Here is a 143686-nt window from a genome sequence, read left to right as displayed (position 1 = left end):
TTTATTTATCTAACTGATTTATTTTAGAGAGAGAGAACAAGTGAGTACATGGGGGAAGGGCAGAGGGAGAGAATCTTCAAGCAGAGTCCTCACTGAGCACAGAGCTGGACCCCACCACCGTTGAAATCATAACTTAAGCCAAAACAGAGCCGGACTATCATCTGACTGAGCCACCCACGAACCCCTAATCCTTGCTCCTTTAAAGCACAATTAAAACCTTACCACCTCCAGGAAGACTACCTGGATTGAATGTCCCTTCTCTCAGACTCCAGCTTGCTACAAACATCATTCAGAAGAGGTACCTTTGCCCAACCTACTGAACTAGACACAAGGATGTATCTTTGCATCCTTGTTTTCCTGACGCTTCAGAGTCCAGTTCTCCCACGGATCTCATAGCCTGTGCTCAGAGCTCCCTGGGCCTTACCACAAGTCCCCACATCATGTTGTTGTACTTGCTCCCTCTTTCCACATCCTCTTTAAGGCAGCTGGTCTGAGCATCCAGGTAACTAGCTGTGACCTCCAAGAAAGCTCTGCTGCCTGGGCCTTGTTATCCAAGAGCCTACCTGGTGCCAATTCTTATGGGAGAATCTGGGCCTGGGCTGAGCGGTCAACCAGCAGTGGCTTCCTTGGGACTGTCCATTCTCCTGATACTCTTTCCTGTCCCAAGCAGGGACCCTGTGCTCCTGCCCAGGGTGGGGTGTGTGTGTTTGTGTTTGTGTGTGTGTGTGTGTGTGCACGCACGCTGTGAGACGCTTTCCCACCCCAAATCAGAACATAAACTACACTACTCCATCTTCAAGCTGGCTGTTCTCACATGGCATACCCCGTACCCTGCACCTGGCCTGCATAGGCAAAATGGCTCACCATATCTGCAGGTCCAGGACTACCCGTCTCCGGTTGCGCTGGTTAGTGTGTGCCTTGACGCCGTTGACCCGGGGGCACTGGAAGAGATGCCAGAGGGATGGGTGAGCAGGGATCTCACAGCAAGGGGTGGCTGCTGGCCCCTGCCCGGCACTGGGCTTTGGTCGCAACAACATGACCACCACAATTCTGGGATGGGGCACAAAAAGAGAAATTCACACTGTGGCCCGTCTGTCCTCAGACCTATGATATGTGTACCCTAGAATGTGTACCCTTCCTTCTCTCTCTCTCCTACCACAGATATTTACAGAGTACCCGCTCTGTGCCAGGCACTGGACCAAGGACAAGGTAAGGAGCAAGACAGGCTAAACCTTCCCCTCATGGGTTGGAAGTCCAGCAGAGGAGACAATGGTGGGGGAGGGCATGAGGAGACGCAGTCCCTGCTGCCACATAGGGGTCGGGGGACTTAAGGAGCACCTTCCTTGTGGCAGGCCAGGGTTAGAGAAAATTTTTGGAAGAGGTGGCACTTAAATAGTTCTGGCCTATGAGTAGGAGTTGGCCCCCCAAGGGCAAGAGAAGAAGGCAGGGTCCCTAGCTCAGGGGAGCTGACCCTAGAAATTAAAGTATCCCACACCAGGGCCGAGCGCTGAGCTCCTAGGTGATCTCCCCCACCTCACTTCTCTCTCCCATCAGGAGGCTAGTGGGCAAAAATAAAAGAGAAGTATCATTTGAATTTGAGTTACATGCATGCTGAAGTAATTGGGGTGGAGGCCACTAATGTTTGCAATCTGTTTAAAATACATTAAAAAAAAGATGAGGAGGAAAAATAGATGTGTGGATATGTGCTAAAGCAAATATAGCAAAAGGTTAGTGGCTATACAATCCAAACGGTCCACGGCATAATACTGGCACATCTTCTGCAGGTTTGAGATTTTTCACAATGAAATGTTGGAGAAAAAAAATTCAATCAATCATACTAGAGAAGATTCCATTATCTTTCTATTCTCTCCTTAGAAAGTGACATTGACAGGGCATCTGGGTGGCTCAGTCAGTTAAGTGTCTGCCTTTGGCCTCAGGTCATGATTCCAGGGTCCTGGGATCAAGCCTCACATTAGGCTCCCCGCTCAGCAGGGAGCCTGCTTCTCCCTCTCCCTTTCCCTTTCCTTCTGTGTGCACGAGCTCTCTCCCGCTCTCTCTCTCTCTCAAGTAAACAAAGTCTTAAAAAAAAAAAATGACATTTCCGAATGCATTGTCACATGAAAAGCTTATCAAAAAGTACAGAGACCACAGATTCAGGGGAAAATAGTAGTACAGGGACAACTTGAGCAGTTAATTAAAATCATCACGTGGTTTTTCCCGAACTTGTGATATGTGTGGTATGTCAGCTTTTTTAAGTGTTTAATTTTCTGTGGTTTATTTTCCCATTCTTTCTTTCTTTTCTTTTTTTTTTTTTTTTTAAGATTTATCCATTCATTTGACAGACAGAAATCACAAGGAGGCAGAGAGGCAGGCAGAGAGAAAGGAGGAAGCAGGCTCCCCGCTGAGCAGAGAGCCCGACACGGGGCTCGATTCCAGGACCCTGGGATCATGACCTGAGCCAAAGGCAGAGGCCCTAACCCACTGGAGCCACCCAGGCGCCCCGTATTTTCCCATTCTTTCTCATATTTATTTAATATTCACTTTTGTCCTGGTTTTACATTTTAAATTTTATGTTCTTTTTCTTTCAGAGGGTCCCCCAATCACAGGAGCTTCAGGCCGCATGGCACCTGGCTGTACCCTGGCCTCCAAGACCTACCAAGGCCTAGATGGTAAAGACCCAGAAAAGCCAGCGGCAGCCTGGGGACGAGGCTGGGGCGCTGTACGGGACCACCCGCAGCCTGGAGCCACTGTGGGGCCTGCTTCTGCTGTGGTGAGGGATGGCTTCCCAGCAGCACCACCTCCCACAGGCATCCGGCTCTGCTCTACAGCGGTCCACCCACTGCTTAGCTCCTAGCCTGCTGAGTCCAAATGCAGGATCCCTCCCAGCAGTCCTCCCAGATGACCACAACCCCTGCACCCCTCCACTCCCGAGTTCATGCATTCCTCCAGCATGGTGAGTACAATGCCATGGGGTGGCCCACCAGTTTGGGTGTCTGTCTCTATAACAGAACACTGACCTTCCCAAAGGCAGGGGCATAAGTCACACCCATTTCTGCCTACGGGTCCTTGCACATAGCCATGCTCCATATGCGGACATGAATGAAGCAGAGAATGAATAAAGGAACTCATAGATGCTGAGACAGACCAGTCCTGGCCAAGTCTGAGAGGCACAGACTAGAATCTCCAGGGGCCAGGCATGCCTGCTGTGCTCCCCACTCAGGTAGCCAGTGGGGCAGGCTGGCCTGCACCCTGACACCTGCCTGTCCCCCAGCAGGGCAGATGCCAGTGCACCTGGTTTACCAAGGGGTGGACATCAGGCAGTTCTCTGCCTGTGGGAGGCAGCTCTTCTTAGGTAAACCCAATGCCCAATGTGGAGCTCAAATTCACAACCCCGAGATCAAGAGGCACATGCTCTACTGACTGAGCCAAATGACAAAAATAAGACACACCAATGGGGCAGCAGAAGTGGGGCAAAAGGGTAGAGTAGGAAGCTGTCAACAATAGGGAGAGACATGATGTTGGGTATGTCAAAAGCAAACTTCTTTTATCCTGGGTTGCCCATTAGCTTCACAGAACTAGTGCCGGGCTTGTGATGCTAACAGAACCGATCACCTGGTAGAGAACTCTCCCCTACCTTGGGGCACTGTCTCCCCGTGTGGAAATCTGTTCTTCCTCGCTGATGCCCCAGCAAGCCGTACTTGGACATCTTCTTATCTGACTGGCTTCTACTGCACAGCATGTTTTCCAAATTTGGCTCAAGAAAAGTGGACTCGTTTCCCACCTTTTTGTTCTAACCCAGGCTTCCTTTGCACCTACAAGGATGGCGGTGCTGGGACTTGTGGGTGTGGGGTCTACACTTGGGCCAAGAGGCTGAAAAGTGCACATGGGGAGGTCCCCTGCAGTATTTTCAGGCAGGCAGGGTCTGGGACAGGGAAAAGACTACATGGCAGATCCAGGCTCCCCCTCCTGAGACATCACCCACCTTTTGTCCGAAGTAGAGCTTGGTGAAGGTGAAGGTTCTTAAGTGGATGCTCTTCTCCCGGATCTTGGGCTCGAGTTTCTCCCGGAACTTGTTTTCCATGATCATGCTCAGGTAGGGCCAGGTCTGAGAGATGATCTGTGCCAAGAGGAGGCTCTTGGGGGTCAGGTCTGTTTCCCCAACAAGACCCAGGCCTGCCCAGGACAACCTGACCCAGGCATGGGGGTCCTGTGGCCCTTACGCTGCAGCACCCACAGGCCTGCCTGCCCACCCACTGACCCACCTATCCATCTATCTGTCCATCAGACATCGCATAACTCCAGCAATGCTTCTCACACCTGCCCAGGCAGTGGGAACCCAAGATTTGGTACTCTTTTGCAGAGCACCGTGAAACAGTCACTAAACATAGTATTATGAAACTTCTCGTTAAGTGCTAAAACAGAAGCTATCAAAGGCAACACTGTGGTGTAATCAACAAGTAGCAGGTGCCATGGGGGGGTGGAGAAGAGACGTGGGGAGGGGGGGGTGCCAGTGAGGGGTACGAAGGGAGCAGCAGCAGCAGTTCTGTCTGGGGCAAAGTCTTCTCCCTTTCCTTCTCCTGGACCTGGGTCATAGTTCACAAGATGCACCTTGCATTCCCCAGACCCATCATGAGAGGAGCCTGAGGCAGTGATGTTTCAGGGCTTTACCACTTCCATCTCTATTAAGAGCCCCCTTAGGGCTGGTCCCATCTTCCTGACTCCCTGCTTTGTGGTCTGCCGAGTGCATCCTGAGCACAAAGTTCTTTGGGACACAAGCAGTACCCCCGTGTAGGGTCCGTCTACACAACTGTATCCCCATCCATGCCCTGAGCAGAGGGCAGGAGCCTGGTCCAACCAGTCACAAGTCCCCAGCACCTTGTGTGCGACTGTCAATGCAAGAAAGGACAGAGCATACAAGTGCACCCGTGAACTGGTGGACATGCAGGCAGGAAGAACAAGGTCTGTCCCAGGGGCCCTGGGCCCTGCATTAGTCCACAGAAACCAGGTGACTCATCTGAAAGGAGCCCGCACTTCCTCCAACTTCTGTCTGCCAGCTGGGAGCAGCTTCTGACCCACATGGCAATGACTTATCTGGTAACATAAGACTATCAGCCTTGGCTCAAAAACCATCAGAAAGTCCTTTTATACCTAAACTCAAGTCATTCCTGCTATGGACTTTTCCAACCGAACAGAGGCAAGGTCTCTATAGAAAAAGTCCTGAATCAGGATACCTGAGTGGGTGGGAAGGTACTAGAGTTTCCACATCTAGGAGACAGTTTTGGACTCATCAGGCAGGGGCAGACTCTGTTTCCTCATCTGTAAGAAAAGGCCAGACCAGGAGTCTCAGAGCCAGGCCCTCCCAGGGCTTCCTGCAGCAGGCCCCAAGGGTGTGACCAGCAGGATCCAACAACAGTGGTCATACTGATGATGACAGTGTTCCTGACCTCTGGGCCCTGTGGCGCTTTCATTACCTGAGGGATCCTCACAACCTCCCAAGGCAGGGACCATAATTATCCCCACGCACAGATGAGGGACCGGCTCTGAAAGGCTAGGCACCCTGTGGGAGGGTGCCGAGTCATTGGAGGCAGATCTCGGCTGGCCACAGGCAAAGGGCAGCTGGGGTGAGATACCACCCTCCTCTCCTGGGAGGCCCTGATCCTGGCCTCCTGGCCGGATCTCCTTATCCGGGCTGCATTTTTCTCTATACTTCCTGGTGTTTTCTAACATTTCTGCTCTGCCTGTGCATTAATTTCACGCTAAAGAAAGATGTTTGTTTTTTAAAGACAGTCACTGGCAAGGAGAAGGGTTACTGCCAGCAGGCCTTTGTGGCACAGCTCCCATCCAGGGTGGGGTCACTGAGCCCAGGGGCACCACGGGGACCAGGCCCAGGAGGCCGGCCCCGGCAGGCCCACCTCAGCCTTACCTTGTTGGCCCACTCGACCCGCTCCACATCCGGGAAGTGGATCTAGGGAACAGAAGGCGCTAGGGTAAGTCAGACTCAGCCCGTGCCTCCCCCTATCCCCCAGACCCTTCCGCTCCCACCCCACGTTTGCCTCTGCTCTGCCTCCCCACCCCGGCTCAGCACTCGCCAGGCACCGACCAGGAGACTTGGCCAGCCCTGCCCTGGGGCACACTGTCCGGTGGGGCAGGCGACAAGCGGCCAGACCGCACCAACGATGCCCCAAGGCTCGCAGGTAGGCAGTTCTGGGCAGACTGCGCCCAGCAGCCAGGAGGCTGGAAGGGCGAGGCCAGAATCCCCTGTTTGCTTATGCAAATAAGCCCCGCCTTCTGGGGGGGGAAATGTGGAATCCCCACCCGGCTCGGCTCCTCGCCAATTCCGTCCTGCTTAGTCTTTTAATGACACAATTAATTGCCACTTCCGTCCTCCATAGTCTTTTAATGACACAAGTAATAGTGGCCTCTGGAGAAAAATTAGAAAACTGTAGGTGAGCAGAAGGAAAGACTTTTTTCTTTTCTTTTTTTTTTTTTAAAGATTTCACATATTTATTTGACAGAGATCATAAGTAGGCAGAGAGCCAGGCAGAGTTGGTCCCGCCGAGCAGAGAGCCCGAAGCGGGGCTCGATCCAAGGACTCTGGGATCGCGACCCCAGCCAAAGGCAGAGGATTTAACCCACTGAGCCACCCAGGGACCCCAAAGACATATTTTTTTTCAAGATTTTATTTATTTATTTGACAGAGAGAGACCACAAGTAGGCAGAGAGGCAGGCAGAGAGAGAGAGAGGAGGAAGCAGGCTCCCTGCTGAGCAGAGAGCCCAATGCGGGGCTCGATCCCAGGACCCCGAGATCATGACCGGAGCAGAAGGCAGCGGCTTAACCCACTTGAGCCACCCAGGTGCCCCCCCCCCCCGCCCCGACATTTTTATCGGAAAGTGCTGAGTGACAACCACCATTAACAAGTGTCTCCTTCCAGCCTCTTATAGAAATAAGCATATGTAGTTTTCACAGAAATTGAGATCAGTGTTTGGCTGTCTGCTTTTTTCAGTTAGCAGCAGGTAGGATGGTGGTGATTCCTAAGGTAACAATTGCCAATCCGAAAGGCTTGGAAAGGGGATCATGTTGTTTGCCTAGGCAACAGGAGAATGGGGAGCACCCCTACCCAGCAGGCCAGATCCTGTTCTCACACAGGGAGCTTCCTTCAAGTCACAGCCCCCAGCCACATCCCTGGGTTGCCTGGCAGGGGGGCGGGCTGCGAGGGGCTGGGCAGAGGGTTGAGGGGGTGAGGGGGTGATGATCCTATCAGCTAAGCTTTGCACGATCTGATTCTGACAGTTCTGAATCCCTTCCCTGCCAGAGGCTCAATCTCCACCAGTATCTGCTGAGCTTCTCATAGACCCTCCAGCCCAGCCCCAAGGTTTTCAAGGACAAATGGGCAAGACCACTGGTGCCTGACACAAAACGTGGTCAGTAAAATGGCAGCAATGGCCATTTCTGTTGTCAAGTCCTCAGAGCACAAACCAACTCAGGATCACATTCATGGTGGGCAGAGGACCTCCCAAGGTCAGGAAAGGAAACATGTCCATACAGTTCACACACCTAGTGTACACCAGGCCTTGGGGTAGCTCTGGGGGTGCCCTGAAGGCCCAAACATAGACTCTGGCATAGAACACTATGCCCAGGAGTATAGAGTAATTTAATTCCTTTAGGAATCTGACTTTTTAAAAAAAGATTTGGAGTGGGGAGAAGGTGCTGAGGGAGAGAGGGAGGAAGAGAGAATCCTAAGCAGACTCCCTGCTGAGTGTGGAACCCAGTACAGAGCTAGATGTCACGACCCTGAGATCATGACCCGAGCCGATATCAAGGGTGGGTGACTTAACAGACTGAGCTACCCAGATGCCTCTTAGGAGCAGTTTTTTTTGTTTTTTGTTTTTAAGATTTTCTTTATTTATTTGACAGAGATCACAAGTAGGCAGATAGGCAGGCAGAGAGAGAGAGAGAGAAAGAGAGAGAGAGAGAGAGAGAGAGAGGAGGAAGCAGGCTCCCTGCTGAGCAAAGAGCCAGATGTGGGGCTCAATCCCAGGACCCTGGGATCATGATCCAAGCTGAAGGCAGAGGCTTTAACCCACTGAGCCACCCAGGCGCCCCTTAGGAGCAGTTTTTAACAGCCTTGAGAAGTCAGAGAAGCCCAGTGCTTCTGGGACTCCCAGAACATCCAGCCCTTCTTCCAGCCTCAGTTTCCCCAGTTCTGGACAATGATACATATTAACTTGAAGAAACATCTAATATTCCCAAGTGCTAAAGGAAAATCACTGCCTGGTTCCCAGAGGAGGAGCTGGCCCAGTCCATAGGAACAGAAGGGAAAGAGGGGAAAGGGATCTGGGGGAAGTGGGCAGGAACTACGGCTGGCCCATCCAGCTCACTGGGGAGCAGCAGCCTATTCACCAGACACTCCCTGCTGCTGCCACCCTGGGTTAGGTTCCAAGCCCCTAAGAGGCAAAGGGAGCTGAGGCCTTTCATTGCTCTGTATCACTCCTCCCAGCACTGACATAACAATTCCATGTGGGGCTGAAACTGACATCCCCATCTCTTTGATTGCTCCATTCATCACCATCTTCAACTTCACTTCTTCCAGGAAGCCTTTCCTGATCTCTCAAGTCAGAGACAGGTGTCCCTACTAGGTATCTGCCAGTTCTGCATTGTGGCTTTTAAAGGACCTCTTTAGAGCTGCTGGGTCTTACTGCCTGCCTCCTTACTAGCCTGTAAGCTCTAGTGGGCTGACCTATTAGTGCCTGACCCCAGCATGTGACTATCTTAATAAATATTTGTGGGATGAATGAACACATAAATGAATGCAAGCTTCTTGCCTTCCAACAGCTCCCAGGCTAGTAAAGGAAGCAGGCAATTAACAAACCATTCCAGTACAGGATCATACCAAGGTGCGGGGAGTGGGACCCTCACAGAGGAGAAAGGTGGGCTTTCCCTGGCACCCTTATGCCTCTTCTGCCAAGCCAGCTGGCTGGACCCCTCCCTCTCCTCTTTCCATCCTGACCACTGTACTCCCATCTTGCCCCTGGGCACACCTGATATGTATATCCCCTCCACCTCCTATCACACCTCTCCAGGGGAGGACCTAGGGCGAGGTTCTGCACCACTGGGAGCTAGTTCTGATCTCCTGCACCCTGGAAAAGTGATCCAGCCTGGCAGGTCCTATCCTGGCCACATTTGGGAGCCAGTCAGACTCCCAGACGCAGATTCCTGAGCTGCCTTTCACACCTACTGAATCAGAGTGTTTCCAGGTGGGGCCTTGCAATTTATTTTTAACCAGCTCCTGGCAGGATTCTGGAGATCCGGCAGAGTTGGTTGTGAAATATCAATGACTAGCCCAGCCCTTGCATTAGAGTGGCCCACACTCACACTGACTGTGTGGGCAGCAGCAGAGTGCCCAGGGCCCGCACTGTTTTCATGTTCTCTTGGCCAGCCACACTAGTGTTTGAGGCTCCTTGCTAAGACACTCCTCTAGAGAACAAGCCTGAATGCCCTGATGAGAGCAATTCAGGCCAAGAAAATAAGGGATCATCAAGTCAGCCTCTTCTGCCTCAGGCACCCGGCTGGCTCCTCTCAGCCTGAATCTCAGCACCCGTCAGGACTCCCCAGTGAGCCAAATCCTGAGCCAGGCCACCTTCTCTGTGACTGCTGCAGAGTAAGTCCTGGGCCAGGGAATGACATCAGAGAGGCAGACACTTACTGAACAACTACTCAGCACCAATTCTCCCTGGAGACCAAGGAGTCTTTTTTTCCATTATAATTGGCCTTTTAAAACACTCTTTCCCTACTTCAAATTCTCGAAATTATTTCATGTTTTTAATCTGTTGACTTTATATTTTAGCTCTGTACTTAGGTCTTCAGTCTGTCTGAAAGTTTTATAGCAGGTAGGATAGGTATAGAATTTCATTTCTATCCAAACTCTCACTAAGACAATTTTTAAATAACACATATCTAAAAAAAAAAAAAATTCCATCTTTCCTCCTGATTTGTGAAGCGACTTTTCTCATATGTCAGCTTCTCATGTGTACTCTGGTGTGTTTCTGGACTTGGCAAGGAACTCCATGGTCTGAGTGCCTGTTTCCTGCCAGCACCACACCATACTAATCACTGTAGCTTTGCAGCATGACCCAGGGTAGGGGGGTTCCTGTTTGCTTTTCTTATTCAAACCAACTGAGCTAATAGTATTTATGCTTCCAAAATGAATTTTAGAATCTTGTCCATCTTCCCTCCAATAATCCTCCTGGGATTTTATATATTTGTGGGAGAACAGATAGCTTTACGATATTAAGTTTTGCATCCACGAACAGAATATTTCCCCTTATTAATTTACATCTGATTGTATTCACATTTAAGATCATAAGTCTTTCTTTATAAAAATCCCGTTTTTTTGTTAGATTACTTAGGAGGTTTTTTTTTTTTTTTAAAGATTTTATTTATTTATTTGAGAGAGACAGTGAGAGAGAGCATGAGCGAGGAGAAGGTCAGAGAGAGGAGCAGACTCCCCGTGGAGCTGGGAGCCCGATGCGGGACTTGATCAGGAAACTCCAGGATCATGACCTGAGCCGAAGGCAGTCGTCCAACCAACTGAGCCACCCAGGCGTCCCTACTTAGGAGGTTTTATGGTTATTAAAAATGGTATTTCGTTTTCTGTGCAACTTTGTTGAAATTTGTTGTTGGTTCTAATTGTTCATTAATTCTCATACGTTATTTATATATAATCTCCAATAACCTTTTTTTTTTTTCTTATCTTTATCCTTCTTATTTTTCTTAAGTTTGTCTTCATTGGCCAAGCGCTCTGGTACCACACCAGACAGTGGTGGTGACAGCAAGCAGCTCTATCTTGTTCCTGACATCAAACAGAAGTTTTTCCATGAAGCGTGCTTTTCGCTGTAGATTTTTAGAGGAAAGCTATCAGATTGAGGATGTTCTTTTCGATAGCTAAATTTTCAAGAGCTTTCGTTAGAAATGGGTATTGAGGGTGCCTGGGTGGCTCAGTGGTTAAGCCGCTGCCTTCGGCTCAGGTCATAATCTCAGGGTCCTGGGATCGAGTCCCGCATCGGGCTCTCTGCTCAGCAGGGAGCCTGCTTCCTCCTCTCTCTCTGCCTACTTGTGATTTTTGTCAAATAAATAAATAAAATCTTTAAAAAAAAAAAAAGAAAAGAAAAGAAAAAGAAATGGGTATTGAGGGACACCTGGGTGGCTCAGTGGGTTAAACCTCTGCCTTCAGCTCAGGTCATGATCTCAAGGTCCTGGGATCGAGTCCGCATCGGGCTCCCTGCTGAGCAGGGAGCCTTCCCCCTCTCCCTCTGCTGCTCCCCCTGCTTGTGCTCTCTCTCCTCTCACTCTCTGTCAAATAAATAAATTCTTTAAAAAAAAAAAAAAAGAAAAGAAATGGGTATTGAACTACATTCAATGCTTTCTCAAATCTATTGGGATAATTGTGTTATTTTTCCCTTTCGCCCATTAAGGTGGCCAACTTAAGTGATTTCTTAATAAAACAAAACCATCTCTAGTTCTTGGGATAAGCCCCATTTGAAGCAGTACATTTAGTTAGCCTGATATCACATTTAGGTTTTATACACTCACGATTCAAAGTGATATCTATAATTTTTGTTTTTGTACAATCCATACCTAGTTTTGGTATAAAGATTTTACAATAAATTATAACACTAGTGATAAAGCTTTTCCATATCCTGTTTTCTGAAACAACCTGTAAATAATAGGAATTACCCAATCAGTGAACTTTAGTGTTTCTTACCTATAAAGCCATCATAGCCTGAGGCTCTTGGAGTGGGAAATTACATTTTCTGTCTTCAGTGGTTAATGGTGTATTCAAGGTCTCCTTATCTCTTATTGTGGTAATCTGGGCATTTCTAGAAATGTATCTAGTTCAACTAGGTTTTCAAATGTATTGATATTTTTTTTTATATTTTATTATTTTTAATCTGCTTTATCTGTAGTTACTTCTGTGTTTTCATTCCAGATTTTATTTTCATCTTTTTCTATTAATAGATCAAGCTCGACTAAGATTTTGCCCATTGCACTAATCTTTTCATAGAACTAACTTCAGTTGTCATTCTTTCTCCTTTACATTTATAATCAAAATTTTTGTTCATTTTCACAATTATATGTATTAATTCTCTCTCTATTCCTTTGATCTAAATCTGTTGCTCTTTTATGTTCTTAGAGTTGAAGAATTTATTTCAGTTTTTGGTTTATTCAAATTCAAACTTATAAATTCCCCTATGATTTTTGCCATTGTATTTTATCATTATTCAGCTTCCTGTCTTTTCATAATTTCTATTACAATTACTTTTCAAACAATAATTTTTAAATAATGATATTTTAAAATATGTAGACATATGAGATTTCTAAGGCTATTTATTGTTTTCTGATTCCTTTTCTTTATGGTCTGCACAGTCTGTAGGATAGCAATCCACTGGAATATATTGATAATTCCTTTGTGGCCTAGTAATGATTAATTCCTGTGGCTACTCCATATATGATCAAGTTATTAACCATGTCCTTTGTAAAAAAAAAAAAAAAATCATGCCCTCCCAATATTCTTTATCCTTGTTTCCTCTTTGTCTACTTGATGTATCATTTTCAGAGAGGAATGTGTTAGAATTGCCAAGCCCAGCTATGGATTTATCTACTTCTCTGTGCAGTTCTCTTGGGCTGTTGGTTTACATTTCAGGTTTATTTTATACAGCACATACATGTCCATGATTGCTGTGTTACCTTTTTCATGCTATATGCTATAACATCCTGGTCTTTAGGATGTACCCAAGTTACATTCTATTTTGTCTAATATGAAAATTGCCATTCTCCCTTACTTTTGTTTCAGATTTGCCCAGTTGTATCTTTTTCCACCCTATTTTCAGACTTTTTTGGTTCATGTTATCTCATGTCACTTAAAACTCACCTTAATTCCTTATCAGCCCCATTGTACTGATGAGGAAAGTAAGGCTCAGAAGGGTTGCTCATAGTCACCAGCTATGGAGTCCAGAGCTGAGACACAGACCCAGGTCCATCTTACCACCAATTCTGTACTTCGGCACCTGGCTGCTCTCACTCCTCTTAAGAAGACTTTATGGACGACTATGTTTTCCTCTTTTACAGAAAGTCTAATTTAGCAGAGGATTGCCCTCATGGTACCTGAGTCTTCACTGGTACACCATGCTTTATAGTTTACAAAGGACATTCTATAGATACTTTCATTTCACCTTCCTAATACTCCATAAGGTGCACAGCAAAGGCACAATCATCCCCATTTTACAGATGAGGAGAGGCTCAGAGACCAGTTGGTACCCGCCCAGATCACCCAGGTGACCGGAACTCACATTTCACCTGCATACAATTTGAGCCCAGCCTACAAACTTTTTCTCCCCGCCTGCTGCACCTGAAGTGTCAGCACGTGAGGTCCACATCTTAGTGTAGAAGTATTCCTTGTGCATTTAAAATTTCACCTCTGACAGCCTCAGTTTTCTCATCCACAAGATGGGTACAATGCTGCCAGTTTCACAGAGTCCCTGAGATGAGTAAATAAGACAATGCATGTGTGGTGCTCGGTCCCCTCCCTGGCTCAGTACAAATGCTCCAGAAGTGGTGACCGTTGTTGGCAGTTGTCAGTTGCCCGAGATGCAGACACTCAGCCACCTCTGTCCTCGGGTACATGACAAGAACAATGTCTCCTGGGCTATGTGTCCAGCTCTGTCTGATCCAAAGTCCGGTAAATTGTCTATGGGATCTCCAGATGCCTGTGGCTCAGCGCTTTGGGAAGCCACACAGAAGGGAGAAGAGAAAATGAGAGAACACAGTGAAGGTGCCTGAGGCCAGAGAAGGAAGGCAGTTGAGGATAGTTTTCTTAGCCTCTGCTGATTGGCTGAGGGGTACGCTGCAGACAGCCTGGGTCCAATGCCCAGGAGGCACCTGCATGAAACTGCCCAATGTGGGGAGGGCTCCACAGTGAGACGTGGCAGAGGGACCCGTTCAGAGCCTCTCTGCGTGTTTTTCCTCCCTAAACAAAGGAAGGGAAGGCAGAAAAAGACTGGAGGCCTGTGCTCAGGCTGAGTCCTGAAATCACTGAACTTTTGTTCCAATACCTCACAAGGCTGGGGATCCCTGAGACCAGCTGGCTGGGAGACACCCACAGCTCCTGGCATTGCAAAGGGTCAGACTCAGGCAGGGGGTTTCAACCTTTTGTGTGTACAAGACCTCCACCTGGAGAGTCCCTTAAAACGTGGATTCTTGGTGAGGGCGCTCAGAGATTCTGATCCAGGAACCTGAAGCCTCTGGGCAGGGGCCCGGAAACTTTATCTTTAACCAGCTCCCTGGTTGTTCTGATTGAGGTGGTAGAGAGTGTGGGACAGTGAGTGTTCAGGGCTTGCTGGAGGACCTGCTCAGGCCCTGGAAGAAAGTGGCTCCTCCACTCTCTGCGGCTCCTAACTAGGGCTCCAAAGTCACAGTCTGTGTCTCCAGCTGTCATTCTTGGGAGAATACTGCTTTGTCATAAAATTCTTACCAGCAGCTTATGGACCTTGATTCTTTTACAAAGGGAGTATCTTTTGTGCCACAATGAGCAAGGGGAGGCAAGAGCTAGCAGATAAAAAATACCATTAGTCTGCCTGGCTTTTTTGGGTGCTGCCCCTGCCCCTAAAGTGTGAGCCACTTCCACTCCCCAGCTGCTTTCTCTAGCCAGACCCCAGGAGTAAGAAGTACTGCCGGGGGGTCCCTGAGGAGCAGGGTCTGGTCCTGACCCCTTCTCTGCAGCCTCAGGTTTCTCCTGATTGAGGGAAGTGAGGCTGCCATGCCTCTGCTCCCCAGGTCTACAACCAGGAGATGATGAATGCGAATCCCCCACAATAGAGACACACTCAGAACTCTAGCACCGTTCATACCCCAGACCATGAACACTACCCTGACTGATGTACTACAGGTGTGAGCACTTCCCCAAAGCAGGCCTGGAAAATCTCAAAGTTGCTCTGGCCTGTGGTCAAGTCACCAGGACCCTGGCTGCCTGCCCTTCCCCCTCCAGTGCCTCTCAGAGAACCTTAGAAAGGTGGGGGGGGGGCTCCCCCAGCCCCTGAGGTCTCCCTAATGCTGACTCACATCTGCTGTTAGTGTGCATACGCCAAAGCCTCCCAGGCAGCATGGCTCATGTTTTGATGACAGCAGTTTTTAGGCAATGGAGGTAACGAGAGCTCAGAACAGAGAGATAGACTAAAGCAAAGTCAAGTCCAAAACAGAATTCCAGGCTCGCAGAGGCCAAGACCAGGGCCCTGCACATCAATGCTTCATCTCCAGGTGGTCGTGTGCTTTATCTCGTAAACCCTTTAGGACAAATGATCCCACTGCAGTGATGCAATGAGCCAGAGGGATGCCTGCAGCCATCAGAGCAGGAGCCCAGGCAGGACTCACAGCCAGGCTGGGAGGCCCGGGCGGCAGCTTTGGGTCACCAGACCCTCTCAGGAGGCAGGGGGTGTAGGACAGCTGCACTTAAAGGGCCTGTCTGTCACCAGGCCAATCTGGCTCCCTCCCTGTCACAGGGATGGTAACTCCTCCCATGCGAGCAACCTTGGACCGACCCGCAGATGTAGAGAGGTACAGTGAAGGCCTGTGAGTCTCCTTGTACCTCAAAAACCTGAGACATGCGCCCTCAGAATGATGCAGACACAGCCACAGAATCACACGTACACACAAGGACACAACCTCTTTGCTTGGACAAAAGCCTCACAGTTCTTCTCTGCACCAGTGGGCATATTGTTACGCTCACACGCCCGCAGACTCAAACTGCTGCAGCCAACTCCCTCCCACACTCAGAGAGGAGAGGAGCCCCCTCACTCCAAGTATCCCCCAGGGAAGTCCGACACAGGGAGGCCCTGTGGCTCTGGTCTTCCCAGACAGGCTCCCGCCCCGTTGTTCCTATTTGGTGGTTCCGCCTCTGCTGGAAAATGGTCCCTTATTTCACACACTTTTTTCCTGGTGAAGCCCAGCCTTTGACCCATTTTCCCTCTGTTCTTGAGGGATAAACATTTAACCATAAAAACGGCTTCTAGGGCGCCTGGGTGGCTCAGTGGATTAAAGCTTCTGCCTTTGGCTCAGGTCATGATCCCAGAGTCCTGGGATCGAGTCCCACATCAGGTTCTCTGCTCAGCAGGGAGCCTGCTTCTCCATCTCTCTCTGCCTGCTTCTCTGCCTGCTTGTGATCTCTGTCAAATAAATAAATAAATTCTTTAAAAAAACCAAAACAACAAATGGCTTCTAAATATGTCCACTGTTCTACTTTAAATCTCCTGGCTAAAAGTGCTTTAAAGGAAAAATTTTTGCCAACTTGAAATACTGCCTAATGCTGTTCTAAAATCCACAGGCTCTTTAACAACACACCTGGCCCGCAGACCGGCCTGAGTCACCTGGACCCAGGAGGAGGACAACACGTGGGTAAGACTGCAAAGGCAGCCACTGGGGACAAGAATCCTGGAGACAAGAGCCTGTCCCCTTTGCTGAGGAAGGAGGGCTTGCTGCACAGAGGGGCTGCCCTTAGCCGTCCACAGAGGCGTTTTCTTCAAGGAGACCTGAGAGTAATTGTGGGTGACCAGAGAGTTCCGTCAGACAGTTGGGTTTGGTAATGCCCAAAGGTTAAAAATAAAAAAGTATCTTTTTGCTTATCGACTAGTATAGGCATTCCTTAGAGATACTGCAGGTTTGGTTCTAGATCATTGGGATGAAGTGACTATTACAATAAAATAAGTCAAATGTATTTTTCAGTTTCCCATATAAAAGCTATGTTTACACTATACTGTATTCTATTAAGTGTACAATAGTATTACGTTAAAAAATGTACATACCTTAATTTAAAAAATACTTTATTGCTATAAATGCTATCCATCCCTGAGCTTTCAGGGAGTCATACTCACTAATCACAGATCACCAAATATAATGATGATGAAAAAGTCTGAAATACTGCAAGGATTACCAACATGTGACACAGGGACATAAAGTGAGCAAATGATGTTGGAAAAATGTGTTGATAGACTTGCTCGATGCGGGGTTGCCACAAACTTTCAATTTGTTAAAAAAAAAAAATGCAATTATCTGCAAAGTATAATAAAATGATGTATGCCTTAGAATACCAAAAAGTATAATCCCTGATGCTGATGAGGCCACAGTGAAGAGGGAATGAGAATCGTTAAGGTGTTCCTAAGCATTTTTTAAAAAAGATTTTATTTATTTATTTGGGAGAAAGAGAGAGCACAAGCATAAGCATAGAGAGGGGGAGAGGAAGAGGGAGAAGCAGGTTCCCTGGACCCCGAGATCATGACCTGAGCCAAAGGCAGATGCTTAACCGACTGAGCCACCCGGGATCCCAGGTGTTCCTAATCATTGACGTGAGTTTAACATGTAGGAATCCATGGTAAGGAACTTGGGAAACATGGACTAAGATTCCTACCTTCTAGGGCCCGAGGGACAGACTTCTCCTGAGCACCTACTGTGTACTGGGCACCAAGCAAGGAACTGAGAAAACAGACGTGAGCAGGAAACATACTTTTGTCCTAGAAGAGCATTCAGTCTGGAGGAAAAGTCAGACACAAAAATCAGGTGCAAGTGCAGAAAGGCTCCGGATGCTGTGAGGGCCCCGAGGAGTAGGATCTGAGAGTGGGGGGGCCTGAGCTTGGACTTGAAGGAAAAGTCAAGGGAGCCAGGCTGGCAGATCAGGGGGAGAAAATCCAGACAGATCTAGGAGAAGCTGCCTGCCTCGGCTACCCATAAGAGGAGGACATGCTGGGAAATGACAGATCATCAATGCTAGTGAAATGGTTCAGCAGCGCAGGGTACATTCATGTGAAGGATAGCATAATCCTTAAACAGGTTTTTTGGGAGAATGTTGGTAATATAATATTACAAACAAAAATATAGGAAAAAGAAAAAAGGCACAAGTTTTTTAAAGAACTGTTTTATACACCTTCCATACAAAAGAAGTACACGCAAATAGAATGGTGTGTTTCTGAGTGGAGGGACTGTAAACACTTGTCCTAATTCTCTTAGGCCATTTCCAAATGTTCTACAATGGGACTACTTTCACTTTTATAACCAGAAAAACCAGATTTTTTACCAACTTACAACCAATGTGAACTAAAAAACTAAACACAACCCAGGCAAAAGGATGGAGTAGGTGACTCTGGGGTTGAGACATCCTGTGTCCCTGAAAAGTCCCTGGCCCTCTACTCTGAGTGTCTGGGAGACTCCTGGTACACTGGGATGGGGCTTCTAGGGCAGGAGCGGCCACTCCAGCTCCGGCCCCGACTCCCCGTGTGGTCTGAGGGGGTGAACTCTCGTTCCCTTGGCTTGAAGAGCAGGGGAAAGAGAATGGGGCTTTCCCTTTTACTAGTTCCCACTGGGACAGAAAACATTTTCATTCTTCTTCTCTATTTGCGGTAAAGAAGGAGGAAGAGAGAAAGCACTTTCCTCAAGCACGTGTGAACGTGTCTGGGCTGTAAACTCCAGGTTCCCCTCAATTAAAAACCCCTGGAACTCTCCGGGGGGAGAAACTCTGAATGGAGGGATGGGAGGGTCACGAAGGGGGCAGGGAAGCCTAGGTCCCCGTCCCCTGCTCATTTGTGTAGCTGGGTTGTGGCCTCCAGGGGATAGCACACAGCTGCCAGAAGTGCCCTCAGAGTGACTGGGGCCATTCCCACTGAAGTACCAGCTCAACCTGCTGTCAAGACCAGGCTAGGAGGCCGAAGGAAGCTGGTGACCAGCTCTTCACACTTTCTGCCCACCAGACAGGGGGCCACAACAGAAGAGCAGGACAATGGCTGTCCCCTGCCTTGGCCCTGAGCCTTATCTACATCATGATCTCCCCCATTACCAAGGTCCTCAGATACTTGGTCGGAGAAAAGGTTGCTGTGGACACTTCTGTTGCAGAAAAACTCAGCCCCTTACACCTAAAGCAATAGGACGTCCCATGTGAGTTTGGGTATCACAAATTGCTGTCCCAGAATCTGCTCACCTCAGAAGGAGCTTATGAGCTCAAGTGACCAAACCTGCCCGGAGGCTTTCTCAGAGCCTTGCCCTGCCACCTCTGAGGACCGATCACACTAAATCAGGAAAGGCGGTTCTAGCAGGTCTGAATCCCCACCCAGACCAGGGATTCCTTGCAGGCGGGGGCCATGTGTCACGCATATCATCATGGGCCTGACACACTGTAAGTCCTCAAGAGATGCTTGCTGACTGCATATAGGAATGAATACGCGGATGCCTAACATCCCTGTGTTGGGCCTGGAGGGGTGGATGCCCACATTCTGCCCCTCTTCTTGCCCAACCCTGGCCCAAGATGTGAGAAGTCCATGAAGCATCACAGAGACGTGGGGCAGAGACCCACGGGTCATGACTAAAATGTGCCGTGCCTCTTCCTTCCCAAGGACAAGACTGACTCCCAGCCATACTCAGGACCTCGCAGGGCTACAGGGACCTCACAAGTAAGAAGTCCCCTGGCTTCAAGCGGATGTTTAAGACCAGGTCCCCAAGCATGGGCTCTGAGAATTGAGGTAATCTGAGTGGCCCGCCCAGCTCAGAGCTGCCACTGCATTTATTTCCTCTAATTAACCAGAGTGTCAGTACAAGGAGGGATCGTGAGAGATGGGGCCAGGGCAGAGGGCTGCCCCACCCTTGGAAGGAATGTCATGCTCAGCCCCAGGGAAGCAACACACTTAGCTCTAGTCCTCGGCCTGAATGCTGGCAGGAGCCTGGAGGAGACCATCCCAGGGACACTTGCTGGGAGGCCTTGAGTGTACCCTGCTTTGTGTGAACCAATTTAGATGATGGGTAGGCAAGAAACGCTGCCGAACAGTGTCCTGGGGGCCAGCAGCAGGACAGAAAAGCCAATTGGGCTTTTAGTCGTGAGGGCAGACTCCAACCACTGAAGACTCTGCAGAGCATCTCCTAAAGCCTTGCCATTTTCAGAGGGGAATCAGGGACCCCGAGAACACAGGGAGCCTTCTCAAGCTTCCCACCCACCCCCACCCGTGAATGAGCATCGGACTCCGAGCCTGTACCTGCCACCACATCACATCAGCCCCACCCCCATCTCAGCAGATACAGAGTTAATTGTCCCCAGCAAAACTGCCAACTAACTGATTGCTATCAGCTGGCAGGAGAGAGCAAGCCCGGCTGGAGCAGGGATCACAAATAGAAGTGTCTGCTGGTGAGACACACTCACTGATGAGTGTCAAGCCAGGGAAAGGTCCCGTAAGAGGCCTGGGAGACTGAGAATCCTCTTCCCCCACCCCCCACTGATCACACGCCGGTGCCTCCTCTCCACAGCCTCCCTCTCGGGCCAGGCCAGGGCCAGGCCACAGTCACCTGCAGAACCGACTTCCCAGGGCCTGTGGTAAGATGGGATGGCCGAGCTGGGCCTTCTCCAGCTCTGCAGCAGCAAGGGCTTCACTTTCCACTCTGTGCTGTCCCTAGTCCCCAGCCCTAGCAGGGTGGGCTCACTCAAGAGGCTCTTCATTCCCCAAAAAACAGACCTAAACACTGTGCCAGATCTCTACAAAAAAATCTATCCCAGACCATTCACACACAGAGACACATAGAACACTCACACATGAACAGTGAGCGGCAGCTGCTCCTCCGCTCAGAGCGCCAGCAGTGGAGGGCAGCTCCCTCCAAGGGACCAGCCACGTGCACTCCACAAAAGAATCCACAGCTTCTTTACCTGTGGCCCCTTTGAAGGCGAAGGAATCCTTCCTTCCAGCTAGCTCTTCCATGGAATGGAACCAGAGGAGGGGCAGGGCAGTGTGATGTTTGACCCGAGAAACAACCCCTTTCACAGGTGGGGACACTGAGGCTCACGGAGGGAAAGGACTCACTAAGATCACCTGGGGACAACAGCTTGGAGCAACGTGTTGAGAAGGAGCCTTGACTTCATTGAGAACTAGTCATGGCCACCAGGGCCTGGCAGGAGAGTCTTGTTCCAGCTCAGCCTGGCCCGGGCCTCCACCCCCTCACGGGGTCTTGGTGCAAAGTAGAACTAGATGCCCTTTCCAAGCAGCAGGTGCGCTGGATTCCCCACATCCCTTCACTGGGAAATGCCATGCAGGGGACGACTCGCAGGGCTGTGCCTGAGTGCTATAGCCAAGACTCCTCATCAACCCCTGCCCTTCCCTGCCAACTATGGGCTTGTCATCTGTTGTTTTGTAAAAATATTTCTTGAGACCAAAGGAGGTGTTAAGTCATCGACCCTGCTTCCGTGCAAGGCAATCAGTTCTCCAAACGGAAACGGCACACTGAAAGGCCCATGTATAGGATAAGGATTCCCATGCTCTAAAATCATCGGCAAGGAGCACACTGCCTCTGCCATACCCAGAGCCAAGGCTTTCTCATCTGGTCTCTCTTCTCCAGGTTTATTCCTCCCTTTGTGCTGCTTTTTACAGGGCCTTTCCAAAGCCTTCCACAGGCTCCTTGTGACCTTCAGAATCAGGCCCAACCTCTATCAAGCCCACCTCAGTGGGGCCCCTGTCTGTCAGCCCCTACTACACACTTCAGCCAAACCAAACCAAACCACACAGTACTCTCTCATACACTGGCCACGGTGTGCTTCTGTGCTGTGCTCGAAAGCTTCCCCCAGCTTGGAATCCCCTTCATAGCACCACTGCTTCAATCCAAAAGGCAATCCAGGCCCAGCCCACCAGCCAGGAGAGTCTAGAGAACATAAACTGAGGTCAGGCCCCTCCCAGGACTCTGCCAAAGAAGAGGGAGGCTATGGTCTGGGGACAATCTACTATGGAAATCAAGTGGGATGTCCTTTACTCCATGCTTTCAACCCTTGGCTGGACCCTATTCAGGCTACCTCTGGCTTCTCTGAGACCTCCATGGCAATTATCTATATTGCATCTACTTCCTGCTCCAGACTACCCTCTTGGAAGGAGAGATGCCATTATCTTCCTCTGTGTGTCCCTATGCCCAGCTGGGTCAGGTGTGGGGTATAGTTTATGAGGTTAGGTAGCTTCTTGTGTTGCCTTACACATCAGGCTGAGCTCCCTGTTGGCTAGTTTCATGTTGCATCTGGTGTTTATGTGCATGGGGGCACTCTGGGGGGGGGGCACATCAATGCCCCTACAGGATGTGATTCTTGCCTCAATTTCAGAAACATTGCCTTTTGTACACAACCGAGTGTCTGGAGGTGTTCCCTAATCCAAGGAAGGGCGGAAAGGGAGGCCTGTCACTAGGTGAGGCCTCACGAGCCCACCCTCATGGACTGAAGCCACCATGGGGTCCAAACAGAGATATGACAGGCATCCAAAACTCCCTCAACAATGAGCAAGGCACGTGGCTAGGTCTCGGCCTGCTCTCTGGATCTAGATCTTTCAGGATTACAACCCCCCAAAGAATAATCAGCATAATCAAGAGACAGACCCCAAATACCATTCCCATGGCTGCTCCCCTACGAAAGTTGTCATTGTGCTTTTTTATTGTGCACCCTTATAGAAGGTTTGGGCCCCCTCGTCCTCAGTATATGTAAGCCAATTTACAAAACTGTACTCAGTCCGTGTATTAAATATCAGTGTTTTGCAGTGAGCCATATTCCCCAAATTCTTATGTTGAAATCCTAACTGCCAGTACTCCAGAATGTGACTCTTTTTAGACAGTGTCTTTAAATAGGTGATTAATTTAAAAGGAGATTATTAGGATGGGCCCTAACCCAATCTGACTTGTGACCTTGTAAGAGGGGGACATTTGGGCACGGATATGTACAGAGGGAAGACCCTATGAAGACACGGGGGAGACAGCTACCTACAAAGCAAAAAGAAGCCTCAGAAGAAGCAAAGAGTGCTGATGCCTCGATCTAGATGAATTTTTGTTGTGTGTCTGTGCTACTTTGTTATAGCAACCATAGCAAACTAATATAGTAAGGCTTAATTTCTCTCGTTTTAAAGATAAACAGGCCTTTCGAATATGTTCTTGGCATATCTCATTTTGTTGGCTACTCTCACGGTGGGGCTGGATTTTAGAATAAAGTCATCAGGTCAGAGGAAATGTGGGGTCTGGTGGCTTCTGGTCATCTCCCCCTGTGGGCCTGAGAGTATCTGGGAGAATCAGAGAAGCACCCAGAAGTGTAGTTTGCCACAGACCAAAGCTTGGGCCCAATGCCCCTGTTGCCAAATTCATCCAGGTGCCTCAGTTCCACCTGGGAGTTGTTAGGTGGGGCTCAGAACTTGTTTTTGTTAAGCAGGCCAGGTGCTTCTCAGAACTGGTAGCATTTGAGAAACCCTAGTCCAGGCCATTGCACACTAGGAGATGGGTCTGTAGTGTGGAATGTGAATGTTGAACATCCCTACCATGTAGAGGAAGGGAGAGAAGCTGGTGATCCAGCCTCCCACCCCATCCCTTCAATCCCATCTCTAGGCCAGCCTCCTCTGTCTGTTGGGACCTCTGTTGAGGCAGCTAGTCTGCAGTTTTGTCACTGCTGCATTTGCGGATCAGTTTTGCACCCAGCTTTTTTTTTTTTTTTTTTTTTTTTTTTTGAATCAACATGTGTGTGGAAGAAACGCCTTCTGCTCCCCCGCCCGAGTAACTTTGCGAAGTCCCAGACGCCCTTTTTCCCCTGGGTGTGGCCCGCCCGTGACTTTTCTCCCAGGCTCTGGGCCCTTAAGTGAAACCTAGGTTCCCCCCAACCCACGACAATCTCCCCCCAACCCACAATTCTGGGAACGGCGATGGAGAGGAGACTGAGGGACGGCCGTGGCGAGGGGGTCTGTGCTCCGGGCTTGGTGGGGCAACAGGTGTGCGGATCGCGCAGCTGCAGCCCCCACCCAGCTCCCCGACCGAGCGCAGGTTCTTTCCAAACCTCTAAGAGCATCCGCCCCACTTCCGACCTCCGCCCGGCTCCCCGCAGCTCACCCAGGCCGGCAGGTGCTGGTCCCTCAGCTCGCGGCTAATGAACTGGCGTTCGTTGTCCAGGAATTCGAAGGCGGCCGCCAGACGCCCAAGCTTCCCGCGGCGGTTCCTGCGCCACCACATCCACAGCAGAGCGCCGAGCAGCAGCCAGGTTATGCTGAGCCCCACGTAGCCGGCTAGGTAGACGGGAGCCAGGTAGAAAAGCACTCGCGCCGCAAAGGTGTACAGCTCCGGTAGCAGCTGGCTAGACAGGCGCGGCTCTGGGCTGGGTGCGCGCTGGTCTCTCTGGGTACCGCGGTCACCGGGAGCGCCGGGGGCGCAGGACTCCTCCGCTTCCATCTCGTCGCCGCCTCGCTGTCCTTTCCCAGAGCTTCACCTGAGCCCAGGTTCCCGCGCCCTGACACCCGGGCACATCGCTCGGCCAAACGCGAGAACCCGGGCACCGTGCTACACTAGCCCTGCGGAACTCGCCTGTGCAGTCTTCGCGCTCAGCTCTCAGAGGTCCTCGCGCTGGAGGGCCGGGCGTGCCGACGCCGAGCGCCGCTGCGCTCTTCTCTCGGCTCTGCTCACAGCTCCGACGTCTCCGCCCCCCAGGGGGCGGGCGGGCCCGGGGAAGGGGGCGGGGTCAGGCCGTGGGCGAGGCGGCTGTTGGGTTCTGACGGGCGCCTTTAGACCCGCGACGTCGCGCGCGGCGGTCAGAGGAGGGTCCGGTCGCAGCGCCCCGGTAGAGCCTTAGTTGGACTAGGTGCCGCCGCAGGCGGTGTATGACTCATCGAGGCGTGTGGACAGATGGCTTGTCATGGATAAACATCACAGAAAACCTGTTTCCTACACCCAGTCTACCAGAGGCAGTCTAGCATGGGCTGTTAGCTGGGTGTTCGAGGCCCTCCACGGACCGGCTCGCCGGGCCTCCCCACCCAAGCGTGGGCCTGACTGAGCCCTCCAACTGGCCCCTAGAGCCCGGCATCGCTGCCCTCCTCTGGCATCTCATAAAGCTTAGACCTGGCCCCCAGCAAAACCTAGCCAGACCCAGGGTCCCTTTTGTCCGCCGCAACAACCTCTGTCCCGCATTCTCCATTCTCTGTCGGGTGTCAGTTTGGATCTTAATTCCCTGCATCATCAGACCTGGCGTTTCCGGGTGGCCAGGCCAACCTGCTAGTCTCTGGGGTGCCCGACCCAGCAGGTGACAGGTAGGTACAAGAGAGATGAAGGGCAAGCCCTGGGGAGCTTGGGGATCAGTTGTGAAGCCAATAGTTTCTACCTAATCCTTTTCTGAATTATCTGAGCAGGGGAGTCTCAGTCTCCACATTCAGACAGTAAACCGTCTTGTGGAGGGGCATACATTTTAGGCGGGTCGCATGAGTGAGCACATCCATTCCTGAAATGTGATTTTGGAGTTGACAAATGTACTGAAATGATTCTAAGCTTTCAGTAATTTCATTGAAAGCCTGGCCCCAATGGACAAAAACCAGATCACTTGATTCTCTTTCTCTCTGTCCCTTCAGGTATTCCTCTCTCACTCTGGCCTTATCCTTTTTACCTACTGGATAAAATTACTCGCTGCAATGAGTGTTTTCAATAACAGGCTTGTTCCAGGTGGTTGGAACAGGTGGGCTCTCCTCTATCATTCCCAACCTTACAGGACTCAGTCAAAATGGAAATTGAAACCCTTCCAGCTTAACACTGCTAAGCTATTTCCCAGTGCAGCCTGGGAAAGCAATGTAGGAAATGCATCTCATATGAGGGTTTGTTTTGTTTTGTTGTTTTGGTTTTGTTTTGTTTTTTTTTTTTTTTGAGAATTCCTTTTTGGATATACACAATCCTATTAAAGCCTCTGAGAAGTCCTTCAGATAGAAAGCTGTTAAATTTTAATGAACTCATGGATGCCTGGGTGGCGTTGTCAGTTAAATGTCTGCCTTCGGCTCAGGTCATGATCCCAGGGTTCTGGGATCAAGCCCAGTGTTGGGCTCCCCCTCTGTTCCTTCACCCTGCTCATGTCCTCTCTCTCACGCTCTCTCAAATAAATAAATAGAATCTTAAAGTAAAAATATTAACATTGAGTTAAATAAAATTATTAACATTGAGTTAAATAAAATTATCCAAGGCATCCACGATGCCTTGAGGCTTTTTTTTAAACCACAGAATTCTTTTACTCAAAACTCTTCTCTTCTTGGTTGACCCAAATCAGCTCATGCTAAAGAACTCAGAATGTATGATAGGGATGTTGGCAAGTGCCCTGGAACCTGAGGCAGGAATCCTGCTGGCTGTCAGGATGGGTGCACCAGGAAGCTGACTGTTGACTGACTCAGCTCTGAATCCCTGCTGCTCTTCCTACTGACCTGCCTCCTTTGTCTCTGGCTGAAGTGGAGAACACAGCACCTTTCCCACAGCTTCCGGGGTCACAGAACTTTCCAGAGACTGTTTGACCCTTATCCTGTCCCAATTCCAAATGCCCAGAGAGGACCCAACTGTATCCATCATCCCCCTTCTTCACACACAACAGGTCCACACTACATCCTTTTTGTGGGTTAGTGTCCTTGCAGAGGGGGTGTGGAAGTTAAGGTGTTTGGAGGACTTCAGATAATGGAAGGTTGCTGGTTTGTGAGCTGATGGACACCCACAGAGATGTCCAGCAAGAGACTCGGATCATCCTGTGAACCACTGCTAACCCCTGCTGCACTGCCTTCTCTGCTCCTTGAACACACCAAGCTCATGGATGTCTCAAGGCTTTTGTACTTGGTGTTTCCACTGCCTGGAAAGCTCCCCTCCTGAATTTTCCCCAAAATATGTTAGGGTAGTGGGATGATGGTTGGTTTTCTTGTCTAAACTTTATTTACAATGCCTTTAAATCGCTCTCATAGATTAAATATGTAAGAACACTGAGATTGTGGCACCTAGAAACTTCATATCCCACCTGAAGTTGAATCTGTGCCTAGAACATTGAAGCCATTATTTCCCTTGATTTGGACTCTCCAGTTACTATCGTCAGCAAAAGACATTTTTTTTTCCTTTTAGACTTTATTTGACAGACAGAGATCACAAGTAGGCAGAAAGGCAGGTGGGGGGGGAAAGCAGGCTCCCTGCTGAGCAGGGACCCCCCCCCTCAGGGACCCCCCCCACCCCGCCCATGCAGGGCTCGATCCCAGGACCCTGGGATCATGACCTGAGCCAAAGGCAGAGGCTTTAACCCACTGAGCCACCCAAGCACCCCAGCAAAAGACATTTTATGTACTGTTTGATCATCACAAAACCTGGGCAGAATGATGCCTTCCAAAGCCTTTGCTTGAATTTATTTGAGAGTTTATCATATTATAGCATTTTTTTGGAGAACAGGAGATCATTTGTTCAATATATTTATTAGCTACTCTTGTGGGCCAAATTGTGTCCCCACCCCCACAAATATGTTGAAGCCATAATCCCTGGTATCTATAAATGTTATTTTATTTGCAAATGGGGTCTTGGTAGATGTAATCATGTTAAGATGAGATCACACTGGATCAGGGTGGACTTTAAATTTATATGTGGTCCTTGTAAACACAGAGATTTTGAAACAGACACAGAGGAATCAGGTCGTGTGATGACAATAATAGAAACTGAAAAGATGCAGCTATAAACCAGGAAGCAAGGGTGAAACAAGGAAGGAGTCTTCCCCAGAACCTTCAGAGAGAGTGTGGTTCTGCCAACACTGTGCTTTCAGATTGCTAGTTCCAGGACAGTGAAAAAAATAAATGTCTCTTTTATGCCCTCCAGTTTGTGGTATGTTGTTATGGCAGCCCTTGGAAACTAATACTGCTAACTGCTATGTGCCAGGCACTGTTCTAGGTGCAGGAGACTCAGGGTGAACAGAATAGGCAGGATCCCTGCTCCTACAGGGCTGACGTTCTAGGAAGACAAAGGAAGACAAAGAACAGGAGAATAGCAGGTAAGGAAAAACACTACGAAGATGATGCAGTGAGGGGGGTGAGGGTGACTGGTGGAGGGTGGAGGGCTCTTTTCGCCAGGGTGATTTGGAAAGGGCTCTCTAAGAGGGAGACATTTGTGTTGAGACCGAAATAAAAAAGAAGGCTAAAGAGGTACTACGATTTCATTAAAAAAAAACAAAACAAAACAAAAAAAAAAACTTAACATCTCATAAAAGCACCTGTCCTTTGGGACAAAAAGATAAGTAGCCTCTGCTGTGTAGATGTCATTAGCTTTGCTTTTGCATTTTCATGTGGGGCTAGGATAATTTTCTTTGTGTCTGCCCACTCCATTGGACTGGGACTGCCTTGAGGGCAGTGGCTAACTCTGATGCCCCGTAGGTCCAGCAGAGTTAGACATGCAGGAGGCTGAAAGAACACTCTGGTGAGAGCATGGCTTTTGTCCTCCATGTGCCTGAGTTGAAATCTAGACTCGAGCACTTCCTGGCTCTGGGGAAGGTCCCTAAATTCTCTGCGGTTCTGTTTCCTCATCTGGAAAATGGAGATCACAGTAATACTTAAATCATACGGGGGTGTGAGGACTCAATAAGACACATGGGTACAAAGCTAGATATTTTGATGGGGAGGCCATCAAGGAAGACTTTAGTTTGGTCTATATTGTTTGACTTTTTACAACAAGGATGTACTTAAATACTATCTGTATAATTATAGTTTTCTATTGTGAGAAAATGCATATAACAGATTTTTTATCTTAACCATTTTGAGTGCACTTTGGTGGTATTGAGTAATGTTGTGCAATCATCACCCCATCCATCACCAGAGCTCTTCATCTCACAAAACTGAAACCCGTGTCCCCTCCTTCCTCCCCCTGGCAACCACCATTCTGTCTCTATGATTTTGACTAACCTAGATATCTCATATAAGTCATATACATCACATGGAATTGTCTTTCTATGACTGACTTATTTCACTTAGCATAATGTCCTCAAGGTTCATTCATATATTTTTTAATATTTTATTTTTTTATTTATTTGACAGAGAGATCACAAGTAGGCAGAGAGGCAGGCAGAGAGAGAGGAAGAGAAGCAGGCCCCCCACAGAGCAGAGAGCCCGACGTGGGGCTTGATCCCAGGACCCTGGGATCATGACCTGAGCTGAAGGCAGAGGTTTTAACCCACTGAGCCACCCAGGTGCCCCGGTTCATTCATATTAAGGCATAGGGCAAAATTCCCTTCCTTTTTTAAAAATTTTAAAAAAAAATTTTAAAGATTTTTATTTATTTGATAGAGAGAAAGATCACAGGTAGGCAGAGAGGCAGGCAGAGAGAGAGGAAGGGAAGCAGGATCCCTGCTGAGCAGAGAGCCCGATGCGGGGCTTGATCTCAGGACCCTGAGATCATGACCTAAGCCGAAAGCAGAGGCTTAACCCACTGAGCCACCCAGGTGCCCCAAATTCCCTTCCTTTTAAAGGCTGAATGATATTCCATGGTGTGTATACACCACATCTTGCTTACCCATTCATCTGGTGCTTAGGTTGCTTCCACATGTCGCCACTGTGAACAATGCAGCTGTGAACATGGGGAATACAAATATCTCTTTGAGACTCTCTTTCCATTTTGAGGGGTGTAAACCCAGAAGTGAAATTGCTGGATCATATGGTAATTATATGTTTAATTTTGTGAGAAACCACCATCCTGTTTTCCACAGGTTTTACCATTTCACATCCCCACCAACAATGCACAAGCCTCCACTTTCTCCACCAGCCCATGTTATTTTCCATTGTTGTCATTTCTTTTTTATAGTAATCATCCTAATGGGCATAGAGGTATCTCATTGTGGTTCTGACTTGCGTTTTCCTAGTGATTAGTAATACTCAGTGCCTTTTCATATGCTTGTTGGTCCTTTATATATCATCACTGAAAAAACACAGAAACACTTCTGGGGATATAAGGTATAACCATGGTGACCATAGTTTAAAACCCAGTATTCCAAATTTGAAAGCCACTAAGAGCATAGATCTTAAAATTTCTCAACACACACACACAATTGTAACCAGGGAAGGTGGTACATGTGTTAACCTTATTTTGGTGATCATATCACAATATATACATATGTCAAATGATTACATTGTATACCTTAAGCTTACCCAATGTTATGTGTCAGTTATATCTTAATAAAGCTGGAAAAAATTAAGAACGCTAAGCAATGATTTGCTATATGACCATAAGCAAATGTCATTCCCACTCTGGACCTTAGCAACCCCTTGTGTCCAATGTGGAGGGTTTAACCAGAGCATCTATGAGGTCTCGGGTGTCAGTTCTCTCAGTGGGTCTTGATAACTCACTGGGTTCCCAAGCTTAGTACCCAGCACTAGGTGCTGTATGTGTGTGAAGGAACACACAAGAATGAAGACCCGAATGTGTTTGAGCCAAGAACAGTATGGCCCTTAATCATATCCTCTGATAAAAAGCAACAGAGGGAGCTGCAAATCCATAGCTCCTTAGCCTGGAATCTTTCCAAGCCAGGCCTGAAAACCGCACAACCAGTGAAATTTGACATTTACAGAGCACTGTTTGGGGTGCTGGGGGTGGGAAAGTGCACAAGCTATACCCAAGAAGTCAGTTATTTCAAACTTTCATCACGAAAATGTGGTAGAGTTGTGTGTGTCTGTCTGTCTGGTGAAGGAAGTGTGGCAGCAGGAAGGCATCATTGGGGGTGGGAGGGTGGAAGATGTCCCTGCAATGTCCTTCATGATTTGACCACTGCCTGCCACTCCAAGACCACCGCTGATGGCTCCAGCCTGTCTGTGCTTCCTGTGCCCCCTCACTTCTCACATGCTCTCACGTCCTAAACAGGAACACAGTGGCCCTGTGGGTCTTCGCTGTTCTGGGTCAACATGGAGTTCCTGGGCACATGCATTAGGGCACAGAAGCATGGCCATTGATGCCATCTCAGAAGGTCAGGCTCTAATTGCTCCCCCCTTTCTCCAACCTGGTATGGGGGACACAGCCATGGAGGGGGACATGGCCATGGAGGTGAACACTTTGTTAAAGGTCTCAGCCAGGTCTCCTTCAGACACTCACCGTGGGCAGGGTCTGTGGCCTCCTACCCCACAGATGTGGTTCCAGAACTCCTCACACAGGTCCTAGAGGCTGAAGTCTGGGGATGTTGCCTCACCCTGTCCTATAGTAATCTTCCCACCCTTCCCCCACTTCCCCACTTTTTGGCTCCATTTCCATTCCTGCCATTCTTGACACCTACAAACTAGTACTTTGATTACCAAAAATAAATGAAATCAAAGGTGTCTTTTTTTTTTTACTGTGGTGAAACACACTAACAGAAAATGTAATATTTTAAACCATTTTAAGTATATGGTTCGGTAGCATTAAATATGTTCACATTGTTGTCCAACCAGCACACCATCCATCTCCAGAACTTTTCCATCATCTCAACTGGAACTCTGTACCCACAGAACAGTAACTCCCCACTCTCCTTCCCCCAACCACTGGCAACCACTATTATACTTTCTGCCTCTATGAATTTGACTACTCTTAGCTACCTCATATCAGTGGAATATTTATCTCTTTCTAACTGACTTATTTCTCTTTGCATGATGGTTTTTTTCTTTCCAAAAGCCTATATACATATATATTGTAAGGGAAAAGAGACAAAATGTTTTATTTTAGAATCTATAATTAGATCAGCCTTAAATGTGTTGATGATTTTCTTTTAGGTCATAGTATTATGAAGGAAAACTGCAACTATCATTCCTTAATTGGGAAGAGTAGGTTACTGGGAATGTTAGTTTTTTATACCTGTTGGGGTGGATAATTGCTTTATATCTGTCAGCAATTAAAATTCTGACTATACACACTTAGAATAATTAGATTTTTAATGTGGAAATATGATCTGAAAGTGTTGATAATTATTTGATTTTGACTTTTGCATAATATCCTTTCCATTACCTGTATTCTCTGGAAAAAAATGATTCTTCTATTTGTTAAAAAAGAAGTCTATGTTCTCCAATTTTCTGTTTAATTCTCCTCCCAGATTTTCCACATTTGTCTTTGGCTGTTTCATTCATTTATTCAACAAGTATTCATGGAGCGTCTTTTACACACCAGGCACTGTTTAGAACACTGGAGATGGTCACAGTGAACAAAACAGATAAAACTGGGCACCTGAGTGGCTCAGTCATTAAGCATCTGTCTTTGGCTCAGGTCATGATCCCAGGGTCCTGGGATCAAGCCCCACATCAGGCTCCCTGCTCGGCAAGAAGCTGACTTCTCTCTCTCCCACTCCCTCTGCTTGTGTTCCCTCTCTCTATCTGTGACTCTGTCAAATAAATAAATAAATAAATCTTTAAAAAAAAAAAAAAGACAAACTGCCTTGGGAAATTAATGTTTTAGTTTTGCTTTTCTAGCCTAGCTGGCTAGCTAATACATATATTTTTTTCTAACATCTTCCACTCTATTCTTTAGGGATCCGATATAATTCTTGAGCTTCTTCCTCCCAGGAGTAGAAGGAAGTAAACTCCATCATTTGACCTCAAACAGCAGTCCTACTTATCAGTAGAGATCTCTATGTAGAGTCTTTTCACACAATAATGTTAGATACTGTTTCACAATTGTTTGCTTTCCTTTGGCCTGAGATCTTTTGTCACTTCCAGTCCGTTCACCCAGCTGAAGATTGCTCCTCACTGATACGGTCTGGGAGACCCCTTGGTTGCAGGATTGTGTCCCACAGATCTTCTTGGAGCTGGCAGATGCAGGAGTGACAGAAATGCCCACTGTGGAAGGTCTCTCAGGCAGGCCACACTGACACTGCAACTCGACCCCACCTGATACAATCAGCACTGACTAATCAATGCTGATGCTGACCAAGGTGCAAGCCTGGCCCTTTAGGGACAAGGACTAAGTGAGACATGGACAGTCCTCTTTCCTTACTGTCCTTCTGAAAAACTAGCAGGCTGTCCAATTGCACATCTCCATGCTGGCAGTATTTCTACCTCCAGCCCTTCAGCTCCAACCTAACCCTTCTATATTTTCCATCACATTGTTTTAATAATTCTAAGATTGTTAAGATTGTCTTTCTTTTCTCGATCAGTTGTGTTTTGGAAACAAATTGTGAAGTTGTTTTCAAGGAAATTTTCAATTTTGCCTAAAATTTGAAACATGTTGGCATATGGATGTTTATAATATTTTTATTTTTTTTAAAGTCTGTAGGATCTGTAGTGGTGTCCTTCATTTCTTCTTAAATTCTTTTTTAAACAGGGCTTGAATTCACAACCCTGACATCAAGATCTGAGGTAAGGTCAAGAATTGGACACTTAACCAATCGAGCCACCCAGGCACCCCCTTAAGTTCTTGTTATAGATACTTTATATTTTTTCCTTTTGTCTCCTTAACCAGTCTTCATAGGGGTTTATCAATTTTTTAAAAGGATTTTATTAATTAATTAATTTATTTGAATGGGACAGAGAGCACAAGCAAGGAAGCAGGAGGGGCAGAGGGAGAGGGAAAAGCAAGCTCTCTGTTGAGCAGGGAGCCTGATCTGGCCCCATCCCAGAATCTTGGCATCATGACCCAAGCCAAAGGCAGACATCTGTGTGACTGAGCCATGTAGGTGCCCCAGGGTTTATCAACTTTATAAATCTTTTCAAATAACCCACTTTTGGCTTCAATTATTTTCTCTATTGTATGTCTACTTATTCCATGATTGTGCTTCTATATTTCCTTTTTCTACTTTATTTGGGTTTGCTTTGCTGCAATTTCTTTTTCTTTGGCTAACTTCTTGAGATAGAAGTTAAGATAATTAATTTTGGCAGGGGGGCACGTGTGTGGCTCAGTCAGTTGAGTGTCTGACTCTTGGTTTTGGCTCAAGTCATAATCTTGGGGTCATGGGATCAAGTGAGACCTCCACCCCATCAGGCTTTGCACTCGGGGGGCATCTGCTTAAGATTCTCTCTCTCCCTTTCCCCCTCCCCCCATGTGCATGTGTGCTCTCTCTCTCTCTCTCTCAATAAATAAAATCTTTTTAAAAAGATAGTTACTTTTGAACTTCTTTTCTGTTATAATATATGCATTTAGAACTATAAATTTCTAAGTACAGCTATAGCTGCATTCTACAGGTTTTTAAAATAGCAAAACCCTGGCATTTATTCAGGCCATACTGTGCACAAAGCACTGTATTAAAAGCTTAACATGCATTTTCTTTCTATTTATATATTTATTTTTAGTAAATATAATTTACAAACAGTAAAACACACAAATCTTAAAGGTACAACTTGACCAATTTCTACCAATTATACATCTGTATAGTCTCCAGATCCAGATATGGAACATCTTTATCCCTCCAGAAATTTTCTTCATATTTCTCCAGGTAACATCCATGTCCAGAGGTAACCACTTGTCTGAGTTCTGTTATCATTGATTTAGTGTGCTGTTCTTCAACTTCATATGAATTAAATCCAACAGTAATTCAACAGTATATTTCTGTATCTGGGTTTGTTGCTCAATTTAGAGTTTTTAATATTTATCTGTGCTATGGCAAGTATGAGATTTTTTAAATTGCCATGTAATACTACATTGCATGGATATCCTATAATTTGTTGATCCAGTCTACTAAAGATGGAAATTTAATTTTCTTTCTAGTTTTTGGTTATTATGAATAAAGCTGATAAGAAAATTCTTACATATATTGTTAAGTGGACCTATGCTCTCTTGGTCTTATGTGGAATTGCTTGTTTGTCATAGGATATGTGAATTTTTACTTGTAGTAGCTATTGAAAGTACTTCTCATATTTTAGATTATATCATATAAATATTAATTTTACTATTTCTCTAATTTCCCAGTTTATTTATAATTGGCAGTAAGAACATTTTTAATAAATTCTTTTTTTTTTTTAAAGATTTTATTTATTTATTTGACAGATAGAGACCAGAAGTGGACAGAGAGGCAGGCAGGCAGGGAGAGAGAGAGGGGCAAGCAGACTCTGTGAGCAGAGAGCCTGATGTGGGGCTCGATCCCAGGACCCTGAGATCATGACCTGAGCCGAAGGTAGAGGCTTTAACCCACTGAGCCACCCAGGCGCCCCTAATAAATTCTTTTTAAAAATTCAATTTAGTTAACATGTACTGTATTTTTAGTTTCAGGGGTAGAATTTAGTGATATTTGCAAAGGGGGTTTTTAATGTTTCATCAAACACTTTTTTTTAATGGGGGGAAGGGGCAGAGGGAGAGGGAGAAAGAAAATCTTAACCCAGTGTGCAGCCCTGTGCCTGGCTTGATTTCACAACCTTGAGTTCATAACCTGAGCCAAAATTAAGAGTTGGATGCTTAACTAACTAAGCCACCTAGGCACCCCTTTGTCAAATACTTTTAAAGATCTGGGAACAATCATACATTTTTCCATTGATTAAGTTTCAGCTTGTCCCATTTAATGTGCAAAGTGAGGACTCCCTGTATATATGCCATAAAATAATCACAGGTGTGACAGCCCATCAATTTTGTTATGTTCTGTTGACCAAAAGCAAGTCACTGGTCTCCCCACACTCCAAGAGAGTATGACTTAATACCAGAGGGCAGAGATCATGGGGCCATCTTAGAATTTTGCCCATAAAAACATCTTAATAATATTGGGTTTTCCAACCCACAAACATGTTAGATCCATTCACGTATTAAAGAGTTCCATAGTTTATGATTTGGGGTATTTTTGCTTTTTGTTTTTTTTGTTTTTGGATGTTTGTAGCTTTCAGAATAGAGGATTTGAACAACTTCTCTAAGAGTTATTCTTAGGTTTTCAATATTTTTGATGCTATGGTAAATGGTGGATTTTAAAATTTTATTTTCTAGTACTTTATGGCTAGCATATAGAAATACAACTGGTTTTTCTTTTTCTTTCTTTTTTTCTTTTTAAGACTAGTCAAGGGAATCAGTGGGAGTAGAGAAGGAAAAAAGAAATCTGTAACTGGCTGTGATCAATTAATTATGAACACTACAGCACTCAGACCAGCCAACAATTAGTTTTTCTGTATTGGCTTCGTATTCACTAAGTTAACTTATTAGTTTGAAGATTCTTTTGAATGCTCAAAAAATATAATCATGTTATCTGCCAGAAAACAGACTTTTCCCTTCTTTGTTTTCATTTTTATATTTTTTGTTTCTTTTCATTACCATTTTGGAATGGCTAAGACCTCCGGTATAACATGAAACAAGGGTGAGAGCAAATCTTTGTCTTATTCCTGATCTTAGAGGAAAAATGTTCAATCTTTTATCACTATACATGATTTAGCTGTAACTTTTTAAAGATATTCTTTATCAGAATAAGGAACTTCCCCTTTTACATCAGTTTCCTGAATTTGATTAAATGCTTTTTCTGAATCAGTGGTGATGATCATATACTTTTTCCCCCTGTATTCTGTTGATGCAGTGAATTATGATGATTGGCTTATAGTTATATAATTGACCCCACATACCTAGAATAAAACCCATTTGGTTGTTAGGTATTCCTTCTTTTTAATTTACTTGTATATTTGATTTTCTAATATTTTGTTTAGAATTTTTACATCTATGTTCATGAAAAATATGGTTCTGAAATGTTCTGTTCTTATAATTTTCTTTTCTTGTCAATTTCTGATATCAGGATTATGCTGGTCTCTTAAGTAATTTATGAAGTTTTCTTTTTCCTCTGTGCTTTGAAAGAGTTTGTATATAGTTGGTATTTTATCTTCTTTTGATGTTTGGCAAAGTTTACCAATGAAATAATATTCTCACTGGGAAGGTTCTTGATTATTGATATAATTTCATTAATATCAACTACTATTCAAACATTTATTTATTTTTTTAAGGTTTTTATTTATTTATTTGACAGTCACAGATCACAAGTCGGCAGAGAGACAGGCAGAGAGAGAGGGGGAAGCGGGCTCCTCGCTGAGCAGAGAGCCCAACACGGGACTCGATCCCAGGGCCCTGAGATCATGACCTGAGCCGAAGGCAGAGGCTTAACCCACTGAGCCACCCAGGTGCCCCAAACATTTATTTATTATATCAGGTTTACGTTTACGTTGATTTATTTAGTTAAAAAATTATTCTATTTTCTGTTGTGACTTCCTCTTTGACCCATTGATTCTTTGGAAGTCCTGTTTAATTTTTAATTGCTGGGGGGGTTGGTTTGTTATTATTTTCTAATTTAAATTCATTGTGGTTAGAAAATATACTTTGTATGATTTCAACCCTCAGAAATGTTTTGAGGTTCTTTTTAAAAAAAGACTTTTTATTTATTTATTTGACAGACAGAGATCACAAATAGGCAGAAAGGCAGGGAGAGAGAGAGGAGGAAGCAGGCTCCCTGCTGAGCAGAGAGCCCGATGCAGGGCTCGATTCGGGGCTCTATCCCAGGACACTGGGATCATGACCTGAGCTGAAGGCAGAGGCTTTAACCCACTGAGCCACCAGGCACCCAATGTTTTGAGTCTTATTTTATGGCCCAGCATACAGTCTATTTGGGTTCTATGCATGCTTGAAAAAGTATATTCTATAATTGTTTGGTATCATATTCTATAAATATCATTTAGATCAAGAAGACTGAAGGGCATCTAGGTGGCTCAGTCGGTTAAGCATCCAACTCTTGATTTTGGCTCAGGTCATGATCTCAGGGTCGTGAGATCAAGCCCCATGTCCAGCTCTGCACTCAGCATGGAATCTGCTTGAGATTCTCTCCTTCTGCCTTCGTTACTCTCCCTCTCTCTCATATAAATAAATTAATTAAATCCTAAAAAGATAAATGGTATTGTGAAGAACTTCCATATCTTCACTAATTTCTTGTCTAGGTATTCTATAAGTTACTGAGAGGAGGGTTAAAATCTCCAACTGCAATGGCTGGTTTGTCTATTTCTTCTTTTAGTTCTGTCAAATATTGTTTCATGTACTTTGAAGCTCTAATACGAGGCATACTTTGAAGCTCTAATACTAGGCATATACACATTTATAATTATGTATTTCTAATGAATTCACCATTTTGTTATTATAAAATATCTGTTTGTATCAGATAGTCCTTATCTTTTTTTTTTTCTAAAGATTTTATTTATTTATTTGACAGAGAGAGAGATCACAAATAGGCAGAGAGACAGCCAGAGAGAGAGATGAGGAGAAGCAGGCTTCCTGCTGAGCAGAGAGCCCCATGCGGGACTCGATCCCAGGCCCCTGGGATCATGACCTGAGCCGAAGGTAGAGGCTTAACCCACTGAGCCACCCAGGCGCCCCACAGATAGTCCTTATCTTAAAGTCTATTTGTCTCATATGAATATAATCACTTCAGCTTTCTTGTACTTACTGCTTGTATATCCCTCTCAATCCTTTTACTTTCAGCTTATCGTTCTTATATTTAAAGTGTGAGATATATATATGTGTACAAATATGTATATCTACACATAGAAATATACATATACATATTGGGGTGCTTGGGTGGCTCAGTGGGTTAAAGCCTCTGCCTTCGGCTCGGGTCATGATCCCAGGTTCCTGGAATCAAGCCCCACATTGGGCTCTCTGCTCAGTGGGGAGCCTGCTTCCCTCCTCTCTTTCTGCCTGCCTCTCTGCCTACTTGTGAGTTCTGTCTGTCAAATAAATAAATAAAATATTTAAAAAAAGAAATATACATATACATATATGTGTATATATATGTATATATATGTATACATTGCCACAGTAATGTCTGTCGAAGTGGCTAGCCATAAAAACTCCAGCACCACACTCATCTGAAGGGCACTCCCAACAAAGGCGACTGATTTTGCCATTCTCATCCACCTTATAGTATTTCAGGACTGCCAGTTTAACCTTCTTTCTCTTATGCTTATTCTTCTTGGGAGTGGTATAAGACTTCTTCTTCCTTTTCTTAGCACCACCATATGTATATGTATATATATGTACATATATATGCATATATATATATACATATAATGTAAATTTTAATCAAAAGACATAAGGTAATTGAATGGCTAAAAAAAAGAGATCCATCTATATGCTACCAATAGAGACTCACGTCAGACTTAAAGTCACATACAGACTAAAAGTTAAAGAGATAGAAAAAATTACCATGCATGGGGTGCCTGGTTGGCTCAGTCAGTTAAGTATCTGCCTTCGCTCAGGTCATGATCCCAGGGTCCTGGGATGGAGTCCCACATCAGTCTTCCTGCTAAGCAGGGAGCCTGCTTCTCCCTCTCCCTCTGCCCTGCTTGTGCTCTCTCTCTCTTGCTCTATCTCAAATAAATAAATAAATAAATAAATAAAATCTTTTTAAAAATTACCATGCAAATGTAAGCAAAATAAAAAAGTTAGGGCAGCAATACTTATATCAGATAAAATACACTTTAAAACAAAAGACTATAGCAAGGGGCACCTGGATGGCTCAGTGAGTTAAAGCCTCTGCTTTCGGCTCAGGTCATGATCCCAGGGTCCTGGGATAGAGCCCGGCATTGGCCTCTATACTTGGCAAGGATCCTGCTTCCCTTCCTCTCTCTCTCTGCCTGCCTCTCTGCCTACTTGGGATCTCTGTCAAATAAATAAATAAAATTTAAAAAAAAGACTATAGGGCGCCTGGGTGGCTCAGTGGGTTAGGCCGCTGCCTTAGGCTCAGGTCATGATCTCAGGGTCCTGGGATCGAGCCCCCCATCGGGCTCTCTGCTCAGCAGGGAGCCTGCTTCCTCCTCTCTCTCTCTGCCTGCCTCTCTGCCTACTTGTGATCTCTCTCTGTCAAATAAATAAATAAAATCTTTAAAAAAAATCTTTAAAAAAAAAGACTATAGCAAGAGGCAAAGAAGGGCATTGCAAAAATGATAAAGGGATATATCCAACAAAAGTTGTATACAAATTATAAATATCTAGGAACACAATATAGGAGCACCTAAATAAAAAAAAAAGCAAGCATTAATAGACATAAAGGAAGAAATTGAGAGAGGGGACTCAAATAAAACCAGAAATTAAATAGAAATAACAACTGACACCAGATAAATGCAAAGGATTATAAGAGAATGTTATGAAAAATTATATGCCAACAAATTGGACAACCTGGATAAACTCCTGGAAATATATAATCTTTCAGGATTAGAGGACTGATTCAGGAAGAAATGGAAAATTTGAACAGACTAATTACTAGCAATGAAATTGAATTAGTAATGAAAAATTTCCAAAAAACAAAAGTCAGTACTGATGGCTTCATAGGTGAATTCTACCAAACATTTAAAGAAGAGTTAATACCTATTTTTCTCAAACTATTAAAAAAAAAAGAGGAATAGAAGCGTCCAAATACATTCTGCAAGGCCACCATCACCCTCATACCAAAGCCAAACAAAGACACTACCAAAAAAAGAGAAAATTAGAGCCCAATAGCTCTGCTGAGCACAGATGCAAAAATCCTTAACAAAATATTAGCAAACCAACTTCAGCAATGCATTAAAAGGACCATTCATGACAATCAAATGGGATTTATTTAGGAAGCAAGGATAGTTCAATACTTGCAAATCAATTGATTTGATACCTTACATTAATAAGAGGAATGTTAAAAACCATATGATCATCTCAGTCAACACAGAAGAGCATCTGACAAAATACAATAGCTGTTCATGATAAAAATTTCAACAAAAAGAGTGTAGAAGGAGCATAGCTCAACATAATAAAGGCCATATCTGATAAACCCACAGCTAACTTCACACAATGGTGAGGAAACCTAGAGCTTTCCTCTCAGTGAAAAAGACAAGGATGTCCACCCTCACTACTTTTATTCAATATAGTAATGGAAGTTCTAGTTGCAGCAATCAAATAAGGAAAAGAAATAAAAGGTTTCCAAATTAGTAAGGAAGAAGTAAAGCTGTCAATATTTGTAGATGATACGATACGTATATACATATACGATACTATACATATACTATACTATACATATTTTTTAAAAAGCCCTAGGGTCACCTGGGTAGCTCAGCCAGCTAAGCATCTGCCTTAGGCTCAGGTCACAATCTCAGGATCCTGGGATGGGGACCCACATGGAGCTCTCTGCTCAGTGGGGAGCCTGCTTCTCTCTCTCTCTCTCTCTCTGTCTCTGCCTCCCATTCATTTGCTCTCTCTCAAATAAATAAATAAAATCTTTTAAAAACAAACAAATAAATAAAAACCTAAAGACCATCAAAAACTATTAGAACTGGTAAATGAATTCAGTAAAGTGACAGGATACAAAATTAATATGCAGAAAAATCTATTGCATTTCTATACACTAATAATGAAGTAGCCAAAAGAGAAATTAGAAAAATCACTCCATTTATAATTGCACCAGAAAGAATAAAATACATAGGAATAAACTTAACCAAGGTAGTGAAAGATCTGTACTCTGAAAACTATAAGGCATTGATGAAAGAAACTGAAGATGAAACAAAAAAATGGAAAGACATTCCATACTCATGGATTGGAATAATTAACATTGTTAAAACGTGCACACTACCCAAAGCAGTCTACAGGTTCAGTGCAATCCCTATCAAAATACCAACAGCATTTTTCACATGACTAGAACAGATAATCCTAAAATGTATTAGAACCACAAAGACCTAAGAGCCAAATCAATCTTGAGAAAGAAGAACAAAGCTGGAGGTATTACAATCTCAGTTTTCAAACTATACTGCAAAGCTATAATAATCAAAATAGTATGGTACTGGCACAAACATAGACACATCAATCAATGCAACAGGTAAGAGAGCCCAGAAACAAGCCATACCTATATGGTGAATTAATCTGCAACAAAGGTGGCAAAAATATACAATGGGGAAAAGACAGTCTCTTCAATAAATGATACCGGGAAAACTGGATAGCAACATGCAGAAGAATAAAACTTATCACTTTCCTACACCATATGCTAAGATAAACTCAAAATGGGTTAAAGACCAAATGTGAGACCTAAAACCATAAAACTCTTGGAAGAAAATAGAGTGAGTAATCTCTTGGACATTGGCTATAGCAACATTTTTCTAGGTATGTCTCCTCAGGCAAGGGAAACCAAAGCAAAAATAAACCATTGGGCTACATCAAAATAAAAGCTTCATAGTGAAGGAAACTATCAACAAAACAAAAAGGCAACCTGGGGCGCCTGGGTGGCTCAGTGGGTTAAAGCCTCTGCCTTCGGCTCGGGTCATGGTCCCGGGGTCCTGGGATGAAGCCCCACGTCGGGCTCTCTGCTCAGCGGGGAGCCTGCTTCCTCCTCTCTCTCTCTCTGCCTGCCTCTCTGCCTGCTTGTGATCTCTGTCTGTCAAGTGGATGAATAAAATCTTTAAAAAAAAAAAAAAAAAACAAAAAGGCAACCTACTGAACGGGAGAAGATATTTGCCAACTACATACCTCAATAAGGGGTTAATATCCAAAATATATAAAGAATTTATACAACCCAACACCACCCTCCCAAACAAAAACAAACAAACAAAAAGCCAAACAACCTGATTAAAAAATAGGCAGAGGTTTTGAAGAGATATTTTGTAAAGAAGACATACAGTTGACCAACAGGTATATGGAAAAGTACTCAACATCACTAATCATCAGGATAATGCAAATCAATACCAAAATGAGATATCACCTCTCACCTGTCAGAACGGCTAGTATCAAAAAAACAAGAACCCACAAGTGCTGGTGAGGATGTGGAGAAAAATGAACACTCGTGCACTGTTGGTAGGAATGTATACTGGTGCAAGCACTGTGGAAACAATATGGAGTTTCCTCAAAAGAAGAAAAATAGGAATACGATATGATCCAGTAATTCCACTGTTGGGTATTTACCTAAAGAAAACAAAAACAGTAATTAAAAAAGGTTAATGCACCTCTATATTTATTGCAGCATTATTTACAATAACCAAATTTGGAAGCAGCCCAAGTGGCCATGGACTGATGAATGGATAAAGAAAATGTGGAGTATACACACAACTTAATATTACTCAGCCACAGAAAAGAAGGACATTTTGCCATTTGTGACAGCCTGGATGGACTTGAGGGTGTTATGTTAAGTGATATAAGGACATAGGTCAGGCAGAGAGAGAAAAATACCACATGGTTTCACTTACATGCAGAATCTGAAAAATAAATGAACAATAACAACAACAAAAAACACAGACTCTTAAATACAGAGAACAGACTGGTGGGTGTCAGAGGGGAGGCCGATGAGGGGATGGGTGAAATACATAAAGGGGATCAGGAGGCACAAACTTCTAATTATAAAACAAATAGTTCACAGAGATGAAAAGTACAGCATGGGGCGCCTGGGTGGCTCAGTGGGTTAAAGCCTCTGCCTTTGGCTCAGGTCAAGATCCCAGGGTCCTGTCATCAAGCCCCACACTGGGCTCTCTGCTCAGCAGGGAGCCTGCTTCCCTTCCTCTCTCTCTGCCTCCCTCTCTGCCTACCTGTGATCTCTGTCTGTCAAATAAATAAATAAAATCTTTAGAAAAGTACAGCATGGAACTGTAGTCAATAGTATTGCAATAATGTTGAATGATGACTACATTTGTCTTGATGAGCACTGAGTATTGTATAGATTGTTGAATCAATATATTGTACACATGAAACTAGTATAACATTGCACGTTATTTTTACTTCAATAAAATAAACAAATAAATGTGATTAGCAAAAATAATTAAATTAAATACCAATAAGATTGATAAGGTTTTAGCTAAACTGCCCAAGGAAAAAAGAAAGAAGGAATAAAATATTAGTATCAGGGATGAAAGAGAGGACATCACCATAGTCTCTGTAGACATTAAAAGGATAATAAGGGAATATTATGAAAAACGTTATTCCAGTAAGTTGAACAAACTTGATGAAATGAACAAAGACAAAAACTGCCAAAACTGGCCTAAGAAGAAACAGAAAATTTGGATAGTCTTATCATAATTTCAAACATTAAATTTATAATTTAAAACTTCCCACAAAAGAACTCCACACCTTTTACTAATGGAGCTTATGAAACATTTTACTTATTTATGTATTTATGTATGTATTTATTTGAGAGAGAGTGGTGAAAGAGAGCACAAGCAGGGGGAGCTGCAGAGGAAGAGGGGGAAGCTGGATCCCCGCTGAGCAGGGAGCCCGATGTGGGGCTCCATCCCAGGACCCTGGGACCATGACCTGAGCCAAAGTCAGCTGCTTAACTGACTGAGCCACCCAGGTGCCCCTACGAAACATTTTAAAAAGAAAATACCAATCCTACATAAAAGTTTTTTTACAAAGAGGAAAATATGGGGGTGCCTGGCTGGCTCAGTCAGTAGAGCATGCAACACTTGATCTTGGGATCATGAGTTCAAGCCTTACATTGGGTGTAGAGCTTAATAAAAAAAAAAGGCAGGGGAGTATAGAACATTTCCAAATTCATTTTACAAGGCCAGTATTACCTTAACATTAAAACCAGATGAAGACATTACAGGAAAAGAGTACTACAGACCAATATTCCCATGAACATGAATGCAAATGTAAGTGAAATTAAACCGTAGACCTCCATGTGTATGTGTATGTTATCTCTAACCTTCTACCTGTAGATGTGTTCTGCAAGACACCTGGAATGATGTTTACCTAATATTAATAATGACTGTTTTTGGTTAGTTGTTGCACTTTTATTATTGCACTTTTCTGCATTGTTTGAATTCTTTTTTACAAACATGTATTATACAGCAGAATAATTATTCTTAAAAATAAGCGGTAAGCAAATTTGCCCACTTATAAGTTCTAGGTGATGGGAATATGAATGATTTGTTTTCCTTTGTGCTTTTCTGAAATATTAAAATAAAAATGGAGGCACCTGGGTAGCTCAGTTGGTTAAGCAACCTCCAGCTCAGGTCATGATCATGTGGGATCAAGTCCCACATCCTCCTCCCAGCTCCATGGGGAGTCTGCTTCTTCCTCTGACCTTCTCCTCTCTCATGCTCGCTCTCTCTCTCTCTCTCTCTCAAATAAAGAAAATCTTTTAAAAAAATGGATATTTTTTATCCATTACTGGTATCAGGCACATAGTCTAAAATTTTAGGGAGTTTCTTTCTATTCCTATTTTATCAAGTGTTTTCTATTGGGATGTGTACTGAATTTTACCAAATGTCTTCCCCACATCCATAGCTTTGACCATGTGATGTTTAAGTTGTCTTCCTCCTGAGCTACACTTGCACACCTGGTGGAACAGCTGATTGCACAGATGTCTCAGCAACAAGGTACAAGTGGAAAAGCAACCTCCTCCCACTGTCCTTCAAGCCCACAGTCTAGGTGAGCCCTCCCTCACTCTGGATGAAATCTTGGGCAGCTTGCATAGCTTTTCCCATAATTTTTACTCTAAGAACAGTTTTGTTTTAGTCATACCATTGGATCCAATATTTAAGCTTGAAACTTTTATCTAATTCAAATTGCCCTCTCCCTTAGCTCTGCCTCAGACTGGAACATCTGCCATGGGGACAGGGATGCCACCTCTTTCCGAAGTACTGGTCCAGGCTCTTCAGAGACACAAAACCATATCTGTGTCTCTGTATTCAGAGATATTTCTGTCTTTATATCGGCATCTTTTATTAAAAAAGATTTTACTTATTTATTTGGCAGACAGAGAGAGAGCACAAGCAGGGGGAGTAGGAGCAGAGGGAGAGGGAGAAGCAGACTTCCCACTGAGCAGGGAGCCCCATGAGGGGCTCAATTCCAGGACCCCCGGGGATCATGAGCTGAGCTAAAGGCAGATGCTTAACTGACTGAGTCACAAGGTGCCCCTCCACAACAATTTTTATAAGGAATTGGTTCACTGATAGTGGAGGTTGAGGAGTCCCACCTTGTGGGTCTGCAAGTTGGGAGACCCAGCAGAGCCGGGTGTAGTTCAGTCCAAGTCCGAGGGCTTGAGAACTGGCAACGCCAGTGGAGTAAGTCTCAGTCCGAGGGCAGAAAACTGCTGTCGCAGCTCATGTAGTCTGCAGAGAGTGCGTGTTCTCTCTGTCTCTGCCTTTTTGATCCTTCAGCTCTCCCGGATTGGATGATGCCCATCCACTTTGGGGAGGGCAACCCTCTTTACTCAGTACCCAGATTCAAATGCTAACCTCGTCCAGAAACATTCTAAGAGACATACCTAGAGTATCATTTAACCAACTTTCTGCACACCGCATGGTCCAGTCAGCTTGACAAATAAAACTAACCATCATTGGGGCCTTCTAGGAGAGCAGAGATGAGCAACAGAAAGGTCTTGCTAGTTTGGTGCATCGTCACCTGGTGTTGGTGACTTTGGAGTGTCACCACTGAGTGACACTTATTGAGGGGGGGCTCAGTAAGTGCAAGTAAGTAAGTAAAGGGGGTTCAGCCAAACTGTGTGACACTTACTGAGGGGGGCTCAGCCAAACTGTGGCTCCCTCTCCTGTAGAGCCTTTGACCCAGTTAATGCCTCCTCCAGTTGGCAGTGTGGATTTCTCCCCTTAACCCTCTGGCTATCCTTTGGCCTACGATAGGGAGTCTCTACTAAATACCATCTCCTTCCAGGGGCCCACCCCTCACTCATAGGAAATACACACATGGCTTTCCTGCAGCTGGAGGCTAGAAATGCAGGCCTTCCTTAAAGGGAGCCCTCACCTACATCTGCTACCAGACTAGGGCAGCTCCAACCACAGCTGCTCATCTTGAGTCTTTTTTTTTTTTTTTTAAGATTCTATTTATTTATTTGAGAGAGAAAGAGAGAGAGAGAGCATGAGCAGGGGGAGGGGCAGAGGGAGAGAGAGGAGCAGACTTCCCATTGAGCAGAAAACCCATGGGTTCAATCCCAGGACCCTGCAATCATGAGTTGAGCCAAAGGCAGACACTTAATGGACTGAGCCACCCAGGGTTCCCAAACATATGTTCTTGTGTTAGTTTCTTAGGGCTGCTGCAACAAATGACCACAAACTGGGTGGTTTACAACAAGAGAAATTTCTTCTCTCCTTATTTTAGAGGCCAGAAGTCTGAAATCAAGGTGTTGACAAGACGAGTTTGTTCTGGAAGCTCTCAGCCAGAGTCTGTTCCACATCTCCCTCCAGGGTTTTGGTGGCTGTCAGCAATCCTGGGTGTTCCTTGACTTCTAGACACATTCCTCCACTCTCTGTCTTCATCTTCACAAGGCCTATACTTCTGTGTGTTCCCTGATCTCATCTCCTTTCTCTTTCAAGGACAACAGACATTGGATTTTTGGGACCTCCTCTAATTTCAGGATAATCTCATCAAAAGATCTTTAACTTAATTATATCTGCAAAGACCCTAATTCCAAGTAAAGTCACAATCACAAGTACTGGAGGTTAGGACTTGGGCATATATTCTGAGGGACCACTATTCAATCCGCTATACTTCTATTTACACAATTATTAAAAAAAAAATCATGAGAACGGTGTTGAGAGTTTCAGAGAAACAAGTTTACTTATAATTAGAATAAAAATATTTTCTGGAGTCTTCTAGCATCATTAGTAGAGCCTTGTTTACATAGGCCAACAGCCCCCTTTTCATGGAAAATAATTCTACCTTTTCTCTCTCACTGCGTGTTTTTGGAGGGATTTGGATGGTGGTGCTGAGTTCTCTCTTGCTGGTCACTGGGAGGGAAAGGAATGAATCTTTCACACTTCTGCCAAAAGGTTATCCGTCTCTTTGAGATTGTGAGCTTCCTAAAGAATGGGCCTGTACCCAGTATTCCCCCAGGCACCACACTGCTCCTATCCCAGGTCTGGAACTTCCCCAGGGCAGGGCTCTCCACCTCAGGGTGGGTGGGGTGTGGCTGGGATGGGGGGGTGGTGGGCGGGAGCAGGGCTGTGCCTCCTCTCCTTTCACTCCAGAACATGGCCACCACAGTGTCTCCAGGCAACCTCCCCTTGCCTTAGAGGAGAAAAACAGTACAGCTGTTGGAAACAAGACAAATCACGAGATCTGATCATCTGTCAAGTTGACTGTCACAAGTCAGGGCTCTACTTGCTAAGCAACTGTACTGAAAACACCACACACTTTCATCAAGATGAAAATGAAAACCACAATAGCTTTGAGCCTTGTCAAACGGGGAAACACCTATTACAACCATGTCAGGGGCGCGGGCGCACCTCACAACCCCAAAATCACACCACCGACAAAACCTGCAGCCCCTTGGAAATGATGAATTAGAACCCACCAGGGCTCTGGAGGGAGATCTGGGGACGTTTGTGGACAGCAATCCTGCGGCCACAGAAGAGAGGAGAGTGTGGGCCTGGGAGTTACAAACTTCCCACTGCAGGAGAATCTCCTGGAGGGCTTGTTAAGGTAGGGGTCGCTCACCCCACCCCCACCCCCGCCAGCGTGACGGGTAGCAGCTGTCCTGGGACCGCACGCTGAGAACCACGCGCCCAACACGGAGCTTTGGAGTCTGTCCTGTTAATAGGCTCCATCTGTGATTTGAGGCAGGAGGTCCTCATACAACAGTGTGAGATGCTGGTTGCCAAAGGACAAAGGTCAGAGACTCCCAAGTGGATGGCAGGTTGGGAGGGCAATAAATGGGTGTGGAGCCCTGGGAGAACCAAGGCAAGAAGAGCCTTCCTGAAACTCCTTTTGCCCCCCATCCCCCAATTTCCTTGTACCCACCTGGAAACTTTGAAGCAGATGAAGCTATTCCTAGAAGGTGTTTGAGGTCAGTCCTGCAGGGTTTAGGCTTGGCTGTCCGCAGGTGTTCAGAAGGAGCTAGCCCGGTCTCTGGTGGGGGTGTTTAGGTCCAGGGGGACCAGCAAACAGTTCCTGAGCAGGCCTCTCGGCTTGCGTGACCCACGCGGCACCTCATACGAAGGGCCAGAGGCCAGAGCCTGCGTCCCTGGGGTGTACGCTAGTCTGGGTTCAAGCAGCCCTGCAGGGCAGGTATCCCGCGGCAGGCGTGACAGCAGGGACCCACGCTAGCGCCCTCTGAAGTTTGTTGAGACGGAGGCGGCCCCGCCCAGCGGCGCTGCGAGGAGCCTGGGGAGCGGCCCATGCGCTCTGCGATGGCGCCCCCTGGTGGACGAGAGGGACACCGCCTGGCTTCCCGCGTTGCCGCCCCCGGGGCACCTGGGATGGGGGTAACATCGCGGCTGCTGCCGTGGCTATAAATGCTAGTGATGCTGAAAACAGCAACTAAGCATATCAGAACCTTCTACGCGTGTGCCACACACTACTGTAAGCCCTTTGAATGCATCAACTCATTTAATCCTCGACACCCCCTGCAGCAAGTTCTCAGGGGAGCTCCGTTTTTCGGGCGATAGAACCTGTGCCCATAGAGTTAAGACAGCTTGCCAAGGTCAGAGGGACGATCCCAGTTAGGGGCTGGCAGGGAGGACGCGCTCAGAGTCGCGGCAGGACCGCGGGACTTACATCTCCGCAGCCCGGTTTCTCACCCGAGAGGAGTTCCACATCTTCCTCCCGCGGCCTGGGGGAAGGAACGGCGTGGAAGCCCTCGCTCCGCAGGCCTGGACTGCTGGGGAGGTCAGAGGGCGCCCTTCACACAAATGCCCAGTCGGCAGTGCCCTACCCCCTCCCCCAGGACGCCACTGGTTGCACCCAGGACTCCGAGAGCCCTCTAAAAGCGGCATTTCAGCTCTGCCTGATCAATAAAGACCTCTCTGTCAAAAAAATCCCGTCTCCTTCCCCAACCTTTTTTATTTCCTTTTTTAAAAAGATTTTTATGTATTTGACAGAGAGAGAGACAGCAAGAGAAGGAATACAAGCAGGGGGAGTGGGAGAGGGAGAAGTAGGCTTCCTGCTGAGCAGGGAGTCCAACAAGGGGCTTGATCCCAGGACTCGGGGACCATGACCCGAGGCCAAAGGCAGATGGTTAACGACTGAGCCACCCAGGCACCCTTCTTCCCCAACTTTTGATAGTATGCTTATCTGAGAAAATATGTCACTTGTACACTTTCTTGCAGAGGTGAATTATAAGAAGGAAGGTTAACACTGAGCCTCAGACAGAGGAAAGCTGGCTGTTAGGGGACCCAGGAATTGGCAGTGGCCAGAAAGACTGGTTGGGTGGCCCCCAGGGGATAGAGCACCCCTCTCATCCCCCTCACTGCCACCCTTTGGGGACAAAGGGCCTGTCCTTTCTTGGCTCCTATGTGGCTCACCAGCTGGGTTAGGGGCTGTGGGGACCTCTGCTGAGGAGACTCAGTGACCTGTGGGAGTGCAGCTGGAGAAAACCTGAGTCTCATTGGCCCCACAGAACAAAGAGAAGAGAGAGAAAAGTGGACAAAGACTGAGGCCATGTGGTGCTGAACGTGAGCTAGGAAAGAGCATGGCAGGCTGAGCATGTGTTGGGTCTGCACCCTACTTAGGAAACCTGTTGTGACACAGGCCTTGACCTTGGAATGGGGGAGAGTACAGGATGAGAAGGTGAGCAGGGAGCTTTGGAGCAGCCTTCCTCCCCAGCCCATAGCTCTGTAAAGGGAATCCCCCTGAAATTGGGGTCAACACAAAAAGATTGCATTCCAGCCACTGGCTTTTTGATGACAAAATGTATGATCAAACACACAGCATTGGGACAACTCTGGCTCAACACAAAACCAAAACCTATTTCACACCTACCTCCAGAAAAAATTTCCAGTGAGTTAGTTGCAATTAATAATAGCTAACAGTGACAGAAGTACCACTATGAGCCAGTTGCTGTTTCTAGAACTTGCTGTGAATCAGCTCATTTAATCTTCACTATAAGGGTATGAGGTATGGACATTTCCATTTTATTATTTCATGAGCAGGAAATCACCTGGATAAAAAGGTATTAAGTATGAAGGTATTAGAAGAAAATACTATTTGGATGAGAAAAGATCCTGTTAGCATCACATCAAAGACAAAAACCATAAAAGAGAAAATGATAGTTTTGAACATATAAAACGTAAAATATCTACAGTGTAAAAAAAAAACAAATGAAAAGAAATTACATGCTAGGGAAAAATTTGCAATAAATATGACATATAAGTGGTCAATAAAGTTAATAGAAACTAACAATTAAGAAAAATGAAATATCCAAAGAAAATTGAAGAAAGGGCATAAATAGGCAATTCATAAGGAATAAAAATTAACAAATCTGAAAAAATAACCATCCTTATTGGTAGTCATGACCTGAGCCGAAGGCAGCAGCTTAACCCACCGAGCCACCCAGGCACCCAAGGTCAAATCTGTTTTGATTGGTAAGGGGAGCTTGGTCAGAGCAGAGTTCAGAGTAGCCCTGGACCAGGAAAGGAGACGACAGGCAGAGTGAGTGGACTGTGGAGGCCAACTTTTAGAAGAGCATTGGTGCAGGGGGAGTGATACAGGCTGGGGAGAGGAGGAGGGCAGGTGATGTGGCTGGAGGATGGGGGAACAGTACAGAGACTTTCAGAATGGCCATCCAAGGGAAGGGGGGCAATGGGGTGAGGCTGAGCCTTCCCACTGATGGCCCGCCCAGGGCCTGCCCTGCAAGGGAGGCAGAGGGGTCCATGCAGGGCAGCTTGGCCTAGACTGGGATCTTCACTTACTAGGGTTGTGTGCTTGGGCAAGTCACCCAGCTCCTCCAAGTCTTACATGAGGTGACCCACGCAAAGCACAATGACAGGTGCTTGCTAAGTGTTCAATAAATGGTGGCTGGAGTTATTGGGAGGCACTCCAGAAACATTTACTGATGGGATTCTGGGATATTGGCTAACATTTAAATACAGATTCTACATGCCAGCCGTTATTCTAAGTGTGCATTTCTAATTCATACCTAATAATAGCCCAATAGCCCTAGGAAGTACAGATATTATCATCCACCCAAATTGACAAATGAGGAAATCGAGGCACAGAGTAGTCAGGCAACTTGCCCCAAATCCTCAAGCAGCAGCATAGCTAGGTTAGACCTGGGCAGTGTGCTCTTACCCCCTACTTACACAGCCTCTGGGTACCTGTAATACTGGAAAGTTCAGCATTGCCAACCACAAATAGGGAACAGAAGTCTGGATTCATCTGGTGGTGGGGAAGATCTGTGATCGTCCCAGAAAAGGCAGTTATAAGACCCTGCATCAAGGGCTCCCCCAGGCAGCCTTCAGGGGAATAGGACCAATGTGGAGGCCCATGGGATCCCTAGTTATGGGGTGCTCCCCTGGGCTGGAGGACAGAGGACCCCAGACTTGAAGCCTCTGGGATCCTACTTTACTAACTGCTGGGGTGGGCTGGCCAGGCTTGGAGAGAGGCTGGAGAAAGGGGCAGGAGGGACAGGACTAAAGACTGTCTCTGGGGGAAGGTCCAGTGCAGAAGTTCTGGAAAATGTCCGTGATCTGGGTTCAAAATGCTGCTGCTGAGTCACCCACGGGAAGTTGATCTGCATTTCGCTTACTAAAAGAAGGCGGGGATGTGGGAGATTCACTGCAAGACTTTCCTCCGACAAGTTAAAATTAAAAAGGGTGGTGCGGCTAGCTGGGAGCAGCTTGTCTTCAGGGTAGCGGGGGTGGGCATATAAACTGAACGCCAGCCTTAGCCAGAGAGAACCGGGTGCAAATCAGTCTCCATCACCAGGCAGTCCCCGGACCTGGGTTTCTCTTGCTGGAAAATAAACATCGTATCGCCTACCTCACAGAGGGCCTGTGAGGATTCATGAGATGATACATACAAATAGCAGTGTCTGGCCTACCGTCAGCGCCCCACCGAACATTCTCCCCTCACCAGGACCCGTTGTGCACGTACCCGTGCCAAGCCCTCCACTGAAGGCACGATACGTGTTAGCTAATCGGGGTTCTCAGACTGTGCTACAAGACCAGCCACCTCACATCCCTGGGCAGTTGTGAGATCCTCGGGCCCCAGACCTGCTGAATCGGGAAATCCTGTGTCTCATCCAGCCTCCCAGGTGCATAGGATGGCTGGTAATTGTTCGAGAACCACCGCCTAGTTTAGAGTTGTTAGTATTGTTGTTATAGAACAAGCTGAAGAATTTGATTCTTACCAGTAGGGTGACCAATTGTTGTGTTGTTAGCCCTGAAAGGCCCACGTGCTAGGAAAACCCTTAGTCCTGAGCAGACTGGAAACTTTAGTCACCCTAGTAACTGTCAGAATAGTATTACAGCCTTGGAAGGCATTATGGGATTGTGGCAAAAGGAAGTAAACCAGGCACGGTGAGGAAATCTGAAGGGTGGCTGCTTAGCTGACTCGGTGGCTGGTGTTGGTGGGAGGGGGTCTTCCATGACAAGGGAGAAGCCCCGACAGCGGAGGGGACATCCTTGGGACCCCCAAGTCCTCAGCAGAGCTCAGGAATGGTTGCTGAGAGTGAGCTTTCCTTGTGGAAACTGAGGCAGGGGCTGAACTTCAGAGCTGGGACGCTGTGGGACGAGTCTGACTTAGGCTGAAGGCATGGAGGCCCCTGCTGGTAGCTGATAGTTATTCATTCATTTAATAAACATCAAGTGTCAACTTTGTACTAGCAGGCTTCCCTTGGGACCTGGGGATATAAAAATGGAAGGGATGATGTGAGCTTGTAGTTTGTGACCAGATGAATAACAAGGCAAGCCAGGCTCCAAGAGGACCTGCCATCATGGAAAGAGGAGTCCCTATGGTCAACTGTTTACAAAGGGCTGGGAAACCAGGGTCCTTTGGTAACTTCAGACACCAGCACGTCCAGGCAGCTGTTTCTTTTATTAAGCGATGTTCACTGAAAAGGGACCAGAATAAAGTGGAACCAGCCAGTGGTCTCAGCCCTGACTGTGGAGCTGAATCACGTGGGGACTGAACCCAAGCAAACTGCACCAGATTCTCTGTTTTTCCCCCCCCCTTAAGCTCCAGAAGTGATATTAATGCTAACACCCAGCACTTTGCAGCCCAGGTGGTTATGAATTCGAGAAGGGACATCAGACGTCAAGGTCCTTTGCAACGTGCCTCACATCCTTCCTCTGCCTGCCTTTCCCAGCCAGCCTTCCACCCCAGCAGCAGGCTGCAAGCTAGTCCCAGGGCTATCAAGCATCCTGATTATCCCCTCCCCACTTCACCAATTCTGGACCAGGGTATTGGGGCCCAAGAAGCAGGTGGTGCAAATCACGGTGGGGGTGGGAGGTGAGTGAGTCATGTGTGGGTCACACACTTAGTCATGTGGGGGAACTGGGAGAAGGGTGGCCATCCCCCTCCCTCAGGATGTTGTGGGGGCGGGTTCAGGGATGTGTCAACCATATGAAGAATTTTGTCAGAGCTTCTTAGAAAAGTAAATGGATCTTTGCTTCTTTCATTTCCTCTTCCGGCTCTCAGTGGCTGTGAAACTGCCAGAATGGCCTGAAGTCAGAAAAAAGAGGTTCAAGTTTCAGTTTTCTGTTGGATAAAGCACAGTGGTACGCTAAGAATCTGATACAGTAGGATAGTCTCTAGAAGAATGCACATATATGCATAATTTTATATATGATTTCGGGGAAGGTAGGGGAGGGACAGCGACCCCATTGTCCTCCCAGGGAGGCAAGGTTACCTACCTCTGCGCTGGGGTCCCTGGGTTCCAGACCTTGAAGGATCCTCATTAATCAGATGCCAGAAGGAGGGAGCAGGACCTGGACAGCTCTACCCGGATTACCCACTACTGTCTTACAAATGAGAACAGAGTAAGCTGCCATTTACCTGCACATGGTGGGGGTTTTTATTCTTACTTACATGTTTTAACACAGAGGTTTTCGAACTTGAGAGAACACTAAAATCTCCTGGAGGGCTTGTTAAAACAAGGGGGGACTTGTTAAAACAATTATGGGGACTCCCTCAGGATTCCTGACTCAGTAGGTCTGAGACAGGGCCAGATCGTCTACATTTCTAATAAGTTCCCAGGTGTTGCTGAAAGCTGCTGGTCTGGGGCCTACACTTTAAGAACCACTTACACAATTACTTTCCTTCTGTTCATCAGCCCAGTGGGTGTGGGTGCCGGACTGACTAGGGAGCTGGGTTCGAGTCCGAGTTCATAGTTTATCGCATCATCGCCAGGCTATCCATTCTACCGCAAGCATCCATCAGCGCTTGGTTCTGTGTGAACTCAGCTTTCTTCCCTATGCTTCCATTTTTACATGACCATGATAATGAGCTATTGACACACTGTTGGAGCTTTGTAAAGTTCCTGGGGGAACAAAAGTATCTCCAGCTTGCACAGAATATTCCTCCTTCAGAGTGCCTGAGGAACCCAGAGCCTTCCCGTGTTCTTAGCCCAGACTGGGAGTTCTCTTGTTCTTTACATTCAACACAACTGCCCACACTTGCAGGCAAATACTAGAGTGCTTGAGAAGCTAACTGGGATCTCACTCCCGTTTGTGTAGAACTCCCTCATAATTAAGGGCACTGCATGCTGACCGGGAGGACCCTTGGGAGCACACTGCCTTGCTAGACAGAATCTGCTGCTGCTATGGGCAGAGGAGCAAACTGTCACTGCCAAGTTGAATGCCAAGGAGGCTTCCTCCAGCTGGACGTGGTCCTGGGGCAGAGTGAGCCCAAGACTAGATGGCAGTCTGATGCCGAGCTGATGTTCTAAACTCTATTGCGCCGCACACCTGACTCCCCTGCAGATCTGCTAAAATGCGGATTCTGACTGAGCAGGTCGGGGCAGGCCCCAAGGTCTGCGCTTTCAATAAGCTCCTGGGTGATGCCAATGCCAACATGACTGACACCAGCCAACTTTTATCCACTGCCTCTTCAGACATGAGCGGAGGTAGAGGTGGACTTTATTTTAAAGAGTCCTGGGAGCCTGGGCAATGCAACCCTTAATCTTCACAAGTGATGGAACGAGTGGGCCCAATATGCACCTGAAAATCTCATCTGGTCAGCGAACAACCTCCTCATCTTCTGGGCGCTAAGTTTATGAGAGCCCCTTTCAGCTCCCCCAGGTGGAGTGATTCCTCTTAATGCACAGGTCAGAATGGTTCATCATCCCTATTGAGCTGGGAACCCCTGTGACACAGAGACTTTGTTTAATTGGAGTAAAGTTGAGGTACAATGTTAGGTGTACAGCACAGTGACTCCACAGTTCTATACCTTACTCCATGCTCACCACAGTAAGTGTAGACTGTCACTGGGCTAGGTGGCTTTTTTAATTACCTGGAGGAATTTGTTTTTTTTTTTTTTTAATTTAAGTACAGTTGACACAGTGTTTTATTATTTCAAGTAAAAACTTAGTGATTGGACAAGTTTATACATCACACTATGTTCACCATAGGTGTAAGCTACCATCTGTCCTCTTACCTCATTATTATAGCATCACTGACTCTATTCCTTGTTCTGTGCCTTTTATTCCCATGACTTGCTCATTCCCTAACTGGAAGCCTGGATTGCCCTCACCCTGCACCTATTTGGCCCAAATCCCCATCCTCATTCCCTCTGGCAACAAAAATTTGTTCTCTGTATTTGTGGGTCTTATTCTGCTTTTTCATTTATTCACTTGCTGTTTATTCCACTACTTATGAGTGGAATCATATGATTTTTTTTCTGTCTTAGTTCACTTAGCATAATACCCTCTAATGTCATCCATGTTGTCTCAAATAGCACAATCTCATCCTTTTTTATGGCTGCATAATATTTGTGTGCGTGTGTATGTGTATGTGTGATTTTCCTTATTTATTCATCTGTTGATGGACATTTGGGTTGCTTCCATATCTTGGCTATCATGAATGATGCTGCAATAAAATAGGAGAGCATACATCTTCTTGAATTAGTGTTTTGTTTTCTTCAGATAAATACCCAATAGTGGAATTACTGGATCATATGGCAGGTAGAGAACCAAGGACTGAGCTCTGGAATGCTCCAACAGAGGAGGAGGAACAAGCAAAAGATTTTAGGGAGTGACCAGGAGGAAGGAGAAAAACAAAGAGATGGCAGCATCCTAGAAGCCAAGGGAAAAAAGTTGAAGAAAGAAGGAGTGAAAATCTGTGCCAAAGCTGCAAGATCAAATGCGAAACGACTGAGAACCAGCCACTGAATTAGCAAGATGGAAGCTATGGCTGACCTTGAGAAGAAGGGTGGTGGTGGTGGAACGATGGGTGAAAGTCTGTTTAGAGAAGTCTAAAGAGAAAGGATGAGAGTGATTCATGAACTGAGTGTAGATTACCCTTTTAAGATAGCTTCCTGCAAAAGACAGCAGAGAAGCCAGTGGTATCTGGCAGAGGCGGTGCTTCAAAGGAAAGTTTTGTTCTTGTTTGTCTGAAGATGGGAAAGATCCAAGAAAGGGAAGAACAGATGATGGATAAGAGAGGGGGTGAAGAGCTAGAGGGAAGTCCTGGATGTTCTCGTACGCATGAGAAGCAAGAGAAGGGACTGGCTTCAGCCGGGAGCATGGATGGTCTGCCTATAGCAGCCAGGAAGGCAGAGTGTGTGGGTGCCCATGCTAGAGGTGTAGGTGGAGATGGTGGAGGGGGGCTGTGGAAATTCTGTTCAGCTGCCTTCAACTTTCTCAGTGAAGGAGGGAGCATCAGCTTCAAGGGAGGGAGGCTTGTCATAGGAGGAGAAGGGCATGCGGAGATAGAGAAGATAGAGATTTGAAGATGCTGGCCTTGAAGACTGGAGGGAAATGGCCCCAAGCCATGCAATGCCAGAAGTTCTAGAAGCAGGAAGAAGCAAGCAATGGGTTCCTCCCGAGCCTCCGGAGGGAGCACACACCTGCCCACACCCTGACTTCAGTCTACTGAGTTTGGACTTCCGGCCTCTAGAACTGTGAGAGAATAAACTTCTCTGTTAAGCAGTGGCTTAAGTTTGTGGTACTTTGTTACAATAGCCACAGGAAGCTAATTCAGGATTAAAGGAGAACGTATGACCAGAAGACCACCTGCTCTGCTCACTACCATGGACCTAGCATCCCACCCAATACCTAATCAATACATGCAGAATGAATGTGCGGGAGGCCAGGCCCAGCAGCCACCACACCACTGCGCCTACCCTAGGCTGCTCCAAACCCAGAGAGCGCGAGGAGCCCCCAGGTCTACACACTTTACCCATTACTCCCCAAAGATAGTACATAGGAGGGATATAGTCGGTTGGTCTCTAGTTCCTGGATAAAGAAGCCAGAGAGACTCAACTTGGCCAAGTACCCACCAGCTTCAATTAACAGGGAAATGAAACCACACTGCACAAAAGACTGTGATCTTGTGGATGGGGGCAGGGGGGCATTTCTTTCCACGGAAAGCAACAGTGTCAGATAGCCCAGTGTCCTCTACAAAGAGCGCCACTTCTGAGATCCATACCACCATTTAGCCGCAGTCCTCAGGCTGTTTAGGAAATACACACTATTATCCTGTCCTTGGGCAGCACTGCAGGAGACCGAAGCAGGGAAGTTGCTCAAAGGCACGGAAAGCTTGGTGGCAGAACTTGAATCCAGGGCTTCAGGCATCAGGAGGCTATGTGCTCACTTGCCCTCATCCTCTGGCTCCAGGTAGGAAGGAGACACTTCTCATGGTCCCCAGCACTCTCCTCCCTACTTTAGTTTGCTCTGGGCCAGACATGGACAACTTATGTTCTCAGCAACACTTCGGGAGTATCTGAATAAGAGGAAATAAGCCAAGTGTTCTTCTTTTCTTTATTAATGAGTTGAGATACACAAAGACTTAATAAAAAGTTACATAAAAGGCTCAAGCATCATTGAGACCCTCAGGCATCACTCCCATTTCACAGCGATGGCCATCTGTTAATACTGGGTAGCAGAGGCTGGGCGCTCACGGGCGCTCAACAATTCAAGTATCTTTCATTCTATGTAAACCCAACATGGAATTTCTAACCCAATGGGCTGCTAATGGAGGGAACCTGTCTGTGGCTCCAGATTACTGTCACATGTGGCCTTTGGGTCAGAGCTGCCATGTGTTAGTGGGTCATGTCTCCTGGCAAGGTGAGATTGGCCACACTAGGCCACGAGGCATTCTCCACAGCAAACAACACAAGGTGGGGTCAAAGTCCTAAGAGAGACCATCCAAGGGACCCCTCTGTGGCCAAGTATAGGAGAAGTCAGTGGCCAGAGCCCCAGGCTGGAGGGGTGGGGAAGACGGCTAAGATTACCTGTTGGGTAGAAAAGTAGCCCTCTAATTGGGGGTGTCAAAATTTTAGGAGAAAACTTGAGAGCACACAGTGGCAAAGGCATGGGGTGAGGGGGTTTCAAGAAGGGCATGTTCTAGGGGATGTGAAGGTAGCACTATTGAGGTGGTCTGCAAAACCAGTGGAAATACCAAAAGGTCACCAAAGACCTAAGTCCCATTGGACTCCCCAGTCATGGAGTGGCGTGGCCAACTGGTGTTCCAAATGACCCTCTCACAGGACCACGGAGAAGCTACTGTACTGGGGATGCCCCAGGGTACACTCCATTCTGGCCTATCTGGAAGCCCCCACTCCTCCAAGGGCCCACAGTTCCCTTAAACACAAAGAACTGTCTTCGAAAAGTGTTATTTTTCTGTCTCATCTCTGGGGAACACGAGGTCACAGAACATAATGCCTAACCTTGACTCCGCAGCAGCAGGCCTTCCCTTCACCAGTTTGTTCCTCAAGCACTGTGGAGCTGACCTTCAGGCTGACTGCAGGACAGGTGTCCTGGAAGATGAGGCAGGGGTGGGCAGAAGCACGGCCCCTGTTGGGGGAGGGACCAGTAGCATATGAACTCATGTGTCTGGTTACCTTCATGGCTAAGGGCTTCATTCTAGGGCGGCTGATCTTCCAACAGGACTCCCCACTCAGGGTTACCAAGGAGCTGCAGACTCTGCACAGGGCAGGGGGCAGGGACCTGCTGGCAATGGTCCATGCCCAGAAGAAGCTTTCCAGCGGCGGCTGCTGTCCTGTGTGCACGGCTTCCCTTCCCACCCACCACTCCTCCTTTGCAGAGCATCTCCCTCAGTACTTCGTCCCGCCTGTCTTGCTGCCGTGTCCTCCTCTCCTTTGCACATGGGTCTGTTGAGGACTCAGCTCAGAGGAGCAGAAGGGTTGGAAAGAACCTTGGCCTGTTTGTGTTTAAAATGCCCATTAGCATTATAGGATCTTGGGACACTCTGAAGTGCCTAATCTGGAATGTTGTTATCTTTCCGTTCAGGGTCGGGGAGGGGGGCGAGGGGTGAGAAGACCATTGAGACAAATAAAGGAGTTCGAATTTCCAATTAACTGAGGTCCCAATGATTTCATTCAATGCTCTTTGGATGGGCCCCCTGGTGCTGGTGATCTTGCTGAGTCAGGAACACAGCATGCTTTCAAAACCAGAAATGATGCGAGGTGTCTCCATGTCCAGGGAGGTGCTCACCTTCTCAGGGCTTTTCTCTCAAAAGAGCAGCCAGGCCACCTGCTAGGGATGCTCTAGTTTGCCTCGTGACCTGATTTGTAAATGAAAAATGGGGTCATGAGGCAAGCTACCTCATATTCTGATCTTCTGTCAGGGATGGGGAGCTTTGTGGTCGCTGCTGCCCCTCCACCCTCTGACTGGGAAAATCCAGTCTCTGGATCACGGCGGCAGCACCTGAGAGGGAAGTGGCATTGTCAGGAAGTTGGGGGAGTGTCCCCTTATAGAAGCAGGTGTATGGGGTCATGTCATCACCCCACCCTTTCTTTCTCCTTTAATTATGTTACAGTGAAGATCCAAGAGGTGAAGAAAAGTGTGTGCCAGAAAGGCAAGTGAATCCTAAGTTTGCAAATGCTTAGCCGGGTTTGCTTATTTACTGGGCTTTAAGAAGTGGTCGTCAGTGGAGTCAAAGGGAAAATGGCTTCTTGTCTTGGTTGTGTTCTAGTAACAACAGTGTTAGATTGTTTTTGGTTAAGATTCAGCATGAACTAGAGCTTTCTGGATGGCGTTCACATTAGCTTACTGGGACACGCTGAGACATACGTGCCCACGTCCATGTGTTTGTGTCCAAGAGGCATGAGGCAGCACAGGTAGTGGGAGAGCAGGAAGAGACAGATCCAGGAGAGCTCTCAGGGCACAGAACTCAATCCACACAGTCTGGAAAGCCAGAAGACACTTTTGCACAGCCAATCAGCTAACTTAACTTATACACGTCCAGGATCATGAAAACCCCTCCAAAAAAGGACATGCTCGTGCCAGCCTCTCTGCTAAGCAAAATAAAATTTCATTTCCTAATACCTGCACCCTTAGGCACAGCAAAACCCTCTGGGTGACCGCACCTCTCTTCTGTGCTTGGAGGCTGGGAGTGGGATGTTCCTCCGAGGCCTTGGGCCACTGTCCCCACTCACCTCCATGCTCTCAGTCCCTCCACTTGCATGTTGAGCTGAGTTTTGGCACTGCTGGGAAAACTCAGTCACAAACAACAACATTATTCCAGACGTGTTCTCAGAGTGGCCTGCTGAAGACCAGAAGCTCCGCCCATCCGTGGGCACAGACCCCTTTAATAAAATAATAATCACTAAAATAATTTAAAAAACTACAAAAGCCCCCCAAGCTCAGACACTCTGGGCTGGGGGCAGCGGGGTAGGGGTGGATCATGGCTTGTTCAGTACTCTGTCCGTGGACACACTTCCACATCACACCAATACTGTGTACTTCAAAGGAACAACACAGCCACCGAGAGACAGGGAGGAACCAGGTTGAATCAACACGAGGGGCTTGGAGGCTGCTTCCCTATCTCTTGTGAGACTCAGGAAAGCCTGTGCCCTTCGGGCAAAGCCAGAGCCGAGCTCCTCCCTGCCCTTTCTCCCTTCCTGTGCCAGGTCCTCGGGCCAAGGGTCGTGGTTAGACATGGTTTTCAGTGCGGTTAGGCAGTGGAAGGCCCCAGAGGCCGGCCAGGTCACGGTCACCGCGGCCAGGGCCTCAGGCCCGTCACAATATCACACACTGCAGTTTGTGGGTGCCAGTGGCCCGATCTCCCCGCCATTTGGTTTTCTTCTTCTTCTTCTGACTCTTTTCCGGAATCTGTTGCCTTTTGAGATAGTGAAAAGCAGAAAAACAGTCAGAACAGGCTTTGCTTCTCTCGGCCCCTCTCCTCCTGGGCCCCAGGGGTGCAGGCAGTAGGCCTGTTCTGGACGCTGGGGGAGGGCCTGGCCTGGACGGCGTCTCTGGGGCCCAGAAAGTGGGAAGGCAGGGAGGGCAGGGCAAAGCCTGTGGCCCCACGGGTGAGAATTCCTCACGTCACGTTGTGGCTGCAGTTACTTAAATCTTCAGCTATGTTATGTGTTATTCAATACTGGCCTCTATTTTTATGTCTCATATTTTAAATAAAATGACAAGTTTGTTGAGTCCAAAAGCTTTTTGCATGTTTTCCGTTAGCTATTCCTGCGTATAAAACCTGCCCCGGAACTACAGGTCCATAACCAAGATAAACCAGTTCCCTGCAGGGCCACATGTCCCAGCTGGAGGCAAGATGCCTACAAGAAAATCTTTCCATGAGCGCAAGCGTGAAGTGAGGGCTATGCTAGCACAGCGCACCCAGGGGAATGGGGAGGAAAGGGCTCTGTGTGTGTGTGTGTGTGTGTGTGTGTGTGTGTGTGTATGTATCCTGGGGGCACCGGGAAGCCACAGGGGAAATACGCTCTGTCAGAGTCATGCCCCTGAGTCCACAGCTAACCGACAGCCATGGGGCTCACCACACACAGCTTCACGCTAAATGCCGGATATTTGAGGACCACAGGTTGGGCTGTTCCGCATGTCCCAAACCTTGGAGTCAGGGAGCAGCCAGGAGGCTGTGGCAGCCCTCTGAGCACAAGGTGGCTAGAGCTGGGACCCTGACTGTAAAGAAATGCATGCAAGACTGCTGATGAGGATTTCTGGCCACCCCTGGAGCCCGGCAGAATGTGCAGTCTGGAAGCAGGGGCATGTTCCATACAGTGGTGATGGCTCCGGTGCACTGTCACATGGCGCTCCGACCTCCAGCCAGGGGAGAGGACAGGGATTTACTTCTACGCTGTTGACAGGTGTTGTGTTGGGAGAATACCGAAGGCAGGCGGAGGGAGCCCGAGCTGCAGAGCTGAGGGGAGGCTGGAGAGGAAGCTAAGCTGGTACCCTAGGCAGGAAGGCACCCTTATGCTCCCCTTCATCCAGAGGTAGGAGATGTGAGGGGGTATGTGTGAAGGAAGGTGGGAAGGGTGAGGAAAAGAAATGGATGGAGGGATAAGAAATCCAAAGCAGGCCCAGAACTGCATAGCCTGGGCCTTGGAAGAAGCAGTCATGTCCCTCCAGTCCTTCCAGTGCCCATCTTTCTGCAGAGAGCCTGCTTCTGGGGGCGTGCAGCACTCACCTAATTACCCTGACCAGGTCATGGAAGGCTTTGTCCACGTTGAGAGGTGGGTCCTTGGCACTGGTTTCTATGTATGGAATCTGGAAGGCAAAGCTCAACTTGGTAAAAGTAGCACTGAGATCCACAAAGCCCTGTTCCCTAAAACTGCAAATTCTCAGAGGTCCCGAGGGACCCCCCTGCTCTCAGAGACCCCCACAGAACCCCAGTGCCAACAACCTTAAGCCCCTGGTGGCATCTTATTCCTTAAGGGTGGAAAATGTTATTGACAGCTTCTTAAATTCCCTCTTATTCTCTCGTCAGAGAGATCTTTAATAGCCCTCTAAAAATAGAAAAAAAGAGATCTTTTTATATGCTTGAAGACTAAAGACTGTTTCATTTATCAAACCAAAATAGGGTCTGATGCTATTCTTTTTTCATTCTGAGGCCTGTTTCTCCACCATGACGGGACTTCTGCCTCTTCCTGGACCCTCCAGAGGGGACTCTGGCAGGAGAGGCTGATGCGAGGCTGGGCCACAGGCAGGACACTATGCCTCAGTGACCCCTAGCTGCTCTGTGCCTCCTCATCCCTAACAGGCTTGCTGGGCTCAGCTCTTAATTGGTCTGTGTCTACGAGTCCAGAGCTCAGCCATGTGTACAGAGAGCTTGTGTCTGCACATTTGGTACTGTGGAATGATCACCTCACTGAAAGGTGGCAGCTCACAGGCAGATGTGGCTGAGGGGCCCCACAGGACAGGTGTTGAGGGCCATGTCACCCCAAGTCTCAGGCCAGCACGGGGCGGAGAACAAAGGTTGCATGAGGTCAGGATGCCGTCCTGTGCACACCCCTTCTCCTGTATCATGGACCCCACACAGGCAGGAAGGCTTTGTGCCCACTCCTCCTCGAGAGAGTGTGGGGTTTGTGCAAAATATACAGGTTTCCCAGGCCAGAGAGGGAGGACGACTGTGGTCAAGGTGAAGAACTCGGGGGTATTTCATAACTTTTTCCTGGCTACAAAATTAAGGCATTTCATTATAACACTTTCAAAAAAGAAAAGCCCAGTGAAGAAAATAAAAATATTCAGTGGTTCAAATGCATGGGCAGTGGGGGTGGGGTGACAAGGCGAGCTGTTATTCTAGAGGAGGATGTTATAAACGACTGCCCAGAACACATCCTAAAGTACCTTCACACATTACTGTGGCTTCAAGCAGAGGTCTCATGGCTGGCCTGGATGCAAGGGGCAGAGCCTGCGAAGCATGGCTCAGACTCTTAAAATAGTCATCCAATCAGTCTCTGAGCCTCTGACGACACTGCAAGGAAACTGTCCTCCACTGTTGGCTGTTTGACAGAAAGGAATCTGGGCCCTTTACCTGCCAGGTCTCAACATCCCTGAGCTCAGTTAATCCCCACCTCCACCCTTGGGGGTAAGCATGTATCTCCTCTGTGTGGCGGGGGACACTGAGAGCTCAGACTGGAGATGTACTGGCCCAAAACCACACTGCAGCTGATAGGGAATCAAGGTTTGAAGCAGGTGCATGTCACACTTCCTGCCTGGCCACCCACGGACTGCTTGGGATGCTGGGGGAAGCTTCAGGGCCCCTCCCAGTCATGGTGGGGGGCATCCCTGCTGGGCCCGAGGAGCCAGAGTCCCATGAGGCCGGGCAACATGCTTCCTGTTGCACACACAGGGAGGAGGCAGGAAGGTGCCTGTAGCTGGGGCTGGGACCCACCTGGAGCCCCTTCTTGGGCTGGGATCCTGTCAGGACAGCAGGTGCAGGGTTCCAGAGGACTCCGACCACCACTGCCGGCCGTCTCACACACCACTCAGAAGTATAGGAGTAGTAGTGCCCCCCGGAGCCTGGGGCACCTTCTGCCTTCTTTCTGGGGGTCCTGCCTCTACCACTGAAGAAATGCTGGGGTGCGTTATCTGGGTTCTTAGAATTCTAGGGTTTCAGTAGCAAGGAGAGTTGAATTAAAGGGAACGCTGCACTAAATGGTAGCATGGTCTGACTCCACCACAGGGCTAGGAAAGGCCACCTTCTGGCACCAGGTGGGGTGCCTGCCTTGGCAGTGAAAGAGGAACTTGCCTTATGAATAGCATGTTGTGATAGTAGCTCAGATTTGCTCGGTCAAATGATAAATGAGGCAGTGGCATTTGCTGCAGGAGCCCCAGGCTGCAGGGCAGGAGGGCAGCCTCTGCTCTGAACCCCCCACGCCGTGGCTTGGGAGGGTGCGCATGTGTCTGAGAGAGGCCTGAGGGAGTCTGAGCCTGGGGAACAGAGCCCCTCAGACTGTTTCTACTCAGAAGCCAGCGGGGAGTCTCTAGCTCTCCTCTGGGGGCTGTGGGGCAGCCCTGTCCATTCCCTCCTCCTTGAGGCAAGTTTTCACTTGGCACCCATGATGCCCCACTCTGGCCCTCATGTGTCACCCACAGCTCAAGCCCTTTTGTGGCTCCCTCCTCACCTCTCTGCATCACTAGGTGAAGTGTCGCAGCCAGCTCTGGGATCCCTGCCTTATGTACACTCGCTTCCTTGGTGTGTATGGCTTCAAAGGCCATCGACATGCTGCTGATGGCCAATACGCCCCCAGGTGCTGTATCTGGCTGCCATCTTGGCATTTCCATCTGATTATCTGCTCAGCCCCTCAAACTCTACGGATCTGCAGCCAAGCTCCTGTCTCGCACATACCTCCTCCTATCATCTCTCCTGCCTGGTTACCGACACTCTGGTCTCCTGAAAGTTGCTCACACCTAAACCACAGAGTCACCTGCCATTCCTTCTTCCTCTCTCATTCCACATCCGATCTGTGCACATGTCCTGTTGGCTTTCTTAGAAACACGTCCAGAATCCAACCATCTCCTTGCCACCTTCACCGGCACCCCCCTGGGCCAGGCTGTTACTGAGCAGACCCTAGCTGGTTTCCCTGCTCCCACAACTGGCCTCTAAGGGCCCATCTCAGCATGGCCACAAGCGAGAAGCTGTGCAGCCACGAGCCAAGACCTCATCACCACTCCTCACTCAAAGCCCTGCAGTGCTTTCCCCTCTCCCTCTGAGGAGAACCCTATAAAGCCTTGAAGCCCTTCTCTGAACTGGCCTCCTACAGCCCACCCCTCCCACTCCTGCTCGGGCTGGCCTCCTCGCCCATCAAGCCTCAATCTCCCACCTGAGGGCCTTTGCACTGATTACTCCCTCAGCTGGAACCTTCTTTCCCCAGCGATCAGCCTGGCTTCCTCAGCTCCTGGAAGTCCTTGCTGAAATGCACCCTCCCTCACAAGGCTTTCCCTGACTGCCCTGTTTGGAAAAGCATCTTCCTCCACCTCACATTCCTGACCCCCTTCCCTGATTTCCTTTTTTCCACAGTACACATTACACTGTAATTTGCTTTTTTATTATCTGTCTCCTGTCACTAGAAGTAAGTACCATAAAGCCAGGATAGTTATGTGAACACGTGAATGAAGCAGAAGGCAGAGACAAACAGAAGTGATTTGCACTGAGTGCCCTTGCTCTACTCACAGAGCTGGACCCACCAGGCAAAGGGAAGGGGCAACCTTGCATCAGAGCTCCCAGCAGGCAGAGTGGACTTCTACATAACTGACCCATGAGACCAGGGGCCTGGGCTGTGCCGGTGCGGGGGAGGGGTAGGAAGAAGCCCAGTGACCCCACCTGGCACACCCAGAGGGCAAAGGGGCATCTCAATGAACTGAAAAAAAGAAAACAAAGATGTCTACTGATATTCATGGTGTGGCCTGGGCAAACCTCAGTATGACCACCTGTAAGATGGCTGTCACGATACCTAGCTCAGCATGGGCTGGTGAGGAGTGAGTGCATCCCGGCACAAGGCCTGGCACAGAACATGGCTCACCAGCTGCAGCTGGCCTGATGATTAGAGCAGAATCAGGCAGCGGGCTCAGAGAGTGCTCATAAGCCACCCCCCAGCACAGGCCAGAGATGAATCTTCTGTGCTAGTGGCAGGAAGTGGCCTGAATGCCACAGCTCCCAGGCCACAGTGAAGGGACCTGGTCCCTCCACCAGAGCTCCTCATGACTGAGAAGAGGGTGCTTTCTCTCGGACCTGCTGTTTTGTTTCCCAACATTGCCCTTGTCACATATGGCCTGCCAGGCCTCTCTGTGGAATCTAACCCATTACCCAGGAGGCCCAAGGTCCTGCAGGAGTGATGGGCATGGACTCCTGTACATCCCTGACCACCCCACACATATATACTCACATACACACACGCATGCATGCACGCCACCTACATTGTGTTTGGTCGCCATTTCTTTTCCTTGCTCCCTGGTGATCTTCCTCAAATGCATCAGATCGACCTTGTTGGCCACGAGGATCATCGGAAAGGACTCTCTGGGGAATAAAGGAACAGCAGCTCATGAAATTTCACTGCCTCTACACCTGCTGAAGGCAACACAGCCACACCTCGGGCAGGGCATAACGCAGCCCACGCAGCCTCCCCAGTGTGCCTGGGGCTGACTCATGAGTCCCTCCCCCACCCCAGACTGCTGGATCTTGGGCTTACTGCAAAGAGAACAAAGGGGTCCCTGCCCCCCTCCTGGGGCAACCCCTGGCTCGACAGCATCGGAGAGGGCTCCCGAGGGGCTGCTGGGCCAGGAGCTGGCTTCCCAGACCTCCTCCCTCCCATCTCCTGGTCATCCTGATGCACCAGCCAGCCGTGCAGGGCTCCTGCCCTTTCAGCAGTGGCTGGGGAAGAGCACCAGGACCGGTATCTGGTATACAGCTGGCACTCAGAAAATAGCAGCTGCAACATCGGGATGGCTCCCAGGAGAGGAGGGATGGGATTCCCGAGGCACGCCTGCCTTAGAGATTCCCATTGGTGTGTATAGCCATATTGCTGTCTGAAGGTGAAGGAAAGACCAGTCTTATAGCATCTTTAACATCAATGGGGATTTTTTATCTAAAAAAGTCATAATTTAACAGGTGAAAAATAATACTTTATTATTTTCCCTTGCACTTTGGTTAGCCAAAACGTTGAATATTTTCCTACTTCAGAGTCATTTATGTTTCTTCTTTTGAAATTCCTATAGATAGGAGCTTAACTTACATTTGTGGGTCTGAGTTTTATGCATATGAGTACATGTGAGTGTGTATCCCCTTACCTGGTAAAATTATTAACACTTTGCCATTGGAATAGGTGTTAACTAGATTTTTCTGAATTTACTGAGATTTGCTCAAAGCTTGCTGCTTTCTTTTTAATTTGTCCTTTTACTCTCCTATGTTGCCTCTTTAAGAGCCAATTAACTGAAAAGACCAGTTAGGCTTTAAGAAACTACAAATTATTTAATTACTCCATGTAATACTAAAGGAAAAAATGAGCCTTTAATTAGGGGCTTGTATATCTCACAGTCAAATGTAATGTAACCACTTATAATGCATACTGAAGAGGAAATTCACTTTTTCTTCGAACCTGGTAACATTTGCTTAAACTGGAGCCATCAGTGGGGACTGTTCAGGAGACATGGGAGGGGCTAACTTCAGGGCCTGGAAGCAGTCTGGCCCCATGGAAAGAACCGGGGTAGGAGTTGGGGGTACCGATGTGTGAGCTCAGCTCTGCCCTTCTGTGTCTCAGCTTACACCTGAGACTCTGAGACACAAGCAGGCAGACAGACAGACAGGCGGCCTTGAGGCAGGGGCCAGGAGGTCCTGGCCCAGTGGCTCTCACCTGTCCTTGACACGCAGGATGAGTTGGTGGAAGCGGTCCACGTGCTCGAAGCTGGCCTTGTCCGTGACTGAGAAGACGATGAGGAAGCCATCCCCCGTGCGCATATACTGCTCCCGCATGGCGCTGAACTCCTCCTGCCCAGCTGTGTCCAGAACTGGGGTGGGAAGAGTCCACTCAGGGGTGTCACCACCCCCGGTAGAGCTCCCATGGCCTGCAGTCCCCCATGCTGCTGGGCTGTTCCCAGGGTGCCTCGGCCAAGCTGCCCCCACAAGAGGCTGCACGGCTTTCCCGAGCTAAAGTGTAAGGGACCCAGTGAGGCCCTAACAGACTGTGGACCTGCCCATTCCAACCTACTTGCCCCCCCGGGACTTAACTGTCTGTCTACAGAAAAGCCTCATAAAACCAGTGATCAGCTCTGCTACAAAATCCCTGGGTGGGGGAGGGGGGGTACCCATACCTGGGCTTGGCTCCCTGTCGCAGTCCTTACAGACTGATGCCTGGGGAAGTTGTCTGACTTTCTGAGCCCCCTTTCCTCTTTTATAAGATGGAAACAATGCCTCTACCTTGCTCCCTTTAGGGAGGAGAGCCCCAGGACATGCATTGGGGAGGCCCCAAAAAGGCTGGTCAAGTAGGGTCTTCAGAGCCTGTGTGGACAGACAGCAGGCAGGCTACGGGGAAGGAGAGGCCTCTGAGAGCCAGGATCACTTGGCCCTAGGATGGGGCTGTCACAGGTTGGTGGGAAGGGGCACTGCGATAGGAAGCAAGAATGGCTGGGAGAAGGTGGGAGGAGCCATCTCAACAAAGGCAGTCTTCCCAACCCATCCATCCCCCTCTCCCTCCCTCCTCCCCTCAGACTCCTGAAGCCCTCTCCCCTTCAGCTTCCTTCCCCGTTGAGATAAGATCCTCCCCACAGGCTGTTTCAGAGTGGTCACAGTCACTGGGGGAGCTCCTTTGAGACCCACATGCTTGACCCCCTGAGGCGCTAAAGCCCTCAGCCTCCTGCAACCCCCTGCTCACCATCCGGCCTTCCCCATTTCCTAGCTCACTCTACTCCCTGACAGACCCATTTTCCTTCTCCTTGGAGGCAGTGGAGCAGATGGCTACGGATTTTGTAGCCAGATTCTGGGTTGAGTCTGGTTCTCCATTCCTAAAGTATGATCCCGGGCAAGCTCACTTCTCTGTGCTTTTGTTCCTATGAACAGGGATCCTAAGGTCTGTTTTGAGTTAAAATACTAAGACCCAGGATGCCTGGGTGGCTCATCATTAAGCATCTGTCTTCAGCTCAGGCCAAGATCCCCGGGTCCTGGGATTAAGCCCTGCATTGGGCTTCTTTCTCGGTAGGGAGCCTGCTTCTCCCATTCCCTCTGCCTGCTGCACCCCTTGCTGGCGTGCACTCTCTCTCTCTCTGTCAAATAAATAAATAAAATAGTTTTGAAAAATACTAAGACCCTTGGAACAGTGCCTGACACAAAGAAGCCCTAGAAGAGGATCTGGTGTGAACCTGTTCTCCTCACCTGGGGTGCTCTCTCCAGCTCTGGGTCATCCCCCAACCACCCATCCTGTCCTGCTCCCCTTGCCTTGGCCAGCTGATTCATTGCATTCTGCTGCCTGGGCTCCTGGGGGGGACTCTCCCCACCCCTGTACAGACCCTTTATGGCACACTGTCCTTCCTGCCCATTTAAGAGGCTCCCATTTGGACTGTCACTTCCAGAGGCAGGGACCTGGTCTGCTTGGAAGCTGGCACAAAAGAACTCAAATAGTAGCTGAATGAATAAATGAATGCAAACAGTCTACCCAATTTTGTTCATTCATTCATTCATTCATTCATTCATTCACTGAAGAAATATGTGAGAGCCTACTCTGTGCCAGGCAGTGTTCTGGGCACTACAGATCTAGAGTGAACGAGGCAAAATCCTTCTTCTCACAGGCCTCATAATCTAGTAGGGAGACTGAAGAACAAAAGAATGGGTAATATAATTTCTGGTGGAGACAAGTACATACTGTGAAGAACAGTATAGACAGCTGAAGGTCATTGGCAAAAGTTGGTGTCATGTTGGATAGGGACCAAGGGCAACTAAATAAATCCCACCAGCAAAACAGATGAAAATGTCACAGATTTGGCTGAAGGGATGGGAAGGTGAGTAGAACAGCAGAAAACATTCAGGTGATAGGTAACTAATGGACTCATGGATTCTGAAGATGTGCATTGCCCAAAACACAAGCTAGAGATCTAGGATGTGTGAAAATATGTTCATCCAGGATTAAAAAAAACCCAACTCAATAGGAAGCTGAAAGTCAAAACAGACTGTGGGGAAAGGAAAAATGGTTATTTCATACATTGATTGCCTTGAAAATAATATTATCCATGCTTTTGAAAAGAATTCTTGGAGGAAATACTTCAGCACAGTGAAAAATAGATCCATGAAAGAAAAAAAAATGAGTGGTATTATAAACAATGATAAACAAAGAACACAGCCAAACATAAGAGTTAAGTTTAAATAAATTTTGTTACACAGTTTGAAGAAAATGAATGACAGTTTAGAACTAAAATCTATGATGATCCATATGTGAGGGTAGGGGATGGAGGAAAGTAAGTTACTACTAAATTTCTTGCCTCGTTTGGGAAGAGGCGAAGATAATAATTACATCCAGATGTTGGTAGAAAAAACAGAATCATACACACATAAACACATGTAGTGTATAGAATAACCACTAGAAACAAAGCTCAAAAGTTCCTAGTCATCAGAAGGGGGGGAAAAACCAGAACAAAATAAATGGGAAAAATCCAACAAAAGGCAAAAACAAACTACACAAAAATAAGAAAGCTAAGAAAGGAGACATGGAAGAAGATGGCAGATGTAAATCTAGCTATAACTAACAACGGTTAAACACAAATGGGTTAAATCTACCCATTAAAGCAGACACTCAATACAAAATCCATTTGTCTGCTACTACGATAGAAATATACAAAGCAAAATGACACAGAAAGAATAAAAAGAGAAAGAGTATAAAAGGATATGTTAGCCACACGCATCCACAAAATAGGATTCAAGGCCAACGCATTGAACAGGACAAACCAATGTATTTACAATGGGACAAAGGACAAGTATCAAGAAGTGCCGAAGTCATGAATCTTAAGTATATAAGAATATAGCCTAAAACATACATGTATAAAAACTTGATTTCTAAACCCAGTAGGTATAGACAATCCCATAACCATTGTGAAAGAACTTGAAAAGATCTCTGTCAGAGAGAGACAGAACCATTGACCCCCCCACCCTGGAAAAATAATGATCTAAATAAAGCAATTTAAAAACTTAATCTGAGGGGGGAGCCTGGCTGGCTCAGTCGGAAGATCATGCGACTCTCAATCTCAGGGTTGTGAGTTCGAGTCCTATGTTGGGTGTAGAGATTACTTAAGTAAGCTATAAGAAAACAAAACAACAAAAAAAAAAACCCACCTTAATCTGAAAGAACACTTGAACAGTAAATAAGCATTTTCAAAACACATGAAATCGTCACGAAAATTGGCCACATGTTAAGTCATAAATAAAAATTTCAACAAATTCCAGAAAGCAGATGTCAAATGGGCTATGTTTTGCTTTTATGCAATAAGGTCAGAAATTAACAGCAACATGAGTATAAAAGAAACTATCCACTTGAAAGTTTAAAAAGCTATAATGCTCTATAATACTCTAGTTAAAGAAAAAAGCAAAGCAGAAACGACAAACAATTTAGAACTGAACGACAATGAACAATAATAAAAGCTCTGGTTTGAGGCCAAATTGGTACTCAGAGGAAAATTATAGCTTTAAATGCACTTCCAAAAACGAGGGAGACTGAAAATTATCTAGGCATTTAAATCAAGGGCTAGGAAAGAAAAAAATAAAACCAAGGAAAGAAGAAATCATCAATGAAAGTAGAAATTAAGAAAATGAGAGGAAGAAAAAAGTAGTAGAAATCCAAAGATCAAAAGCTGACTCTTTGAAAGGACCAATTAAAAAAAAAAAAAAAAAGAAAGAAAAAGAAAAGCCTTTAGCAGTTCTTAGCAGCAACAAAAGAGAAGAAAGTCTAATAAGCCTTTGGAATGAGAAAAGGCCTATGACTATAGATCTGGACATACATTTAATTCGGAGAGAAAACTATATGCAGTTTTATAGCAAAAAAATTTTTAATTCTTGATGAAACGGACCATTTTAGAAAACATAAATAAACAAAACTGGCTCAAGAAAATAATAGAAAACCTGAATAGGCCAATAATTATCCAAGAAATCAAACAGACAAATCTCCCCCGTGAATGACACCAAGCTCTTTTTATTACCTATCTACAATCTGCTCCAGAGACTGGAAAATGAAGGAACTTTCCAGCTCATTGTACCAGCCTCAGCATACTCCTAGTAACAAAACAGACAGGGGTGGCAGGTGGTTGTGCGGTAACGGCCAGGCCCGTCCCACCTTGCAGGGGCAGGAGCAGCCTACATGTGGGACCGAGAGAGGGGCGTTCAGTCACCCATTTGTCAACCCTCTTCTGAGCGCCTACTCAGGGCTCTGCTCGGTACTGGGGGTGATTAAAGACTAGGCTGCATCTCCCTATCAAGGTACTGAGAGGCTAGCTGGGCTGGTACGTCAAGAAAAATAACACACAGGATAGAAAGTGATACATACTATGGGGAAATCTAGGCCAAACAGGGAGGTCCCTTCAGCTTGGAGGGATAATGCAAGGTTTTAGCCAAGAGGGGGTATTGATCCTGCCCTTGAAAGAACAGTATTTGATATAAAAAAGACAGGGTCTGGGGAAGGGCTTCCAGGCAAACAAACAGCATGAGCCAGGGCCTGGACGCTGTGAAGAAAAGAGCTGAGGGTTCGGGGAGGGGGTGGGGGGTTAGTGTCCTGGCATAAAAGGGACCGGGGCAGAGGCAACCAGGGCATCAGCGAAGGCAGGTGTGCCCGAGAGGCAGAGGGAACAGTGAATGGGGAGACATTGAGGGCACAGGACACAGGGAATGGGGGTCAACTGGAGAGAGGAGGGTGGAGAGTGCCATGGGAACTCTAAACCTTGGAACCCGAGCAGGGCAGGTGTAAGCTGGGAGGGGCAGATGTGGTGGGGCTGAGCTGGGCCTCGTCTGGTTTGGGGTTCATCCCTCCCCTCCGCACACATACACCTGGAAGTGCCCGGGCACAGCCCCTCATCAGCAATTCTGCCTCCCAGGGAGGCCGAAGATAACGGGCAGCTGTGCTTTTAAGAAATTATGATTCCACCTGCATTTCCCATGTCTGATGTCAGGAAGGTAGGAGGACTCTGGAGACAGAAAGTATTAGTCACTGTGGGAGAAGAGGTGCTGTGCCAGCGTGTGTGTGAGTGTGTGTGAGGAAGAGAGCAAGTGAGAGAAGACAGAAGAGAGCCACAGAGAGGCAGAGGCAGCCAGAGGCAGCCCAACTATGGAAGGAGGAAGAAGAGAGACAGATTTTGGAGACAGTGGGTCAGTGCTGTGTACCTGTCTGGCCCACCTCATTGTCCCCACTCAGAGGCTGTGGGCCCAGCAGTATGCCTCCGGACGGTTTAAGTGGAAACCCCAAGGCTTCTCTTAGATAGTGTGGCTCTCAGAAGCCCAGCCCCCCAGGCCAGCGTGGCACGAGGTCTCCAGCAGGCGGGCAGCCAACACGTAAGGGGCACCAGCCTGGGTCCCGGTGGAGCCCTCCTCCTCTCCCACCCTGCTTCCTCTTCCTTCTTTTCTTCCTCCTCCTCTTCTTCCTCCTCAGGGCTTCCCGAGGGAGCCACACCCTGGCATGGGCTCAGGGCTCGGACACTGGCAGCAGCCCAGGGTACAGTCTGAGCTCTTTGGCTGAAAATGGTCCTGCCCACCATGTTCCTACTGGCAGCGGGCATCGTGCTGGGATTTTAGACATACATGCCCTCTGGATCCTCTCTGTGGCCTAGAACAAATGTGGAAACTGAGGCCCAGAGAGTAAAGGGGATCCCCTCAAGGCCACACACTGGGAAGGAGGCCGCCCCAACTTCCCTAAGACCCAGCTGCCCCTGCCCGTTCAGGCTTTTATCTTTAACCAGAGGGTGTGGGTCTGGCCACCCACAACCAGCCAGGCTGTGTCTCAATTCCAAGCCTTTGCACAAGCCATGACCTCCAACTAGAATGCCCTCTCGCCAGCTGCCCCAGCCTCCCCCCAGCACAGCTGCCCTCTGCCTCCTCTTCCGAGAGCCCCAGCCTCGGACTTCTGTCTTTGAACCCTTCCTATTGTGTGTGTCCTGGGTTCTGTGAGTTCTGTGGGTTTCTCCGAGTCAGTGCCCCTAGGCCTGGCTCAGCTCCCCACCACAGGGTGGAGCTCCACAGGAGGGATGGGAGGGAAGCTGGGCTTTCATTTCCCTGTGTCTCTCAAAAGCTTCGGCACCCAATGCAGGTTCAGAAAGTACTTGCAGAATGACTAGACAAATCACGTGTGTACTATAGGAAAGGCAGCTGCTGTGCTCAACCAGTCCCTGCCAGCTCTAAGGGAAATCACCAAAAGGTGACCTTCACCCAACATGGAGAGGTAAGGGTTCTGGAATATGAAACAATACAGATGAGAATTTCTAGACATAGAAATGACTCCAAAGACCATGCCTCATGATTTCTATCTATCTCTAATCCACAGACCCATGGTGGGAGGTGGGAGTGATCATGCCCATTTCACAGGGGAGTCAGGTGGGGAAGTCGATGCTCTTCCCAGGAGAAGACTCAAATAAAAATAGGCTACCTAGCTGAGCATTGGTAGTGATGAGGGCACTCGACTATTTTTCTTGTGTTCCCCTTTCCGGGTAAGAGTGTGTATGGCACGGGCTGGGTGCTGGGCAGAAGGGCTAGACGCATTGACCATGCACTGTTTCCAGAAATAGGGCTACTTTCTTCTCCACAGCACTGGCAGGGTGTGGAAAGCCAGGCCACTTGGGACTCGCTGAGGGGGAGGGAGCTAAGTCGTAGGGCATGTGGATGGCTTCCTGATGATGGAGAAGTTTCTCTCTGGCAGTGGCCCCAGCCTCAACTCGCTGATTTCAGGATGGACTGAGGAGAAGTGCTGGCCACCAGCCCCAGGGGACACTTGCTCCGGAGGCCACCCTCCTGCAGCTGGGGGAATGGTTCAAGGAGTCCTTGGGATACACTTTCATGAGGGCCTAGATTCTCTGACTTGGTGAATAGCTCACATGTGTGGGTGCACATTCTTTCAGGGAGACGGTCCATGGCTTTGTGGAATTCTCACAGGAGCTGGGAACACCCCACCCCCAAACAAATGTCACGGCTGGGGAGGGAAGAGTAGAAAAGAGGAGAGAGGGTAGCAGGGGCAGGGGAGCATCTCAGCTGTGTCACCAGGAACACACCAGAAAGAGGAGGTAGCCTGGGAGGGGCCTGGCAACAGAAAGGAACAGAGAGACAAAACGCTGGCCTACAACCCCATTTTGTCCTCAGGGTGTTGAGGGAGGCAATGTTCTACAGGTGACTGGCTCAGTTTCATACTGCTAGAGAGCAAGAGAGGTAAGTTTGAACCCCAGGGTGTCTGGTGACAGCCTGTCTTTTTTTTTTTTTTTAATTTAAAGATTTTATTTATTTATTTGACAGAGAGAGATGACACGTAGGCAGAGAAGCAGGCAGAGAGAGAGGAGGAAGGAGGCTCCCTTCTGAGCAGAGAGCCCGATGTGGGGCTCGATCCCAAGACTCTGGGATCATGACCTGAGCCAAAGGCAGAGGCTTTAACCCACTGAGCCACCCAGGCGCCCCTGACAGCCTGTCTTTGAGCAAGAACACAGCAGGGTCCCCAAAGCCTGTGAAGAGGTGCAGGTTTAAATGGAGGAGGTGGGGGACAGAACACCTGAGTTCCACAGAGACAGGAGACAAGGCCTGGAAGGGATTCACTTACTCCACACCTGCCCCTGGGTGGCCACCTGTAGCTCAGGGGAGAGGGCTCATGGCTAGGCACCTGGCTCCCCTTAAAGTCCCAGCCCAAATTCTGGGGTCCTTAGGACCCCCAACAAACCTGAACACATCCCCATCCAGTCCTCTCCCACTCCTGAGGCCACCGCTTCCCACCAACTCCCGTTCTTCACCCTCCACTCCCAGCTGAGTGTGAGAAACAGAGATCACCAGCTAAATTCCACAAGCTTCCAGATCAATCCACCTCACAGACAGCAGGAGCCTCACACACTGCGGCAGGGGTGGGGTGGGATGGGGTGGGGTGTGAGGCAGGCAGGGCCACTGCAGAACACAGTTTTGAGTTTCCTCAAAAAGCAGAATGTAGAGTTACCATTTGACCCAGCCCTTCCGTGCCCAGGGGCAGACCCAAGAGAAGTGAAAACATATCCACACGACAACTTGCACAAGAATGTCCAAAGCAGCATGATTCCCTGATGGCCCAAAGTGGAAACAATCCGAAGACCCACCAGTGTATGAGTGGATAAAGAAAGTGTGATGCATCCATACATCAGAATATTATTCATATATAGAAAGGAATGAGATTCTGATACACGCTGCATGAAAACAGTCCACAGAGTGAAAGAGGCCAGTCTCAAAGGCCGCTTACTGTATGGTGCTGTTGATACATAGGAAATGTCCAGAACGGGCAAATCTGTAAAGACAGAAAGTAGATCACTAGTTTCAGGGGCTGGGGGAAGGGGAGGGGAGGACAGGGAATGGCTGCTTTAATGGGGTTAGCATTCCAGGGGGAGGCAATGGAAATGTTGAGGAATCCGTGGTGATCCAAGTGATTGTTGGTTTGTGATTCAATCAGTAGTTGTGGGTGTGCAACTGTGTGTATGTACTCAAAAGCACTCAATCGTATACTTTACATGTGAGTTACAAGTCAATTAAAAACATTGTATGAGGAAGCCCCCTGCCTTTTTCTCTGCAACACATACTCCATTGCCTTCTTGCTATGGGGGATGACCTGGCCCTGCTCCTGTCAGAGACGATGCCCTCCAGCCAGGCACTGGGTCCTGTCCTCTGTCCCCCAGACAAGAACACTGATGCTATCATGGCGCCTTCCCTCTCTGGCACTGTTTCTCTTTTGTTTCATTTCCACCAGTATGTAAACATACTATAATTTCTCTCACCTAAAAAATAAAATAAAATAAAGCAAAAAAAAATCAACAGTGGAAACCCTGCCCTTTGACCTCTCATCTCCCTCCAGCTACTGTCCCTTCTCTGTTCCTCTTTACAAAACACATCCCTTGACTTATCTGTTCTCACTGCCTGCTCTTCCTCCCCTCCACTCTCTCTTGAACCCACTCTCAGGGCTGATCATTCTATCAAGATTGGTCTTGTCAAGTCACCAACAACCTCTGTGTCACTAAATGCAGTGAGTACATTTCGGTCCTCATCCCTCTGGGCAGCCTGCTGACACTGGAAGTGGTTGATGGTTCCCTCCTTGTTGGAGAGCCTTCTTCCCTTGGCCTTGGGACATCACTCTCTTCTCGGTTCTTCTCCTACTGCAGTGACTGGTCCTGCTCTGTCCCTTCACCACCCTACCCTCTAAATGATAGGTCCCCACACTCAGTCCTGGGACCCCTTCTCTAACCCACGTTCACTTCATTGGCCATCTCTCATCTCATACTGCTTTACATGTCCACTCCCAAATGTCCATCTCCAGCCTATACATCTCCCAGTACCCTTAGTACAGACTCTGACATCCATTTGCCTCTTTCACTTCTATTTCTATGAGAGAGGTGCCTCAGATTTAACATGTCCAAAATTAAACTGATTCCCTCCCCCAACAAACTTGCTTTTCACCAGTCTTCTTAATGTTGATAAACATAACTATTCTACCAGTTGTTCAGGCCAAAGACTCTTCCCACTTCCCCCACCTCATGACATATACTCTATCCACAAATCTTGTTGCTTCCTCCTTCAAAACACATCGAGAAGCTAATTCTTTCTAGCTATTTCCTTCAGTGATGCCCTAGTCTGCTTGGCTTCTTAACTGGTCTCCCCGATTCTGCCCTGATTCCTCTATGGTCTATTCTCCACTCCTTTTAAAACATCAATTGGACTATATCTCCTCTCTGCTCAAAACCATCCAATGGCTTATTTTTTCTACATTAGCCTATGAGATCAGTGCCTCCCTGCTGTCTCTCTGACCTCTCCCATTAGTGCCGCCTTACTTGCTCTGCATCCTGGCCTCCTACCTAGTCTCCAAAAAGTCCATACCCCTGTCTCAGGGTCTTTGCAACTGATGTTCTCTGTGTCTAAGATTCTCTTCCTTCAGGTATAAGTACAGCTTTATCCTTCACATCTCTGTTCCAACATCACTCTATCAGGTGCTTTGGACATTCTTGTGCAAGTTTTTGTGTGGACAGGTTTTCGCTTCTCTTGATCAGCCTGTGTAAGATAGCAACCCCTTCCTCACTGTCTGTTTCCTTTACTTTGCCTTATTCTCCTTCATAGTATTTATCATCACTTGACACATTACATAATTTTTTCTGCTCTGTCCCTCCTATTTTAACAGAAGCTTCATGACACCTGGGACTGGACTTTGTCAAATGCTGCCTCCTTAGAGCCCAAAAGAGAGCCAGGCACATGGCAAGTACCCCGACGTATTTGTTAAATGAATTAGTGAACTCATCCATGTACACAAAACTCAGAGGCCAATCCACACATCAATGGAGAGGGGAGGTAGTAGCTCCAAGTCAGGAGCTCATGTCTCACTCCTGGAGCTCCCAGGAAGTGGGCAGAGGGACTGACGGCCTCTCTTGCACCTGTGATAAAGCCTGTTCCTGAAAGCACCAAGCCACCATCCTGACTAGTACCGTAAGTCATATCTGAACAATCACAGCAGTGATAGGCATCTCCCAAGGTCTGCTATGTGCCACGCCCCTCATAAGGTTCCTTATTCCCTCCCTCACCCAATAAATAGGTTCCATCTCCAGGCTGGCATTGGAGAAATGGTGGTAGACAAAGGACAGTTCTCCCTCAAAGAGCTTGCAATTTGTATTGCTTCATTTACTCTTTGCAACAACTCTGAGCATACATCCCATTTGGGACACAAGCCCCACCAATGAGGACACATGGTCTTGGTCCAGAGGCTGTCTGTGCCTGAGGGAAAGAAGAACCTGGGTCAAGGTGACAGCAGGCAGGCAGTGGCTGCGCTGGGGCCTGGGGCAGGTGGTCTCACGCTATGCATGGGCAGACCAGGAAGATCTCAAATTTACTAACCCAGCTGGTGCACTCAGCCCAAACAGGTCACGTGACTAAGAGCAATCAGCATGAAATTCTGAAGTCAGGGCAAAACCCAAAAGTAACTCCCAAGTACAGGACTTGTCAGCAGTGTGAGAGGAACTCCGCCTGGGATTTGGGGTGCAAATCCCCAGACTGACTCCAGGCTGCACTGTGACTTTGATGGGGGACGGGTGTGCGTTGCATACATCATCATCATGCAGCCTTGCTGAGCTGACCCTAGGTCACTGGCTGATGGGGGGGGAGGGTCCCCTCAGCTCCCAGGCCAGCAGGTGGGGTTAAGCTGGCACAGAGCAAGAGTAAGATCCTTCTCTTCGGGGTCAGAGGAAGGGGGCTCTAATCAGTTGGGTAACCTTGGACATGCTATTACCCCTCGCTGACTCCTGGTCCTCCCCTGCAGGGCCTGACTGATTGGAGGACTGCTGGACAGGCGCTGAAGCAGGAGGTCTGGGTCCCCAGGGGAAGGGCCTTTGTGGTCACAGGAAAGCAGCAGTGTGATTTTCCAACCGCACTGACAGTTCACGTTTACCACTCCATCGGCTATCAGGGTAGTGCCGGTGCACACTGGCGGAGGCTGGGTTACACTCACCTAGAAGCTAGAGACACTAATCTCCATGTGACATAAGTGTTACAAGGAGGAAACACAACCATCCCTTTCAAGCCCCGAGCACAGGTTCTGGTCTTCCAGAAAAGTCTGGTCAGGAGTAACCACTCCCCCACTGCTGGGAAGTGGAAGGAGCCACAGTGAGGGAGGGTTTGGGAGGTGATCTGGTTTCAGTATACCCGGAAGCACCGCCTGAGGCAGCTCACAGATCAGCGAGTTGCACATTCCTGGAAGCATGCAAGCAGTGATGGCTGACTGGCTGACGGAACCAGGATAAAGGGTCAGGTTGAGGCCTAGAGGGCTAGATTTCATAATTTGAGGCCAGGGGCCATGTTCCCTCATAAAAGAAAAAGGGGGAATTCCTCCTGCATCACTGCTAGCAGGAGAAAGGGAGGATGGCTGGACAGGTAGAAGGACCGGGCAGCTCTGCCTGTACCCCATTCTCAGCTGGGGGGCCATGGGGAAGTGCTTACTCGGAAGATGACGCTCCAAGTAAAGCCTCTAGACCAGAAAAGTACACTCGATAAATGTTCCTTTTACTCTCGCTGCCCTTCCAATGTCCTCCTTCCCTCCCCCCTCCAGAAAGAATGTGGATTCAAGTGTTCAGGGAAAAGCCAGGTCCAAGCTGCTCCGAGAAGACAACAGCACTTGTGTCTGAGGTTTGGGCAGAAGCCAGGGTGGAAACGTCCCAGCTTCTGAGGGTGCAGGAGAAGAGCTGGAGCCTTACTCTTTGCAAAGCCCTAGCTGTTGCAGGGGATATAGGGGGACAGAGAGGCTACAGAGCTGGGCCCAGGAGTTCCAGTGGGAAGAGGTGGAGGGAGATTCAGGGCCTAATGCTGTTCTCTGTTGGTGGACGGAAGATGCCAGGTTGGGCAGAGGGCAGGACCAGGAGGCCATATAGGAGAGAAAGCCTAGAAACACCTGCTCCTACTCTAAGTGGGCAGAGGATCTGGTCAACATCCTACACCACAGGACCAAGGCCTGGGTCAAAACAGGAGGCAGCAGGACAGGATGGGGGATGTGCCCTGAGGAGCCAAGACGCCCCAGGCCTGGCTCAGCCACTAGTTAGATCTGACCGCAGGCCAGACCCTTCTCCACATGTACCAGTTTCCTCAGGTGTAAAGTGAGGAAGGTGATAGCCTAGAGCTCAGGAACCTTCCAGTCCTAGCCTAACAGAAAAAATAGGCACACAAGAACTCCAAGATGAAACATGTGAATGCATGGATTAGAAGAAATCTTTGTACACTCGTGTGTACAACAACAGTATTCACAATAGCCAAAAAGTGGATACAGCCCCTGTGTCCATTGCTGGATGAATGGGTAAACAAATGTATATGCATGTGTATATATACACATATGCAGTGGAATATTATACAGTCTTAAAAAGAAGAAATGCTGACACACGTTATAATGTGGATGAGCCTTGAAGACACTGTGCTAAGTGAAATAAGCTGGTCATGAAAGAACGAGTCCTGTATGTGTCTGCATATGGGAGATACTTGGAGTGGCCAACCTCAAAGAGACGGCACGTGGCATGGCCATTGTCAGGGCCTGGGGGAGGCGAGCAGGAGTTATCATTGTGTGCACAGAGTGGCGGTCAGAGATGACCAACAGTGGTGGTGATGGCAGAGCAGTGTGGATGGACTTAATAGCACAGAGCCGGACCCTTAAAAATGGTTACAATGGTCAATTTTATGTATATTTTATCTCTCACACCAAAAAAAACCCCACAAGAATAAATACAAAATTTCAGGATTCTGCTTAGGCTTGGTTCTTCCTGATCCATGAAACATGAGAACTGGGGTCGGGTGAGTCCTATAGCTAAATTTAAGCCAGTGTGAGAGGGGGTCCAAAGTCAGGGACCAGACGAGAGGGCTGGAGGGCCAGGAGGTGGGGAAGTTGATGTAAGCCCACAGAAGAGAGGTAGGCACCAGACTCAGAGGAGATACTTCCAGAAATGGGCCCGCAACAATGACAGGTGAGATGGGGGTCCTGAAGCTCTGGGGAGCAAATCTGGGAACTGGGAGCAAATCTGCTCCAAAGCCTGAGGGTCCCAGCTATGGAGAGCATGGCTGCTGGCCTCTGAGGTCAGCTGCCTCCCATGTTTTAGTTTCTGGGAGAACCAGGGCAATGAGGTCCCTTGAAAGAAAGCAAGAAACAAGTTTGTAGGTAAGCAGGAAGCCTGTGAGAATCCTCAGTGTAGCCACCACAGAGAAGGCTCTTTGAGCAAGCTGAGGAAGGGCACCTGGACCTCTGAGGGACCCTGGGGTTGTAAGAAGGACAGGTGAGGGTGTCTGTTGATCCTGTAATCCCAGCCACACTCCCCTCTCCCCAGAGCCCCAGGGATCAGTGTGTGAGGTGGGAGGGGATTTCCCTACCCCGTCAGACTAACAGAGAATCCAGGACACAAAGGGGCGTTCAAGCCATTGCTAGCTCTGTGAATCTCTCTGTGCTTTACTTTTAGGACAATAACAACAGTAGCTGGCACAACGGTGCTGAAAGGATTAAAAGAGAGCATATTCAACGTGCTCGGCATTGGGCTTCCGCAGAGTCATTGCACAATACATATCGTTACTGCCCTCATAATTAGCCTCCTTCTCCTCATCATCATGATCAAGCTGCCATGTTCTTGCTCTTCCTGAATACAGAAGAAGAGCAATCCAGAGCTCAGAGAACTTGGAAGGCACCTCAGGCCTTGCCCCTCCCCCAGGATGGTATGGTCTCCAGGGAAGCATGATGTCCGGACTCTGGATGCCCTTGGGAAAGTACTGTCTATTCTAGGACCGCAAACCACCCCAGAAGAGTCTAGCCCCAGAAGGTGCCACAGTTATATTCATGCCTACATACAACCAGTCTTTGATTAAAGTTCCTCAAATATGGGACATCCTTTTAAATGCCAGACTAATTAATATTTAGCTGTAAAGTTTTAAGCCTTCCTTTTCTTAATACAAGAAATACTTGAGTGGAGAGTATACTAATCTGGGAATCCGGTATCTGTGCCTATGGCAGGCGCTGGGTGGGCAGTGCCCTAAATTAGGCTTGATTCAGGTGGCAGATTTAGAGGCATAGCACCCAAGGGAGCCCAGATGCTTCAGAACAAAAGCTTTGCAAGTTCATGCTTATAAAGTAATGCTTTGGTCATGCTTCCCTTTTCCCTGCTGTTGCAGCTGCTATAAATGTTATCACTGGGGTGCCTGGGTGGCTCAGTTGATGACGCATCTGCCTTCTGCTCAGGTCATGATCTCAGGGTCCTGGGATCGAGCCCCGATTTGGGTTCCCTGCTGGTTCCCCTGCTTCCCCTCTCTCATTCTCGCCCTCTCAAACAAACAAACAAACAAAACCCCTTAAAAAATATATATCATAAAAAAAAGTTATTACACAATCTTCCTAAAAATCACCCCTGAAAAATTTTCCAGTCTCAGAAACTAATTTAATACACCCAAAGTTACTTTAAGAAACAGTCAGAGAGGGGAGAGTAGTCAAGACGGCAGAGGAGTAGCAGACTGAGATGACATCAGGTCGCAGGAGTTCATCTAGATAGTCATCAAAAAATTCTGAACACCTACAAACCCAACAGGAGATCAAAGAGAAGAAGAGCAGCAATTCCAGAAACACAAAATCGACCACTTTCTGAAAGGTAGCATGTGTGGAGAAGTGAATCTGAAGCAACGGGAAGATAGACTGTGGGGGGAGATGTCGGCTCCCAGCAAGCGGTGGAGCAATGGAGCACAAAATCAGAACTTTTAGATGTCTGCTTTACTGAGGGACATTGCTCCAGAGGCTAAGTGGGGGTAGAGCCCTTGCAGGGACAGCATGGTCTCAGGTTCTGTGGGGTCCGAAGGATCAGAGGTGTCTGAGTATAGCACAGCTTGCACGTATTCGAGTGGGTAAGTCGGCTACAGAGACAGAGCTGAAGAGTGAGCTCTCAGCTTGGGGTTACCTTAAACAGTGATCCGTGGCACAGTTGGACCACTGCTTTTTGAGCAGGGACCCCACAAGTAGTAGAACTGGGGAGACTCACCTTCCCTCTCTGGATGCAGGAATCTGCTGGGTTTGGAGACTCCAAACCATGTGCCAGAGACAGAAATGGCTGGTCACAGGCCGGGTGCAACCGGAGACCAGGGAGACAGGAGTGATTGAGCACTTTTCTTTGAGGGTGCACTGAGGAGTGGGGCCGAGAGTTCTCAGCAACTCCGGGCCAGAGATTGGGAGGCCACCATTTTCATTCCTGTCCTCCAGAGCTCTGGAAAGAGCTCTACGGAAATCGGAAAGCATTCAGGGAACAAAAGCTTCCTAGAGCGAACCTGGAACAGATTACTTAGCCCAGCTCCTGGCAGGGCAACATATTCTGCCTCGGGCAAAGACATTTGAGAATCACTACAATAGGCTCCTCCCCCAGAAGATCAGCAAGAACATCCCTCCAAAACCAAAGTCACTGATAAGGATAAAAGCAGAATTCCAGAGGAGGAAAAAGTAAAGCATGGAATTCATGGCTTTCTCCCCATGATTCTTTAGTCTTGCAAATTCAATTAAAATGTTTTAATATTATTTTTTTCTTATTATAGTTTTTTAAACTTCCACTTTCTTTTAACTTTTTTTAACTAGTTCATCTTAACAATACCTTTCTTTAAAAAAAATCTTTTTAAACCTTCATTAATATAGTCACATTTTATCTTTCATTGTCTCTAATTTTATTTTTTGTATACATATAGGGCTTTTTCTTCCAAAAAACTGTGGGGTACAATTTCTTCTAATAGATCAAAATATACCCTAAATCTAGCACAGGGCTTTGTTCTAGTCTCCAGCCTGAGCAAATTCTCTCCACTTTCTTTTTTTTTTTTTTCCAACCAACTTATCTTATCAATTCCTTTTTTAGAATTTTTAATTATCATCTTTATAGTCATATTCCATCCCTTCATTGTGTTTACCCTTATTTGTGTATATATACAAGTTTTTCTTTCTTTAAAATTTTGGGAGGTAGTTTCTTCCAAGAGAATAAAATACACCCCAAATCAATTAGGTGGCTCTGTTCTATTCCCCAGTCTCATATATATATATATTTTAAATTTTTAAAAAATTTCTTTTTAACCCCTTTCTTCTCCCTCAGATTTGGGGTCTCTTTTGATTTGGTTAGTGTACATTTTTCTGGGGTCTTTGCCACCATTTTGGTATTTTATTCTCTCATTCGTATATTCTTATCTGGATAGAATGACGAGGAGGAAAAACTCACTACAAAAAAAAAAAAAAGAACAAGAGGCAGTACTGAAGGCTAGGGACCTAATCAATATGGACATTGGTAATATGTCAGATCTAGAGTTCAGAATGACGATTCTGAAGGTGCTAGCTGGGCTCGAAAAAGGCATGGAAGATATTAGAGAAACCCTGTCTCAAGAAATAAAAGCCATTTCTAGAGAAATAAAAGAACTAAAATCTAACCAAGCTGAAATCAAAAAAGTTTTTACTGAGGTGCAAGCAAAAATGGAGGTTCTTACTGCTAGGATAAATGAGGCAGAAGAGAGAATTATTGATATAGAAGACCAAATGACAGAGAATAAAGAAGCTGATCAAAAGAGAGACAAAGAACTACTGAGCCATGAGGGGAGAATTAGAGATAAGTGATACCCTAAGACAAAAGAATATTAGAATAATTGGGAATCCAGATGAAGAAGAAGGAGAGAGGGGGGCAGAAGGTATATTGGAGTGAATTATTGTAGAGAATTTCCCTAATATGGCAAAGGGAACAAGCACCAAAATCCAAGAGACGTAGAGAACCCCTGTTAAAATCAATAAAAATAGGTCCACACCCCATCATCTAATAGTAAAACTTACTAGTCTTAATGACAAAAAGAAAATCTTGAAAGCAGCCTGAGACATGAAGTCTGTAATATACAATGGTAAAAATATTAGATTGGCAGCAGACTTATCCACAGAGACCTGGCAGGCCAGAAAGAACTGGCATGACATATTCAGAGTACTAAATGAGAAAAACCTGCAGCCAGGAATACTATATCCAACTAGACTATCTTTCAGTATAGAAGGAGAGATAAAAAGCTTCCAGGACAAACAAAAACTAAAAGAATTTGCAAACACCAAACCAGCTCTACAGGAAATATTGAAAGGGGTTCTCTAAGCAAAGAGAGAGCCTAAAAGTTGTAGACCAGAAAGGAACAGAGACAATATATAGTAACAGTCACCTTAAAGGCAATACAATGGCACTAAATTCATATCTTTCAATAGTTACCCTGAATGTAAATGGGCTAAATGACACAGGGTATCAGAACGGATTAAAAAAAAAAAAAAACCCATCATCAATATGCTGTCTACAAGAAACTCATTTTAGACCCAAAGACACCTCCATATTTAAAGTGAGGGTGTGGAGGGGTGGGTGCCTGGGTGGCTCAGTGGGTTAAACCTCTGCCTTCAGCTCAGATCATGATCTCAGGGTCCTGGTATCAATCCCCACATTGGGCTCTCTGCTCAGCAGGGAGCCTGCTTCCCCCCCAACACACACCTCTGCCTGCCTCTCTGTCTGTCAAATAAATAAATAAAAATCTTCAAAAAAAATAGTGGAGGACTTTAATATCCCCCTCACTGAAACGGACAGATCATCTACACAAAAGATCAACAAGGAAATAAAGGCCTTAAATGACACACTGGACCAGATGGACATCACAGATAAATTCAGAACATTCCATCCCAAAGCAACAGAATACACATTCTTCTCTAGTGCACATATAACATTCTCCAGAACAGATCACATCCTGGGTCACAAATCAGGTCTCAACCGGTACCAAAAGATTGGGATCATTCCCTGCATATTTTCAGACCACAATGCTCTGAAGCCAGAACTCAATAACAAGAGGAAAGTTGGAAAGAACTCAAATACATGGAGGCTAAAGAGCATCCTACTAAAGAATGAATGGGTCAACCAGGAAATTAAAGAAGAATTGAAAAAAATCATGGAAACAAATGATAATGAAAACACAATGGTTCAAAATCTGTGGGACACAGCAAAGGCAGTCCTGAGAGGAAAATATATAGCGGTACAAGCTTTTCTCAAGAAACAAGAAAGGTCTCAGGTACACAACCTAACCCTACACCTAAAGGAGCTGGAGAAAGAACAAGAAAGAAACCCTAAACCCAGCAGGAGAAGAGAAATCATAAAGATCAGAGCAGAAATCAATGAAATAGAAACCAAAAAAACAATAGAACAAATCAATGAAACTAGGAGCTGGTTCTCTGAAAGAATTAATAAGATTGATAAACCCCTGGCCAGACTTATCAAAAAGGAAAGAGAAAGGACCCAAATAAATAAAATCATGAATGAAAGAGGAGAGATCACAACCAACACCAAAGAAATACAAACAATTGTAAGAATGTATTATGAGCAACAATATGGCAGCAAATTTGACAATCTGGAAGAAATGGATGCATTCCTAGAGACATGTAAACTACCAATACTGAACCAGGAAGAAATAGAAAACGTGAACAGACCCATAACCAGTAAGGAGATTGAAGCAGTCATCAAAAATATCCCAACAAACAAGAGCCCAGGGCTAGACGGCTTCTCAGGGGGAATTCTACCAAACATTTAAAGAACAATTAATATTTATTCTCCTGAAACTATTCCAAAAAACAGAAATGGAAGGAAAACTTCCAAACTCATTGTATGAGGCCAGAATTACCTTGATCCCAAAACCAAACAAAGACCCCACCAAAAAGGAGAATTATAGACCAATATCCTTGATGAACACAGATGCAAAAATCCTCACCAAAATACTAGCCAATAGGATCCAACAGTATATTAAAAGGATTATTCACCACGACCAAGTGGGATTTATTCCAGGGCTTCAAGGTTGGTTCAACATCCGCAAATCAATCAATGTGATACAATACATTAACAAAAGAAAGAATATGAACCATATAATACTCTCAATAGATGCTGAAAAAGCATTTGACAAAGTACAGCATCCTTTCTTGATCAAAACTCTTCAAAGTATAGGGATAGATTGTTCATACCTCAATATCATCAATATTTCATAGGTTTTCACCTATGAAAAACCCACAGTGAATATCGTTCTCAATGGAGAATAACTGAGAGCTTTTCCGCTAAGGTCTGGAACACGGCAGGGCTGTCCATTATCACCACTGCAGTCTCGCAATCAGACAACAAAAAGAAATTATAGGCGTCATAATCAGCAGAGAAGTCAAACTATCCCTTTTTGCAGATGACATGATACTTTATGTGGAAAACCCAAAAGACTCCACTCCAAATCTGATAAAACTTGTACAGGAATTCAATAAAGTGTCAGGATATAAAATCAATGCACAGAAATCAGCTGCGTTTCTATACACCACCACAAGACAGAAGAAAGAGAAATTAAGGAGTCGATCCCATTTACAACTGCACCCAAAACAATAAGATACCTAGGCAAAGAATCTGTACTCAAAAAACTATAAAGTACTTATGAAAGAAACTGAGGAAGACAAAAAGAAATGCAAAAATGTTCCATGCTCACGATTAGAAGAACAAATATTGTGAAAATGTCTATGCTACCTAAAGCAATCTACATGTTTAATGCAATCCCTATTAAAATACCATCAATATTTTCCAAAGAAATAGAACAAATAATCCTAAAATTTATATGGAACCAGAAAAGACCTTGAATAGCTAGAGGAATGTTGAAAAAGAAAGCCAAACTTGGTGGCATCACAATTCCAGAGTTCAAGCTTTATTACAAAGTTGTCATCATCAAGACAGTATGGCACTGCCACAAAAACAGACACATAGATCAATGGAAGACAATAGAGAATAGAGAGCTCAGAAATAGACCCTCAACTCTCTGGTCAACTAATCTTCGACAAAGCAGCAAAGAATGTCCAATGGAAAAAAGACAGTCTCTTCACCAATTGGTGTTGGGAAAATTGGACAGTCACATGCAGAAAAGTGAAACTGGACCATTTCATTATACCACACACAAAAATAAACTCAAAATGGATGAAAGACCTCAATGTGAGAAATGAATCCATCAAAATCCTTGAGGAGAACATAGGTAGCAACTTCTTTGACCTCAGCCGCAGCAACTTCTTCCTAGAAACATTGCCAAAGGCAAGGGAAGCAAGGGCAAAAATGAACTCCTGGGACTTCATCAAGATCCAAAGCTTCTGCACAGCAAAGAAAACAGTCAACAAAATGAAAAGATGACTGACAGAATGGGAGAAGATATTTGCAAACGACATATCAGATAAAGGGCTAGTATCCAAAATTATAAAGAACTTACCAAACTCAACACCCAAAAAACAAATAATTCAATCAAGAAACGGGCAGAGGACATGAACAGACATTTCTGCAAAAAAGACATCCAGATGGCCAACAGACACATGAAAAAGTGCTCCATATCACTCAGCATGGGGGAAATACAAATCAAAACCACAATGAGATACCACCTCACACCAGTCAGAATGGCTAAAATTAACAAGTCAGACAGAAACGACAGATGCTGGCAAGGATGGAGAATGGAGAACCCTCCTACACTGTTGGTGGGAATGCAAACTGGTGTAGCCACTCTGGAAAACAGCATGGAGGTTCCTCAAAAATTTGAAAATAGAGCTACCCTATGACCTAGCAATCGCACTACTGGATATTTACCCTAAAGATACAAATATAGTGATCTGAAGGGGCATGTGCACCCAATGTTTATAGCAGCAATGTCCACAATAGCCAAACTATGGAAAGAACCTAGATGTCCATCAACAGATAAATGGATAAATATTTGGTATATATATATATATATAAAATGGAATACTATGCAGCCATCAAAAGAAATGAAATCTTGCCTTTTGCAATGACGTGGGTGGAACTAGAGGGTATTATACTGAGCAAAATAAGCCAATCAGAGAAAGACAATTATCATATGATCTTCCCGATATAAGGAATTTGAGAGGCAATGTGGGGAGTTTGGGGGGGTAGGGAAAGAAAAAATGAAACAAGATGGGATCAGGAGGGAGACAAACCATAAGAGACTCTTGATCTCACAAAACAAACTGAGGATTGGTTGCTGGGGGGAGGCAGATATGAAGAGGGTGGTTGGGTTACGGACACTGGAGAGGGTATGTGCTATGGTGAGTGCTGAAAAGTGTGTAAGCCTGAATGATTCACAGACCTGTACCCCTGGGGCAAATAACATATTATATGTTAATTTAAAAAATTAAAATTAAAAAAAAATTTTAAAAAAGAAAAAGAGAAGTCAATATGGCTATATAGAGAAATAGTATTTACTGAGCTTCAACAATGTACGAGGCATGGTATTACTCTCTCCTACATGCATTAGGCAATGTGTTCCAGAATATTTTCTGTGGAAATATCCCAGAATGATGTGTAAAACGTAGTCATTTGGGAAACCCTAAAGACAATATACCCACCAATATATCTCCAATATTGTGTTTGTATATGGACGACTCTTTGAAGCCCCAACAATAAAGAAACTGTTTATATCTCTTTAACTCAGTATATCCCAAAGTGTGGTATATATTTGAATGGGTAATGTATGAGATGATTTTAGAAAATGCATAAATATAAGTTTTATATTTTAGTGGTTATATATATTTATTTTATAATGCAACTAAAACATTAAACCTATGACTGCACATACATTGTCCAGGACTCATTCATTCATTCATTCATTTCTCACCCATTTACTGAGGACCAGTGTTCTAGACACTAAGAATAGAGCAATAAATAAAATTAAGTCCTTACTCTAGAAAATTTTTATTTTATTGGGGAGCAACAAAAACTCAAACAAATAAATATATTGAACAAAAATATGTTCAACAGTAAAAGGCAGAATAAAGAAAAAGAGTTGTTCAGAGGGACAGAATGTTGGGGGTTGGGGGTTTGGATACTAGTAGAGATGGTCTGGTCAGGGAAGACCTCCATGATAAAGTTAACATTTGGGTGGAGACCTACGTGAAGTGAGAATATATTTCTGAAGGAAGCACATTCTAGGCAGAGAGAATACCCAATGCAAATCCCTGAGGTGGGAGTGTGCTTGGCTTCTGGTGAACTAGTCAAAGTTTCAGGGCTGAAGACGAACCCCCTGAAGAATGGTGCTTTTAAAAATTAAGATATAGGGCACGTGGGCGGCTCAGAGGTTTAAGCCTCTGCCTTCAGCTCAGGTCATGGTCTCAGGGTCCTGGGATAGAGCCCGGCATAGGGCTCTCTGCTCGGCAGGGAGCCTGCTTCCTCCTCTCTCTCTGCTGCTTCTCTGCCTACTTGTGATCTCTGTCTGTCAAATAAATAAATAAACTCTTTAAAAAAATAAATAAAAATAAAGTAAACAATTCAATACACACACACACACACACACACACACACACACATATAAAGTTGTCGCATTTTTTTTTTTTTGAAGTGATGATTTGGTACTGGTTCTGACCAGGATAGAGTAACAAGGACCAGATCTGTCTTGTCGCCTGAAACAACCAAAAGTCAGACAAAATAACAAGCATTCATAAAGCATTCCACCCAACAATGGCAGAATACCCATCCTTTTTATGTGCACATGGAACATCTAGCCAGATAGACCAAATCCTGGGTCATAAAACAAGACTCAATGAGTTTTAAATAACTTAAATAACATACTGTATGTTCTCTGACATAATGAAAATAAAATAGAAACCAATGACAGAAGGATCTCTGGAAAATTCCTAAATATACTTGAATACTAAATGTTTCCAAATATCCTATGGGTCAAAGATGATCTCAAAAGGGAAATTATAAAGTATTTTGAACTGAATGGAAATGAAGACATAGTGTATTAGAATAGCTTGAATGCTGCTAAAGAAGTAGTTGGGGAAATTTAGCACCAAATGAACATCTTGGAAAAGAAGAAATGTTCCAGTCAATGACCTCAGCTTCCATTTTAAAAGGTTAGAGAAAAACAAATTAATTCCAAAATAGACAGACAAAAGGAAATAATGCAGGTAAGAGTAGAAATCAATGAAACCAAATGAGAAAAGTCAAAGGACCCAAGAGCTGGTTTTCTCATGAAAATCAATGATGTTGCTTCATCGCTTGCTTGCCTGATTAGGGAAAAGGGGAACACACAAATTAACAATATCAGGAATAAGAAAGCCAACATCACTATGAACTCTACTGTTATTAAGAAAATAATAAAAGGGGCGCTTGGGTGGCTCAGTGGGTTAAGCCTCTGCCTTCGCCTCAGGTCATGATCTCAGGGTCCTGGGATCGAGTCCCACGTCAGGCTTTCTGCTCGCCAGGGAGCCTGTTTTCTCCTCTCTCTCTGCCTGCCTGTCTGCCTACTTGTGATCTATCTGTCAAATTAAAATAAATAAAAATTTTTAAAAAAAGAAAATAAGAGAATATCATGAACAACTTTATGTCAGTAAATTTGGTAACTTTGATGAACTGAACAACTTTTTAAAAGATACAAACTACCAAAACTCACTGAAAAAGAAACAGACAACCTGAATGGCCATAGATTTATTAAAGGAATTGAATTTGAAGGTAAAAGTCTTCTGAAAAAGAAAACTCCAAACTCAGATGTCCTCATAGGTGAATTCTACTAAACATTTAAGAAAGAAATAGTACCAGTTTTATTCAAACTCTTCCAGAAAACTGAAGAAGAGAGCATACTTCTCAATTCATTCTATAAAGCCAGCATTACTCAGACATAACAAGAAAACTACAGACCAAGATAACTCTCAATAACATAGATGCAAAAATTCTAAACAAAATTTTAACAAATAAAAGCCAACAATATGTAAAAGGGTAATACATTATGGCCAGGTGGGATTTATCCGAGGGATACAATGTTGGTTTAACATTAGAAAAATTAATGTGATTTTCCATATTGACATACTAAAAAAGAAACACCATCTGAGTATGTCAGCAGACACACAAGAAGCATTTGACAAAAACCAACATCTACACTCATAAAAATTCTCAGCAAACTAGAAATAGAAAGAAACTACCCCAACCTGATAAAGGGAATGTATAAAAAACCTACAGCTAACATCATACTTAGTGCTGAAAGATTGAAAAGGAAAGATCTCCTTAAGATCAAGAGCAAGACAAGTATGTTTTTAGTCAGTGAAATAAGGCAAGAAAAAGAATCAGAAACCATCCAGATTGGAAAGAAGTAAAACGATCTTTACTTACAGACATGACCATCTTTGCAGAAAATCCAAAGGAATCTACAAAATCCACTAGAATAAGTGACTTAGTAAGGGTGCAAGTTACAGTTAACATACAAAATGCTCCTGTATTTCTGCATATCAGCAAAAAACAATTCCAAACTGAAATTAAGGGGCTCCCAGATGGCTCAGTTGTTAAGCATCTGCTTTTGGCTCAGGTCATGATCCCCGGATCCTGGGATTGAGCCCCACATCGGGCTCCCTGCTCCGCGGGATGCCTGCTTCTCTCTCTCCCACTCCCCCTGCTTGTATACCCACTCTGTCAAATAAATAAATAAAATCTTTTAAAAAAAACTAAAACGAAAACCCAATATAATTTGTAATACAGACTGTATATATAAATCTGACAAAATACATAGAGACCTATGCAGGCAAATCTGCAAGAACAATTGATGAGAGAATTAGAGAAGACCTAAAAATACGGAGAAATACTGTATTCATGGGTTGGAGGGCTCAACATTGTTAGGATGTCAATTCTTCTCAAATCTATAACTCTATATAGCTTTAACACAATTATCAGTCTAAAATCTAAAATTTTTGAATTTAACTGATTCTAAAATTCATATGGAAATGCAAAGGACCTAGATGGGCCAAAGCAACATTGAAAAAGAACAAAATTAGGGATTTAATGGGATGTGATTTTAGGACTTATTGTAAGGCTACAGTTATCAAGATAGTGTGGTATTGATGCTAAGAGAGTCAGATCAAACAAAATATATGAGCAACTAATTTTCATCAAAGGAACAAAGGCAATTCAGTGGAGAAAGGACAACCTTTTCAACAAACAGTGCTGAAACAACTGCATCTCCATAAACAAACAACCAAACCAAACCAAACTAAACTAAAACTTGCGCCATATCTCACACAATTACAAATACAAAAATTAACTCGGGGTGGATCATAAACCTAAATACAGAGCCTAAAGCCATTAGATAGCTAGAAGAAAACACAGGGGAAAACCTTTGTGACCTTGGGTTGGGCAAATATTTTAGACAAGACACCAAAAGCACAGTCCATAAAAGAACAAACTGATAAATGGGACCTCCTCAAAAGTAAAAACTCTAGTCTTTGAAAGACACTGTTAAGAGAATGAAAAACATGCCCCACACTGGAAGCAAACACCTGCGAATCACACAGCTGACAGAGGACTTGTATCCCAGTGGCTTTTCAAGGCCCCCTCCTACAATGACAGTCTATCCTGAACGGCTCTATTTAAGAGACTCAGAGAGTGAACCTCTGGAGCAGCAGTTCTCTACTTCGGCATCGCCTGGAGAGCTTGTTAAAACACAGACTGCTGATCTCCACCCTCTGAGCCTCTGAATCAGCAGAGCCCAGGGGTTTTCATTGCTGATAAGCTCCCCGGTAATACTTGGGTACCCCTGGGGATAAAAATATATGTTTATAAAAAAATAAAAAATTAAAAAAAAAAAATTGGGTGCTGACCTGGATACCACGATTGGAGAACTGTTCATCCAAACCAACTTAGACTAAACTAGAAACAAAGTCAGATGTAAGATTTTCCCTCCAAGCAAAAATAAACCATGCTCACTAAAGAATAATTTATACACCCACCCCCCCGCCTTTTTTTTTTTTTTTTTTGCCAGATACATCTGTAAAATGCTAATCAGCGCTTCTGATCAGCAAGCAATAACAAACATGACATCACTGAGCTGGCATGAGGCTAGCTTTGCCTCTTTGTTGAATACACATTTTGGTTTCCACAAAGCTGTTCAGAATTCACCCTGGAAAACATACACAGCCTTATACCAACCATATCACAATGACAACATGAGAGAAGCCATCTGGGCCCAGTGAAGCTCATCACCTTCCCCTGACCCTCTGCCTCCTCCCCAAGCCACCCCTCGCCCCATGCAGGGCTGCCATTGGGGTCTCACCATCCAGGATGGCCCACTGATTGTCAATCTCTGTGTGTTTCAGGTAGGAGTCTTCAATGGTGGGGTCGTAGTCAGGCACAAAGATCTTCTGGAAAAACTGGATGGTGAGGGCACTCTTGCCCACACCCCCATCTCCCACCACCACCAGCTTGTATGTGGGGAGGTTGTCACTGGGGACTGCACTGGTTGCCATGTTTCTAGTAGGTCAGACCTGGGGAAGCAAGACATGCATAATGAGGCCTGGGGTTTTTTCCTTTTGATCTCAGAAAGTACCAAATACTCCCAATTGTATATTGATTCAATCATTTCTTGAATACCAACCATGTGCCATACCCGGTCTTGGGGACACATACTACTAGATGCCCTGAAGTCTTTAATAAGCACAGCCAAAGCCATATCAAAGAAGCATTTCCACCATTAAAGTCTGCCTTATTCCTGTACAGGTAACCATGTGGGTGCTAATCTGAGCAGGGATGGCACCTTTTACATCAACTCTGGTCAGGGGACTGCTGTGCTCAGAAGGATATGAGGTTGCCTGAGCTAAGGGAAGGTTGGCCATAACAGCCTTGCTAACTGGAGGAGTTCAGGATCTCTGTGCCCCAGCCCCTCAGAATTTAGTGATTGTGGCTCCTCTCCCTCAGTCTCCTTGCCTTTTGTCATGCAGACAGCTGTGCTGGAATCTCTTGACAACTGGTCAACCCTGTGTTAGCTGGGCAGGAGGAAGAGGAGGAGCAGGGCTAAGTTTTGTTTTAATGATGCTGAGTCCTGCTAAGGCAATGGTTCTCAACTGGGGGCAATTCCGCCCGTCAGGGACATCTGCAACATCTGGAGATGATTCGGTTGTTAAAACCGAGTGGGTGTTACTAGCATCCAGTCAACGGGCCAAGGCTGTGGTTCCACAGCCTATGAAGCACAGCGCATCCCCCCAAACAAAGAACTGTCCATCCTAAGATGTCAACGAGCTAAGGTGACTAGGCAAAGAGACGGAAATATGGGGCCAGGATTCTAAAGAATAATTGAGCCTGAATAGATAATGACTGATTATGAAGAGGTAACAGTAGAGAAGTGAAGAGTGATCTTTGGAAGCAGCATCATGAAGTGACAAGGAGGAGAGGGAGGCAGGGAGTGCGGAAGGAGCCCTTGGCCCAGGGATCTGGACTACTAACTGTGGACCCCTCCCGGGTGCCAGGGAGAACAATGCCTCCTCCTGGGGAGCAGGAGCACTGACCTCATGCCAAGGGCGTGCAAGATGGATCCTGCCTCACGGTACCAGGAAAGAAAAAGCTCTGCACAATCCGGGAGGCAGACAGGCATGACGTAGGCATGACAGGGGCATTTGAGGGTGCAGACTGGGTGTCCCACATGCTTCGCTGCTGCTTGGGAAGGCTGCGCCAAGCCATGCTTTCCTGACCCATCAGATAAAAGGGCTGGATTTTTCAGTTATGTGCAGCCCTAAAAGAGTCCTCAGTTCTAGATAGCAACAAAAGGGTGTTAGACACAAATGTGGGATATGTGGCCATGCTGATTTGCATGAGGTTACGGGAGAGAGGCATTGCAAAACGCTCTATAGTTACTGAAGCTTGATGTTGACATTTAGGATTTCCCTGCAGTGCGAGGAAGTATAGGCGCTTTTATACACTGCCGATGAGCACGTAAATCTGTCCCGACCGGGCTGAGAATACATTCGCATAAATATACCAAAATTTAAAGTGACATACCCTCTCCCAAAGCTGTAGGGTATATGATGATTTATTCCAGGAAATAATCAGACAAGTGTACAAAGATGTGATGAATGGGGGAAAATGAAAATCACTTACATGTTGTGGGGGGGAGTTAAAGAAAAATTTATCTACACAATGCAATACTGTGCAGCCATTAGAAAGGATGATAGTCCCTAACCTAGGAACATTAATATATTATGCATGAAAAGAGCCCCAAACAGGCTGTGAAACCACAAGTACATATGATTGATCTCTATGAATGAATCTGTATGTCTAGATGTGGTTCTAGGCACAGAGAGGACTGGCAGATTTGGGGGCACTTTCTCAATTTTTCTCAACACTTGCTACAGTAAGCTAATATTGTATATGTATCCCGGGAAAGTTTAACAATATTAAAATATTCCCACCAATGGGAATAAAAGACACAGCACAGGGAACATAGGCAATGGCACTGTAACAGCACTGCATGGTGACAGATGGCATGCATCTGTCAAGCAGAGTGCATAGAGTTGATGAATCACTATGTTGTACTCCTGAAACGAATATAACATTGTGTGTCAACTATCTTCAAGTAAAAAAATAAATTAATGTTCCCACCAAATGAATGTTCTGGCTACCTGAAAATGTAGGACTCCATGTCCTTCAGGTGAGGAGTTGAGCTCCTTAAGTGCAAGAAACTAGGCCCAGGGGCTGGCTGCAGCCCCAGCATCTGGTGCCCAGTCTCCCTAAGTAGGGTAAAGGTGGGGACAAGTTGAGGTTTTGGCAACTGAGCTTTCCCACATGACAAGAGATGGAGGTCCAAAGGGGCCACAGGGCAGCTGGAAGGAAACAGAAATGGGGAGAGGAAAGCAAGGTCCAACTCCCTCTTTCTGCCTCTCCGGTCAGGGGAGCAAAGTGTCAGTCTCTCCTTACCCACCATCTTGGCTGAGGGAGGACAGTGACACTGGGCCAGGGTGAGCATGTTTGCCTATGAAAGAGGCTATTTTTTAAGCTCCCTTCTATTCTCCGCTGGCAGTGACATGAATAAAAAATACTCAGTGGGTGGGAAGATATCAAGAAGGGAAATTATTTCTCTTGATTTTCTTCTCAAAATAAAACAAGGTAAGAAATCTTCACTAGTAAGTATGATAGAGGACATGAACTGAATCTCTGAATTGGTACAGACCACCCACAGCAGAGCCACCTGGGACCTGCTTGCCAAACAAGGCAGCTGGCAGGAAATGGTCAAATGAGGGGTTCCTTCCTTTCAGAGAGTTCCACACTCAGGGGTTGAGCTCCTGAGAGACCACAGGCAGCCAGCTCGGGGCTCCCTCCCAACTAAGACTCACTGGAAGCAGGTTAGAAAGCACAGTCAGCACAAAAATTGGACCGGATCCCTCAGAGTAAAAAGCCCTTTAGTGCTGCCCAAGGCTGATGGGCCAAGTCCCGGCTCCTTCACTGGACATTCAAGGCTGTCACGGATCACCAATGCTGACCTCTCCAGTAGTGGCTATACCACAGCCTCTCACATTCTATTCGCTCTCCAACCAGCTTTATGTTTGCCCAGTGTACCCTGGGGTCATACTGAGTCCTCTACAGACCCTTAGGGCCCCCTCTTCACAGGTCAGCCCTGGGCCCAGTAATCACATCCTATGGGAGGCATGTCCTTCTACTCTGCCCCCTGCAGTTACTGGTGCAGAGGCCACTAGTGCCCTCGAAATTGTCTATATTTAATGTTCACAGAAGGGCAGGGGATGGCATTTTGCCCCTGTCTCTATTACCAAAGCCGGGCAGAGCATTAGCAAAGGGCAAAAGGCTGCCTAAAGGCATTTCTGAACCACTGTCAGACCACCTACTAGCCACAGCATTGGCCCTGACGATGGAAAGGGCTAAGGGGCAAACCTCCCAGCCAGCAGTTAAGACCATCTCCCTCCTTCTACCAAGTCAGACCAGTCACACAGAAAAGCCCTTCTGGAAGCAAGTGTGAGCCCACGAAGGAAAGAAGGTGTGGCAGGGGTAAAAGAAGGGGTCCAGAACCGGCCCCTCCCCCCAGTTCATAAAGGCTCTTCTCCTAATAGACATGTTTCTTCCAGGCTTTCAGCCTCCCCACAAATAATCCCTGACTATACAATGTCTTTGTAAGTGGGGAGGGCAGTCAAAATGTATCACACTCCTACAAAATGGGCTGGACTCAAGTGGTAAAGAGAAAAATTTTTTTCAGTCACCACAGGCTATGACGAAAGACACCACAGGATAAAATGTTGGTTGGTGGTTAAAGAGCAAACTGCTTACATTCACAAGAACCCCCCTCCCTCCTCTCTAGACTATTCAACTAGAAGATCAGGGATCTTTCTCGATCTTTTTAGAGATCATTCTAGAATGTCAGTTCTTTACTTTTGGAGGGTTCTGGATGGCCCCTTTGAGGTGGGAGGGTGTTATAAGGTGGATCAAGTGTCTCTAAAGTTCCCCCACCAGTTTTCGATGCTGGATACTCTTCTACAGACCAGGTAAGTGACACTGTTGGGCAAGTTACATTCATAGCCTCAGTTTCCTCTTTGTAAGACGGGATTGGTTAGAAAATTGTACTTTGCAGGATTGCTCTAAGCATGAAATTAAAATGTATGAAATGTGTTCAGCTTAGAGAAGGTGCTCCAATGTTTGCTCTTGTGCCTTGTTGACTTTGCTCCCTGGAGAGACTCCCTCCATCTCTCCCTCCCTTCCTCCACTCACAGGCTCCCCCACGAGAAGTCCCGCTGCCATCTCAGCTCCACGGCAAGCCTGTGGGGGATCGTCAACCATCATTTAGAATGTTGTTTACATGGGAAATGGCTCCGAGGTTGGAGGCAGCCCCCTCCACTCAGAAACCAACTTTTGGAACAGCAGCCACTAGGCGGGGCATTGGTGGCTGAGCGCTGGTTCCCATGGCAACCACAGCTCCCAGAGCCCCTCCCAGTCCACCAACAACTCAAATTCGCACATATGCTGGAAACTTTTTCCTCAAAGGCAGCATTGCTGCTTGAGCAATTTTAATAACACATATTCAAGCATTTTGGGCATCTTTAACCAGAGAAACAAGCTTTTTTGGGCAGCTGTCTTTTGCTCCCTCTCTCTCAAGGTTAGCACCATCTCACAAGGTGTGAAGTTGTTTCCTGAAGGGCCGATTGGTCTCCCCAAGCAGCTCTACCAGGACGGGACAGGAGCCACATCTCATTCCCTTGCCTTTCGCAGAGGCCAGGCAGGGCCCAACACATGGGAGGTTCAGGGTCTATTCATTGACTGCTAGATATGCCCCAGAGCATCCTTCTCCCCAGCCAGCCCTCCCTTGGGCCAAGAAGCAGGGGGTGATGCTCCTAGGAGGTGGGGGGGCTGGGTGGACAGATGAGCCCAGAAAAACCTCTTCACCTAGCAATTTTCAAAGTATGCTGGGAGAGTTCCGAGACCTCCTGGGGACAGTTCTGTGCAAAGCCTCCCTTGGCTCTCCAGCTTGAGTGGGGGGAGTGACATTAATAGCCTGTGACTACAGTCAGGCAGCTCTAGGTCCAGTCGTCGTGTCTCCGACATGGACTCCTTGTGTGACCTGGAACAAGTTTCTTAACTTCCAGGACCCTGCTTCCCTATCTATGAATCAGGAGAACAGGACACTCAAGAATGTGTGAGGTGCTGAAAAAAATTGCAAAGCCCCAGCAAAGGCATATTTGCACTGACAGGCAATGTAATTGGGCCCCTGGCCTCCCTCCAGCCAGGTCAGCCCCAGTGATATGGACCACTTACTGGCCCCACCGACAGCCCTAAGAGCACCTGTACTGCAGAGGTCTGGTGGAGGACCCATTATAGGAATCCATATAAATGCCTGGGACAACAGAGGGCTCCAGCCCCCAAAACAGTGTCCAGTGGCTGTGATTCCTTACCAAATCTGTCATCTTCTCCCAGAGTCCCAGGTTCTAGGGCTTCTACAGAGCTTGTTTCCCAAAAGAATAGCCCCAAACACTGACCATTTTTGTAAACAGACCCATAAAAAAGAAATAGCTTTGGCTGCAGATATTGTCAAGAGGTCTGTAGGGTCCCTGGCCCCTCCATGTACCCTTTCCCCACAACAGGTGCACTTCCAAAGCAGTGTCAGATGGTCCTGGTCAGAAGAACTGGGGCCCAGAAGAGGCTCTACGACAGTAACCCTCCCCACCATGTAGTGATCATCTGCAGTGGATTAGCTGGACAATAAAGGTCACACTGGGAACCATCACACCACACTGCCTTAAATTCTTTGGATGATTAGTTTTACAGCATCACACAGCTTTTCTTTGATGGTCACTGTGATTTCTCTAACCCACTGGGCACTCTTCATCCTTGCTGGTTGCTTCCCTGGCCCTGACTATAGGACCACAGATTCTTGAAGCTGGGGCAGTGGCCAACCCAGAGCCTCACCCAAAGACACTGCTAACTTTATTGAAAGTTTAGTTTTCACAGCTTTTTGCTTCTCTACTTTTCTACTAATCATTTTAAAGATTCCCTCCATCCCCTCAGTTGAAGTACAAGTTGTCTGGTAAATAAGGTTCCAAGAGAAAGGGACACGTTCACTATTAATGAAGCTCTTGGGAGAGTGAATGGATTTGCAGTCACATTGAGCTGAATCAGCTCTGGAAAGCTAATCTCATCGCCATGATGTCTGGGTGTGCCCAGCTCAGGGGGATGAGGACACGTTGAGGGGAGCGACCCAACCCATGTGGAGGAAATGGCTTTGCATTCCAGGAGCTGCCCTTCCCTTCTGCACAATTCCCAGAAATGGGCAGCTTCCCCGGGGCTGTGGCCTTGCAGGCTGTGCAGAGATGGTGTGCTGTCCGGCCGGGGGGTCTAGGCCACTTGGTATCCCTTAAGGCTTCACTCTCCCCTCTCCGCTCCCCAAGACGTTGCTCTAACCCTCTGTCTCACATCTCTGATAATGCAAACCCAGCTCTGGACTGCACCACTCCACCCCTCCAGGAAGCCATCAGTGCATCCCGCTTGCTCCATTATTAAGACTTCACCCCCCGCCCCCAACCAGACCATGTGTGTTATTTTATGCAATAAAGGACCTCAAATACCGTGGAATTTCAGATGGTTAGTATGCGGCAGGAATGCAGTTCCTCCCACTCCCAAGCCACGGCAGACATCATATAAACGACCGCTGCGCTCTTCCCTGCTCAATCTTAGAACCATTGTAATGCAGCACCTTGGCAGCCAGGAGCAGGCAACTAAGCCAGAGGGGAATCTTGTGTGGCACCCCAGATCTAGCCCACTACTCTTTTGGTTCCCTCTAACATATCTCACTTACGGTCATCCTGTTCTGTGGGAGGGTCTCAGGACCTTTAGTGGAAGCCCATCTGGTTATCTGTGGAGAACTCTATGACCCGAGTCTTGTGTTAATACCTCAGCCCCTGCTTAGCTACCCCATCAAATCCAAACTCCGCTGCCAGGACCATGCCTGGACCATGGGCAGCAGGGCAGAAATGGCCAGACAGGGATCCAGAGATCCAGGCAAAGGCCAATGCTGAAAGTAAGCCAGGCGAGGGATGCCACGCCCTTGGCCTTACTCACGGACCCCCCAGTACCATGGACTTCCTTCTGTCATGACCGTTTCCCCTTGGGTCTTGCCCGCTAGCTGGAGAGTGGATCCTGACAGGGCTTGCAGCTTAGCTGCTGAGGACCCAGCACTGTAAAGTCCCGGAAGGGTATGTGGAAATACTGCTGTTAGAGTTACAGGAGTGATCAATGTTCAAAACAATGAATAATTCATTCATTCATGTAAGTGAACCATCTGATGCTGTTGGAAGATTTTACCACATTAACTTGCTTGACTCTCACAACAGCCCTCTGAGGTATGACTTTGATTATCCCCATTTTATGGTTGAAGAAACCGAGACACAACAAAGTAAAATAACATTTCTGAGGTCATCCAGCTAGACAGCGGCAGCGCCAGGATCTGAAACCGTGTCCTATGGCTCCGGAGCCCATGGCCAACCCATCGTACCAGGCATTTTCTCATGGCTGGTGAAATGGTGATGGGGGGGCAGTGGGCAGAGTCAGGCCAGGCCAGAGGCAGCAGATCCAGGACGAGGTCAGCCATGAGGCAGGCAGGTGATGTCAGAGTCACAGAGGCCTCCAGGGCCACCACGTCCCTTCACCTGTTGGGGAAGCATCCCAGGCAGATAATAGTCCCTGGGAACAGCCCCCACCTCCACCCCAACTGGGTCGAAGTCTGCCAAAGAGGTTACAGGCCTCATGCTACTTCCCTGAGGACCAGGGAGGAAGCAGGGGGATCCGGCAGCTGCCTAGCACCATGGAAGCGCCAGGCAGCTTTGAGACCCCCGTTCCAGCACCTCTGTTTGGGCCCCTCACCACTGCCTTGGTTGCTGTCCCAGCCCCAGCCTGCCTCCTTGTGCCTGTCTGCCGGCTGCTCCCTGCCCAGCTTGGGGCTGCTCCCTGACCTGGAAACCCTCATCAAGGAGCTTGAAGCACTGACTCAGCCTGCAGTCTTAAGCAAGTTACTTTTCTTCTGTACCTCAGTTTTCTCTTCTGTAAAAGTGGGGACAATGGCAGCCTTTGCCTTCTGGTGGTCATGTTGGGCTGCACTGAATTGCCTGGCTGTGTGTGGCCCACAGTGAGTGCTCGTAAACCTCGAATTGATACCATCACCAGTGTTCTTCAAAATCCATCCCTTCCTCCTGCAGGCCTCCTGTCTTTCCAGAGTCCTGCCTGAGCTCGTGCCCTGTGAACTGGCTGGTTCCCGTAACAACTGAACAGAATTTAGCCCTCACCACTCCCTCAGTGCTCTCATGCCGACTGTGCATAGGCCTCAGAAGCAACCCCCCCCCCCTCAATTCTGCCCTGCAGGGTAACATTCACATCTCAACCTACCTAATCCAGTGGACCCCCAGCTCTTTCTGCTGCCTGCAGTGTGGTTAACCAGGGAGAAGAGCCAGGGCAGACTGGATAACTTGCACAAAGGCCCAAGGCATGGTCGCATTTAGTCTTCCCATTTTACCAGTGCTGAGACAGTCACAAACATTAAGGCCTTTGCCCAGGGGAACAGCTTGGTAAAGGGGGAAGCTTGGACTTGGCAGGTAAAATCGAAAACTGCCCCCACTCACCCCCCAGCTAGTCCAGGGCACTAGAAGTTCCAAGGCTCTTGGAAACCGAGAGGTTAACGAGGGGCCAGTGTCTCAGGGTCCACACAGCCCTTCAGAACAATGAGCCCCAGTGGCATCCCTGGCTCCTGGGGTGCTGCCACCTGGCCCTCTCAGCCTCAGAGCTCCCACCCCAGTGGCCCACCTCCCCCAATGTCACCATGTCCTCCTGCCACCCAAGGCAGGGCAGGGGGTGGGAGTGAACTCAATCCAGGGGTGCAGGCAGCTCAGGCCCCTGAGTCACAGCTTCCTTCAGTGGCAATAGGGGCCAAGAAGAGGAAGTAGTTTTACATTTAAATCTTACTCTCAGCTCTAGTGGCCTATTAATATTTTCCTAGGGCTGGGGCAGTCATGCCTGCAGCCAAGGAGAACGTCTCAGCTTGAGACGGGAGCCTGCATGTCCACCAGAAAAGTCACTTTGGCAGTCACCCCACCAGGGATGGGTGGATTCTGGGTAATCTGGGCATCCCCAAAGTGAGGTCCCTCAAACCCCCCTGAGCCTGGCTGGCCGCTGTCCTATTCTTTCCCCATTCCAAGGCAGCTATTTCTTCATAGCTCCTCCAGGGCTGCTTAGGCTCAACCCTTCACAGCATGAACCCAGCCAGCACCACTCCTCAACAACCAAACCTCCTTTAGACCCCTTGTCCCACTTTTCTGCTCTGGCCCTCTTTCCCTCTGCCTTCCCCTAGCAACTCAAAAAAACCCTTTTCCTCAAATCCGAGGCCAAGGCCTAGCAAGTCCACCACTCACGGCAGGTGCATTCAGTGGCTTGGCTCTGCCCTCTGCAGGGCCCCCTCCCAGGTCTTACCCTCCCATCACTCTGGCGTTGTCACCCCATAGTCAACCCCCATGGGTGTCTGAAGCTCTCCCCGCTGACCATACCATTCCAGGCCCTCCCTGAACTGCCCTCAGCCCCGCTTGCCCCTCACGCAGCCTCTGCTCCCGCTGATTCCTGGTATGGCGTCCCTGAGGATGGAGATGGTGCCTAACTTGTCAGCGGCTCCAGCCCCTGGCAGGGCACCTCAGAGTCTGCCAATGACTGTACTCTACCGTTTCAGCTTTCCTCCACCTGTGAGAACATTCCCTCTCTAAGGAACCGCCTCCTGAACCTCCCTTCCTCCCCAGCCCTCTCCTACCATCCAGGTCTCCTTCCTCTCAGCCACATGCTCGTGTCTAAGGAGTGCTGGCCAAGTGGCAGGTGACAGCCAGGGGCCTTTGCAGCTGTTAGGCCATTTGACTCCTCATAGTTACCACACCAAGAAGGCCTTGTTCAGCACCTGTCAGTGATGAACCCCGAGGTCACAGAGGTTCTGTGGCTTGTCCGTCTGCGAGTCCAAATGCAAAGCTCCTAGCTCAGCTACATGGCCATTCTGTTCCTTCTCGGGAGCATGCCCCACTACTTCTCCCTTCAAATCTGGGAGTTGGGAGTTATCTTCCTGTCACATTTGCCCACTAGGGTGGGGCAGGCAGGGGTCTGATGGACCGCATCATCTTTACGTCTCTAGAGCCCCGGCACAGCTTTCTGCACAGACACTCCTGGTGTCAGCTGTCGGCATTTCCACAATGTGGGGTGACACTGGGAGCCAACTGGGATTCTGGCTTGGGTAGAGAGGCGAGGACAGAGGTAGTGTGGGGACTATACCCAATGGGCCAGGCGGGTCCCAGAGTAGTAAGTGGTGACCCTCATAAGGGAGATAATACGTGAAGAGTTCCACTAGGTACACATGGGCCCCAGCCCAGCAGAAGTGGGTGACAATGAGCAGATGCTTTCCTGCCACGCACGCTCCCAAAACAGTGAGTCCCCCCAGGTCCCAGCTCCCTGACCACTTTGCCTAATGGTCTGGAGATGCCTAGGAGCCTCCTGGTGGCAGCAAGGCAAATCTAGTATTATCTTTCCCCTAAGTGAGAGGGTACAGTTGGGGGGAGGTGACAGTTAAGCAGAACACAGCTTCATGGGTTGTGCCTCAGCGCTGTCCCAGACCAGAGCTGCCTGTCTCATAGAACCATGGCCTTGCACTGGCCCACTGAGAAGTTAGCAGCCTGGGAGAAGGGCAGGGGTGGTGACAGACAGTAAAGGGAAGGTCTGGAGACCAGGGGCAGGCATCGCTCTGTGTCAGCAGCCCCTGGCTATGAGATGAACACTTCTTACCAGGTCTGACTATGGCTAAACTCCAGCCCTCCAAGTCCTGGCTGTCCCACTACTTCAACTGCTTTACCCTGCAGTGACAGAAAGAGGCGCTCAGGGAAACAAATGAACTTCCTCATCTCATGTGCTCACAGAAGCCAGGTGGATAAATGAGAGAAAGGGGCAGGTATGGGCAGTAGGGAGCAGTGGGGCCTGCGGCAAACAGGAGACCACTATTACCCTCCATCAGGAGGTGGAATCATGTTGACCGCGGCAACAAGAGCATATCTGCAACAGGTTGCCCGATGGTCTAAATTTTTAAAGAGTAGCCAGAAATTGGAATTTTTACGTGAAGCTGAGGGTTCTTTTTTTAAAGATTTATTTATTTGCAAGAGAGAGAATGAGAGAGAGAGCATGAGATGGGGGAGGGTCGAAGGGAGAAGCAGACTCCCCATTGAGCCAGGAACTCTATCCAGGACTTGATCCCAGGACTTCAGGATCCTGACCTGAGCTAAAGGCAGACGCTTAACCAATTGAGCCACCCAGGTGCCCTGTGAAGCTGAGTTTTTAACGTTAACTACCCACCATTTGAGCCAAATGAATCCCCCACCCCCCGGGGGGGCTTCAGCCCACAAGGGCACCCGCTGCTGCCCCTGGGCCACTAGAGCACATAAGGCAGTTACTCTTTGCACCGTTGTGGCCTGGCCCGGCTTGGGCCACAAGAAGGTGTGAGATTCAAGGAGGTGGAAATGACACTGAGAAGTAGCAGCAGCAGGGGGTTAGCAGTCTTTAGGGGGAGCACACGGCCCACCTCAGGAGTGTTCAGGGGCCAAGGGAGGTGAAGGGCAGGAAGGCACACATTGCTTACATGTGTTTCTATCATTGATATTCAAGATGTCACACACAATTAATGAAAAACGTAAAACTTTATATGTTTGACCAACAGTGAGACAGAAACACAGTTGAGGCTCTTGTCTGAGATGGGGGGAGGCAATCCAATCTCCATTTTAAACAAGTAACCAGGCTGGAGAGAACTAGGCTGGAGCAAAATAAAAGGGAAACTTCCTGAAAACGAGGTGAGCATGACAATGAGCAGCTGGGGAGGTGTGGGATCTCCTTGAAGCAGGATGGAAGAAGGAGGGCCCAGCAGCCGGCTCTGGAGGGGTGAACCAGGGCTGCGGGGTGGGGGGGGAGGAGTGGTGACTTTTCAGGGACCCTCCCAAACTCCAGATTTTAAGCCCACTCCCGCTGCAAAGGCGGGAGGCAACTTTTCACACCCCTCTCCCCAAATGCAAAACAGTCGCAGCAGGTCTCCTCCCCTCCTCAGCAGACAGGCCAGGACTTGGGGAGGGAGCAGCTGGCGAGCTGGCAGAACTGATCTGTCCCCAGCAGCCACTACTGGCCTCCTATCTCCCTTTTTCCTACAGACAGCACTTTTATAAAAAGCCCCTTGTCATTGGCCCCTCTGCTAGGTGTGTGACCTCAATCTGTGTATGCCTGTTTCCTCACTTGCTGATACCAGTATCCACCTCATAGGGTTGTTTTGAGGATGGGATGAGCTCACACAAGCAGGTGCACAGAAAGGATTGCTATTCTTCTCGTTCTTGTTACCATTATCACCATCAGTATGTTGTGGGAACTCCTGCCAGTGCCCCTTCCACCAAATTGTGCAGAAGAACGCCCGGGGCTACACACGGGTATTTTCCAGGTTGTCCCAAAGTGCTCAGGGTGGTGGGGGGGGGGGGTTGGTAAGGGAGGCAGGTGCTCCCGCTGAATCACCTCCTTCAGGCTGAGAAGCTCTTAGTACAGTCCATAGGCTTGGCTATCCCAGAACTTAACAAGGAAGCGTATTTTATTTCTGATAATGGAGAAACGACCAGAATCCACCCCCTGGGCTGCCTTGTTTCAGGGATCTGGAGAAAGGGGGACGTTTCAGAGCTATGCCCATCCTACAGCCCATCTCATGGGAGCCACCCTAGGGGCAGGAAAGTCAGAGGCAAAACAGATGTCAGGAGCTTGGAAATGGGTCTGATGCATCAGTTTTGAATCCTGGGTGTCTTACTTCCTAGCTGTGGGTAGCCTTGGAAGAGTTATAAACCCTTCTCCGTGAAACCACTGTTGCTAGAAGCAGCAGCCTGCTGGACATGCACTCGGGCTGAATCTGTGGCCGGGACCGAGCATACTCTAGTACCTGTTTATTACGTCCACCCCACATACTTGGCACTTCACGTGTATTCCTCATGCACCCCCTACCACACCTCAGGCCAGGTGAGATTACTGTTACACTCCCAAACACTCGGCTGTCCCACGACCCTGTGCACGCGGCCTCTCCGGCTCCCAATGTGTCAGTTCCATGAGCACAGGGCGCGTCCTCTGTTGGACCCTCTGCTGTCCCAGCACACGTATGACACAAAGAAGGTGCTCAATAAGTGTCTGCTGGTTTACATCAGCTCCAATCCTCCCTGCTACCCTGCAGAATGTTCTAACAGGAAGGAGAAAAGTTCACTCTTGGGTTCGCTCTGGCCATTGGGACTTGATGTGTCCAGTACTTAGTGCTGTTACACCTGGCTAGCCATGTAAGGATAGGGGGCCTACCTCTTGCCTAGACAAGTTCTCTAGTAGGTTTTTCTGAGACAAAAGCCTAGGCCCACAGCCTGGTCCAGGACAGATTTCATGACAGCTATGCCACCAAAAGTAAAGAACATTTGGAGTTCTCAAGACTGGGGAAAAGGGGCGCCTGGGTGGCTCAGTGGGTTAAGCCGCTGCCTTCGGCTCAGGTCATGGTCTCATGGTCTCAAGTCCCACATCGGGCTCTCTGCTCAGCGGGGAGCCTGCTTCCCTCTCTCTCTCTCTGCCTGCCTCTCCATCTACTTGTGATTTCTCTCTGTCAAATAAATAAATAAAATCTTAAAAAAAAAAAAAAAACTGGGTAAAAGTGTCCAGGAAAATTAGTCCCTGGAGAAGGGGCACAAACTAGACTTGAGGAGACAGACTGACCAAGAGAAGTCTTCCGAGGGTAAGCGGGCAAGAAGAAGAGGTCTGCTATTCAATTTTAACTTCTTCCCTGTTCTGAAAGCCTGTTAGCTGTGGCTTAATAGGGGTTAAGGAATGAGGAAGCCAAGCAGATTGCACACATGCACGGGGGCAAAGCTGGGGCAGCTGACCCGGGAGGCCGGATGGCCAGTGGACATGGTCCCCACCTGGAAATCCTCCAAAATACTACAGGTGGGGGGCATTTTCATCAATGCTTGGGTAATTTTTAAAGAAAAATAAACAACAGGCACCTAGGTGTCCCAGTTGGTTAAATATCTGACTCTTGATCTCATCTCAGATCTTGATCTCACGGTCATGAGTTCAAGCTCAGCACTGGGTGTGGAGTCTACCAAATTAAAATAATAATAAATAAATAAATAAATAAATAAATAAATAAAGCAACTTTGGGGGGCCTGGGTGGTACAGGCAGTTGAGTGTCCAACCTTTGGTTTCTGCTCAGGTGGTAATCTCAGGGTTGTGAGACAGTTCCCCCACCGTCCGGCTCTGTGCTCAGAGTAGAGTCTGCCTGTGACTCTCTCCCTCCATCCCTCCCCGCTGCACTCTCTCTCAAGTAAGTAAATAAATAAATCTTTAAAAAAAAAAAAAGGAAGAAAAAATAAATAATGCACTCAGAAATTCTACACAGAGAAAATCCTTTGGGAAGAATGATGAGATATTGAGGACAGCATGTCCCCATTTCCATGGAGGCATGGATGTGCTATGAGGGCCTGGCCCAGTAAACCTGGGTCAGGAAGAACTGGGATGGGGTGGCTGGGACATCTGCATTGTTCCCTGTTGGGGACCTTGCAAGGGAGGCTCACAGAGTGGGGGACTGCCCAAGTCTCAAGACAACAGGTGGCCGGGCAGCAATCAGAGAGAGGCTCTTCTGGCCTGCAGCCCATGCTCCTTCCCACTCTCCTGTGGGTCTTCTGAGGAAGGAAAGGACTGAGACCCCCTTTGGCCACCAATTCAGCAGCCCTGCTGGTGGCCCCAGCCCCATGCCAGGGACCCTGCCTGGGGCCCTCTCCTTCCACACACAGAGGCTCTCCCAGCCCTCCGCCCTGTCTTTTCTATTCACTCACACCAACCCTAAATAGAAAAAAGTCCCTGTTAAGGGCTTTATTAGAATGGTTATTTTGTTGGAGCACCAAGTGGCCTACTCCAGCTCCCCCTTTCCATCCCTCCAGCCGTCCCCAGTTTGAGTCCAGAAGGAAAACAAAGGCTTTGTTTCTTTATTTTGGTTTCCTCTGTAAAATCTCAAACATGCAGGAAACACCCACCCAAGCCCAGATAAGTGGACTTGGGGCCACTGTCCTCTGCAGGCGGGTGGGGTTGGGGGTCAGTGAGTAGGGATGGGCGGGAAGATTCTGATGCCAGCTGACCTTAGTTCCCTGGGAGGCCAGCAGGGCACCTGGGGCTGGGCCTGGCTTCCTGGAGAAGAAGGGCTGGGCCTGAGAAGCACCAGGCCTTCTGGGCTCCGCTGCCCAAGGAAACTCAACCTGAGGAATGTGGGTGTGGAAGGAGGCTGAGAAGACAGATCTCATACAGTTATTTTTTAGTATATGCCCCCAAGGCTTTGGGACAGTGTCTCCACCCTTTTCCATCATCCCTGGTTACAATAAAGCCGGCATTGAAATAAGAACTTGATAGTGGCTATTTTGGACCACTGAGCCAACTTGTGAGAGAATGGTCCTTGCCAAGAGGAGATGGGCTCGCTTGGGTCTCCCTACATTTCCAGCAGAATTCAAATACAGGGGGATGAATGTGTAGGTTATCCAAAAGGGGGAATTTTCAAGAAGGTATGTTGAAATTCTAAAGGATAAAAAATCACCTAAATGAAATGAAAATTTCAGGCTCTCTGCTCAGCAGGGAGCCTGCTTCCTCCTCTCTCTCTCTCTGCCTGCGTCTCTGCCTACTTGTGATCTCTCTCTGTCAAATAAATAAATAAAATCTTTAAAAAAAAAAAAAAGAAATGAAAATTAATTTTCCTTTTTTTTAAAGATTTTATTTATTTACTTTTCAGAGAGAGAGGGAGAGAGAGCAGAAGCAGGGGGAGCAGCAGGCAGAGGGAGAAGCAGGCTCCCCGCTGAGCAGGGAGACCAGATGTGGGACTCCATCCCAGAACCCTGGGATCATGACCTGAGCCGAAGGCAGATGTTTAACCAACTGAGCCATCCAGGGATCCCAAATTTTGCTTTTGAAATGAATATATGCTGCTTTCGAGAGGCAAGAATCTGTCCCCAGATGCCCCTGAGAATGATCAGTTTCTGTGGGGTGAGTGGGCCTCCCCACCTCTACCAGCCATCCAACAACCTCCAAACAGCCCTCTGTGCCCACAAACCCTGTCACTGCTTGGGTACTGGGCTATATAGTCTGGGTACTTGGTATAGTAGGGCCGCCTCACACATAGTGTATACAGTAGGTTCCATCTATGAAATCAGAACTTTTCTTTTGAAAGTAGGCCTCATTTAAAATAAAAAGGGGTTTTTTTTGTTTGTTTTTTGAGGGGCAGGAGGGACTTTGGGGGAGGCACTCTATTCTGTTTCATTGACCTATCTATTCCTGTGCCAGGCCTCCACCACTTTATTCTGGTTTTATAGTATCTTAGTGTCTGGTAAGACTGGTCCCCTCTCCTTACTCATTAAGGTCTATAAGCAAGAGAGTAAAATGCTCAGATTTCATTCTGAAATTTTTGTCCACGTTAAGATGGATTTATAGGGGGCAAAATTATAGACCGAGAATCAGTTAGACTGATATTGCAGTAACCTAAGTAAGCCATGTTAAGGCTGGAGCCAGAGTAAAGATGATTAGCAATCAGGGGAGGAATTAATTAGAAATAATCCAAATCATCATATTCAAAAAAGAGAGAAGTGGGCTTGTAAACATAACAGGTCTGTGTATTTCCAAATAATCAAACAGGAACTGGTTTTATAGTACGTTTCACGGCCTTCCCTGGTGCAGTCTCTGGACAGCTCTTACCAGACAACACAGCCCGACAAGCAGGTCCCTCTGAGGTCCCCGTGCCAGTGTCTGGCAGCACCCCCGTCAGACTTGGGAAGGACATGGGCCATGCTGCTCTCCCTGGGCCACTCAGGGACAGAGAATATTTCAATTCATTCTTAACACTTAACAAAGAGAATGTGAGGCCCGCCTCAGGTCCCCGTGTTCTCTTGGGCAACTAGTTCAAATCTTCCTCCCCATCGTGACTCCCTGCAAATGGAGAATGCCTGAATGTGGAAGGCTTTCCTGGAAGTTTCTGAATCTCCTCGGCATGGCTTTCCAAAACACTACTCTGCTAAGTGTTCTAACCCAGGCTGGGGCTTCGAGCTTCAAGGGGCGAGGCAGGCTACCGCTCCGGCCAGGAGTCCTGGGAGTCCTGGAGTCCGCTGGGGGTGGAAGGGAGAAGGCTGCAAACAGCTGCCTGTCCCTCCTTACTGGGCCTGCAGAGCGGAGATCAGAAACGTACCCCACTGCACCTTAAACTAGTTCCACACTTTGGAATGGAAGGGGTGTTTTGCTAAGGTTTGTGTAAAATGAGCTCCTTAGCAAATCACTGTTATCTAATTATAAAATCATGTTTTTTCTCTATTCTAAACACAGAAGTCTATCACTTACACAGCGTATGCTTTGAGCAGGTACGACTACACTCTGCTTGCAGCCTGGCCTGAACCTGCAGTGGTCCAGGCAGGTGCTTCCAGAGAAGATCAACATTTTGGACAAGGGTTAAATCCAAAAGCACCCACATGCCCACCGCCCCCACCACCCCCGGTGGTTTCTCCGCAGCTATGGGCAACCTTGGTGGAGGCCCAGAGGCCCTTGCTGAATTAGTGGAGGACAGGAAGCTGAAAGAGCCAGTATGCAGAAGCTCTAAAGCCCACCTCAGGCCGAGGACAGGCCCAGACCAGCGAGACCTTATGACCAGGGACACGGCCAAAGTCCTGACCTACTGGGCAACAGATTGAGTATGGATGAAATCGCTGGCCTCTGTCCATTTTGGGAAGGGACCCATGGTGCTTGTTACACGATCCTTTATATTGTCATTTTTCTATTTGTCAAAAAATTAAAAAAATAAACTAAGTGCCCAAAAGATCTAGGGGTTTGCAGTTGACTGTAAGATTAATGGGCGTCAGGGAGTACCATGGCCACCCAGGCACTCTGCCTCTCTTCCCAACCAGGGGCTCCATCACATCCTCTAGCATAGGCCACTCTGTCCCCCTCCTCACAAGGGCTCGCCTGCAGCCCTGGCCATTGGTGCGCAGACCCCTGAGGGACAGACCCCATGAGCACCAGGAACCAAGAGAGGGGCCATTTTTGGTCACCCAGTTGTAGGAGTGGCCCAGTGTCACAGAAGGATATGTACTTGGGGACCAGATGGACCTCGGTCAGACTCCTGGGCTCTTCTTTTCTCAGGCTTTGACTGGATGTGGCCTCCTCGACCTCCCTGAGCCTCAGTTTCCACATACGTAAAAGGCTAAGGGCAATTGCTATGAGGCCTGGTATGGCTAATAGAGTGTTTAGCCTAGGCCCAGCCCCCAAGTCTTTGTTGAAGGGAGGGGGGGAAGGAGGAAGGAAGGACAGAGACAAACTGTCTTTCAACCATTTGAGGAGCTGCTGGAGACAGTGGAACTGGTGATGGAGAAAAGCATGACTATCAGGGATTCGCCAGGGACAGATCCAGGGCAGGCAGCTTCAGGGGAGAAAGGAAAGAACCTGGCAAGGACGAGAGAATCCCCAAATGGAAAAGTGGACAAATTTGGGGGCAGCAAGCTTCCTATCTCTAGAAGTGTCCAGCTGAAGCCAAGGGAGGAAGGGAGGGACTGTTAGGGAGAGACTCCCTTGAAATTTTCCCAGCCTTTATTCAAGGGCTCACTTTCCCATTTGTTCCATATTTGTTCATATTTGTTAATTACTGAACTACTACTGGCTTAATCTTTACCTTAAAATCATCATACTTTGGGGCACCTAGGTGGCTCAGGCAGTTAAGCGTCTGCCTTTGGCTTAAGTCATAATCCCAGGGTCCTGGGATGGAGCCCTGCCTTGAGGGGGGAGGGTCCTTGCTCAGTGAGGAGTCTGCTTCTCTCTCTGTCTACTGCTCTGCCTGCCGTTCCCCCTGCTTATGCTCTCTATCTCTCTGTGTCAAATAAACAAAATCTTAAGAAAAAAAATCAACATACTTTTCATTTACTTTTTTTTTAAGATTATTTTTTAGTAATTTCTATACCCAACATGGGGCTTGAACTCACAACCCTAAGATTAAGAATCACATGCTCTTCCGACTAAGCCAGCCAGATGCCCTCATCATACTTTTTAACTTAAAACCTTTCTCTAGTGTTAATTTGAACAAAATATCCATTTTCTAAAAATGGATTTGATGTGATGCCTGTATTGTTATAATACATATAAACAAGCATATTAAAATGAAACGATGCTGTATGTGCCTCACCTAAAATTATCTGCCTGACCATGCTAAGAAATCTGCCCTACAGGATCTGAATCTAGACTAACTACGCTCCAGGGTCCCCTCCTGGATCTATGATTCTGTTACGTGAGGTTGCTTGAATACTGATGATGCTCTTAATCCTTACAGCCCTTTCTGGTCTCCCAAGCATGTTCTCATCTGTGTATTTCATCTAATCCCATGATGACCCTGAGGGCAGGCAAAGAAGTCACAGATGGCACCTGGGTCCCTGTAGTAGGAAATGTGCCCAAGGCCCTCTAGTTAGTCACAGACCAGAACCAGGGTGCAGAGCCCCCAACCCCCCACCCTCTCCTCATGCTACCACCACACCAAACCCCAGTCCATCCTTGGTGCTCTCCCCAATCTCATTAGCATCACAGCCCAGATGTGAATCATAGTGTTTTATCCATTTAGGTGGCCAGAGGCCAAGCTCTGGAGATGAAAATACACCGCTCTGAGACCCATAAAGACATTTCAGCAACTAGCTATGACCTAGATTGTCATTTGGCCTTCTGGCCATCAGCAGGCCCCACCTAGAAAAGCTACCCAAAATACTAAAGGTCAATGAGAGGGACATTAAAAAGTTAAATACACACTGTTACTTCCTGAACTTTCTGAAAGGGATGGCTGCAGAAAGCTGCCTTGGATCTTGCCAACCTGGTGCTCAGTGTTGGGGGCCGGGGCGAAGTCTCTGGGGGCAGGTGAGATCAGCCTCATCACCTGCAGCAGACACACCCACCCAGAAGGCTGAAGACAGCAGGTGCCCAGGGGTGTAAAGGACTGTCACTTCAGCTTCAACATCACCTCTGTTGTCTGAAGCAGCCACCAAAACCTGGCCTTCACTCGTAACATCTACCATCCCAACAGGACAGCCTGGCTGTGGGGGCAGAGCCATTGAGTGGGTTCCCGGTAACCACTAGAGAGACAACGTGGCTTAGACCAGGGGATTTAACCTGGTCTAACCTGGAGTCTAACCAGGACTTTGTACACCCAAGCAGCTTTTCTCTAGGCTTCTCCCTGGCATATTGAAGAGGCTGTGACCCAATAAGGTAAAAACCATTGCTCTGGTCACCAGACCCTCAGCCTTCTTGGCTGCCTTTCCCATGTAATAGCTTGCTGGAAGTGGTGCTAATATCCAGTCTCTGTGTAGAACAACTTCACATCTTCGGCATCTTTGGGAGATCTAAACTCTGCTTTATCTACTATTCTTGGGTTTTGTTGTTTGCAGCCAAAAGCAGCCCCATCGATCCAGTACCATAAGGCCCAGTGGTAATACCCAAGACGATGAAGGTTGTCCAGGCCTCAGAGTCCACCCATAAAATCTTTCTCAGGGCCTGAAGTTTCTGTGCAGCCCTTAGACAATGGATACTTGCCAGGTGCCCCAGGGCACAGGGAGCTCCTTCAGCTCCCTCCTTTATTTCGTCCCCACTCAAAGGTAACTACATTTTACCTGCCCTGAGCCTGGCAGGTACAGAACCTCTGCAACTCACTGCACACTCTGGATGCTTGAGAATATTCCAGTTTTGCACAAGAACGTGTTCCCATTCAGGTCACATAAGTATGGTTTGTACGAATTATACAATGCTCATGAGCAGGTGTGCTTCCCATCGCTTACAGGGAGGAACCCTTCCATGTGGGGGCATTTCACTGGCAGGACTGATTACACCAGGTGTGAGATATAAAGCGGGGTCCATGTTTCCCTGAGAAGTCACTTGATCCAGCCCACTGGTCACCATGCAAATCTGACTTGATGGGAGGACCAGTTGCCCCGGGACCTAGCTTGTTTCATCTGAGTTTGGTAGTCCTCCCTGACTCCAGGTCATCACTCAAACTCAGGAGTCAACCCCAGAGATCTATGACTTTATGAGCAGCTCAGATCAACTCACTGTGTGAAATACATATGGTTAGAGCTAATAATAAAATAAAAGTTACACCTGCCACCAAAACGCCTTCTGTAGGTGAAAGTTGAGTAGTGGAAAGTGCAAACTGCCTTTTGCAAGAGCAAAGCGGGCAAATCTTGGAAGATTGTCTCTTGCTCACTGGGGTTCTGCAGGGGGCTCTGACCCTCTTCTCCATAAAGAAATGTTGAGGGGCGTCTGGGTGGCTCAGTCCATTGAGCATCTGCCTTTGGCTCAGGTCATGATCCCAGGGTCGTGGAATGGAGCCCCACCTCAGGCTTCCAACTCAGTGGGGAGTCTGCTTCTCCCTCTCCTGCTCCCCCTGCTTGTGTGCTCTCCCTTTCTCTCTGTCAAATAAATAATAATCTTAAATTTAAAAAAAAAAAAAAAGATGTTGAGGCCAGGGGCTGGGGTGGGGGCAGTTTCTGCTAAAGCACCCCACTTCCTCAACACCACCCACCTCCAAAAGAGGCTGGTGGACCCTGCAGCCATGAAAACCCCAGAGCATTGAAGCCCAACACCTCCTGACCTGGCAGAGAAAGTACAGACTACACCATAAACTGCAGATAGAGAAACTCACTGGCTGCCGCAAGTGAGAGCAGACCCAAGGTTGAAAATCACAGCCCGAAATATTTTCAGCCCCTGTCAGTAGGGACTTGCAATTTACCGGAAATTAGTAGATTTATAAAACGTTAGCCAACTCAAGTTTCTTCTCTGGGAAGACAAGCAGAGAATCTCTAAGAACTGTCTCCGGGAAATGCTTTGTTCACTGCAAAGCCCCTGACACATGTCAGTTATTAATCCCAAGAGCTCACCACCCACACTTCAACCAACCTGGGCCTGTCAACAGAGCAAAAGGTTACCACAGGCTGCACCTGGAGCCCTCAAGCCAGGGAGAGCTCCGCCCTCAGAAGAGGGGCCTGAACAGCCACAAGGTCTCGAGATAGGATCCTGGGCAAGTTACTGATACCCACAGCAACCCAAATGGATGTGGGTGCCTGGGTCGTTCAGTCTATTAAGCGTCTCCCTTGGGCTCAGGTCATGATGTCAGGGTCCTAAGATCGAGCCCCTCATCCCCTGGCTCTCTGTGCGGTGGGGAGCCTGCTTCCACCACTCTCTCTGCTTGCCTCTCTGCCTACTTGTGATCTCTTTCTGTCAAATGAATAAATAAAATTTTAAAACAACAACAATAAACCTCTGGAAGAGTCTTGTCAAATGATGAGCAAGCACACTCTGGTCCAGTGCCTGGTCTGTGGGAGCTCTGCTGACTGCTGCTATTACAGGGGGGCTTTGGGTTTTTAAGTCAGATCTCCCTTAATACTCTTTTCAGGCTAGAATTCTGAGCCTTGTCAGTCATTCTCTACCATCGGGTCCAGGACAGACTGTGTGTCTTGGAGATGCAAGAACCATTTAGCTCAAGGAGGTTGGGTACCAGCAGGGGCCCGTGAGGGAGGAGGTGGGGGAATCCCAGAGCTCTGAGATCAGGGCCCCATGAGGTAGCCCTTGTCCATCTCTTCAGACTTGGCCTTCTCGAAGGCGAGCACAGACCTCAATTCCAGCCACAGAGTGTAACTGGGTGTTCAGTGCCCACGCTCCTGCCAGGCATCACCTCCTCTAGGAGGCCTCCCCTGACCTTTCACACGGTCTGTCCCACAACCCCTGATCTTCCCTGACTTCGTCACGGACCACAATGCGCTGTCGCTCATTTTTTGTCCTTACCTTCCCCGCAAAGCAAGAACGGGCACCATGCCCCACTCAATGGGCGCCCCAGCCAAGTCCGGTCAATGAATGAGCCGGGCCCCAGTGGTGAGCAGAGCCCCAAGCCCCGGGTGCCGTGAAGGGCCGTTTGTGCGGCAGGCTGCCTTTTATTTTTGAGATAAATTTGACAACACCCGCGGCGGATCCCTGCCCACGTTAACGCCATTTTAAAAGGGGAGAAAGGGTCCCCCCACCTCCCCCGCCGCTCCCCGCCGCCCACCACCCCGCTGGTCCCCGCCAAGGCGGACAAGAAACCGAAGGGCGGTTCCATGAAAGAGGATCTCTGGGCGGTGGACAGGCCCTCCCCGCCGCGGTCTCTATTGTGGCGGATCTCTTGATCGCACGACGTTACGCCGGAGCCCGCGGTGGGGGCAAAAGGCCACTCCCCGCCAGTCCCCGGGCGCGCTCCGCGCGAGGTGAGTGCGGCAGGGCCCGGGGGCGGCCACACCTCCCGCCCCGAACAAAGCGCCCGGCCGGGCCCCCTGCCCTCCCCGGCGGCTGCACCACTCACCGCGCGCTCCAGCCCCGGCTCGGCTCCGGTCCTCAGGCCGCCTCCTCCATGCCCGCGCGGCGGAGGAGGCAGCGCCGCGCCCGGCCGGCCCCACTGCAGCGGGACTGGCGGCTCCCGGCCAGCCGGCCCTCTGGCCGCTCCGGCCCGTCTCCGCCCCGGCGCCTCCTTAAAGCGACCGCGCAGCCCGCGCGCGCCCGGAGCGCCCGGCGCGCCGCGCATTCCTTATATTGCAACAGCGCCTGCTAAAAATAGAGCTCCGCGGCAAGCGCCGGCGCTGGGGGCTGGGGGGCGGGGGGGTGCGCCGCGACCCCGCCGCCCCCGCGAGCACCCGGGCTCCCCGGACGCGCGGCCCGCTCAGTCCCTGCCACACGGGCAGACTGCCCCCGGGCGGGCTCCGAGCGGGGTCCGCGCCGCCGCCTTCCCCGCGACCCCGCGCATTTACCCGGTCAGACCCCGGCTCCGCCGCGCTGGCTTTTAAAGTGGACGCGGCATGGGAAATCGCTCGGGCCTGTTTAAGAGCCTCTGGCCCCAATCTTGAAGTCTCCGCTCCGGCCCGGCCAACTTCTGAGACTACCGACGCCTCCCCAGTCCTTAGCCATCGCCACCTCAACGGAGTTCGCTTCGAATCCCGGGAGGGGTTTCTTCCCAGATCCCGAAGCAGCCTCCCTTCCCGATAGGCCTTCTCGGTGCACCATTTCTGGGCCCTCAGTTCGTTCCGATGGATGCGACGGGCACAGGAGACACTCGTGCTCCATTTCATTGTTTCAGTTCTGCTAACTCCTCTCCATCGATGAAATTTTTTCGTTTAAAAAAAATGGAAATATAATTCAGATACCATAAAACAAGACTTTGGAAGTGTACAGTTACGTGGTTTTTAGCCTATCAGCAAAGTTGCTGGACCATCACGGTAATTTCAGAACATTTTCATAGCCCCCCCCCCCCCCATGCCTTACCCATTTGCAGTCACTCCCCATTCCCCACCCCCCAGTCGCTGGAAACCACTCCTGTCCTTTCTGTCTCTATGGACTTGCCTATTCAGGACATTTCATATAAATGGAATGCTACCACATGCGGTGTTTTGTGAGCAGCTTCTTTCACTTCGAATTATGCATGCATTCAATGTTGCAGCATGAAACAGCGCTTGTTCCTTTTTATGACCAAATAATATTCCAATGTATGTATACACTACATTTTGTTTCTCCATTTCAGATGATGTTTGTTAGGCTCTTTGTATTTTTTGGCCGTTAAGAATACAGCTCCTGTGAGCATTCCTGTACAACCCCTTGTATGAACGCATGTTTTAACTTCTCTCGGTGATATACCTATGAGTAGACCGCAGTAGAAGCAGAATTGTGGGTCACGTGCTTAGCTATGTTTAACATTTTTTAAAAAAATTTTATTTATTTATTTGACAGAGATCACAAGTAGGCAGAGAGGCAGGCAGAGAGAAGGGGGGGAAATAGGCTCCCTGCTGAGCAGAGAGCCTGATAAGGGGCTCAATCCCAGGACCCTGAGATCATGACCTGAGCAGAAGGCAGAGGCTTAACCCACTGAGCCACCCAGGCGCCCCAACTATGTTTAACATTTTGAGGACCCCTCCTCCAACTGTTTTTCAGAGCAGCTGCACCGCATTCCCACCAACCATGTCTGAGAGCACCAATGGCTCCACGTCCTCACTAACACTGTCTTTTTGATTACAGCCACTCTAGTGAGAGTGAAGTGATAGCTTATTATAATTTTGGCAATTGGTGTTATTTTTGAGGACTTTCTTGTGGGTGGACCTTGATGATAACTTGGAACCATTTTACACGTCCAGGTTACTCAACCCCTTGTCATTTTTTTAAAAGATTTTATTTATTTATTTGAGAGAGAGCGAGCTTGCGCATGAGCTGAGTAAGTGTAGAAAGAAGCAGACTCTCTGCTGAGCAGGGAGCCCTGTTGGGGCTCCATTCCAGGACTCTGAGATCATGACCTGAGCTGAAGGAGACACTCAACTGACTGGGCCATCCAGGCGCCCCTCACCCCCTTGTCATTTTGTCACCCCCACCCACCCCCACTGCCACCCCAAGCCTAGGGGGAGCTTACTATTGAGTCCTTCCTGTCGTACTGGGGCTTCCAATCCGATTTTTGGTTTTGTTTGGCCTCCCAGGTACCCATGCAGCCATTTGGTGAGAGTTGTGTCCCCCCACTTCCATTTGCTGCTCTGAAGTCTCTGGGACCCCAAGAATCCCCATGGCGGGGGGAGGGCATTAGGTGCTATCAAGTATCTCACCTTGGTAGGGAGTCAAAGAGCTTGGCTGAGGAAGGGCTTGAGGGAGAAATGCTTATTGTGACCAGCTGGGTCTTGCCCTGAACCTGCTTCTTCCTCTTCCTCCCATTTACCACAGGCCTTAGGGGAGACTGGCAAAGCTCTGTGTGTCCTGGTTGTCTGTCAGCACCTCCTGGGTTCCCTCTGTCAAGAAACATCCTCTCCTGGGCCCTGACTTGCTCAGGGCTCTGGAAGTGTTGCCCTCAGCTGGAGCTGAGACAGCATCTGCATGAGAGCAAAGATTTGTCTTTATACACAAATCTTTAAAAATCTGTCTCCTCAAGAAATGGAACTGAAACAGCTAGTAATCACATACAGCTACCTGGGATTCTCTAATGTACATTGTGGCTGAGGGCTTACAACAGGGCCCTTGTCCCATCTGGACTGCCTCCTCTGCTCTTTGAACCCTGAAATAAAGTGTGGCTCAGTGGCTGGCAGACAGGGGCACTGGGCAGGAAAGGGAGGCCCGAGTTTGACAGTTTGTTCATTCAGTAAACACTGCCAGAGCACCCACTGTGTGCCAGGTGCTGTGGTAGAGACCTCCCTCCAAGCCAACTCAGAGTGCCAGCCGAGGGTAAGTGGTGGGAAAGAGAGCAGTCCCCGGGCCTGTGGGGCCCAGAGGAAGGGCATCTAACCCTGAGTGGGGAGGGTGTGGGTGCCCAGCGCAGGCTTTCTGCGAGAAGTGATGGCTGAGCCAGGGCTTGAGGGACAAATAACACTCAGCTAGAATGAGAAAGGAGAGACAAACCCTTCCATGCTGAGGTATGAGTGAGATGAAGTCTTCGCCAAAACTCCCACAGATCCATGTGTCTGACCAGGTGTGTTAGCAGCATGGTAGAAGGCCGGACTCCAGGCCCAAATGCCTCCTGGCCAAAAACCCAGACTGGGCTCAGGCCCAAGTTTCAGAGCATAAGTCCAAGTCCAGCCACAGGGCCAGGAGCCAGCTCTTGCCATAGGGCAGAGACGAGAGTTGCTGGGCTGACCCAGAGTAGAACTTTCCTGCTCAGAGACACAAGCAAGTGTACCATGTCCCCTGCAGTGTCCTGCACTGGCCTCTCTGCCCCAAGGCTTGCTGAGTGCTGTGCCTCAGAGCAGACCCAAACTGGTGCCTGGGGGTTCAGTGTGCAAGCCTAGGGGGCCTGGGGACTTCAAGGGCCAGGAGCCATCCCGTGGGACAGTGTTCTTCCAGAACTCTCTGCTACGCTGTGGTCCCTGGGGGCAAAAGCTGCTCTGAACGCCTGAGCACTCACGGGTGCTGGACATGGGCCTAATGTGAGTCTTCACATGTCCCAATGACCTATGCAGGTCTTACCTGCCCTGATTTAGACACAAGGAGACACAAGCCCAATCCCAACCAGCCAGTAGACTCAGAATCAGGGTCTTCTGACCACAGAGCCCAGACTCTTTCCCGTATGTCTGGTGGCCTCGACGGGCAGGTCAACTGTGTGTTTGGTGTTGGGAAAGCAGGGAGAAGGTGAAGAGGATACTAGTCTCCTAGACCTAGCTAGACTTAGACCTTTTGCTGACCCTGAAGCATCAACCATATGTTAACAGAAGAGCCTCACCCCAGCCCCATGCCTATTCATCCTCTCCGCTGGCCTTTCTTTTGGGCCAAGTACATGCTGCTGTTCGCCGGCCTGCCCGTGATACAGCCCCAAGAATGACACAGTCTTCTCTTAGGGTTCTCACGGCTCATCCTGATCTAAATTCAGTTATCTCTCATCTTCAGCTCTCCCTGCTACCCCTCTGTACATCCCCAGCTGCCTCAGCCCCACGAGGAGCTAGCCCTCACAGGATTTTCTTCTCTGATGCTTCTTGTTCTGATGCTCATGGTTTATCCCACACACAGACTCTTGCTCGCTGGGGCCAGAAGAGCAGCTTTCAGTCAATCCATTTCCCAGTCATGGCCAAACTTCTCCATAAAGTTGCCCATACTCAGTTAATATGTTTGTTTCTTATCACTTGTTTTTCTCTCTCTTAGCTCTTTCTCTGTTTAAAGTCCAGTGGCTTTTAAACATTTTTGGCTGCAACCCATAGAAACAAATAGGTTTTACATTGAAAACCAAACACATAACCCACACAAGTGAAATAAAAATTTAACTAAATGATACTTACCTTTACTATATGTGATGCACTCTAATCTATTCTATTCTGTTTCATTTAAAAATTCTTTCAAGACCTATTAAAATGATTTCATGCCCCATTAATGGGTTGTGACTTACAATTTGAAGAACATTGAACTCAGATATTTTGACATTCAGAACCTCAAAGTAGGGACATTACAACAGAAATTTGTCAGGAAAGAAAAGTCAACTTGAAGATTTTGAAATACATGTTACAGACAGAAGTTTGAAAAGAAAAGAGTTTTGAATCTCAAAAGCCTAGATTTCTGGGGCACCTGATTGGCTCAGTCAGTTAAGCATCTGTCTTAAGGTGGTGATCCCAGGGTCCTGGGTTCAAGTCTGGCATAGGGCTTCCTGCTCAGCGGGGAGTCTCCTTCTCCCCCCCCACACACCTGCTCATGCTCTCTCTCACTATCTCTCTCTCAAATAATTATATATTTTTTAAAGCCTAGATTTCCTCTCCTAGATGGGATGTAGTAGGTCGTTGTAGGCCAATGGTCCCACAAGGTCCTACGATGAGATGAGTCTCTCCAGCTGTCCCCTCACTCATCTCCCTGGACATTTGTCAGTTTGGGGCACTGCTTAACAATTAAGTATTGCCCAAAAGAAAGATCTCTAATGGAGGAAAGAGAAACCAGTAAAGCTATTAGTGGCTACATGGTACTAGAATGAAAAATGGGAACATGGAGTCTTTAAAAACACAACCATTTTCTCCACGGGATGTTTGCTCAGTTCTGGGTCTGGCTGCATCTAAAAAGGAGAGTGTAATCTTCCACAATATTACAGCACTTGGAAAACAAAGAAAGTCTCTCCAAGAAGAAAAGGCCTGACTCAAACACATGGCCATTCTTCATGACTTTTCCCAGATTTTGAATCTGCAAGGGGACAGAATCTAGACAGTTCGATTATGAACCTGTGAAGGGCAGAACTGAATCTCTACAGTCCTTCATGGCTGAGGGTACAGAGACTTGCAAAGCTCTCAGTATAAATCCGCATGTAAGGAATAAGAATAAACAGAGATAGATTGTTTTGTAAACACTGAAATCCAGCCTCAGTTCAGCTTAATCCTTCACCAGACTGAGGCAATCATCCCTCATGGCTATCTGCTTAACAGAAGAAAGAAAGAACATTCTGTGTAGCAAAATATATCATCTGGAGTCTCTATGCCTCTTACATACAATGTCTGCATATAGTGAAAAATAATCAGGTGAAGAGGCAGGAAATGATAACTGATAAGCAAGAGGAAAAAACAGACAATAGAAGCAGACACAGATCTTTCAGATGTAGCAGTTAGTAGATAGGACTCTAAAATAACTGATTATAGAAGCACTGGAACTCTCATACATTGCTGGTGGTGATGTAAAATGGTATATCCATGCATCAGCCAGAGTTAACTCAGGATACAGAAACCACAAAGTAATTTGGACAAGAAAATTTTAAGGTAAAGAATTATTAAGTATAAAAGGGGACTATGTGCTAAGAAGGAAGGAGAATTCCAAGGAATATTGTTATAGCAGGTACAGAGAGTAGCCTCTGAGACTGCAACAGACCACCCTAGGAAGGAACAAACCTGTATGAGGTCCTTCCTCACCCTCTCCCCAGGCTGAGGTCCCTACCTTGTTGAAGACAGTGTAGTCATGACTCACGGATGATGAAGAAGTTTGCTGAAGTTCCGTGCACATGGAACACACTGGAAAAGCATTCCTCTTGGGTACTGAGAGAAACCATCCAGGAGAAGGTGCTACACTGTGGAATTTGCTGGAAAGCTTTCCACAGGAATGATGCATTCAAAATCTGCCCTCTGTGGTGTCAGAGGAAGCTGTCAGTAGAGACATGCTGTGCGTTTCTGGCTGCCCCGTGTGCAGGAAACACGTGCACCAGGAACCTGCCAAATGAGCCCATCAGAGCCAGGAAGAGAAGCCACTTTCTCTAGCGGTGGCTGCTAGCACTGTCTCCTGGCAAAGCTTAGCAATGTGCCAAAGGGCGGAAGAGAAATGTTTAAGGGTCCAGCTTCATTATCACAGAGCAGGTAATAAGGATGGGTTTGGATCTGAACGTCAATAAATTGACAATGAGCACAATCAGCTTTGAAAAGATGTTTAGTAGAACCTACTAAAGCTAAACATACATCTACCTTCTGAGTCAACATTTCTACTTCTAGGTACATACTTAAGAGAAATGAGCAACTATGTTCACCAAAAAACATATATAAGAATATTCATAGCAGCTGTGGTCATAATGGCCTAAACATGGTGACAACCCAAATGTTTATTAACTGGAGGATGAATACAGAAATTATGGTCTACTCATACAATGGAGTACTATACTGCAATAAATGAGAATGATGTACAGAGACATAAGCAACATGAATGAATCTCACAGACATTATATTAAATGAAAGGAGCCAGAAGGAAAAGACAACATATATGAAGTCCAGTAAATAGTAAAATCAGTTGATAGTGACAGAAGTCAGAATCGGGTTATCTCCAGAGAGGAAGACAGACCATAAAAGATTATTAATCTCGGAAAACAAACTGAGGATTGCCAAAGGTGAGGGGGGTGGGAGGGAGAGGGTGGCCGTGTGATGGACACGAGGGAGGTATGTGCTTTGGTGAGTGCTGTGAATTGTGGAAGACTGATGAATCACAGACCAGTACCCCTGAAACAAATAATACATTATATGTTAATTTTTTAAAAAGTATTGGTTATCTCTTGGCAGAGGGGAATGATGCCTGAGAGGGAAAGAAGTTCCAGAAATATGATGTATCTTGATGTGGATGATGGTTACATGGGTATAGACAAATGAGAAAATTCATCAAGCTGTGTATTCATGATTAGCACCCTTTTGCATCATTGCGTGTGTGTTATACTTCAAAAATTCAAAATAGCCTCACTTAGATTAATATGTTGCATAAAATAGAAGAAGAGGTAGATAAAATAGATAAATAAATAGAAGAAGAGGTAGGTAAAATAGATAAAAGGAAAGGAAATGTCATCAGGTAAGTGGAATCTACAAAAAATAAAAATAGAAAGAAAATGCACACTCTAGAACTTAAAAAGTCTATTAACAGAGGTCAAGGACACATTGGATGAATTTAATAGCAGATTGAATACAGATGGGAACAGGATTACTGAATTTGAAGACAAATTAAAAAATACATTGAAATGAAAACACAGGAAAAAAGACTGAGAGAAAAAGAGATAATAGCATAAAAGATAATCAAGCTGTTTGCAATTGTCTAACATTCATATCACTGGAGTCCCAGAAAGAGACGAGAGAGAGAATGGGACAGAAGCAATAGTCAGAGAGGTAAGAGCATAACATTTTCCAGCTGGTGAAAGACATAAAATTCATAGATTCAAGGAGCTTGGTAAATCCCAAAGAGGGTAAGCACAGAGAAAACTGAATGCAGGCACATCATAGTTAACTGCTGAAAACCAGGCAAGCATAATTTTTACAAAGATTATTTATTTTATTTTTTTTTTTAAAGATTTTATTTATTTGTCAGAGAGAGAGCGAGCGAGAGCGAGCACAGGCAGACAAAGTGGAAGGCAGAGTCAGAGGGAGAAGCAGTCTCCCTGCCGAGCAAGGAACCCGATGTGGGACTCGATCCCAGGACGCTGGGATCATGACCTGAGCCGAAGGCAGCTGCTTAACCAACTGAGCCACCCAGGCGTCCCAAGATTACTTATTTTAGAGAAAGAGAGAGAGACAGGGACTTAGAGCACACACAGGGAGGGGCAGAGGGAGAGAAAGAGAGGGAATCTAAAGCCGACTCCTCACTGAGTGGGGAGCCTGGCACGGGGCTTGATCTCACGACCCTGAGATTATGACCTGAACTGAAACCAAGAGTAGGAGGCTCAGCCAACTGAGCCAAACAGGCACCCCTCAAACATAATTTTTAAAGCATCAGATATCTTCCTTCATTGATAAAATCCTTTGATGAACATTTCCTGGAGCTCAGAAAAAGTGGAACTGGGGTGAGAGCCATTATTTCCCACCGCAGGAACGGTGTGGCGAGGCCTGGCCTCACAACAGGAGACAACATTCTGCAACTAGGAGCCTGAGCCCAGCATCCGGAGCATCTCTCCTCGCTAATTACCCAACCTCAACTGGCCCAACAATGGAGAAATGATCATCCTTTGTAGCCACAAGTGTTTGGGAGTCGTCGTATTTGAAATATTGTAACACCAAATTAGAAAAGCAAAAACTGCCCAGATTTTGAACCTGCAATGCAGGATTTGCTCATTTCCATTTAGCCCCGTTCTTTTAAATCCAATTTACATTACCCCTGCTAACAAACAAGACAGAAAAAAAAATTAAATCTTTGATGGTTAGAATTTTAAAACATTTTCACACTAAGACAAATACGGTTTTGTATGTAGTATTTCAGAATATGCATACATCTTAACAAAGTTTAGAGAACCCAGAAGGCCAGTGAGCATGAGGCCCTCTGATGCCTGGGGCAGTCATTCAGGAAGCCTTGGGGGACACCTAGGGGAGCAGAGTCTTTAGTAATGAGATCTGTGTGGCTGACTGAGATCCAGATCTGCCTCAAAAGCTTCTTTTGTCTGCCCAAAAAGATGGGCAAGGAGTTCTATTCTAATGAGAAATTAGATGGGAAAGAAGTCCTGCTCTTTTTTTTTTTTTTTTAAAGATTTTATTTATTTATTTGACACAGAGAGAGGAATCACAGTAGGCAGAGACAGAGTAGAAGCAGGCTCCCCGCTGAGCAGAGAGCCCGATTGGGGGCTCGATCCCAGGACCCTGAGATCATGACCTGAGCCGAAGGCAGAGGCTTTAACCCACTGAGCCACCCAGGTGCCCCTAGAAGTCCTGCTCTTTAATCTCCCAGGAGAGCCTAAACAATCAAGGGGCAAAGTTCATTACCTCTTGGGTGATATCAGGAACTATGAAGGTCTGAGATTTTATCCTACTTGCAAGCTAACAAGTGGTGTTTCCACAGTTTTATGGACACTGGCAGAAAACACGAAACTCCTGGGTTAGTGGTAAAGGATAGGTTATTTTGCAGAGCAATAGTAGTCATCAGGGTATTCGCATTTTTGAACAGGATTCCTTGGCCTGGATTTCCAGAGGACAACACGAAGAAGGCCAACTACACCTGCATGTGCAGTGGGCTGTGTTATGGAAGAACAGCTCTGAGCTTTGGAAAGCCAAGCTTTCACACTGGAGAGTGGCTATGCTTGCTGTAGAGGGAGACACGACCTCCATCTTCCAAGGCTGTAATGAAACCTGCCCTTCGTTTTATTTTTATTTATTTATATTTAAAGATTTTATTTATTTGAGAGAGAGAGAGAGAGAGACAATGAGCACAGGGAGAGGCAGAGGGGGAGCAAGATGCAGACTCCCACTGAGCAGGGAGCCTGACATGAGACTTGATTCCAGGACCCTGGGATCATGACCTGATGAAGGCAGCCACTTAACTGACTGAGCCACCCAGCAGCCCCTGCCCTTGGTTTTAGAAGGAAATGCTATCTCTATCTGTCAAGGCCTGTCCACTGTATAAACGTTCCTCTGCTTGTGAAATGTGCAGAAACGTGAGACAGCCCCGAGGAATGCTGCTGATAGGAACCTGAGATCAGACTACTGTGCGAGGTGCAGATGTCTCTTGCTATCTCCTTTAACCTCTGGATATGCCTGAGTGGTGAGCAGCACAGAGCTCACCATTCCTGCGTGTGAGGGGTGCCTGAGGGTTTGTGGTAAGAGTCACTAGGAAGGAGCTGAAATCCTGATCAGCAGTTTGATGAGACCTCCAGTGACTGCTACAATGTCAAAAGAAATGCTAGACTCTGACGCAGGTTGGTGGACTCAGAGACAGGTTGCTTTCATTTTGTGGCTCACGAGCCTTTTCAGTCAGCCTCATGATCAACAAAAAACTACTAGAATTTATAGGTAAAGTTGCAAGAATACAAAGTCAATGTACAAAACCCAGTCTATATCTTTGTAGTTTTTTTTTTTAAAGATTTTATTTTTAAGTAATCTCTACATCTAACACGGGGCTGGAACTCTCAACCCCGAGATCATGAGTGTCGGGCTCTGCCAGCAAAGCCAGCCAGGCATCCCATAGAATCCAATGTATTTCTACGAATGGGCAGCACATAACTAGAAATGAGGTAAAAACATAAGAGCAATTTCATTGGTAATAGCATTAATAAACACAAAATACAAATGACTTCCAGCAAGTATAAACACTGATGACATGAAAGAGTAAACAAATAGGGGGATGCCTGGCTGGGTCAGTCAGTTGAGCCTCTGACCCTTGGTTTTCGCTCAGGTCATGATCTCAGGGTCCTGAGGTGGAACCCTGCATGGCCTCTCGGTGCAGAGTCTGGTTGGGGTTCTTTCCTTCTAGCTCTCCTTCCTCCTCTACTCCTCACCGAGCTTGTGCAGGCATGCTGTCTCTTAAAGAAAGAAAGAAAGAAAGAAAGAAAGAAAGAAAGAAAGAAAGAAAATCTATTTTTAAAAAAGAATAAGTAAGTGGAAAGATGCCATATACATGACTGGAAGACTCAATATTATCAAGAAGTCTATTCTCCTCAAGTTAATCTTTAGATTTAACGCAAGCTCCATCAAATTTCCAACAGAATTGTTTAAAAGATACTAACAGACATTCTAAGACTTGTATGAAAATAGCCAAAGCAATTTTCAAACAGAAAAACAGTTAGAAGGAGGACTCAGATGACTTGATTTTAAGACTTACTATGTCTTAGCTCAGGCTGCTATAACAACATACTATAAAGCTCACAGTTCTGGAGGCTGGAAGTCAGAGATCATGAGGGCAGCACGGACAGGTAAAGGCAAAGGTGCTCTTCCTGGTTGCAGACTGCTGACTTTTCCTTGTGTCCCTGCAGGGCAGAAAGAGAGCTAGCTAGCTCTCTGGCTTATTCTTAAAAGGGTACTAATTCCATTCGCAAGGGGTTTTCTCTCATGATATAATTACCTCCCAAAGGCCTTACCTCCCAATACCATTTCATTAGGAGGATTAGGGTTACAATATATGCATTTTGAGGGTACACAAACATTCAGTCCATAACACTGCACAACTGTAGTCAAGTTAGTGAAGTACCAGCATAAGGATAAATAAATCAGTGGGATAGACTAGGGCGTCCAGAAAGAAACTCACACGTATAACCAGCTGGTATTTGACAAACATCCCAAAGCAACACAATGGAGTAGAGCCAAGTCTTTTGAACAAATGGTATTTGCGTAAGCAGAAATCCATATGGGGGGAAATAAAAGGAAATCTGACCCCTACCTCACATCTCATACAAAAGGTGATTAGAAGCAAACTGTGGTATACCCATTCATGAAACATGCAGCAGTAACAAGGAACCAAATATTGATACATGCAACAACTTACATGATTCTCCAGGGAATTCTGCTGAGTGAAGAAAAGCCAATCCCAAAAGGTTACATGCTAGATGATATGATCTATATATCATTTTTTTTAAGTGACAACATTTTAGAAACGGAGGACAGAATAGAGATGTCGGAAGTTAGGGGGAGAGATATAGGAGAGAGGTGGGTGTGGCTGAAGGGCAACACAAAGGGTCTCTGTGTTCAGGACCCTAACTATGGTGGTGGATACGTGAACCTACACAGGTGATAAAATTATACACACACACACACACACACACACACACACACACACACAGAGGAGTACAACTAAAACTCAGGAAATCCGACTAAGACAGGTGGCTTGTACCAATGTCAATATCCAGATTGTGATATTAGACTCTGGTTTTGCAAAATATTACCATTGGGGAGACTGGTCAAAATGTACAAAGGACTCCATGTTATTCTTACAACTACATGGACCTACAGTGATCTCAATAAAAATTTCAATTAAAAAATGAATTTGAGATGGATCACAGGCCTACATGTAAATTTTTAATAAGTCTTATCATTATAACTTTTTTGTAATTCCTAGGAGAAAATAAAGGGACTATCTTCATGATCTGGCAGTAGGAAATCCTTAGTAACAGATTTCTTAAACAGGGGGAAAACGCCCAATACAAATAGAATAAAAACTGGCAAATTGAATTTCATCAAATTAAAAACATGTCTGGTCATTAAAGCCATCCTGGTCACAGGAAGCTTGCAGACGGGGGGGGGGGGGGGGAGTGTGGGGGTTCAGAAGTAGCATTCATCCCCGCCACCCTGATGGAGGAAAACTAATCAAATGGCTCCATCTGGCTGCCAGGGCTGGGGGTAGCCACTGTGAACCTTGCTGGGGAAGCTGCCTCCCAGCGGTGGTCCTATGCTGTGAAGAGGGGATGACACCACAAGCAATAATAATGGCTTGACTACCAAGAAAATTTGGAAGATGTTATCTCTCTCCACAACATTTCCAAAATGTAGGTATTATATTCCCCATTTTAAAGACTAGGAAACTGAGGGTGCCTGGGTGGCTCAGTAGGTTAAAGCCTCTGCCTTTGGCTCAGGTCAATCCTGGGGTCCTAGGATCAAGCCCCGCATCGGGCTCTCTGCTTGGCAAGGAGCCTGCTTTCTCCTCTCTCTCTCTGCCTGCCCCTCTGCCTACCTGTGATCTCTGTCTGTCAAATAAATAAATAAAATCTTAAAAAAAAAAAAGACTAGGAAACTGAGTCTGAGGAAGTTGAAGTAAGGTCCCCAGGCTCACACAGCTGTTGGGTGGTGGGTCCAAGGACCCAGGCAACGGCTGTGAGATTCAGTTACTCCAGCACCATGTCTGTGAGATGCTCCCCATTCTGCTACTCCTAGCTGCCTTCCTCAGAGTCAGCCATAGTAGGGACATGCTGGTATTTATGGAAAAAAGAAACCATAATATCTGGAAGCAGAGAGGTGTCAGTATATATACATTCTTATCAGCTAACACAAAAAACTGGAAACTATTTGGTTTTGTGATTTGCTCTCAAAGTGAGTAAGTTCATTGTTGTTTCACACAGCCACGACACAATTCTCAGTGTTTAAATAAAGAAAATGCTCTTGGCATCCAATTTGGATCACAGAAAGGTCTTGTGGCAATAAACATAACTTGGCAGAAGAAAGAATGATTTTAGTTTGTTTTTTCAGTCTTTCAGATACCAAAACACAGCAGTAACCTCTGAAGTTAGAAGTCTTTGCATGAAACAAAAGCAAAACAAACAAACAAAGCGCCTTCCTTTGGCCAGGACTTTGAGGCAACACAATCTAATCACTGATGGAAATCATCAAATATGTAGAATATTGAACTTTCATTAAATCAAGATGCAAAAAGCGGGGTGATCCACTTGGGAAAAATTGAGGAGGCTCTATATTGTCCAAACTGTACGCTTTTGAAAGTAAAAAGAGTTGTTATTATTAATTGCACAGGACAACAGTTACGAAGTCAGGATATAAAGACATGTAGTTGCCCTAAATTTGTTCTGTGGTTTAATTTGGCAAATATGTGTCTACATTTTATGGTGGAGACCTACCAATGGTGAGAAACTGAACCCTTTCAAAAAGAGCAAAAAGTATCTCTCAGTGTCCTAGCATTATTTTTCAGTGTCCTGATTTGAATTTTATTTTGGAAATAAAGTTCTAAGGGAGATTTCAAGCCATTCAAGAGCATGAGTAACCCCCACTCAGGGGCTACAAACATCACTTGCATTTAGTAGACCCAATCTGCAATTCTGTGTTTTACAGACACCCCTGTGTTGATGTGCTTCAGTTTCCTTATTCATTCACCTATTTAGGACATCTTGATTATTTCCAGTTTGGGGTGATTGTGAATAAACTTGCTATAAATATTACATGCAGGTTTTTCAGTACACCTGAGTTTTCCGAACAACTGGATAAACATGTAGGAGTGTCATTGCTGGGTCATATATAAGATTACATTTAGCTTTGTAATAAAAAAAGGGGGGGCGCTTGAGTGGCTCAGTGGGTAAAGCCTCTGCCTTCTGCTCAGGTCATGATCTCAGAGTCCTGGGATCGAGCCCCACATCGGGCTTTCTGCTCAGAAGGGAACCTGCTTCCTCCTCTCTCTCTGCCTGCCTCTCTGCCTACTTGTGATCTTTGCCTGTCAAATTTAAAAAATAAATAAATAAAGACAACAGCTTTGTAAAAAACTGCCAAACTGTCTTCCAAAGTGGCTGTATACCATTTTGCATTCCCACCAGCAATAAATGAAGGTGTCTACTACCTCTGGTGTTCTTCACCAACTTTTGTGAGCCAATATTATCAATTGTGGGGGGTTTTAGCCATTCTAATAGGTTGTGTAGAAGTATGTCCTTATTGCTTTAATTTGTAATCCCTAATGAGAAATGAAGTTCATGTTTTTTTTTCATTTGTTTACTTTTCATCTGTATATCTTCTTTGGTGAGGCATCTATTCAGATCTTTTGCCCATTTTTTAATTGGGTTGTTTGTTTTCTTTTTGTAGAGTTTTGTGTGTTTTGGATAACAGTCCTTTATCAGATATGTTTTGCAAATATCTTCTTCCAGTTTATAGCATTTCTATTTAATTCTCTTAACAGTCGTTCACAGAGCACATGTTTAAAGTTTTATTTATTTAAAAATTTTAAATTTGCGTATAGTTCATGAAAAGTTAATTTTAATGAACTCCAAGTTATAATTTTTTCTTCCATAGATCATGCTTTTGGGGTCAAAATACAAGATCATCTAGCTTTTTTCCTGTTTTCTTCTAGCAGTTTTATAGTTTTACATTTGTATCTATGATCCATTTGAGTTAATTTTTATAAAGGCGTAAGGTGTGTTCAGATCCAGTTACTCCAGCACCATTTTTTGAAAAAAACTATCCTTTTTCCATTGACTTTCCTTTGTCCCTTTGTCAAAGAACAGTTGACCACATGTGTATGGGTCTGTTTCTGGTCTCTGTTCTGCTTCATTGGTCTATGCATCTATTCTTTCACTAATATGCTGTGTTGCTAAGTCTTGAAGTTTAGTAGTGTCAGTTCTCCAACTTCGTTATTCTTCTTCTTCAGTATTGTGTTGGCTAGTCTGGTTCTCTTTACCTTTTTATATATATTCTAGAATAAATTTGTGGGTATCCACAAAATAGCTAACTAGAGTTATGACTGAATTTGTGCTTAATCTATACATCACATTGGGAAGGACTGACATCTTTGGAAGATTCATTTTTCCTACTCTTAAACCTGGAATAGCTCTCCACTTCTTTAAAACCTTTTGATTTCTTTCATCAGCTGGCACTGATTTCTAGTTTAATCCCCCTGTGGTCTAGAACAGACTCTGTATAATTTCTGTTCTCTTAAATTTGTTAAGGTAGGTTGTATGACCTGGAATGTGGTCTGTCATGCTGAATATTCTATGTGCATTTGAGAAGAATTTAAAAAAAATTGGGGTTCATCTATTTCTTTCTCACACTTCTATACATTTTTGTCACATGTATTTTGATGATCTCTTGTTAGGTGCATACACATTAAGTATTGTTATGTCTTCCTGGGGAACTGTTCCCTCTTAACATTATGTATTACTCTCTCTTTATTCCTGATAAATTTCCTTGCTCTGATGTCTGCTTTGCTTGAAGTTAATATAACTATTCCAGCTTTCTTTAAAAAAAAAAAAAAAGATTTTATTTATTTATTTGACAGACAGAGATCACAAGCAGACAGAGAGGCAGGCAGAGAGAGAGGGGAGGAAGCAGGCTCCCCGCTGAGCAGAGAGCCCGACGTGGGGCTCGATCGATCCCAGGACTCTGGGATCATGACCTGAGCCGAAGGCAGCGGCTTAACCCACTGAGCCACCCAGGCACCCCATATTCCAGCTTTCTCCACCCCCTTTTAAAAAAGACTTTTAAAAAGATTTTATTTATTTATTTATTTGACAGAGAGTGAGAGAGTACAAGCAAGGGGAGCAGCAGAGGGAGAATGAAGCAGGCTCCTGACTGAGCAGAAAGTCCATGCAGGTTCAATCCCAGAATCCTGGGATCAGGACCTGAGCCAAAGGCGGAGGCTTAACCACTGAGCCACCCAGACGCCCCAACCCTGTTTTATTTTTACTTTATCTGTGTCTTTATATTTAAAGTTAATTTCTTGGGGCACCTGGCTGGCTCAGTCTGAAGAGCACGTGATTCTTAATCTTGGGGTCATGAATTTGAGCTCCACGTTGGGGGTACTTACGTAAATAAAACTTTTAAAAATTAAATAAAGTGAATTTCTTACAGACACACAGTTGGGCCTTTTTTTTTTTTTTAATCCATTGACACTCTTTTAATTGCTATAAACTGTTCACGCGATGTGTACTGTTTTCTATTTGCTCCACTTGACTTCCATACATAATTTTGAATTGATAATTGTGTATTCTTTCTTAAAGGGAATCCCTTCAGATCCCTCAAAACCTGGAGCCACCCCTGCCTGGCATGCATTAAGTAACAACAGAAAAGCTGCACACCAGGCTCTGGTTGGGCTGGAGGTATGCAGGGCTTCGGGGACGCGACTGTACAGTACCTGAGCTCACTGGGTCTCTGCTTCTTAAGTCTAAATGCCTCGGACACTAACAAACACATCAGCCAACCCGAGCGCCCCTACAGCACACTTCAGTTTGCAAGGGGGCGGGGCTTGCGGGGGCGTGGATTACGGGTCAGCAAGTTTGTTACCTGGACGACAAACAAACCCCCCCAACCCCGCCCGGCGCTGTGTTGCCCTGACGGCCGTGGGTCGCTGCAGAATAGACTGGAAACTCGCTGCACTTTGAGGAGCGTGGATCTGTCGAGGGATCGAACGCGGTGGCTCAGTTTCCTAGGAATATATTGCAACAGTAGGGATAACAGAGTTTTAAGCCTTTTCCTGCCCGAATTCCTCGGCAGGCGCTCCGAAGCGTTATGGGCTGCGTAGCCGGGCTCCCCAACTCCATGCTGGGAAGGAACTTTGCGGAAAACCGCCTGGCAAGCCACGACCCTGCGGGCGGCAGGCTCCGCTTCCCCGGTGGGGTGTTCATTTTGCATCGGGGCATTCATTTATTTGCTGCTACGTATATTTACTTTACAGGGACGGGGGCTTTGTCTGAAGGAGGCTCTGGATTTGCTGGTCTTTGCAGCGGTTTGTCTCCACGCTGCTGTTGGGAACAGCCCCAGTCAGAAGTTAACAGGGCTTCTGTCTTTGCAGAGCCATGGGCAGCAAGAAGAAGGAAATTGCCCTGCAGGTAAGCCTCAAGTGTCGCTTGCTTCTAGCGCTTGGCTGGGGGTAGGGGTTGAGGAGGAGTGAAAAGAAATGTAAAAAAGTGTTACTATTTGCCAGCAGTACCTGACGGACGGTGTTCTCAAACTTGAATATTGTACCCTTCCATCTTAAAGGGGGAAAAAAAGAAACCAATCTTATCTCGACCCTCCAGTGACCATTTTTTGTGCCCTTAAATATAAGCAAACATAAGATGGGGTATAAGCTCTTTATGTTTATAGTACTTATGCAAACATAACCCAAACATGAATTAAAATAAAACTAAAAACTCAAGAAAATAGGAACAAATACAATTTGATACTGAATTATCTTTTGTTGAAATATAAATACAGCTTGCTTCGAGAATATGTAAGGTTTTTTAAATCTGGGCATGCGTCTGTAACTATGTGCTCTCTAGAGACCCAGTTCTCCCACCACTGCCCTTTGCAATCATTTGCTTATTCAACGAATATGTTTTGATATTTTATGTGCTACACATTTGTTGTATAGAGGGCTTTACTTTATTTGCACCTGGAACAAACAATTCTGTAAGCCAGCATCTGCTTTTGTTCCTGGTTCCAGACAAGAAGGAGTGCTTTGCCATAAGCAGATCGCCTGGATGGCCCATAATACATGCACGTTTGGAAGCAAATTTTTTTCAGGGTCTCCTGGTCAGTTTGGCTCATCTGGACACGCATTCAGGTGCCCGCTGTGGAGCAGAATGACAGTGGTCTTGAGACACCTGATTTCTCTTTAATTGTCCTTTGTGGCATGGGCACTCTACATGTGAGTTTCCAAAGCCTAATAACTTAAAAAGGGAGAAAGCAATGTCATTGTAAGGACAGTATGTACTAGGAGAGGGTGGAAAGCACTTTGGACTGAATATCCAAAGACCTGATACAGTTCTTGACTCTTTTCTTAGTCACCTCTGAGACTTGAGATCAATCACATAACGTCTCTTGCTACAGCTTGCCCATCAATAGAATGAGTGAACCATCCCTTAAGGGCTTTCCAGCATTGGTACTCTAGTACTCTGGAGTTATGAAACTTTTTGTATGTCTACATTCTGTTTGTAAATAAATTCTAAGCACCTGGACCTATCATTTACTGTTTTGTGAATGACTTCCTCAACCTCTCTGAGACTCCAGATCCTTTATGCAAACAGGAAGGATAATACAGAGCCTGCAGAATCGTTGTGACGAGATTCCTTTAGGTATTTCAAGGCTGGACTGATTGCTGTCTGTAGTGGCTCTAAGATTTTTGCCCCATATGATTTTTCATCTGTCTATGCCCTGTGTCCCCTTTGGGAATACTTTTTGGTGATTTCACAAAAATGTTGTTCCCCAGGGCTCTGAATTCAATGTGTTACTCGAAGTAAGTACTCCGCTTACTGAGGGATGTTGCCACTCTACCAGATCAGCTCCTTTTTTTTTTTTTAAGATTTTATTTATTTATTTGACAGAGAGAGAGAGAGAGCAGGGGGAGGAGCAGAGGGAGAGGGAGAAGCAGTCTCCCCAGTGAGCAGGGAGCCCGATGTGGGGCTTGAACCCAGGACCCTGGGACCACAGCCCAAGCCGAAGGCAGACGTTTAACAACTGAGCCCCCTCCCAGGTGCCCCCCAGATCAGCTCCTTGAAATCAGTGCTCTAGGGTTTGCCAGTCCAGGAAGCCTGTCCTCTTTTTTTTTTTTTTTTTTAAAGATTTATTTATTTATTTGACAGAGAGAGAGATATATCACAAGTAGGCAGAGAGGCAGGCAGAGAGAGAGTGGGGAAAGCAGGCTCCCTTCTGAGCAGAGAGCCCGATGTGGAGCTTGATCCCAGGACCCAGAGATCATGACCTGAGCCAAAGGCAGAGGCTTAACTCACTGAGCCACCCAGGTGCCCCCCCTGTCCTCTTTTTGAGTAAGACTATCTGGGGCTCCTTCTGTGACTGAAACAGAAATTACAGGACATCAAGAGATGGTCTGGGTAGATAGAATGTGCCTTCATTCCCGACCAAATGTAGGGCTTAGTGAAGTCAGACATTTTCCATACTCTCCTGCTCCTGGCCTGTTCCTAAGAGAGATTCTTCAAGTGTTCAGAGCCCGGCCCCACTGCTGGTGAGGGTTATCCCATGACAAGGGTGTACCACAGAGAGTTGCTACTGAGCAACAGCTGAGCCACGGGAAGTGACTGTTGTGTGTGTGGGGGGGGGGGGGCACACTCTTCTGAACCCTCTGTCACCTTCTTTAGGACTACAGGTGTGAGTCCAGGATGATGTTGGTCCAACTCTCTTAGATCACTCAAAGCATCAAGAAGACTGTTCCACTTTTTCATAGAAATAAAGAGTATGGAGCTATGATTTCTTTAGAAAGACGGATCTTCAGCAGAAGATTTGCAGGTGTTACATGTCTCCAGCCCTTTTAAAGGAACAAAAATCTCAGCATACCTGTATTAAGAATGAGTGGTCATTGTCATGGTCTCTTGATTTTTATGGTTTTAAATCAGCCCCACCCAAACTTATTTATTACAAAGTGAAAGAGAATAATTTCACAGTGCAGAAGACTGACAGAGCACCTTAATCAGTGATCCAAGTGCATGTCAGCAATAAGGGGCTAATCGAAATTGCGTGTCACCTGATAGGACACAAAAAGAGAACACTCTTCTGCTTCCTTGACACTCCACCCCAAGCAACCAACTCCAACCAATCCAAAGATGCACAGCCTGAGTCTAATCAGGAAACATTAAACAGACCCAAACCGAGGGAGAGACTACAAAAATAACCCTCCCATAGTCGTCAAAAGTGACCCGGAGGTCATGAAAATCAAGGAAAGACTGAAGAACGATTCCAGAAAGCAATTAATCCAGTATGTGATTCTGACGAGATCCTTTGCTATTCAGGACATTATTGGGATGATTGGTAAAACCTGAATGGGATCCGAAGATGGCATAGTAATAATATATCAGTGTTTACTCCCTGACTTTGAGGGTTGTGTTGTAGTTAGATGGGATAATGTAGAAATTGACAAGCTGGTTCTAAAAAAATGGAAATGGAAAGGATCAAGAATAGCCAAACAGTTTTGTAAAAGAAAAACAAATATGGAAGAGCCACACTGCCTGATACCAAGGCTTATTATAAAGTTACAGTAATTAAAAGAGTATGGTGTTGGCAAAAGAAGAGAAAATAGGTCAATGAAACTGAATAGAGTCCAAAATGAACCCATGCTTCTGTAGTAAACTCATTTCAGCAAAGATGCCATAGCAATTTAATGAGAAAAAAAAAATCCTTTCTAGAAGTTTTGCAGAAACAACTGTACCTCTACATGGAAATAAAATTAACCTCAATCCTTTTGCACAATATAGATAAAAATTATTTTCAGATAGCTCATGGACTTAAATGTGAAAGCGTAAATTACAAAGCTTCTAGAAGAAAACAGAGGAGAGCATCTTTCTGATATATATATACACATATATATAAAATATATTATTAGGTTGTGTATATATTGATTTATATTATATATTGATCAATACTGTATATTGATATATAATATATATATTATTAGATTGTGTGCATATATATACACAATCTAATAATAAAAAGGCCAACAATCGAATAAAGAAAATGGACAGACCAATGGTCACTTCTCACAGAAGACATATAAATGGCTAATAAGCACACTAAATAGTGCTTATTTTGATAATAAATACCTTTTTAATAATTTTAACAATAAGCATTATTTAATAATTAATAATGTTTAACAACCTTAGTCATCAGGGAAATGAAATTATAGCCACAATGAGATACCCACTACATTACCATTAGTGTAGCTAAAATCTAAAAGACTAACATTACTAAATTTTGGTGAGAATGTGGAGCAAGCAGGACTCTCATACCTTGCTGATGAAAGTTTAAAATGGTACAAACGCTTTAAGAAAAGCCTGGCGGTTTCTAATTAAACTGAACACGCATTTACCCTATGTCCCAGCAATGTCCCTCCTAGAGTATTTATTTACTTACTGAAGATAAGTAAGAATGTGAGCACAAAAGGATTTAACAGGAATGTTCATAACTGGGGCACCTGAGTGGCTCAATTGTTAAGCGTCTGCCTTTGGCTCAGGTCACGATCCTGGGGTCCAAGGATTAAGCCCCGCATTGGGCTCCCTGCTCAGTGGGGAGCCTGCTTCTCCTTCTCCACTGGGCTCCTGCTCTCTCTTGCTATCTCTGTCACTGCCTCTCTCAAATAAATAAAATCTTTAAAAAAGAATGTTCATAAGTTGTTATTTGTAATAATCCCAAACTAGAAGTGACCTAAATATCTATCAAGCAAATTACGATACAGCCATATAATGAAATATGCTCAGGAATAAAACTAGACAAACTACTGACACTCAACCACACGGATGCTTCTCCAAACATACACTGAGTGAAAGAAACAAGCATAAAATAGTGGGTGCTGTGCTCTTCCATTTATAGGCAGTTTTACAAAGCAGATCAGTGACCACCTGGGGTGAGGAGCAGTGGGGGGGGGCTGTGTGTGTGACTCTGGGGAGACAGAGGAACTTTCGGGGATGATGGAAAAGTTCTGTATTGTGAGAGGAGTGTGGTGACTTGGGTTGTGTGCATTTGCTAAAACTCGGTGAACTGTAACCCTTCAGTTCTGTGTATTTCACTGTACATGAATTGTTTCTCTAGAACATGTAAGAAGACCAAAAGAAAAAAACAAATGAATACCTTTCTGTATATGAATATAGATAAGTGTCAAAACTGGATTTGAGTGAGAACAAAAATGGCAAAAAGATCTCTATCATATGATATTATTTATGCACATTTTATGGACCCAAAACAATTTTGTTTTTATTTTTGCACAAGCAACAAGAAAAAATTATTTTTAAAAAAATGACCGAGATTTCCTTAGGTGAGTTATTCGTGTGGATTGGAGGCAAGAAAAGAAAGGAGGAGACGGCAGCTTGGGGCAAGAAGACAGCTTGCGCCTGTGTTTGTACACATTTCAGAGAGGGCGGGAAGAGGAAGAAAAGGAGGGAAGCGGGAAGAGAGGGAAAGAGAGCGGAAGGGAGGTCGCGAGAGGCAGGCAGGCAGGCAGGCAGGCAGGTATCTGGAGCAAATACATCCGATCCTTTCCCCATCCATGCCCTCAGTAATAAAGCCTTTGTTCTTTGACCTTAGGTTAACATCAGCACCCAGGAGCTGTGGGAGGAAATGCTCAGTTCCAAAGGACTAACTGGTAATTTAAGTTTTTAGATCCAACCTTTTCAATATTTCTACACAGTATATTGAACCAGGAAGAGGAAAGCTGCAATGAGCGCCATTTTCCTCTAATCTTGAGTTCCGTAAATGAAGGGCCGAGTCTTTTCTTCATGTGCGTAGATACATCCAACTTGCACATCTGTTAGTATGTTCAGTTCAGGAAAGCCATCAGGACTGCTGGCCAACAGGGCTCTCTTGTCTCAGAGCTGACTGTTAGACCCAAGGGTTGTTTGGTGTGAAGGAATGAAAACCTCTTCTGACTGCCTGAGTCGTAAAGGGGAATGTACCGGGAGGAATATGGGGACCTCTTGGAACTCAGGGGCTGGAAGGAGAGCCAGGCTTCCCGAGGGGCTGGAACCAGGCACTGCCCCGCTATTAGGATACAGCATAGCCACTGTCCCCTGGGCCTTCTCCTCCCTATCCTCTTGTTTGCTATCTATCGCAATTTACTTAGTAGTTTTATTAAAAAATTAATATTTATTTTTTAAAAGATTTTATTTATTTATTTGAGAGACTGAGAGAGTGCAGAGGGAGAGGGAGGAGGTGACTCTCTGCTGAGCACGGAGCCCAAAGTGGGGGGGCCTGATCCCAGGACCCCGAGATCGTGACCTGAGCCAAAGGCAGACGCTTAACTAGCTGAGCCACCCAGGTGCCCCCAAAATGAACATTTATTATCCCATAGTTTCTGTGGGTCTGGAATCCAGGTGTTGCATTGCCTTTGGTTTGAGGTGTCTCTGGTTTGGGGTCTCCCACCGGGCTGTGATTAAGGAGTGAAACAGGGAACGTCAAAGCTCAACGAAAGTTTCAGTTTGCTTCTAAGCTTGGTCATGTGGCTCTGACAGATCTTAGAAGGTCACTTCCAACTTTGTTCCTGTGACTGTTAGCAGGACTCAGGGCCCTGCTGGTCATTGGCCAGAGACATCAAATTCTTGCTATCAATTTCCCCACAAGCCTACTCACAACGCAGTAACTTTCTTCTCCCTGAGGAAGAGGGTAGGGGGAGAGAGACACACGTAAGTCAGAATCTTTCTGTAACTGAATTTCAACAGTGACGTCCCATGGCTTTGCCCTACTGTTTATTAGAAGCCGGTCATTAGGCCTGGCCTGCACTCAAGGGCAGGGGGACCTCCCAGGAGACAGGACTCCCCCATCTTAGAGGCTGCCAGCCACATCTGCCGCTGCTGTTCCTTTCTCATCTTCATTGACCATGCGTGTCTCTGGGCTCCCTTTCTCTCTCTGTATCTGCTCAGTTCTCCTCCCTATACACCTGCTTGGCAAGCTTGTGTCTGCTCTTATCTCTCCCCGGTGCCACCCGCACCTAGGGACTTCAGCCTTCGAGGCCCCTACCCCTCTCCTCCCCCATGACTCAGTTAGTCTTTTCCAGCCCCTTCCCCACTGTTCCCAGAGATATGTCCTGAGCTCCAGTTCAGTTTCCTGAACATGCCACAAGTTTCCCCACTTTTTCACTTTTATCCATGCTGTCCCTGCTCCCTGGAATATCATGACCCCCAGGCCCCGCTCCAAAGCAGCAACCTCCTTGCATGAAATCTTTCCAGAATCTCTGAGCAGTCACTTCCCCCTGGGTGTCACCTGGGCATTTGGCGTGGGGCTCTGTCTCCCCCTCTCCACCCAGCACACACCCAGCTTGGTGTGGCCCCTGTCTCGGGGAGCAGT

At 46.8% G+C, this 143686-nt stretch overlaps 4 protein-coding genes across 11 annotated transcripts in view; 1 reads left to right on the top strand and 3 right to left on the bottom strand.

Annotated features, from left to right (window-relative positions):
• Nucleotides 1–24996, bottom strand: part of ESYT3 (extended synaptotagmin 3) — a 48837-nt gene extending 23841 nt beyond the window's left edge. For 3 of the 6 annotated variants that reach the window (XM_059391001.1, XM_059391003.1, XM_059391002.1), the window contains exons 1-4: nt 23906–24996; nt 5924–5965; nt 3983–4117; nt 865–941 (exon numbers count right to left, since the gene is read on the bottom strand). In XM_059391001.1, the coding sequence (XP_059246984.1) occupies nt 865–941; nt 3983–4117; nt 5924–5965; nt 23906–24241 (590 nt within the window). In that variant the 5' untranslated portion in view covers nt 24242–24996. Of the gene's footprint in view, nt 1–864; nt 942–3982; nt 4118–5231; nt 5317–5923; nt 5966–6100; nt 6160–23905 lie in introns of those variants that run through there. The other 3 variants (XM_059391004.1, XM_059391005.1, XM_059391000.1) reach the window with 3 other exon arrangements.
• A 33856-nt stretch (nt 24997–58852) lies between these two features.
• On the bottom strand, nt 58853–119780 carry MRAS (muscle RAS oncogene homolog). Of its 2 annotated transcripts, none has more exons than XM_059390999.1 (6): nt 119618–119780; nt 95533–95743; nt 68606–68759; nt 67173–67272; nt 62941–63020; nt 58853–61626 (listed from the first exon to the last, which is right to left on the bottom strand). In XM_059390999.1, the coding sequence occupies exons 2-6, from the start codon at nt 95723–95725 to the stop codon at nt 61527–61529; spliced, it is 627 nt and encodes a 208-aa protein (XP_059246982.1). In that variant the 5' UTR covers nt 95726–95743; nt 119618–119780; the 3' UTR covers nt 58853–61526. The 2 variants fall into 2 exon arrangements, with proteins under 2 accessions (XP_059246982.1, XP_059246981.1); XM_059390998.1 differs by lacking the exon at nt 119618–119780 and adding an exon at nt 119176–119313.
• Nucleotides 119781–136249: 16469 nt separating this feature from the next.
• NME9 (NME/NM23 family member 9) overlaps nt 136250–143686 on the top strand; it is a 22139-nt gene continuing 14702 nt past the window's right edge. For both annotated transcript variants that reach the window (XM_059390996.1, XM_059390994.1), the window contains exons 1-3: nt 136250–136368; nt 136599–136752; nt 141932–141989. In XM_059390996.1, the coding sequence (XP_059246979.1) occupies nt 136720–136752; nt 141932–141989 (91 nt within the window). In that variant the 5' untranslated portion in view covers nt 136250–136368; nt 136599–136719. The remainder of the gene's footprint in view (nt 136369–136598; nt 136753–141931; nt 141990–143686) is intronic.
• Nucleotides 142533–143686, bottom strand: part of LOC132011826 (uncharacterized) — a 14835-nt gene continuing 13681 nt past the window's right edge. The window contains exon 6 of the transcript XR_009402445.1: nt 142533–142993. The gene's annotated coding sequence lies outside the window, so the exon portion shown is untranslated. The remainder of the gene's footprint in view (nt 142994–143686) is intronic.

The sequence above is a fragment of the Mustela nigripes genome, chromosome 2 (assembly GCF_022355385.1).
Source record: "Mustela nigripes isolate SB6536 chromosome 2, MUSNIG.SB6536, whole genome shotgun sequence".
NCBI classification, from domain to species: Eukaryota; Metazoa; Chordata; class Mammalia; order Carnivora; family Mustelidae; genus Mustela; species Mustela nigripes.
The sequence above is the reverse complement of the archived record's forward strand: the minus strand, read 5'-3'. Positions and strand labels throughout refer to the sequence as shown.

Bases quoted from the DNA above. Each gene is read 5' to 3' on its own strand.
- MRAS (XM_059390999.1), bottom strand. From the start codon at position 95,725: ATGGCAACCAGTGCAGTCCCCAGTGACAACCTCCCCACATACAAGCTG. The intron at 68,760-95,532 runs GTGAGACCCCAA...TTCCCACCCCAG, and splicing joins TCAGTGGGCCATCCTGGATG to TTCTGGACACAGCTGGGCAG. The intron at 63,021-67,172 runs GTAGGTGGCGTG...TTTGCCTTCCAG, and splicing joins AAATGGCGACCAAACACAAT to ATTCCATACATAGAAACCAG.